A 121,896-nucleotide genomic window follows, 5' to 3' on the forward strand; every position below is an offset into this window, starting at 1 on the left:
CGAGATCCCTGAATTTCGCGTTGTTGAGTCGATTGCTAATTGAACTTATTTGATTGACGGTTGTATACGGACTGTTTAAAGCAGTTGCCGTGGTAGAGTTAGTGCCCCCATGGGAGCTGAATCACTGGAGGGGAGGGTCGCTTGCTCACCACCCCTGCCCTCTATTGACCGTCGCAATCTGTTATCTGGACCACGCCTCCTTTTGATAGCGTCACATGACGAAACATTGGTCTTCCGCCGAGAGGGACAGTCCGTTCAATCTGTTGACGTTTCAGTGAAGAAGTAGATACAAACGTATTAGGCAATGCTTGACTTACAAGAGTTAGACATGCTGCAATCTGATAAAAGTGGATACTTGATGTTAAAGTGTTTGTCAAGAATAAGATGTTCTTTGAAATGCTGATGATTGCTGCCTAATCGCCTCTTCAGAAATGTTCGTAATTCGTATACGAGTATATGATCTATCTGAAGGTGCGCCCGTATTCAAATATATGTAGGACTAGGACTGTTAGAAGTGCAAGTTCAGGTGCGTTGCATTTTTTTTTGTAACGCATAATAGTATAAAAAAATACGTTTAACCCTCGCCGGCCGAGGGGAGGGGGGCGGGTGCCGCCCCCCCCCCATAGGGTTTTTCGCGATAGCTCCGAACACGCTGGCGATAGAGAGCTGAAACTTGGCATACCTGACCTTTGATTCAAGCCGGATCTTTTGACACCAACCGCATTTTTGGGTCAGGTCAGGTCACTGACCTATGACGTCCTAAGTGAACCTCTGCACGGTTTTCAGATGTCGCAACTTCGCAACGCCCTCACTGCCAGAGGAGATGTCACAGCCTCACAGGGAAATGAAACTTGCAGGACATAGTATCCATTATGAGTCTCACAACTTGTATATCTCGGATTTTTCCTAAAGGTCATATGAGGTCAGGTCATTTTCGTGATCTCACCATTATCAGTCAATGGGGAAAAATGAAAACTGCTATTCTGGCGCCGGGAACGATCTCCAACTATCTCAAGCACACGGAATCGTGATTTGATGCACTCCTTTGCACTCCTTTGCACTGCTTTGTTTTTACAATGTTGACCTTGCGTGACGTCATGTATGACGTCATCAAGGTCATATTGGTTTTTCGTCAATAACTCTTGATCAAATTGAGCTAGCGAGTCGGGAAAGCCACCAATGGACTCAGGAAGACCTGCCAAATCGAATGATATGCGACATGACCTCTTTTGACCAGCTTCGTGACCTGGGGGTGCTGACCTGACCTTGACCTGAGGTCAACACCCCAAGTTGACCTGACCCAAACAAAAAGTATATCATTCGACGCGCCTGAGCGAGACGAACACGATGCTGCCAAAATCGCGGCTCTGCGGCCATTTTTTGCGAAGTTATTCACCAAAAACTGAACCGTACCTTGGGTCACTTGACCTGACCTCAGAGGTCACCGGTTGACCTAGGACCTTAAAATGGGTACCAATCGCTGCGTCTTGTAACGGCGCACACGCTCGTTTTTTCCGCGACGCGCTAGCTCCACCAGGGGCGAAACGGCGAGGGGGGTCGTACCCACCCACCCCCCACCCCCCCCCACCCCCCCCCCCCCCCTCGGCCGGCGCGTATGTAGAAAACCAATAGGTCCGGCGAGGGTTAAAATAAAACAAGTTCGCAAGCACTCATAAAACTGCGAAAAAGATATGAAAGGTCCTAACTCCTGACCTTTCCCCTGATGAACTTCGCCCCTTAGCCATAATTTCGCTTCAACCAGAACGGGACAGGGCTACGTCGGGCTATCGCGGTCAATGACGTCACTCGGAGTGCCCCCCGTCCCCAGCCCTCCACGGAGGGGAGGGGCACCTTATCTGTCGATAGCGTTGCAGACTTCAGACCGAACGTGCTAGTGCGGCCGCCCTTCCCCCTCTCTCCCATCCCTCGACCGTCTAGCGCGATCGACCGTCACCGGACGTAGCACTCGATGTGCGGGGAAGGAGAGTTACCACCAAGTGCAGCTGTGCACTGGATAGTAGGACTGCGATGTGGTCAAAGGCGACAGGCGTCGCCGACAAAGATAATTTTAACGGCTTTTTACGGCTTTTTAAAAGATGCTAACCGCTTATCGTTTTGTGACTTTGGAACCGGGTTAGAAGAGTGTGAGTGTGGGGAGGGCATGGTGGTCCGATTGTATGACACACCAAACGGGAGGAGTTTTACATGCAAAAGACCTCATTTATTTGTTTGTACGTTGACTTGTTGAACCATTAATGATGGTTTCACGAGGAAGAAAACATCGAATTTATGCAGCTTTCATTGCTTCCATGAGTCCTTACGTAAGCCTTTATTTTCCATTTACATTTGGTCTTCACTATCATCTACCTAGCTACACTCGACGTCATGCATCAAATTCATTTCATTTGCACTGAATTTTACATCTAATCAGTCATGCGTTACGCCCATTTAATTCATTTAGGCAATAATTACTGCCATACGATGCAATAGGAAAATAAAGAATGTCATGAGATCCTACACGCGTCTGCCGTCTCCTTTTGCAATGGAAACATCCCGCGCACGCTCGACTCTGGTTAACAGGGGCCCGCCCCCAGGACCGACTCTGAATGAAGGGTCTGTTGGGGTCCCATTTCTGCTGACTGGGGCTCGGATATCCGCCCTGATGCTGGTCTCAGAACCGACCGGTCAGATCCTGCCGACAGCGATAGCGGTGATCCGCCGCTGCCGGATCCTGTCGGAGGGGGTCTGGGGGGTCTGGGGGGTCGGATAGAGGAGCAGGGCCAGACCACCCAGCTCCAGTGTCACGAGCGCAGACGATACGGCATTTGAACGGATGCCAGTACACTACATACCAGGCCGTTTCAGTGAGCTGATGAAATCCATCGGAAATGTTTAGTAGAACTGAAGAAGGCACAATAGAAAAGGACAAGACCAATAGTGAATAAAATATAGTTTATTGAACGCATAGATATATGCATTTCTCTGCATATTCAACCCTTATATTTTCACTTGAGATATTTTGGTAGGTACCGTAATTCCTAGCCGGATATTTTTGTGGAACTGAGGAAAAGGCACATCCAGGGCGCCACCCACATCCATGATCCATTTCCCCTCCTCAAAGGATCGCTCATGGCACCCTTTGACCGCAGTCCTGATGTTGACCTCAGAGCCTGGCCATGACCGGCAAAAGCGTCGATCACGACGCGTGCATTTAGCAATGCTAGGCTCACGTTTCATCGGCTCCCACATCCCTCACCTGACCTGACCTGACCCAGTCTTTTCTGAGCTGAGCCTGAGCCTCCTCAATCTACTTTACTCCAATCAGTGGCGGATCCAGGGGGGGCTATGGGGGCTGGCAGCCCCCACCCAAGGAAAACTGGCGCCACTGCGCCGAAGGCGCAGTGGCGCCAATTTTCAATTCGCAACTCATCGGAGTGCCGCATACTAGGACTAGGATGCAAAAATCAGTCGAATAACGTCGTTTCAGTACGCTCCGCACCGATATTTCCAATCGTGTGGTGTCACTTGACATACTGATCCTGGGCGCCTCTTGTCAGGGCCACTGGGCGCCAATATTTCAGCGCCAATACGATGCGACTATGGCGCCCATCCGGGGCGTGGCGCCCAATTATGACCTGCAGCCCCTCCCCAGTGAAAATCCTGGATCCGCCACTGACTCCAATGGATGGTCTCAATAGCCAGGTTGTCATCGTCTGGCTGGGTGGCGGTTGGCTAACAGCGCCACCTGACTCCATCACCGCGTCCTCTGACAGTGCTCTGCCGTGTTCTATCAGCACTGTGCGCCAGCGTCAGTGGCTAGCGGCTGCACCAGCGCCATCTGTAGCCAGCAGCGGAAGGCAGGGTCGGTGGAGAGACTGGAAAGGCTGGTTCAGCCCTTTTCCGATTCAGCCGCACAGTTGGAGCCAGCTGAGCGTGGCGAACCGTATCCAGCACACAGAATCGGAAAGTTGCACCTGTAATGACCCTTTATGCCCCTGAGGTCATCTGAGGTCATGAAAGGCGTCTAACAGTTTTATTTCAATACTTTTGATAGGGACATGCTAGATAATGCTAGAGCGATGAAAACTCATCGGATGTGTTCAGCTCAATTATACGAATCGGCTGGTGACCTTTTCGGTCAGGTCATGACCTTGACCTTAGGTGAAATTTTCAAAATAACCATTAAGATCAAATTTTAGTTCATTTAACACGTCTCGATGAGAGGAACACGATTCCGATAAAATCGATATAGTTAAAATTTTGAGTCAAAATTATTGCAAAACAGCATTTTCCGTAAAAATGTCAAATTTAGGAATTGCCCCTTGAATGCTGAGCCATTGATCTTAGCCGTAAACTCTGAGGCAGAATACTGAAGAACGATAAAATGCCTATTGAATGTGCTTTTCTGCGGCACCGTAACTTTATTTGTTCCCAGGCTACGTGCCGATTTGTAAAAAAGGCAAAATATGATCTTTGATGACCTCTGGTGACCTGACATTAAATGAAAACTTCTTAACTTACAAACAAAGACAACATTGTGCCATTACAGGCATACTACGTGTTGACAATAGTTTAGACGGCAGGTTCGTAGCTGTAGCGAACACAGTACTTGAAATACACACTGCGGTGAGTTAGTATTAAAAGGAACGAATGACGGCACGGTAGGAGATCCGTCTATTTTTTCTCGTCGGACGGAGAAATGCCACCGCCTCCCCTCCCTCCTCCCTCCCCCTCCCCGCCCGTCGGCGCGGCGGCGGCGGCGGCGCGCGCAGTGTGATCGATCTATGTGCGGCGTAACGTGTTCCCGCAGCCGGCGTTACTCGGCCGGTGTTACGGCCGCGTGTGACGCGACGGGAGTGTGACGCGTCACTCCTCTTCGGTTTAGCATCGCCGTGTTATCGCCGGTGAGTTCCTATTCAGGAGAGGGGCGTGGCATAGCCCTGGGCGTGGCCATGCGTGACCGCCGACCGGGGTCGGGTCGGAGCGCAGCTGCCAGGTCTCGGGGGCGGGAGGAGAGGGGAGGACAGACCCCCGCACCCCCTCTCCCAGCCAGCCGACCGTCGGCGGCGGCAGACGAGCCGGATGGAACTGGTTAGATCCGGTCCGAAGATGGCACAGGTGACACGTGGCAGGCGCACGTGCCGCGGGTAGCTCGAACGCCGTGTGTTTCATTTCATAAAGATGTAGGAAAAAACACAGTTTTAGATGAAACAAAGCATGTTTATTTTTGGTTTGGATATTTTATTCAAAACAATTAGCTGAGCTATATGGCAATGGGGATATTTCTGTCGGCCTGGCCTTGCAGCCGGTTTTGCGTGACACCCTGGATGTATATCCGGTGCATAACGATTGCACAGTGGGAAGTGCTGTATATTTTAGTGTATGGGTTATGTTTATGTAGGGATAAGATAGATGGCAGCATAATTTGTCATCGTAAGTTACACTGCTCTACGCTCAGATGTCCAGTTCCAGACGCATTACACAGTGTAAATATTGCTAAAGTGCTTGAAAGAACTGCAGTCGGCGATGATGGAAGGCGAGGGGGGCGTCTTCCATCATCACCAGTTTCGTTTCACCAGGCGTCACCAGTTTCGGATTCGGACGCGACGGTGCGGCAGGAGAGAGCTTGACAAGGAAAAAGTTTTTGTCTCATGCAGCCAACCAACACGACAAAACCTCATGCATTCTTTACGAGCGACAGCTTCATGACACATAGCTAGCGTGATGAAATGAAATTCTAGTTACATGAATAGAGCACATAGCACAAACTGCACCGCTTACTGCTTAGCCAGACTATTCTCCATGCACAAATTAGCGGTTCAAATGACAAATATCCGCAGGTTGTTTGAAATAGATAAACTCTTTATCGTTATGAATTGTGTAAAAAGCAGCAGAATAGGTATAGGCCTAAAAAGGCCATGTTTCGGTACTGAGGCTGATCACCTGGGCGGTTATTTCCAGGATTATTTTGCCACGTTATAATCAGTCCTTTGCATATCAGCATTGGCTAAGGCTAGACTAAACTTTTTCATCATTCCGAGTGAATTCAGGCTCTCTTTGTTATCGACTTGGGCCCTGTCTTTTTTAATTGAACCAAGCTACATCGCTAGAAAATCCTTTCGGACATTGTCAGCTCTCAAGCCAATAAATTGATTGGTCCTTTTGTTTCGACATCTGACAGCTGACTGACTCAATGCTCTAAAAACAAGCTGACTCTCTGAAGACCAGCATAGCACACTGATGTGATGTCATTTAGGACGTTCTCGAATAAGTGCACTAATACTTTCAAACTAGGACTGCTCTCGGGGGCAGATGAGGTTTTTTAATTTATCGAACGAACGGAACATTTTAGACCGTCACATGGGCCCAAAAACGGTGTGGTACTTCTTATCTGTGTGGGGACTCATATGCAACAAGTCAAGGGTAGCTTTAGGTTGTATTGTTGGATCGGGACCGGGCTTTTATTTAGCATTAGCCGGCCGCCGCGTTTCCGTACCCATCGTGCAGGAACTGGGGGCACCGTTCCAAGGAAAACTGCCGAGTCATGGCGACTGCCGGCACCTGAGACCCATTGTGTCACAAGCCTGTCAAACACTGCTGGGGCCAGACTCTCAGCAACAGGTCATTGATATCTAAGTCTTGACTTTGATGGTATGGACATGGATGGTATGGAGTATGTCAGGAGCAGCCGGATGCCTAACTGGCTTAGGTATTAACTAGAGATGTCAATCGGATACCAACTTTTTGGTATACCGATACCAAACCATTACCAACTTGGTATTTGGTAATTCAATCCTAATGTTTTTGGTATTTTGTTGGTATCATAAACCCTCACTAATGTATAAGATGCTAAGAAATCGGTAAAAAGTTGGTATTTCCCTCATTTTCCCAAGTTGGTTTGGTTTCGGTATTTTCCCGTGGTTTCGGTTGGTATTTGGTTTGGTATCGGTATTCCGATTTTCCGTAATTGACATCACTAGTATTAACTATTAACCCTCGCCCGCACATGCCATTTTCCCATCCTAGAACGCACATGGGGGGGGGGGGTGGTTGCCACCCCCCCGCGCCATTTCGTTCCTGTTGGAGATAGAGCTTAGCGGTAAAGACCAAAAAGATTCTTTGGGAAGAGACGAATCCAATGATACCCAGTTTTACCTTCTCAGGTCAGTCATTGACCTTCCAGGTCAGGTCAAACTAAAAAATGTTGCTGTTTTGGGTCACCGTTGGATATCAAGTGCGCTGCTTATCATATACCGATAACGATGCTGTTTTCTGGTGCCAGGCCAGCTAGAACCTCTTTCTCACACTACCCGACCAGGTTTTTGCTGCTGAGGTCATTTCAGGTCAAGTTAGGTCAAGGTCAATTATATGTGTTTGTATGTCTGTGTGTGTCTGTGTGTATACTGATGTGTGCACCGATTGTTTATGTGTCCATATTACATGAAATCATGATCTGAGAAACTTTTACCAAAAATGCAGTCAAAAAACTTCACAAAAAGTAAATTCCGCTTGCCTAAAACGCAATTATCTTAGATGACCTAGGTTGACCTTGACCTTGACCTTGACATCTGTACATCGTCGAACAACATGTTCCATGATGGGTGGGAGGTAAGACTGGTAAAAAAGGCCGAAATCAAGGTGTCAAAAGCTCACAAGGCCCATAGCCAACGCAAGATGTCGAGAATTGGCCATTTGGGTCATGACATGACCTGAAAAACAAGGTCATATCTCCGAAACCAAAGGTCACAGAAACTTGAAATTTTCAGTGGACATCAAGAAAGGATAGAAGAGCAGCTATACGAAAAATCAGCCTTCTAGCTCTAAAAATGTTGAGTGCAGAGCAGAAAGACTACCTGGGGGGGGGGGGGTGGCAACCCCCCCCCCCATGTGCGGGCGAGGGTTAAACCAGTAAAACGCCTTTTGGGCGAAGAACGAGCGAGCGAGATAGTGTGCCCTGCACGTGCGGAAGGGCGAGAGGGTACTTCCAACGGGCTTGTGCAAAGCACCCTTCTAACCGGTCGCCAGCGGTGTACCAAATTTGAACGCAATCAGCCCAGCCGTTCCTGAGATCTGGAAGCGGCATTCTGCACGTGCGCACGTGCAAACGGGGTCCAAAATGACTTTTGCACGGCACCCTACTAACCGGTCCCCAACCGTGTACCAAATTTGAGCGCAATCGGCCCAGCCGTTCTCGAGATCTGGAAACGCCCCCTGCACGTGCGCACGTGCAGTAGCACCCTAACCGCAACACATGGGAATGCATTGCCTGGTGGGTGCCTACCTGTATGCCAAGTTTCAGCGAAATCGCCCCAGTAATTACCGAGTTACTGAAATGGGAACAAATTTGGCACCTCTTATTGTTGTATTTTGCACGTGCAGTGGGGGTCACTCACATAGATGAAGAGTATCCGACCTTTGGTAGAAGGGATGCAGCTACCCTATAAAAATGACCGCAAGACAATCGCTCAAGCCGCTGCTGAGATATGGGCCTCTCAAAATAATTACTTTTGCAAAACTGCTTGAACACCCTTGACTTTTCACGTGGCACGTGCCACGGCGGTCACTGAGATGTATCAAAAGTAGTCAATTACGGGGTAGAAGGGATGGGGCTACCTAGAAAAAAAGACCGCAGGCCATTCGGTCCAGCGGTTGCTGAGATATAAGCCTCTCAAAAGCGTTACAGGCCGGGCCGGGCCGGGCCGGGCCGCTCATACTGAGATTTTTCCGTTATATTGACCAGGGGGGTGACACGGCTATTCACGCAATGTATTCATTTGCGGGCCCCGCGGGGCCTCGCGATGACGCGGCTGGAGGCAACCACTCAGCGCGCTAGGATCCTTCTGGCGGGGCCGGGCGCCGTAAGGTGTGCAATGAATGGGCGGGCAGACAGAGATGAGGTAGGTATTGAACTTGAAATGACATCATGAGCAATTGGATGGGGAGAGAGAACGTTTCTAATGGAGCTTGGGATGGGGGAAAACCAAAAATATCACGGTCGGTTCAGTGCTCCGACGGGCCGGGCGCCGTACGGTGCGTACTGCGTAGTAATTTAGACGGGCCAGAGATGAGTTATCGGATTCGGCTCTCTGGTGGGATTTTAAGACGTTTTTAGTTAAGCTCAGGGTGGGGCAGCCCGCGCTGGCGATTGCAAGGGAAGGCATTTGGGACAAATGTTATCCCCCACAGGCCCACATCCGGTGCAGCGTCCGAAATCGTTTTTCGAGAATAAAACGAAAACACAACTTTTATGAGGAAAAGTTTATTGATCGGACTGCACAGTAGTGCGCAAGGAATCGAAATCCGATGTTTTTTTTTTTTTTAATCCCAGAAACCTTTTTAGGGTATATGCCCCGCGATGTGTTCAAGACCGCTTCCTGGATCCGCCAGTTAAGAATATGTCACGGTCGATTATCGAGCTTCGGCGGGACTGGGCGCTGTATGCGTCGTACCTTCAATGAAGAGGCGTACAGACACCTCACCCCACATCCTACTGCTCTATCCGTGCCTCTGGGTGAAGCACTGAAGCATCACGGAAGCCCACAGGACCTGCAAGTCGACGAGGTGGCCGCCGGATACTGCAGCTCCCCGGAGTTGCCCGGGACCGAGGGTTTAAAGGCCTGGCTACACTATGCGTTTTCTGCGTGCGTTTTTGCAGGTTTGCGTGTTTTGCGTAATATCGTTCTAGGAAAAAAGTTATAAACAATATAGTTTTTACTTTGGTTATATACAAAAGCTAATATAACTCTTATGTAACTAAAATTTAAGGTGAAAAACATCACAAAAACGTAATATCGTTCCTTTTTCTAGAACGATATCACGCAAAACACGCAAACAGGCAAAAAACGCACGAAGAAAACGCATAGTGTAGCCAGGCCTTAACAGTAGTAATTTCACTGGTGGTGAATCCTCGTAATGTAGCGATAATATCCTCAAGGACCTCCGTTACGATTTTATATTCCTAAACAATATGGCACACCAATTATGCTTGCCTACGTTCAGGCATTATCCCTGATGCTTATCCGCCCACTACAACATGTGTTGTCTGTCAATCAACCATCGCTCTACGACGGGATCAATTCTAACCATCGGTATTCGGTTGTCAATTCACCCACCCCGTTTCCCTAAAAATAGACGGGTCAGACTCGGCCTGGGTCCTAACGAGTCCTAGAATCGCCAGGGACGGGATCGGGTCGCCGTTATTGCACCGGTCTTGGCGTCTTTTGGTACATTTAGAGTAGACAGCTTCGACCACGGACGTCGGACCGTTCTACGAATGTACGCACCATCCAGGCCTAAGATGCGTCGAGCTTTATAAGAATGCAGTCTAGATCAATCAACATAACAATGGTGGTATGCAAACGCTTTAAAATCTCTCCCCAGCTCCCGCAACGTCCCAACGCTCCTCCGTTATACGCTCGTTCGATGCGTCCGCCGAGCCGGCTTGCCTCCAATGACGTCATCGGCCGGCCAGCGGCGTTCAAGGTCAAACGGCTGGTGTCCTTACCTGGAGTTCTATAGCCTTGATATTGACCAGTAAAACGCCTTTTGGGCGAAGAACGAGCGAGCGAGATAGTGAGCCCTGCACGTGCAGAAGGGCGAGAGGGTACTTCCAACGGGCTTGTGCAAAGCACCCTTCTAACCGGTCGTTAGCGGTGTACCAAATTTGAACGCAATCGGCCCAGCCGTTCCTGAGATCTTTTTTTTTTGTTTTTTTTTTTTGCTCCGCCAGCCTAAAGCCAGTCTGGAGCCGGGGGTCATTACATCTGGCAATTTTGGCCAGGAACAAAGTTTTACGTTAAGCCGGTTTATGTGAACCCGGAAGCAATAGCAACGTGGGAGCCTATCCTTAGCGTGTATGAGCAAATCTAATGGGGAACTTACTTTTGCCGAAGTGCCGAAAAAGCCGGAACAAAAAACACAGATAAAGAAACGGTAACATTTATTTACATCACATATTCATACACTTGTTTAAGGTGTCAGTGTACTGGTGTGGGGTGTATTGTCAGGGAAAAAGTCCTAAATAACAAAAAACCTGACGCCTATTGCAAAGGGGAAAACCCCGCGCTGAAGCCAAAGAGCGCAGGGAAAAAACCCCTACAGTTGTTTAATCTAATGTGTAGGAGGTAGAAGGGAAGGGATAATGATCTGGATAATTCCTGAGATCTGGAAACGGCATTCTGCACGTGCGCACGCGCAGTAGCACCCTAACCGGAACACATGGGAATGCATTGCCTGGTGGGTGCCTACCTGTATGCCAAGTTTCAGCGAAATCGCCCCAGTAATTACCGAGTTACTGAAATGGGAACAAATTTGGCACCTCTTATTGTTGTATTTTGCACGTGCAGTGGGGGTCACTCACATAGATGAAGAGTATCCGACCTTTGGTAGAAGGGATGCAGCTACCCTATAAAAATGACCGCAAGACAATCGCTCAAGCCGCTGCTGAGATATGGGCCTCTCAAAATAATTACTTTTGCAAAACTGCTTGAACACCCTTGACTTTTCACGTGGCACGTGCCACGGCGGTCACTGAGATGTATCAACAATAGTCAATTACGGGGTAGAAGGGATGGGGCTACCCAGCAAAAAAGACCGCAGGCCATTCGGTCCAGCGGTTGCTGAGATATAAGCCTCGCAAAAGCGTTACAGGCCGGGCCGGGCCGGGCCGCTCATACTAAGATTTTTCCGTTATATTGAAAAGACTTCGCTTCGCTCGCTGCGCTCGCTCGCTCGTAAAAAGACTTCGCTTCGCTCGCTGCGCTCGCTCGCTCGTAACCACATCTGTTTGTTTTCCAATACTTACGGACGTCGGCCGTCGCAGCCTCGTCTGACTGTCCACGGGCGTAGGAACGTCATGAAAAGTGGGTGGGCCACCCTGTCAAGGGGCCTCCTTTTTCAGGGGCCTCCTATTTTCAGGGGCCTCCAACTTTTGCCTCGTCCTGCTGGCTGCTTTCAAGTATGACCTCCAAATCTAGCTTCTGAGATCGGGGCTCGGGCAGATGTACCCAGGGGCGTAACCGCTTAAGCGAACAGTGCGGAAAGTCCGCACCATTTTTAAAACTTATTCCCCCTCCGATTTTTTTTTTTTAGAATCTATTTGCCGCAAACGGCGCATGACCCCTGAAAACCCTTACACAAATGTCTTCCTCGTTTCCCAGGTGCCCCCATTAGCTTCATAGGCGCCCTCTTTGGCATATAAGCGCCCTATGTATAGTCATCAGAGACATCCTATGTGTCCCACAGTCGCCCCGTTGTCGCATACAATGTGCGCTTATCATAGGCGTCTCTCTTTTATGGACACTTGAAGGCGCCTCTCTTTGCCATGCCGGCGCCCATGTTTCTTATGAATGCACCCCCATGGCATTGATCAATGCAGACCTCTATTGCATGTGGACGCCCATATATTATGTAGGCCTCAGAGGCGCCCCTCTTGCGCATTGAGGTGCCCCTATGAGCTTCATAGGCGCCCCTCTAGATATTGCACGTAGGTGCCCTACTGTCTCAGAACCGCTCCCCTTTGGCATGCAGACGCCCATCTTTCGTACGGAGGAGCCGCTGTGGTTCTTAGAGACGGCATGTTGCTCCCAGACGCAGATGGGGCTCTCGGAGTCGACAGTGTGGGACCTTCAGTCGCTGATGGGTGCCCGCCAGATGTGGACCCTCGGAGACGCCGGTATGGGGCCCTCAGAGATGCCGGTATGTGGCCCTTAGAGACACCGGTGTGGAACCCTCAGATACTTCAGTGTGAAGCCCTTACAATTGCTGGTGTGGAGCTATGAATGCGCTGGCTTAAATCCCTCAGAGACCGGTACATGGACATTAGAGCTCAGTGAGAACTTGTGTGGTGCCTTCAGTGGCCTTGTGGAGCCGTTAGACATCAACATGGTGCTCTCAGGAGCCGGTGAGTCCTCAGAGTCACCGGTGTGGGGCCTTCAGAGCTCCGAGATACTGGTATGGGGCCCTCCGAGGTGTCGGTGTGGGTCCTTCAGATGTACCTATAGAGCCTTGAGATGCGCAGGTGTGGTGGCCCACAGAGGCGCCGGTGTGGGGACCCCAGAGCCACCGATATAGGGCCCTAAGAGACACTAGTATGACCCTCAAAGGCGCCGCTGTGTGACGCTCATAAACACTGGTGTGGAGCCATCACAGGCGGGTGGAGCCGTTAGAGGCCGGAAAGGGCCCTTAGATGCCTGCAAGGAGCCTTCAGAAGCCGGCGTGGCACCCTTATGGGGATAAGCGTGTCTACTTAGGAGCCCTTGAGGTGCTCTCATGAGCTCTGTGGGGCCCCACCGGACCGAAATATGGCCACGGCCAGTTGCCGCCGCATGGCTCTTCGGACTATCATTCTCAGGGGCCTCATCTGCCTAGTTTGAATAGAAGGGCCTCTCAGACAATCAGTCTCATGGGCCTCCTCTGGCTAGTATAGATAGAAGGGCCTGTTAGACCATCAATCCTACCTAGGGGCCTTTTCTGGTTAGTATAAATAAAAGAGCCTCTCAGACCATTTATATCAGGGGGCTCCTGTGGACAGTATAAATAAAAGGGCCTCTCAGACCATCAGTCTCGGGGGCCTCCCTAGAAAAGTGTAAATGTGGATAGAAGGCCCCCCTCAGATTCATTAGGAGTGGACCTCTCTGACTATCAGTCTCAGGGGCCTCTTGTAGCCAGTATGAATATAAGAGCCTCTCACACCATCGGTCTCAGGAGCCTCTTCTGACTAGTTTGGATAGAGGGCCCTCCCAGACCACCGGTTTCAGGGGCCTCCAGTGGCCAGTTATATGAACAGAAGGGCCTCACAGCCATCAGCCTCGGGGGCCTCTTCTGACTGGTGTGAATATGAGGGCCTCTCATACCATCAATCTCAGGGGCCTCCTCTGCCTAGTGTGAATATAAGGGCTTCCCAGGCCATCAGTCTCATGGGGGACTCTTCTGACTGGTGCCGGATTGAGGACCTCCCAGACCGAAAGTTTTGGGGGTCTCCTGTGGCCAGTATGAATAGAAGGGCCTCTCAGTCCATCAGTCTCATGGGCCTCTTCTGCCTGGTGTGATTATAAGGGCCTCTCAGGTCATCAGTCTCAGGGGCCTCCTCTGACTACAGTGTAGATGGATAGGCCTCTTAGACCATCAGTCTCAGGGGCCTCTTCTGACTATTGAGGATAGAGGGGCCTCCTCTGACTAGTGAGGGTAGGGGGCCTCGGCTAGATCGCCAGTGTCAGGGGCCTATTCTGACTAGTGTGGATGGAGGGGCCTCCCAGCACCACCAGTCTCAGACGTCTGACTAGTGTGGATAGAGGGGCCTCCCAGACCGCCAGTGTCGGGGGCCTCCCCAGACCAGTGTGTATATTAGGGCCTCCTCAGATCCACTAGGGCCTCTCAGGCCATCAGTCTCAGGGGCTTCGACTGACAAGATGAACAGAGGGCCTCGTTGAATCCATCACGGCCCCTTGGAGTCCGTGCGTGGGGATTCGTGGAACTTATTTTTACCGAGTTTGTTTATTCTGGAAGGTGACGACGTCCTCTCAAATCGAGACGAGGGGCCTCGAGTAAAAAGTGGGTGGGCCAGAACACATGGTTGGCCCCCCCACCTCGAAAAGTGGGTGGGCACTTGCCCACCTGGCCCCCCCTGTTCCTACGCCTATGTGACTGTCGATCGTCGGCAATCGCAGTCTCGTTTGACTTTCGGAATGTACTCTGAGCAGAGTAGCCGCGTGACTGCCGCGGACTGCTATACTTATCTTGTAATTCCTCGTGCTACAGCGTGCAGACTGCAGGCTGCTTCTACTGTTGCTAGAACAGTTGACTTTCTACAGGCTGTCATCAATCACTCGGCCGACCACAATGCGTTTGTGTGTTCAGTGTGTATTGAGTATTGACACACGGGTCGCGTGTGCCGCCGGCAGCTCCGGTGACCCGTCGTCAGGACGGAGGCGTCCGTCCCCATGGTGACGTGACGTCATCTCTGCTGGGGCGCCGGCCTGCCGGTAGGGGCGCTGGTGTCGCGCCCGGCCGCCGCCGTCGCCGTCGCCGTCGCCGACGACCTTCTCTAGTGGAGCCGCCGCCCGCCCGCCCACGCCTCCGCCCGTCGCTGGTGAGTTGCCACGTGAGCCGGGTCGCTCCGGCTCTGCTCCTCAGCAGCACTACTGACACTGGCCACGAGACTGCGCCGACACATCGGCACACCGACACACCGACACGACACATTGACACACTGACACCGGCACTTCGGCACACGACACAGGGACACACCGACACATAGCACCACTGACATGGACGATGCTGACATCGACACCCGCACGTGCACAACTCACTGTTACATTGACACCGATATACCGCTGGAGCTGGCAGCCATCAGCTCTGAGAAACTGCACCCCTGGATAGTTCCGTACCGCGAACAAACATTTCACTGGAGCACACCATGCCATCCCACGGAGTCTAGAAGATGCCCTGGCTCTTAACACGAACCACTGCACTGCTCGGAGTATTGGACGGAATCGTACCCTGGACCAAACCAGACCATGATTGTCATCGGACCTGTGTCTGCATCCACTAACAATGCACCGTCTCACGACACTTCCAAACACACTACAGTAACCGGCCAGTTCACCCCGTGACCCCGGCCAGTTCACCGGCCCTTCCCGTGACCCCGCGGCCAGCATGTACCCTTCTCGTGACCCCGGCCCGTGCCCCCTTTCCGTGATCCCATGACCTGGATACCGGTCGGCCGGGCAACTCAGATGGCCCGGGCACCAGCCTGAGACCGTGCACCTGTCAGCTGGAGAGTACACAGTGTTTGTATTTGAGTGTGCGATTGATGGCATGATTTGATGTGATTTTCGATTTGGCATTACGAGATTATAACGAAATATGTCTGTTTTATGAGAAGGCTATCACCCGTACCGAGAACCCATCCAGTAACGTTAGGTCATAGGTCATCGCAGACAGCGACTTTAGCCAGCCTGGGGTGAAACTAAACGCGTGTAGGGTGATGGCCTATTTGGATATTTTCGCTCGGATCGGATTCGGAATCGATCGCCTACCACACCGTTCGGTACTGGACGGCCGGACGTTGGTGATCAACAACATATCGCGCACGTTTACCACTAACGGGTTCTCGTTGATATTGACGACTAAATTGGCATGCTCCGTGCTCGCTTATTGCTCAAACATTGGTCGGGACCGGTGCACTCAATGGGCCCTCCCCTGTCCAGTGTCCATCGGGATTGGAGTTTGGCCTCACGATATGTCGCCACTCACCAGAACAAATAGATACTGAGGTCACAAAATGGTCCGAGGTCCTTGATCCGCCATTGGTCCACCAACACCATTGTTTGTCTTCCCTAAGACCAGTCCCAGACCCGTGGACACGCCACCAGACCTTACTACGAACAAGGGCTGTTTACGGGATATAATAACAGCCAGCTCACCCCCGCGGTAAACGTGTAGGTATCTCACCAACGGGTCCATTCCGACAGCGATGATCTTGGAAATTCCTGAGCGGCAGACATCGAATAGCGTTCAGTGCTACTGGACCTGCCGTTTTAGTTCTAAAAAGTCATCTACTTGCGTTGGCCAGAAGGCGACTTCTTATACCTACCCCTATAGGGGTAGGTATATGAACGATATTAGCCGTTTTCACGACGGGCTATCCGGCGAGTGCACCTGATTTGACCAAATCGGCACCTAATTTCTTTTACAGCAAATATCTTAATGTTATGAATTTATTTCACTGTTATAATCGATGATGCTCTCTGATAATATGACAAAGCAGGCATAAAAGCAATTAGTGCAACCCTGACTGATAGCTGCTAAGAGACACACTCAGTGGCGTATCCAGGATCTTGAAAAGGGGGAGGCCAAACCTGCTCAAGGGGCCCCACCCTTACCTTAGGGGCCCCAGTAGTGACGCACTTAACCCACGCCCAGGTGCGGTTCTGTGTCACTTTTACCATGTGAGGGAGCCTTTTTAATCACACTCGGCAATCTAAAAAAGAAAAGAAAAACATGAAAAAGCCATCGACATCGATAGCTCTGTATGAAGTGTAGGTAGGGGAGAGTGGGGCAAAGCGGCCACCCGGGGCAAAGCGGCCACCCATCGTTTTAGCCCTTCATAGCTGGCGTCAGTTCCAATTTAAGGTTTCCAATTATACTTCTCTTCACGGTCGTTCGAATGAGCCAGACCGGGGTTTCAGGCCCATCACCATTGTTCTGTGAAACACGGAAAAGCATTTCTTGCCAGGTTACCAACTATGTTTACAATTTTTAAATGTTATGTTATTCCATAACCGCTTGGAATTTTTATAAGCGTTCTTGCCCATGCATTGCATGGTTATCGTACATGTATTCTACCAATTTTAATGTTTTTAACCATACTAATAACTACGCTGAAATATTTTTGTCTCGGACGGTATGCGCGGGGCAAAGTGGCCGGGGCAAAGTGGCCACCCCCCAATTGGCCATAAGTTGTTTCCATCTGGATAAAAAGCATTATTTATATTCAAATGCGTCGCCATGCATTCATCTTGGCCACTTTGCAGTTGCATGAGTTACCAAATAATGCAATTAAATGTTTTTTTTCCATGAAAATCCTTTCTTTGTTTACCTACAGGTGGAAAATGATAAAGTAAACATCCATCCTCGCTTAAAGGGACTATCCCACCTTTAACATGGGGTTTGAGTTGAGATAGCCAAGTTTGCGGCGAGGTTCAGAAACCACTATCTATCTAGGTTGCAAACCCCGCGGCCTCTTGGTGTTGAAGAAATTCGTTCCCTTCATTTGAAAATGGGCCTTGTACAAGGCCCTATCTTCAACATGGAGCGACCGTTAGTGTGACGTCACCTCGTTTAGTCATTCTGATTTAAATGGGGTTGTTCGTTGAAAAATCGCTTAAAACTTGGTCTGAACTTTGTTGTGGTGCCTACAGAGTAAAAAGAATCAGCTTTATGACAGTAATGTGGCCTGGGGAAGGAGGTAATTTTGGGCTGTGACGTCACATATTTGAAAGTTTGTGTTTGGAATATGGGAAGCCTAAGATGTTTAATGAAAAATAAATGCCAGAACCGTGTTCCTGGTCATCCAATCTATAAAGTCGGGTACAATTTAACTGGTTTTAACAACATTTTAGAAGGTGGGATAGTCCCTTTAACCTTGTCACCATCAAATACCCTAGTGGTACACGAGGCAACTATTTTGTTTCCCATGTCGGGACTTGAGAAGACGCCGGTGGCCGCTTTGCCCCAGGGTATGGGGCAAAGTGGCCAATATGCATAGGTTTAAAGTTTTGTCAATAGCTTTCATATGTGAACGCCTTTGAAAATAAAACGCAGTTGAAATAAAAGGCAACTTAATAGGGATCACATTGGTATAGAAAGAATCTTTCCAAGTTTAAAAATCAAGCGTTGGCATCGTGAGAAGCGTTAGGGTGGCCGCTTTGCCCCACTCTCCCCTACATACAATTTATTTCAGCAGTAGGCATACATTTTTTTTTCTTTGGTCGGTGCCGGGGCCACTAAAGATTATCAAAAACAAAATGTTTTGTCAATTTTTTACGATTGTAACATTTTTCAAAGGGCAGATGTCAATCTCTTAGTGTCTTGCGCTGGTTGAGGGCTGATACCCTTAACTTTAGCAGGGTCCGACTCGGGTTGAGCTCTGATCTAGACTCTGATGGCTCTAAGTCGCCCATATTGGCCTCATTCCGGCATCTGAAGGCTCATTCTGGCCTCGGAAAGCCCAACACCGGCAACAGAGTGAACCACGCTGGCCTGCGGGCCCCATAATGGCCTCAGTAGACCCATGCTATGGCTGACCTCAGACCCCCCCCCCCGCCGGCTCTTCGGAGTCTTTGAGTCAGTCTGAGGACCCTATACCGCTCTCGAACGCACGCCGGTCCCTAGAACCCCATGATGCCCCCTGAGGGTCCCACGCCGGCCTTTATAAGGGCCACTCCTACCTCAAGGGGCCCAAACATGCATAAGATCTGAAAAGTGGTTGCCGAGGCCCTCGAGGTGGCCTCTAATGGCCCGACGCCAGCCTATGAAGGCCCGCGCTGGCTTCTGAGGGCCCAGCACCAGTCTCTGAAGTCTGAAGTCAGATGACAGATGGCCCCACGCTGGCCGCAGATGGTTCACGCTGGTCACAGAGTGCCCAACACTGGCCTAAAGGGGCTCCGCATTGTCTTCGGAGGGCCCCAAGCTAGTCTCGGTGGCCAATGGGCCTCAATCTGACCTAAGAAAGCCCCATGTCGCTGGGCTACCCCACGCTGGACATAGACGGCCCCATGCTGGACATAGAGGGCAAACACTGGCCTTACAAGGCCTCACACTGGCCTTAGAAGGCCCCACATTGGCCTTAGAAGACACCACAATGGCCTTAGAGGGCCCACGCTGGCCTTAGAGGGCTGAGCGCTGGCTCCTTAAGGCTCTACACCAGCCTCAAAGGATCCCACGCTCGTACGTACCCAGTAAGTACATACCCAGTATTTCGCCCAGGAGGGGGCCGCCTGCTCTCAAAGGGGCCCACGGGTCACCCGGATGCCGCTGTCAACCCAGGCAGGGGCGTTTCCAGAACCTATCGATGAGGGGATTGGGCACAGTGGGTCCGGTCCCCCCTTGCAGACGGGCCTCTCTGTCCGTCTGTCTGCCTGTCTGTCTAAGTCCTGAGAAAATGTGCAAAATTGGCAGGTAAAAATATCATTTCTTGCTTGAGAAGTATGCATAAAATGCACGGTATTTTATGAGGAAGTGAAGCGAGCGAGCGCCTCAGAGTCACCTGTGTTAGTCCCTCAGAGGTGTCGGTAAAAGGCTATCAGATGCGCTGGTGTGGGGTCCTCACAGGCGCCGTTGTGAGGGCCTTGGGGCTTAGAGACACTGGTGGGGGCCATCACTTAGGCGTGTGTGGGGCCCTGAAAGTTACTGGTGGCCCTTCATAGGCCGGCAAGGGACCCTCAGAGGTCGGTAAGAGGCCCTCAGAGTCGCTGGTAAGTGACCGTCAGATGCGCTGCATAGGGCCCTCGGAGGCGCCGGTGTGGGGGCTCTCAGAGCCGCCGAAGTAGGCCCTTAAAAGGCACTGGTGAGTGGTGTGGGGCCCTTAGAGGTGGCAGTGGAGGCCCTCGCAGGCGCCGTTGTGAGGGCCCTCAGAAACACCGGTGTGGGCCGTGGGGCCATAGCAAACGGGTATGAGGCCCTTACAGCTGATCTCTCATTAGCCTTCAAGGACCCTCAGAGGCCGGCAAGGTCCCTCAGAACCTGGCGTGAGGCCCCTCTGGAGATAAGTGTGGCTACAGAAAAGCCCATGGGGTGTTCTCACAAGCCCTGTGGTCTCTTTCCAGTTGAAGCGTTGCCAGCGCGGGCCCTCTGCCGCCAATTGGCACCGCAGGTCCTCTCGGGCCCGAGGGGACCCTAAACCCTATAACGGACACGTGCCCCCTCGCCCCTGGCCATACCATTGAATCCAAGTGACCACGGGCCGTTCAGGTAATCAGGGGCCTCTCAGATGACCAGGGGCCTTTCAATTGACCAGGGCATTTCAATTGACCAGGGCCTTTCAATTGACCAGGAGTCTTTCAATTGACCAGGGGACCCTCTGATAACCAGGGGACGGTTATACCAGGGGCTTCACGGGTAACTAAGGGCCTTAATGTGACTGCAGGGGCCCTTCATATAACCAGGTACTCCTGGGGTAAACATGGGCCCTTCAGGTGACCAGGGTTTCTTCAGACCACTGGCCAGGGGTCACCCAGGGGATCAGGGGCCCCTCAGGTAGCTAGGGGCCCTTTAGATAGCTAGGGGCCCCTCAGGTAACCAGGGACCCCTCAGATAACCAGGGGTCCCTCATATAACAAGAGGCCCCACTGGTAACCAGGGGCCTCTCAGAAAATCAGGGGCTCTCAGGCAATCACGAGCCCCTTAGGTAATCAGGGGCCCCTCAGGTAAGCAGGGGCACCTCAGGAAACCAGGGGCCCCTCAGGTAACCATGGGCCCCTCAGATAACAAGGGCCACTCAGGTTACCAGGGCCCCCGTAGCCAGGGGCCCCTCAGGTAACCAGGAGCCCTTCAGATAACCAGGGTCCCCTCAGATAACCAGGGGCCCCTCAGATAACCATGGGCCCCTCAGATAACCAGGGGCCACTCAGGTAACCAGGGGCCCCTCAGCTAATCAGGGACCCCTCAGGTGACCAGGGGGACCCTCAGGTAACCAGGGCGCCCCTCAGGGCCCCCATGGCCCCCCTTGGGTACGTCACTGCACTCAAGTGACCCAAAGGGCCCACTTGCATGTTTGATGCCAAAGGGGGAGGCCATGGCCTCTTGGCCTCCCCCCTGGATACGCCACTGGACACACTGAAGCTGATTTGACCAAATCTGCACCTAATCTGTACCAGATGTGCACCAAATGTGTACCTGATGGCCGTCGTGAAAACGGCTATTACCTAATGCTGTTTCACCCCCAATCTATCAGTTGACTGGAATGTTAGGCAGTGCCGCTTATCACACAATTATTTGTGCCATAGTGAGCGCGGGTCAGAACATTAAACTGTCTCTCAGTCAGTGTAATGCGGCACAGTCTACCATTCCAGGCAACTGATTGCCCGTGAGAAATGCATTATCATTACGGAGCGAGCGAAGCGAGCGTAGTCTTTCCTTAGATTACCGGAAATTTCTGAGTATGAGCGGCCGGCCGTGCGGACGCTTTTGCGAGGCTTATATCTCAGCAACCACTTGACCGATTCACACGCGGTAATTTTTGTAGGGTAGCTTCATTCCTTCTACCAAGTATTGGACTATTCCCGATGCATGTGGGTGACCCCTTATGCACGTGCCACGTGCAAAACGAAGAGGTGTCAGTTTTGTGATTGTTGCAATATCTCGGTAACTACTTGGTCGATTGCGCTGAAAGTTGGCATGTAGGTAGGCACCCACTAGGCACTGCATATCCATGTGCCAGAGTTGGGGTGCTGCTGCACGTGCGCACGTGCAGGGGTCGATTCCAGATCTCGAGAACGGCTGGACCGATTGCGCTCAAATTTGGTACGCGGTTAGGGACCGGTTAGTAGGGTGCCGTGCACAAGTCAGTTGGGACCCATTTTGCACGTGCGCACGTGCAGGGTGCCGCTTCCAGATCTCGAGAACGGCTGGGCCGATTGTGCTCAAATTTGGCACATTGCTAGAGACCGGTGAGTAGGGTGCCGTGCACAAGTCAGTTGGAGGTACCCCCTCGAAATTTCGCACGTGCAAGGCTCACCCTCTCGCTCGCTCCGTTAGTCGCCCCATAAGGCGTTATACTGGTTCTGCATGGTCAACTACACCTATTGTTCAGTGTTCATTTTCACACATAATTGATTCGACTCTATGCAATATAAAATTCCTTTTGTTAGGCATGGATGGTGTCATATAGTCATGATTTCATAACAGCTTTTCATTTTGAACTGTTTTATGTGATCCATGTTTTTTACATTTTTTGTACCTCTTATGTACTTCTTTTTGTCACTTTTGCAACACTTTTTTCCGGATAGTTTAGCTGCTCTACATAGTTCGGGAGCTAATTACGTACATCGAGAGCATTGGAGTTCACGTCAACCGTTGACACGGCCGCAAGAAATATGTTTTACAGAACATTATCACCAAACATTTTTTTTAAAGCATCAATAGCACAAGTTATGAATTTAAGCACAATAAACTTTAGTTACGGAGCGAGCGAAGCGAGCGGAGTCTTACGTAGAATAACGGAAATTTCTGAGTATGAGCGGCCGGCCGGCCGGCCGGCCGTGCGGACGCTTTTGCGAGGCTTATATCTCAGCAACCACTTGACCGATTTACATGCGGTAATTTTTGTAGGGTAGCTTCATTCCTTCTACCAAGTATTGGACTATTCCCGATGCATGTGGGTGACCCCTTATGCACGTGCCACGTGCAAAACGAAGAGGTGTCACTTTTGTAATTGTTGCAATATCTCGGTAACTACTTGGCCGATTGCGCTGAAAGTTGGCATGTAGGTAGGCACCCACTAGGCACTGCATATCCATGTGCCAGAGTTGGGGTGCTGCTGCACGTGCGCACGTGCAGGGGTCGTTTCCAGATCTCGAGAACGGCTGGACCGATGGCGCTCAAATTTGGTACACAGTTAGGGACCAGTTAGTAGGGTGCCGTGCACAAGTCAGTTGGGACCCATTTTGCACGTGCGCACGTGCAGGGTGCCGCTCCCAGATCTCGAGAACGGCTGGGCCGATTGTGCTCAAATTTGGCACATTGCTAGAAACCGGTCAGTAGGGTGCCGTGCACAAGTCAGTTGGAGGTACCCCCTCGAAATTTCGCACGTGCAAGACTCACCCCCTCGCTCGCTCCGTTAGTCGCCCCAAAAGGCGCTATACTGGTTGAATAAAGCGATAAAAGAAAACAAGCTAAAATATTGTTTTGTTACAGGTACCATTTATGATGCAGCATCAAAACTATTTTTACTTTCTATTTCCTAACTGAAATTGTCTAGATAATTTAGAACGACTGTCAGTTTATCATGTAATTCTGCTTTCTCCGTTATATAACGATGTTTCCTAGGAAGTCGAACGTGTCGGAACGCTAAAATACAATAATAATGAGCTCACAAGTGCTTTGATCATTGCTCTGTGCCACTTCAAAACATGTTAAATGTTCATATCTCTTTGATCATTAAAGGGACCCTCCCACCTTCAAAAAAGTTAATGAATTGGCATGAAAGTGATGTCGCTCGGTTCAGAAAGAGCAAAAACGAATATCTACCAAATTTCATCGAAAAATATTCACCGGTTTTCAAGATATTAGACTTTTACTTTTGTTTACTTTTTGGGATCTCCGCTGTTCCTAGCGACTTTATTTGAAAGTGCGGCATTTGTTGCGCGCAAAGCACCATATACCACCGCGTGCTACAAAACGTTTTAGTCAAACATTTAACGGACGTTCGAAAGCCTGATGACGTCATCAGATTCCCGTAATGGTTAAGAGATAGGGACCACGCTGGTCCCACCCTGCAAGTAAAGGGAAGAAATTTCTTGAACACCATAAAGCTGCGGGGGTTGCGACCAGGATAAATGGTGGTTTCTGAGCCTGGCCGCAAACTTGGCTATCTCAACTCAAAACTAATGTTAAGGTGGGAGGGTCCCTTTAAACAGCGTTCTTCCGTGCATTCTACTGATTCATAAGGTAAGAGTTTCTTTTAAAAAATCGATAGGTTCATAAAGCTTATCGCTAGGAGCAAACATATTATTTCAGGAGCACGAAATATCTTAGATATAAGTAACATGTATCATATATCAACAGAGGTTCCAACGACTAATGACATCAGCCGGATGTCACCAAACTGGATTGGTAGCCAGCGTATACGATCGTCCACCATATACTTATTTGCAATGAGTTACTTGTCAAATTAATATCGTCGACGTAATGGGTATGCACCATACAGACCTGCGAAATACGAGGTTACCAAATGTCAATAATTTCAACATTGTTATTATTGGTTTCTTGCAAAGCCTCGACCTCACAGACCTTCGCAAACGTCACAGACTTGACAGAGCGTACTCCATGCATCACAAGACCGGCCCGTCGTCCTGACGCCGCATATAAGTCGCCACTTCTGACCTCTTAGACTCGTGTCAGCGTGACTGGCCATTCCCTCGCCCGATGACAGCTTCCATGCCTGACCTGTCGCCGGTCCAGTTCTGAAAACATCGCTGGACAAAACTGGCCTCATATGTGACCTCTACTCCTCCCCCACCCCCGCTGGCGACGACTGACACGTGATGTGACCCTCACACATACGTCGACATGTCCAAGGCCCTGACATGTCGTCTTCGAGCGCGTCGGCAGGGTAGCATATAGTGAAACATGTCGTGGCTGAATAGGGGTTGGGAGTCTGCTGGTATACATAGTCGACCGAGAGTGATTAGCTGCTAATGGCGTCGGCAATCATGCTTACCGATGTTTGCTGGTAAATAGGCACTGATCTGAAAAGGTAGCATTTTTAGTTTGTCGGGGTCCTGAAGTTACCATTGGAAGCAAGTCGTCAACTGGAAACTGGAAATCTCAATTTCAGTAAATGAAATAACAGCTTTATCATTTATATTCTGTTTATATCCAACGTGTGCATTACTTTTTATTCTTATTCAATTAGAATAAATAACGTGCAACACACCGTATCTAACAATTCCAAGTGCGTGCACGGCTGCAACAGCATGGCGGTGATCCGAATCGGTCGTGCCAGACGCGCAGACGGGGGTGCCAGGGGCTCGCCTGCCAACCTGGCACCACATCAGACGAGCCATTACGTAATCTGGACCCGCCTCCCGTCGTCGTCAACGGGATGCGTGTGGGCGAACCGGCGCCTGAGTCAGAACAGGTGCAAATAGTGGGAGCTCCCTCGTCTCTCTCTCTCTCTCTCTCTCTCTCTCTCTCTCTCTCTCTCTCTCTCTCTCTCTCTCTCTCTCTCTCTCTCTCTCTCTCTCTCTCTCTCTCTCTCTCTCTCTCTCTCTCTCTCTCTCTCTCTCTCTCTCTCTCTCTCTCTCCCTCTCCCTCTCCCCCTCCCTTTACCCTTTCAATCTCTATCGATCTCTTTCCTCTCCCCTTCGTAGGCCCTACTCTCCCAGCCTTCCTTTTTTGTACCTGTTGTTCCTTTGTCGTATCCACCTTTTATCAGCTGAATTATATAACCTATGAAAAAACAGCACTACGGACAACATAACAGTTCCCAGAATCACTTCTCCCGAGCGGCGGAATCGGCACGATAATCGATTAGGCCCGTTTGACTCCGATTACCAGTAGCCATGGTCAGGTCAGACTGTCTGGCAGTCAGGGAAGAGCAGGAAGGAAAGGCAGAGGAGAGGATACAGTCGCCAGCTCACCTGCCCCCCCCCCCCCCCGCCTCATCCCACCACTACCGCCGCCCCCGGGAGCCCTGCCAACCCACCTTCCGAGGTCGAACCCCTCCCCTCCCCGCTGTCTGTAGCGAAGTCGGAAGAGCTAAATACTGACCAGGGAAACAGAACCGGCGTCAACGCCAACAGCTCTACCATTCACTCGTCAGGGAGTTGACAGACGATGGTCGCATCGACCACCGGATGGCCGTCTGGTGGCTCTGAACAGAGGTCCCATTAGCTCGTTTAGGGGGCTAAACGAGCTGACTTGTTGCATTGGAAGAGACGCGTAGTGGTTGCAATATATACCTTTGGAACATATTTACTGAAACGGTAGCCGTTATATGTAAGCACATAACATTGGCTTTAACTAAAGCGAACATGGATTAAGGGTATGCAATTTGAATGCGCAATATGCAATGCACAATGCACATTCCACAGCGTAAAGGCTTAATCTGATGGCTGGTACACCTGTTGACACCTAATGACCATGGTCAAAGTCGTAAATTAAAGGTCTCTTGAAACAGTATGTCTTTAACCCGCGCCCCGCTGGGGGGCAGAATCTGCCCCCCTCCCGTTTTTCGCCAATAACTTCTAAACGCGTTACGCCAGCGACGTCAAACTTTCAGTACCTTATCATACATCAATTTGACACATTTCCTGAAAATTTGAGCGAAATCCGTCGGAAATTTTTTGAGAAATTGACGTTTTAGTGACGTCATGTTCGCCATTTTCGCCTCAAAAACGGCAAAATTTCAAACGCCGCTAACATCTTCATTTTTAAAGGAATCAAGACGTCACAAAAAGGTTATACGTGATTCTACTTTGTCTATCAAATGGCTATCTCGGTTTTTTGAAAATTTTGGATTTTGGCCCAAATTAAAAAAAAAACTGACTTTTTTGGGAAAATAATTATAAAATCCAAAATTTTGAAACTATCCAAAAAACCGGAATATATGTCAGAGAAGTGGTCTATGTGCACCTACATACCAAATTTTTAGAAGAATCGGTTCAAAAATGTGGGAGTTATTCAAAATTTTATGACGTCACGACACACAAAAATTTCGAAAAATGATTTTTTTGGAAGTTCTACACCTTGTATGGAAACAAAAATAGCACCATTCGATTCGCCGTGAAAAACTGCATCAGATAGACACCTTTTTAGGCCTTAACAACCAACTTCAAAATTTGACCTCACTTGACCTGACCCTGACCTGACCTCGACCTGAAATTCATCCAGAGGTGGTCCATATCACTTATTGAGTGTACCTATTGAATTCTATGGGTAAAATGACCCATAAACATGTGTCGCACATGCCCTTTTCTATATTTTGTTCTTGGTGACCTGACCTGACCTGACCTGACCTTGACCTTGACCTTTTAATGACATTGTATGCAACGAATGTTGTCTTGGTAGTCTAAGAACACGTTTTGGGCAATCAGTCTCAGTCCATTCTTCGGCAACTACGGTGCAAGGCCGATGCTGTAGAAACTTACATTTTGTACCCTTGACCTGACCTTGACCTGACCTCTGACCTACTTAAGCAAAAAAATTGGGCTCTTAAGATCCGCCTTGTTGAGAGCTTTCGATTGCCGTTTTCCCCGTCTTTCTACGACCATCGGTTCGGAAGTTAGACAGGGGGGGGGCAGAATCTGCCCCCCCCCCCCCAGCAGGGCGCGTATGGCTGAATAGCCCAGCGGGGCGCGGGTTAACCGCTCGTCGACTGTGAACTGACAGGTCAATTTGGAAACTTGGCACTAACTCGGGCCCCACTGTCCCTCAGATTCTTCCCTTCTTCTCCATATTTCCTGGTCTTCAATCGTCGGATATTTTTAGCTCTCTTTCCAACGAAACGTAGCTCACCCGACTGACGGTTCGTCTCGGTAGTGATTCTCATCTATCTCTTTTCTGATTTCTAGCTGGGTCGGGTTGGCACTCACCCGGCCCTCGGGTGTGTGGTGGTTTGGAGTTGGGTAGTCTCCCCACCTCCCACGGGTCGTATTAGCTTTGGTTGGTCAGTTCGGGTCGGGCTGGCAGTTGGCACCCTTCCCCTATCCTGTGTGAGGTGGGTTGGGGCGGGTCGGGTCAGATTGGCACTCTCGCCAGCTCAGTCGCAGGTTACACCTCTCGAGCCTCTCAGGTTCTGAGTCACGCTGACTCAGCAGATTATTGTTGCCATTATACAGGTGGGAGCCTGCTCATCTGCTGTGGCGTCGACGCTTCCTTGCTTTCGATCAGGTGTGACCTTAGGTAGGATGTCGGCCGTCGGGTCATTCCTTAGTGATGGGGCTGACACCTTACATGTGTGACGCGGGTGTCTCAGTTTTGGTGGCGGTACCATAGGTGCGTTGTTTGAGTCACTCGGCACGTCATGGATGGGCCAGTACCTCAAAGAAGTTATCACAGGTCTGCAGCGCGGACACCTCAGATGCAGTTCCGCCTCCATGGCACAGACCAGAACCCTTCACTATATGTATGTGCAGGTCCTTTTTCCTCGGAACTCCTTCCGATCGCTGTTCTTGTCCTTCGGCCGCCTGCCGGACCCATCCGTCCGTTCTCACGCGCCAGTGGGGGCACCGAAGGGCCCAATCGTTAATGGCCCCACAGATGGTGTCACTGGCGTCTGGTATCGACAAACCTGCAGATGTGCCCCATTAGGCTGCGCATACACGGCATGTTTGCCTTCCCGAGCGCGTTTTTGCACTACCAAGGTAAAAAGTGTGTAATAGTATCGGGTCTTTGACACAACTAACGAAACGCTGGTCATCAGATAAAGAATAATTGTGGATGCAAACGTTGTTGCGATGCTAGTCAGTGGCATATCCTTTTTATGATCCATGAAATACAATACAATACAATACAATACATCAGGCCATCCCCCAACACCAAAAAGCGCACGCGAATATGATTTGACCTCTCTCCCCGGCTATACGGACGCAGTCGCACACATAATACCAGCGGATCTATGAAGCTGCAGACCTTCTCAGAAACCTCGCCCGCTCAGCAACTTACTGCCGATTAATCAATAATTATCGAGCATCTCCCGCAACTGTGTGGATGTAGTGTATCCATCGGTCATCGACACACAACACGAAGTCTTACAAACATACGGCTAAATCCGTACATGCTCTAGATGTTGGCTTAAAGTAACTGCGAGTTTTGTGATAAGCATGCCTAAACATTAAAATATTACATGCATGATGCAGGCAACTAGCACCAAGGGGTTTCGACGAAACCGGTGGGCCATCAGTTCATTGGTTGCAATTTTGCCTAATCATTACGCTGTTTCAATAAACATGGCTCATACACAATCCAATTCAATATCATGACGGCCATCTGTTGCGCTTGTCAAACCGAAGGTCACATGGAAACGTCAAGCATATAAATTGTAAGCTGTATATTTCATGAATTGACCTTGCTCCCATTGCATCTGGCTTGTAGAGTACATAAACTGTCTCGTGGTAGATAACATGCACGCACTTTGAACACGCACATGTACCGTGAGAAGTTAATCTGGCGACAGCGTGCGATTCAGTCCGGAAAACCAGCTCTCCTTTTGGAGAGAGGAGTGCAGTATTCAGCTCTGCATCATAAGGCATAGCCAAAGTTAACCAATGCGATGACGTGTGTGCTGTTCAGTGCTTACCTACCCTAATATGCAGTGTGGCGTCATGGATGTGTCACGTGCGCTAGTTAATTAGCTAAATCTATTCAAACCTGTCCAGTGCAGATACCCATCGCCGATAGCATTTATAATAAACGATGATAGCATTTCTAGCATTTCTGCTTATAGTCATGACCTATGTCTAAAGGTAGAAACTTGGAGCACCCGCGAGAAACCAAAATGTTTGTAGGTATAGGCTGAGGGCTCCGGGCTCCGTATATGGCTCAGTTTATCACGTTTGGGGGGAGAATCGTAGGATATCTGAGCAATGTATAATGCAGGCATATGCCTGTTTATAATGAAAACAAATGCATGTATTCTCACAAAGTTGCAATTGACCATAGATACACCGAAAACATTCATTGTTTTGTGTTGGCCTTTCTCCAAAGCGCGGCAGTATTTGTTATTTGCCGTTACGCACTGCAGGTACTCAAGCGATTGCGACCAGTACTACCACTGTTTATTGTTCAACGCTTATATATACAAGCCTGGCATGCCTGACGATATCATTGCTGGCACATATTTTTTATGTTCGTTGATGTGTAAACTGTGAAGTGAATGCACTTGAGGCCGGAACCGACACCATTGCTCAGTATATAGCCCTGAGGGGCTGACTGGACACTGGTTCCGTCTTCTGTCGCTCCGCGGCGACAGAACTGTTTATTTTACCAAACGGTTAAGTTATATGCTCGTTGGTGGTCACGTATGTTTATTTTTCCGAACAGTTACGTCCTAGTCCTTTCTAACGTTTATCCAAACTAACCGAGAGTCAGTAGGTACTGAGTGCGCGGTGTATGCTGAGGGCTCTTGAACTGAAAATGAATTGAATAGTTCGCCTGCCCAGTTTTGTCATTAAATCACACTTACAGGAACTTTGCCGCAGCTAACAGAATATGTGGTACGTGATTGGGTCAGTTCTTTGCAGCTATGTTTAGTTTATTCTTATATTATCTTACAAGCTCAAAATATTTCTAGGGTTATTGCGAAGAGTCTTCATGTCTTCTACGCATCCATGTAGAGGTAGGAACATTAGCCGTTTTCACGACGGGCTATCCGGCGAGTGCACCTGATCTGACCAAATCTACACCTAATCTGCACCAGATGTGCACCAAATGTGTACCAGATGGCCGTCATGAAAACGGCTAATATGTGGTTAGTTTACGTATGTAAGTGGTTGGAGGAATACACGATATAATAGTTACGACAACAATAATAATAGATCCATATTCTGATATGATAACAATTATTAGCTGATTCCCAATCAATAAAGGAGGTTTTTTCATGAAAACTAAAGTTCATTGCCAAAAAAAAAAAAAAAAATCCGGCTGGCACAAATGGCCAAGTCTTCCGTACCTTATTCAAATGTAGGTATTCATTTGCATTATCGTTGCATTTGGAATAAACTTGTAAATTATAGCTGTGCCTATGATCCACCGACTGTCCGTTTCTACATATATGCCATCCAGCCATCATACCAAAAAAGAGAACAGTTGTATAACGATTTGAAAGTGTCCAGACTTTGAAACGGACACTTTTATTCATGATATGGTTGATAATTCAAATTTGTGGTGCAGTTGTTTTAGTCATAGATGAGTCTTGATGTAAATTACGAGTAATACTTGATATATTCGTACAAATTGTGCATCCTAAAGCTCGTTATGCACTAAGTCATGCCGTCCTACTGCTAAGTGAAAATAATGACCGTTATTTGCTTTTAAATGCCTAGATGCCGTAAGTACTATTTTATTTGTTTTAGTATTTTCGTAACTCCTCTTTGGTGTGCCTACTGAATCAGAAATTCCGCCTTTTAACCCGCGCCCCACTGGGGGGGGGGCTATTTATAGCCCCCCTCCCGTTTTTCTGCAATAACTTCCAAACCGCTTGACGTATCGACGCCAAACTTTCAGTACCTTCGGCTGCATCAATTTGACACCTTGTGTCAAAATTTGAACTTCGTACCTACCATAGGTCGGCTGGAAATGACGTCAGAGTGACGTCATGTTCGGCCGATTTCGACGCAAAACATTGAACCACGGCAATCGCTCCCAAGAGCTCAGTTTTTAAGCTAGATCCAATTTCTTTGCATGAGAGGACTCAGAATCGACTGCGCTATCAAACTGCTATCTCGGATTTTCAAAATTTTGAAAATTTCGAAAATTTTTAATAATCAAATTCAAAATTTATATTTTTACATTTTTTTTTTCAAAAAGTTTTTGACTTTTCGAAAAAACCGGAATATATGTGATAGAACGCATTATTATGACTACCTCTAGCAAGTTTTAGCTAAATATCTTCAAAAATGGCCAAGTTATACGCATTATTGCAAAAAATTAACAATTATTAATTTTTCAAATCAATTTTTCAGCACGAATTTGACATCGTACGCCAATATAAATAGCACCATCGTGTTCCTGAGCTCAAACCGCATCGAATAGACACCTTTTTTGTTGAAAAATTTTAACTTCAAAATTTGACCTTTTTTGACCTGAAAGTGACCTGACCTAAGCTAAATTTGACTCAAAATGACCTCGCATGACACAGACGACATCAAATTCGAAATGTTTGGCCTATATGGACCATAAAACATGTGTCACGTGACCGACGGATGATATAATATTTTCGTGACCTGTGATGACCTGACCTTGACCTGAAAATCAAAGTACAAGTTTGGTACCCTCAGAGTATCTAGAGCATCTGTTCACGAGTGTGTGAACCAATAATGAGCCTGATCTGACTTGTAAGACGGCGGCCAGAGCCCCAAACGTGAAGAAGCCAAAATGCTAATAATTTTTACTTTGACCTGACCTGTGACGTCATCAGTGACCTCGAGGTCAATAAAATTAGGTTTCGCTCGACAGTTTTTCCGGGGCTATCAGACGCCGTTTGAATTTTGACGATCGGCCCAGTAGTTTCGGAGTTAGGAGGGGGGGGGGCTATGAATAGCCCCCCCCCCCAGTAGGGCGTGTTATACGCAGACCCCAGTGGGGCGCGGGTTAAGTACCTACGCGGTATTCGGCTTCTACCCACAACAGGCGCCTGGCCAGGGCTTAAAACAAACCAGACTTGTTTGTCACATTTTTAGGCTCTTCTGCCTGGAAGTATGAATGTAAACGAATTGTTGTATACGAATTGTTTGAATAAAGCGCCTTTATTGCTTTTTTGATATCATACACAAGGATTATACATCTGTTTGCGATTAATACAGATGGCATCATAACGTTTATAACGTGTCGCCTGTTTATTACGCACGATGCCTTAAAGGTAGTGTGCCACCTTTGAAAGATTTCCCATTTTATTTTTCCTAGGATAAGAAGCTTCTGTTTTTACCTAATATCGCAAAAAAAATCAAAAATGGGCCTGGAATAGTGCCTTTTTCGCCTAAAAAAATTTCGGTTTTTAGATATGTATAACAACTGTAGTGGGCTCACCTGCAAACAGGCGTCGGGCAACAATCGCGAATGCGGCGCACTTGTGACAATAAGCAAAGGTCATTATAGTGTTACGACCATACGATGTACGGGAATGAGTTATCAGCTGTCTAATCGTAGACAACACAATGTCGAGCCTTAAACTGTAAGCCCGTATTGGTATTGTTTCTTTTATTTGGCTGTCGAACATTATTTATGGTTTGAAATATGATTTTATGTAAAATAATTGATATGAAAAAGCCGTCTTATAAGTTATGACCCCATTTCACCACACGCAAGTGGCAGAAATGACAATGATCAGCTGACGCATTTTTCTTGGCCGAAGTCAGAGCGCGCGGCCCGACGCACCACGCGTATTTGGAAATTCCGACCTCGACGAGCATCAGAAGCCACCTAGCAGGCGTGTTCGAAACCGCAGGAGATGAAGATGAACGGGTTTATCGAAACTTGATTGGATGAGCATATCGGTAATAGCGATTTCAGTGTGTGCATTTATTGTTCATAGTGGTGTGAAATGTGGTTGGGGTACGACCGACAACCCGTCGGGGCGAATTTCGCACTGGGGTACTCAAAATTTGAAGAATTTAAGACGTTTCCATGAGTTTTGAAGGTATGGATAAGTTCTAAAAATCCGGTTCTCCTTATCTGGGCCATTAACTCCATACGGTCCAAGAAAGCTGGCACACTACCTTTAAAGCGGAGTAGGCAGCTATACCACTAACGACATTCAACAGTGCGTTTCCAGGGTTCATTTCGACAGAGCGGGCCATGTCAGGACAGCGTGACACTGCGTCGCCCGCAGATAGATAAAATGTTTGGCCTTGAGTAACCTTGTGAGGACGCGCGTGGCTCGCTCGTCGGGTCATGGGATACGGAGATAGGTATACAGGCCGGACACTTAGGCTCAGCGTGAGTTGAAGGGGCTTTCAATATCAGGATTTATGCATTTGTATTCAATAAAAGTCAAAGACATCGTTTTAGCGTGTTTTTGTACTATCGTATAAGGTAACACATAATAAAAAGGCGTGAAACGTGAAAAAGATGCACGATTATGCTTTGGAAGTTTCAATCGTGGTGACCGTCGCCGGGCGCCTGTCTGTGTGTTTGTTCTCTGGCGGGGGCGGGGGCCACCTCTCACTCACCCCGCCCCGTGTATCAGCCCCGCCCCCTGTCCAGTTCCGGGCGCGGCCAAGGGTACTCCCAAGGTCTGCGCTGGCTGGCGGGGGCGCGGTGACTCGGCACAATCAGCTCAGAGGGGCGCCGCACTGTAGGCCGGCAGCCCGAAAAAGCGCTAGAAATTCCCCCAAACTGACTGTCCGCAATAGGAACAAAATAGGTATCATTTAATCCCAAATTGATCGAAGAATACGATTCCGATGCCATTTTTGCCCTAAGGTCGAAATTGAGGTGGTCAGTTGTCACCAAACACAAGACTATTTAGACTCGCTAGTGGCCACCACATTTGCCGATTTTAATGCTAATCTTTAGTTGATATTTATTAGTTGACCAGTTGTCGTTTTGAACGCATTTTTCTGTCAGACTAGTTCAGGGCACTGTTGTTCACTGTACCAACAACATTCTTACATATTGCATCGCTTTTCTGCAAGATAAGCTAGCTTTTTGCAAGCAGCTGCAAGACCTAAATAAAAATCATATCTAAATTTTTAAATAGACTTATATAAAAACGTTATTTCGAGCGGCTAAAAATAAACATCTTATACTAGCCGCTGATTACTCATCTTTCGTTCCATATAAGTGCTTTGCTGCTTTTCCCTGCTACTTTTCGAGATATGCGCCAGTAAACCACATGATGTAGGGGCAATTGTCACCTCGCCGCTCTACTGAATGCCCGGCGCTCTTTATAGCGCTGGAAGTTGTGAAAAACTAACGCTTATAATCTGAATAAATTATATGTCCCTGAGCTCAGAATTGATCAACGCACACAATGCTGTCAAAATTTTTGGGCCAAACTAAAAATTCAGTCATTATTAACCCCCAAACACAAGTAAGTGATAATCAACAACAACTTGCTCTTAAGTTAGACTTTTTGAGAAATGTTATTTCGAGCCGCTAAAAATGACCGTGCCATACAAACCACTAATCATCTTTCTGTCATGCCCTACTCGCAATTTTTGCTGATGACCTACTGATGACGCAATTTTTGCACGTGACCTACTCTTCGAGGTCACGTGACATCACCATTAAAAGTAAATGGGGAGATAAGGAAACTGTTGTTTTTGCGCATGGAATGATCTCAAACTATCTCAAGCACACGGAATCGTGAATTTCATGCGCTCCTTGCAAGATCCGATGCTTTACTTTTGCATTTTTGACCTTCCGTGACGTCATTTATGACGTCACTACGGTCATAGGAGTTTCTTGTCAATAACTCATGATCAAATTGAGCCAGCGACTCGGGAAAGCCACCAATGGACTCGGGAAGGCCTCCTGAATCGAATGATATGCAATACGACCTCATTCGATTAAGTTCGTGGCCTGATGGGCTCTGACCTGACCTTGACTCAAGGTCAACACCTTAAGTTGACCTCACCCGAACATAAAGTATACCATTCGACGCGCCTGAGCCAGGCAAACACGATGGTGCCAAAATCGCTGCTCTGCGGCCATTTTATGCGAAATTATTTACCAAAAACCAAACCCTACCTTGGGCTTTTTGACTTCACCTCAGAGGTTACCGGTTGACATGGGACCTTAAAATCGGGTATCAATCGTTCCGTCTTGAAACGGCGCACACGCTTGTTTTTTCCGCGAGGCTCTAGCTCCATTAGGGGCGAAACGGCGAAAAGGGGTCGTACCAACCCTCCCCCTCGGCCGGCCGAGGGGGTGGGGGGTCCGACAATAGGTCCGGCGAGGGTTAAGCAGCCCTACTTCGTTTTTAGCATGTTTGCTTGTCGCTGAGATCAACAACTCAATCACAAATAATTTCTAGCACTTTTCCGGGCCCCCGGCCCAGTGTGCGCCGCCAGGCGGTTACGGCGAGGAGGGGACCACTTTCACACCCCTCTCCCGCGATACCGAGCCGGGTCTGTGTGCAGGGTGAGGTCAGTTGAACGGAGCCGATGTCAGACGGACGGTCGGGGTACTCGCCAGGGTCCGGCCGACCCTCGAGTCGCCACTGCGCGGCGGCCGGCCAGCTGCCCGACTGTTGTGCGCCCAACTGTGTGTGTCTGTGTGTCTGTGTGTCTGTGAAACGTATATGGAGACGGGCGGGCGGGGGCTACGCTACCAGTATCGTGCCGTCTCGCCTGTGCGTTGGAACTGAACGGAGCAGAGGGAGATCGACGTCTTTAGCCTTCACCCGTCTTGTCCGCTGAAAGGTGTGTTACAGCGGTTCCGACTCTAATGCCGTGTTGTTACTGTATTATTTTAGCAAATTATTTATCACCAACAGGATTTTTGTTCTTCGACTATGCAGACAGCACAGGTCACCACTTGGCGTAATTGTGTGTTTAACATTTGATTTTGAACCAATTTGCTTCTTTAGCGAAAGATATATGTAATCCTTGATATAATTTCTCTGGTAAACAAAGAACAATAACTACGCAAACCCAGCTATAAATATTGAGCTATGAAACATTTTTTAAGCAAAGTCGGTTACCTAAGAACGAGCGGCATTTAATCTAATATATGTAACACTATCGTCGTTTCTGCTTTGATATGTTTGTACAGGAACTGAGCATACATAGATAATGCGACGCATTTTTTCATATTCTGGGCATACGTCCCCAACCCTGATTCCTACAGACATCGTAATTACCGACGGTAGGTTGTCGGCGATTACTCGTATGATATGCTGCTGACGTCTTTGTCGTTTGCTGTCGCCAGTGTGGGACCCCATTGAGACAAATGAGTGCTCCGTTATATACAGGCTGGTTTATACAGGCTGGTGACTTGGAGACTGTATTCACAGGTCGTGCGGGGTGACTGGTGGTGACTGGTGGACGGTGGTGACTTGATGGTGACTGGTGGTGGCTGTTGGTGACTGGAGACTCTTTTTACAGGTCGTACGGTCGCGGTGGTGACTGGTGGTGACTGGTGGTGACTTGGTGGTGGCTGTTGGTGACTGGAGACTCTGTTTACAGGTCGTACGGTCGCGGTGGTGACTGGTGCGGCCACCATGACATCCACGGGCTGAGTGACCGCGCGTGTCGGCTGGGCGGGCCGCCCGTCTGACAGGGGCCCATATTCCCACTCCAGCGGCCTCCACCGACCTCCACCGACCTCAGCTGACCTCAGCTGACCTCACCGGTCCTCCATCGACCTCAGCTGATCAAAAACATTCTACTTTTCTTCTACCTATCTGACCTCATCTATACTTCGTTCCATTTCTCCCGTTTTGAGTCCTACTCGATCATTCTGACCTGACCTGACCTGACCTGACCTGACGGGCGGCTGCAGCTATGCACACCAGCTCAGAGCCGGATGACCTTCAGGCACAGTTCCATGAAGTCGTTATTGTTGGTAAGTCCCCGTGGTTTGAAAACCGTGCATGGTGGAGAGGAACGTTCTTGAATCTTTTGCCCACTGGTAAGTTTACGAAACATTATAAAGAATAACAGATTGTGGCGCTGGTAAAATTGTACCGTATTAGGATATAAGGCGTTAAAGATACACACACTGGCTCACACACGGCTGCCTCTGAAGGTCACTTGGAGGACTGATTAACCATTGATTTATCAGATGGCGTAGGGTTATTGACAAATCGGATCGATCCATAACGCATTGCTAAATTATTACAATGTGCTCCAGCGACGCGTCGGACAACCGAGCCCCCCCCCCCCTTCCCCGGTCCTGGATGACGGTCGACTCACCGCCCCCCCCCCCCCGTTCGACAGGTAACGGGCCGTCGGCCATCACTCTGTCGTACCTGCTGGCCGGAAATTGGCCCTACTATGCGCGGGCTGGGGCTGCCTCTGATGGCGTCATACCAGACCATCTGCACAGGAAGCTGTCTGCGCATCCGACCGTCTCCATCTTGGAACAGGACCTCGAGTACCTCTCAGAGGTGGGTTGGGTATCTTTACAGACTGGTGACCTGTAACATCATAGTAATATCATATGGCTCATCATTGATTGGGTATTCTTCCCTTCGTGCATGGTAGCGCATGGGTCACTTGTATAACTACTGGATAATTCACTGAGTATTTAACCGTCTTGTCGCATTCAGTCGTCATGATCATATTGCCGGCTCACCTCAGCGTAAACTTATGAATTAGTAGCGGAATTCAGCTGTTTGGATGAAGCGTGACAAATGTGAGCCATGACCTTTTGATTATCATTCTTACTGGCAAGCTCTTATGATAAATGCTTGATTATCGCATCGGGTTGCTGGGTCTTCGTTTTACGACAGTAACCGCCAGTCACTATGACGCTGAGGCGGTTGGCACCGCTCCCGGTCATCCGACCCGCCCGCCCGTCAGTGCTGCTGCACCGCGCAAAACACACCGAGTCTGAGCTTTGTCACGGTGACACACAACGAGATGAGCTAGCAGCCAGCTACCGGCTTTGATCATATGTTTACACCCGCAACGGTGTGGTATTATTTAACCGACAACAGCTCCAAGGGCGGACAGCGATAGCAGAGTGCATGTCACCGTGGATATGTCATTCATGCGCTAGCGAAAAGATATATACGATATATAAAGATGATCATTTGTTGTTTCCATCTGCTATCTCGTATCTGATCAACAGCCTAACATATAGCCTTACATGAAATGCCCACGCATACCTACATAGGTATAGGTACTTAAATAAAATTGACTTCGCCGTTTAATTTCACATTCTTGAAACCACCATTTCTTTCGAAAACGATGCCTATATCAAACCACAAAAGTTCAAAAGATCCATTCGTAATACATAGGTTACCGCCACTAGGTACTCCTCGGCGGAAATTCACTCAGGTGTCATGGAAGTGACCGATGACGACAAAATAATGGTCGCGTGACCCACGGCCGAATGCATTTACGTTTCTTTGGTTGTGTGTGACCTTTGAGCGTACCCTGACATGTATCGGTGGCGTGCCCCGCGACGCCCCCGTCTCAGCACGACGCTCCGTGGTGCAACCGTTGTGAAGCCATTGTCGGGGCCGCTCGGTAGGGACAGGTCCTATATTTACCCCCAAAACAGATCGACCCAGAGGTGGGTCAGGGCGGGGGTCAATCGATAGCTACAAGCGCTGTCTCCAACCCAACCGAACAGACCGAGACATCGTCGGCTGTTTTATCATTTATCGTAATAGCACGTACGATATATGTCTACATGTTAGTCTTACATCTTCAATAGAAGTTCACCTACCGTGTGCTGATACGATTTCGAGTAATTTGTCGCGGCCTGGCTTCTGGCCACATCAAATATAGATCTTCCAACATGTAATCCAGGCGATACATGGAACTGTGTGCCGCTTACACGGTAATTGCTGCCGGTGCTATAGCGCTACTGACGGGTGTTGCTGTCTGTCAGGGAAACATGCTGCACGACAGGTCCTGACCAACTGACCGGGCACTGACTCGTGCTGACCCGTTGTGCTGACCCGGTGTGTTAGCCCGGTGCGCCGACCCCTCCCCAAATGTCCGGCCCTATGATGATTTATCGGTCTGGGGGGCATTGATTGCCCTGTCGCTGCTCATTGGGTATCGCCCTCGCTACACGGTCAACACGGCCAGACCCGCCGGCGCCCCCCCCCCCCCCTGATCACGTATCGGACATTTATGACATCTGATCGGCCGCCATTTGGGTCCGTGACCCGCTGTTAGATCCACAAACTTGTAAACTTTACTTGTATATGGCATCAGAACTGCCGTATAGTTCGGCTCCAAGGACGATCAACAAGGACACCACTGGCCCCCTGCTGATTGTCATGTCCTGGACTGAATAGTGAATAGCACATGTGTGCATATATTGGTGACAGAAAACAGGACTGCCAATAGTGATGCACCCTTCTGAGCGGTATGTCGAGAACTACGTCTAACGTCAGTATGTGAGTTGTTTGCAAAACATGGATTCCCGTGTACAAATCCATCACAATGTTCGGGACGAATCCCGGAGAAGCTCGCTTCCCCGACGTCCCTTCATTTTCTGCATCCTTATCTACATATGCCAAAAGGAACTGCAAGCCACCTTCCAGCTTGGCCGACGACTGACTGCACTGCACTGCACTGCACTGCACTGACTGGCTGTCTCTCCCCAACAGGGTCTGGAAGGTCGCTCCAACAACCCCGTGTCGGTGCTGTTTGACACGCTGAACCACCCGGGAGCCGACTTTGGCGCCGACGAGCACTCCACCATCCGCTGGGTGTATCGGCCGGAGAGGGCCGTCGACCACCTGGTGCTCGGCAGGGGGCCGCCAGGAGGCGTCTGGCAGGTCAGTTTGGAAAGGAGAGTGCCAGGGTCGGATAGGTCATCAGGGGGCCGCCAGGAGGCGTCTGGCAGGTCAGTTCGGTGGGGGGTGGAGGTGGAAGGAGGCCTCACAGGTCAGGGAGACCAATTTGACGGGGGAGGGAGACCTCACAAGTCAGGGGGCCGCCAGGAGGCGTCTGGCAGGTCAGTTGGACGGGTGAGGGGAGGACACGTGGAGAGACCTGAGCTGCTTTTTACAGAAGGCAGAACATTTCCGGCCGGGAGGAGCCCCCGAACTTTTTTTTGTAATGCTCGGAACGTGTTGGCTTCAATCTAAAGATTTCAATCCACATCCAGGATAAAGCAACCGCTTTCTCGCATTCTAGCAATTTTTTAACCCGCGCCCCGTTGGGCTCTGCCGAGCAACGCGCCCGGTTGGGGGGGGGGGGCCATTTTGGCCCCCCCCTAAGATCTCGAGAACCACGCAACATAGCGACAAGCGGTAAACGGCGTTGGATAGCCCCAACGGGGAACTACCTTGTGACCCAATTTTATTGACCTAGGTCAAACCGATGACGTCACAGGTCAGGTCAAAGGTCCAATTTTCACCGTTTACAGGCACTTCAAGAAATGCGTTGTAAAATCAAGTAAAATGCATTTCATTGAAAATCATCGATGGGGAAATGTTCTTCAAACACATATTTTGCTATTTGAGGTCACTGATACCAGGTCAGGTCACAGAGGTCAGGTCACGGGGGGGTCACAATATGAAAGTGTCGTGTGATACATGTTTTATGGTCCATTTTACTTGACAAATGCGATTATATGGGTCAGGCAGCCTTTGGGGCCAGCTTAGATCACGTTTTGGTCAAGGTCAGGTCAAGGTCAGGTCAAGGTCAGGTCAAATTAGGTCAAATTTCAAAGTTAATATTTTTGCATAAAATGGGTATCGAATCGATGCAGCTCGTCACGGGGAGTTCAATGGTGGTCTTTGTTTTGCCGTACGTGGTCTAGAATTGCTAAAAATTGAGTTCAAAAATTTGACGTCATCATTTTTGAACAGTTTTTTCGCTATAACTTGGCCAAAAAACGAGATATCGATCTGAAATTTGGTATGTATATAGAAGAGCGCTGGGACTATCACATATATTCCGGTTTTTTCGAAATTCGGAAAAATTTTGGATTTTTTCAAAGTTTTTCTAAAAAAATCAATTTTTTGAATTTTTTTGGTCAAAAACCAAAAATTTTGAAAATCCGAGATAGCAGTTTTGTAGCGCCGCTTTTTATCTACTAGACCATATAAAGAACTTTGAAATTGCTTGATAACTGTAGATTTGGTGAGCGTTTCAAGATTGCATGTTTTTTGCTCATTTTTGCTCGAACATGACCTCAGTTTGACCTCAATAACTCCTGACCTAAGGTGACCTAAGACTTGAAATTTGGTGTGAAGGTGTCAAATTGATGCCCGGGAAGGTACTGCAAATTTGGCGGCGCTGCGCGCCGCCGTTTTCTTGCTATTTAGGAAAAACCACAGGGGGGGGCCAAAATGGCCCCCCCCCCAACGGGGCGAGGGTTAATTGACATGGATGGTACATAATTGAGGGTCCCTTGGTCCAAGCTGAGTATGCTGTTCCGAATATCTCTCATCAGCAGCTGTAGCTATGCCAACTCAGTTTCTGGCCGTGGTATAGCGGGCAGCTCAGACCGCCTGTAGCGGCCTGGGTCGGGCCTGTCAAACAATTCGCTGCTGACGGAAAACAGAAGTGGCTGGTGACCAAAGGTAGAATTCACGGCCCAAGAAAGGATACAGTGGTCGGAGTCCGCTGAAGGACGGGGTACTACGTCTCTCGGAGAGGAGCTAGGGATAGTGATGATAGGATAGTGTCTGACCCCACTTACCTGACCTCAGACCCAACAGAATATGACCGGTGACCTGTCAAAACAATGTGTGACCCTACTGACCTCTGACCCCGATGACCCGAGACAATATAATCTTGACTGCTGATTTGATAATACGCAGCCTCACTGACCTCGGATTTCTGACAGAAGATCACCTGTGTCCTGCCAATATGATACTGATAGTGTGACCTCCTGACCTCTGACCTCACAGAAGATGATGATGACCAGCTGACAAGTGTGCGACCCTGATGACCTCTAGCCCGAGCCCCGACGATAGATAACCGGTGACCTGCAAAGAGAACAGAGTGTGACCTTACTGACCTCTCACATCTGATTCAACATAATGAATGGCCGGTGACCTACTGACCTCTAACCTTTGACCCGTCAGATGATGACCAATGACCGGCTGACAGAATAGAGTATGACATCACCGACCTCTGCCCTCTGACCTTACAGAAGATGACCGGCGACCTATTGACGGTCAGCCTGGGCAGCTGGATGGAGCTGCCCGGCCTGGGCTTCCAGCAGTGGTGTCTGGACAATGACCGGTCCCGGGCGCGTGTCACCGACGTGGCTCGCTACTACGCTGCCTACGTGCAGACGATGGGGGTGAGTGGGCCGTGTTCCAGTGTCGTACCGCGGAGCAGTATTAAATCACACATCGTATAGTCTTACGCTGTGTCGTAAACGTCGAGGCGGAAGATGTGCCTCTCGTCACGACGAGTCCGGACTCCGGCGTTGTACCTTCGCTGTAACGGCTATAGTTATTTTTGGCTCCTTTGAGTCTAGCGATGCGTTCGTGTAATTAGCTTCATGTTTTAGTGCTCCGCTGTCCTTTAGTTTGAAACCGCTTTTGTGTCATAAGCTGTCAAACTATTCCGTCCCCCATCTGAAGCCTCGCCTGATCGTATACAACTGCAGTCGAACGGCAAACCCCGTCCCCAATCTGACCGCTGTATCGGCAGGCGGCAGCCGTCATACACAGTCTCTCTCAGTCTGACCTTGCACCCCGCCTGTGACTGTATGTATACTGCGTCGCCTGTGTCTGCATCTTTGCAACAGTTATTGTAGGCACATTCAGTCTCTCCCAGTCTGACGCTCTAACCTTCCTGTGTCGGCAGCTGTCAGACCATTTCCGCGACTCCACGCTGGTGACTTCTGTGCGACGTCTCGGCTCATCACCCGAGGACAGCCGCCTTACCGTGGTTCCCGGCTCCGGACAGCCGATCGGCCGACCGCCGGCCGCCGCCGCGCCGCTCTGGATCGTCGAAGGACTCCGCGCCGGCGCAGACGATCAACTGGAACGGTTCCGCGTGGCAGCGCGGCGCGTGGTGTTGGCGTGCGGTACCTCCGACGTGCCGTCGAGGCTAGGCTGTCCGGGCGAGGCGCTGCCGTTCGTCTGTCACACTCTCAGCACGATGGAGGCGCTGCTCGCGTCCGGCGGGGTCACCGGAACGCTGCTCGTCATCGGCGCCGGCCTCAGCGCCGCCGACGTCATCCTGGCGGCGTGCCGGCGTGGTGTGCCCGTAGTGCACGCGTTCCGGCGGCGAGCCACCGACCGGGCGCTCATCTTCTACCGGCTGCCGCGCGCGCTCTACCCCGAGTATCACCAGGTTCACCAGATGATGAGGGACGGAGGTCGCAGCTGCTGCCACTACCGGGCGCTGGCGCAGGCGCGAGTTCTCCGCATTGACCCGGACGGCCTGGTAACCCTGGCCACTGGCGACGGGCCAGCCCAGGTGCGCGTCAGTCATGTGGCCGTCATGATCGGCGCTCAGCCCGGCCTTCAGTTTGTGGACGACCAAACAGTGCTCGGTGACAGCGCCGGCGCCACCGCCGACGGCCGCGCGCGACTTCTGCCCGTGGATGCGTTCACACACGAGTCCGAGAACGCTCCTGGCTTGTACGCCATGGGGCCGCTGGTGGGTGACAACTTTGTCCGCTTCATCCAGGGCGGCGCGTTGGCAATCGCAGCTCACGTTGCTCGAGACCGGGGCGAGGGTGGGGCGTCCGAGGAGCGGCCAGCCACCGACCAGCTGATGCCGATCAGTGCCCCGCTGGGGGCCGGCTCCTGAGGTCGGACTGTGCAGCGGCTGGTCGCCTGGCTGCTAAAATCATTGCGAACCTGGCGGCGGCCCGGCACGGCCATAGACCACAGAGGGACAGCTCACAGGGACGCCGAATCGCCGGCGGACCAGCGCAGGACTGTAGCAGCGCCGCCTCGCCCGTTCGTGGCGCTTTTGTAGCCTTTCTCTCGTTGTCTGGATGGGCACACTTTTGCACTTTCATACTGCACACTTTCTTGAGATTTGTAGAGTAGTTCCTATTGATCAAGAGAATTTAGCGGTCTCGTATAGATGACTGCCATGCCTTTTATAGTCTGTTAAGCTGTCTTCTGATGCGAGTTGATCGGCCCTCTATACTCGTAGTGGGCTAAACGGTTCGCTGTAGACTGGGCGGTAGTGGGCTGAATGGTCTGTTTTATCGTGTCGTCCGCTGTGTTCCGCTCAGCGCTGTGAGTTGGACCAGCGGCACCCTGAGACGCTCAACTTCACCGCTGGTGAGCTCGCTCGAAGCTCGCTCACCGTAAGCGTCGCCGAGCCACAGACGCAACTCAGGAAGCCGGCTGGCCTCGTGGACCTGTGAGGGCACTGTGGTCTGGCGTATAGCCAGTGAAGCGTCATCTGTCACCAATGCATAATCGTATTATATATTTTCCGCGCCTCTGTAATTGTTCGACGAGAATCGAGAATAGTTATAATGATCTGTGTCCCTAAGGCGAGAGTCTGCGATTTATGAAGCAAAACAATTATGAAGAGAAAACTGAAGCCTTTAACGTTAATATTAAAGTTAATTACCGTAAAACGGGGTGTTAAGGGACAGTTTTGAGGTGTTTTGTTATATAACTCAAGAAGGGTTGGAGATAGAAGCATCAAATTGTCAGCATTTTATGTGGAATTTGGTGCTTTACATGCCTGCCACATTAAAGTTTTTAAGATGTATACCTGCATATTATTTTTTATTACTTTTCATCACTGTCCCTTAGCACCCCAATGTGGGGTTTTAAGGGACACCTATATTATTCCAAGAAATGGTCATCAAATGCCCACAATTAGGGTGTGGAAGGGCACACAATTTATTTATTGAAATGTTTTGCATATTCTGTCACAAAACATGTCAGGTTCATTCACCACTAATGACCTTTTTATCCAATTACGTGTAATGCAGTTTACGCTTGTGGAAAATGTGCTAATTATAAGGTAAACAGAACCAAAAAGTAATCTTTTGTCATCAATAAAAACCCATGTTGAAGCTAGTCACTTGTCATTATGTTGCCCTCTTTGTTTTAGACTTTTTATGATGACATCACATTTACCTTCATCAGTCTCCATTGACCCATCATTGTAAAAGAGAGTGTGAGATGTTTTGTTACATAACTTATGATATGTTAGAGATAAAAGCATGAACTTGCCAGCATTTTATGTGGAATTTGGTGTTTTCCATGCCTACTGAAAGAAAACTTAATGAAATTATATTTATATATTATTTTTTATTTTTTCTTCTCTGTCCCTATCCACCACAAAATATGCATGTATCCAGAAAAGAGGAAGAGGATGATGAATGAATGGGTGGATTTGCACAAGTTTTTCAGGAAACATGTGTAATACATGTGACAATACACCTATGCATTCATTTTCCCTGTACACCCACTAGTTTATGTGGTACACACAGAGTTTTGGAGATGTTTCAATTTTGTGAAAATGTAGCATGATTTTCAAATCCATTTTTGAACCAAATCACTTGCATGAAAAACCATACCATTTTGTCCTATGGTTAAGAGCAAAACAGTGTCAACTACCACACTGAAGTTTTTATTGAACCTTCTCAAATAAGGAAGTTAATATGACTCAAAGTTTTTCCCATGCAACTGTCCCTTAACACCCCACTGTCCCTTAACACCCCATTTTACGGTATGTTAAAGCCCTTCAAAGATGGAAGGTATTATGTGATGCATATCAATGATTTACCGCGGTCTGCTTGCTGATTGCCGATAAGAAGCTACTGGCCCAGCGAGAGCATAGACGAAAAATAAATGTTCCGCCCCCTCAATAGCTGATTCATTAAATGTAACACGACAGTCTAATACAACATTCCTGCACGGAGTCGGCAAGTGATTCAGTGTAGCCAATAGCCATGAACATTGAACATTTAACAGTTCGTGTAACCGGTGTCTTGTTTTAAAATCAGTATTATTTACTGCTTTGGTTCGGTGTACACCCATTCTCGTTATGGCATCTCCTGTGTTATGTTAACTTGGAATATTTCCAATATGACGGCTAGTTTATATCCAGCGATGCGTCTGGTGATAAGGAGCAAGTCCAGAGCTTCGTCAGAACGCTGGCACTGCGAATACAGTCCGTCGAGCGACCAGTGAACCGAACGGGAAGAGGTACTCTTTCTTCGCTACGGAGATTCGTCGGGCCTTTCACACCAGGAGCAACCGACGGGGGGCCCGTACTGGGGTACAATGTCAACACACGAATGGACGGACGTACGGACGAATGGACAGACGGATGGGCGGACGGACGGACGGACGGACGGACAGACGGACGGACGGACGGACGGACGGACGGACGGACGGACGGACGGACGGACGGACGGACGGACGGACGGACGGACGGACGGACGGGCGAAGCAGCCCTTTTTAAGCGTCTTTGCACATGGTTTACATTGCACCGATCTATGATGCGCTGTATCACCCTCAGATTTCGACGTCACAGTTTTTATTTGCGTTGCGGTTTCCGCGTGACCTTTCTTGATTATGGGTATCCCAGTTTATTTTCGTGTGCAATAAGAATCGCGTGACGGGCTGATGTTCGGGGCTATACCTAACAACCGTGTGCCCAGATTCGGTCCGGCTATTTGGGGGTTATGTCGTGTTTATAAAAACAAGTAACGGTTTCAATCGAGAAATGAGAGTGCCCAGGCTGTGTGGGTGCCACGTCCGTACCACGTGCCACTTGCGTGGTTGTCACGTGTCTCATTTCATATTTGTCCTGAGTCTTTGCTTTACCATTGCAATGCACCTCCAGTCTCCAGATGCCTCTATAGCCCTAGTGCCCAAGCGAGGGGCTTTCAGGGATCATTTCTTGACACTATAGCCGTGGCTTGGTGCCCAGTCCGAGGTCGTGGGTCGCATGACCCACGCTCTGCTCACTTATTTTGTTCACTTATCTGACTTATCCTATCTGTTACTCAACAGGTAGCATTGAGATAGAAACTAAAAATGACGTGACCGACTACCGAGTAAATTCGAAGGGATGGAAACAGACTTGTGGCGACTTCTCACCATCCCCAAACTGTGTTTGTCCGATCACTGATGACGGTCAGTCTGCAGTTGCACTCTGCAGTCAGTAAATATATTCTGATATCGATATGCGCCTGCTTATTGTTTGAACTGTGGGTAGGTATGGCATTGGGAACCGTAAGGAGTTATAACATTTGGAAGAACTGGCAGACACCGGTGTGACCGGCGAATCCAGGGAATCTGGGATAAAAGGAAGCCCGATACGTTTTGGGCAGTTTTGGGAAAGCAGCATAATGTTAGGGGCTTAAAAATAACCGGATTCGTTCGTAACATGGCGAGCAAAAATTTGTATTCCCTTAGGGTCTGCTGAAGCTTAGAACACACCAAGCCCAAGGCAGCTGCAATGTTAGCGAATAGACTAGCAAAAGCTCATACTAGATTCCTTCATATGGCAGTAATTTCCTCCATGTAATATGGCAGTGCGAAAGAGGACAAACATGACGCGAGAGCGACAAGGGACGGCAGACCCAAATTCCCATGAAAAGTATCGGTATTGGAAAAGCCGTGTCGTACTCGTATATAGAAGAGAGCAAGGAATTTTATTTTTCGATATTATTGCAGATGTTTGCTCATTCATAGTGAATTTACATAACTCAACTTTGTCCTTGCAGTGAAGCACGGAAATCGCCTGAACTTGAAGCAACTGCCCCCTGGGCCCTGATATTACAATTTACAGGTGATTGATGTAGTTGAACATTGAAGAAGTTGAAGCAGTTTTATCTGCAATCCAGTAAATTATCCACCTTGATATTCTAAATTTTATTTATTTCATATTTGATGAATGCTATTTAATGTTGAAAATAAAAGTTTTAAAAAAGGGTTAATTTATCATTTAGCATTACTGGCTACGTGCTGTGCCTGCTTACAGCTTTGCTAATTGCTATGATTCGTACCTATTTTGGTTAAGAAAACCACCCTGCCTTTCATGTTGCAATGCATGAATTTTAACAATGCGGTGGCCAATGACTGGGCATACAATTATATTGCATGAAAATATCACCAAATCTAGTATTTTTTGTATTATATCATCGATTGCATATATTAGCTTACCTGTTTTTGACTTATTTCTTGTCTGTGAACTCATGAATTGTGTCCTGGAATTCCTTCTCAATTTTCAATAGTTATAGGTACACAAGATCAGGTGATCATGATATGGTGAAAGATACAATTCAGCATTTTTCAGCTATTTGTTAATGCCCATACTCCATTGTGCTGCAACTCAGTATTGAAAGGTTACAACAGCAAGAAAAGTAGGTAGGTACCTAGCAACCAAAAATATTTGTTCTTGGCTCTTGCCGGTATGAAATATGCCAGTGCCAAAATATGCTTATAGTGTGATGAGTGTGATGCTCAGAAGACAGCTTGGTGTTCAATGCAGCAAATAACAAATGATAGCTTCTCCAGCTGTGATAGGTACTCCCTACAGTGACCAAAATAGAAGCAAATATCCACAGGATTGAATGTGTTTTGCCTCTTCAGGAAGGCTGAAGTCCAGGCATTTTAGGAGTCTAGGCTAGGACTTATTGTAAAATTTTATAGCAGTTTCATGTGTTTTGTACTTATTGTTGCACACAATCTTAAACATTTGTATTGAAGAGGTCATCCTAGTATTCTTTCAAATGCTGCTCTATAAGTTATGAATCAATTGAAGTGCTCTTTAATAATTTGCTGAAATGCTCAAGATCTATATAGTATGCTGTGATTTCATATCTACATGATTTAACTTGTCTGTTGTTATGCAGCTGTCTGGTTGATAGTGTCTGGCACTGAACGAAAGCTAGGAATTGAAGGATGTCACAAAAATATCGCTAGTGGTAAGCGTACGATCTAACAATACACATTTTGTCCACTAGATGGCAGGCTGGGCGACTCGCCAGGCGGCGCTGCTGTGCCGATATCGGCCTCAGCTGGGTCGCAGACGTGCTCACCTGGCATGGCGTGGCCAGCCAGCAGCTCGCGGCCGCGCCACGCCGAAGGCAGACGACTCGCTCGTCCGAAACGTCGGCATCATCGCACACATCGACGCTGGCAAGACGACCACTACTGAGCGTCTGCTGTACTACAGTGGCGCCATCTCAGCTATGGGTGAGGTGCACGATGGCGCGGCCACCATGGACTTCCTCGAGCAGGAACGGGCGCGAGGCATCACTGTGGCCGCCGCGGCCGTGTCGCTCCCCTGGCGAGACCGGCGGCTCAATCTAATCGACACACCCGGTCACGCCGACTTTACGCTGGAGGTGGAACGCTCGCTGCGCGTGCTGGATGGCGCAGTGGCGGTGCTGGACGCGGCCGCTGGCGTTCAGGCGCAAACGCTCACCGTATGGCGGCAGTCAGCGCGTTACCAGCTGCCTGTCATTGTGTTCGTTAACAAGATGGATAAGCGGACGGCCGACTTGGATGGCTGTCTCCGCTCAATGCACGAGCGGCTGGGCGTGCCGCCGCTGCTCACTCAGCTGCCGCTCGGAGAGGGCGCCCAGTTCCGCGGTGTGGTGGAGCTGGGCTCGATGACGCGGCTCGAGTGGCCCGCGGGTGGTGACGGCAAGAAGTTTGACAGTAGGCCACTGCGAGAGGACGCTGACGGGGCGCTGTGGGAGCGAGCAGCCGCCGCGCGAGCCACGCTCGTGGAGCAGGCCGCCGAGCTGGACGATACTCTAGCCACCGAGTACCTAGAGGCGGCCTCTGCGGAGGAGGTGAGCGGGGACCAGGTGCGCGCCGCGCTACGCCGACTGACGCTGCGCCGAGCCGCGCTGCCCACGCTATGTGGAAGTGCGTATCGGAACACAGCCGTGCAGCCGCTCCTGGACGCTGTTGCCGAGCTGCTGCCAGCGCCCGCCGAGCGGCTACCCGACGCCGTTAAACTCTATGGTGACTCACTCTGCGCGCTCGCTTTTAAAACGGTGCACTGCCGGCAGCGTGGCGCTCTCACCTACGTGCGTGTATACTCTGGCGCGTTGGAGCCCGGACAGCGAGTGTATAACGTGTCTCGGGCGCAGACGGAGCGGCTAGGCCGCGTGATGACACCCAGCGCCGACCAGCTGACTGAGGAGCCGCGTGTCACCGCCGGGCACATTGCTGTGGTGAGCGGACTGCGTGAGACGGCCACTGGGGACACACTGGCAGCTAGTCAGACGGCGGCATCGGCGGCGCGCCGACGGGCTGGCTCGGACGGTAGCGCGGCGCTCCTCGGCGTCACTATACCCGAGCCTGTGTTCTTCTGTTCCGTCGAGCCGCCCTCACTGGCTAAGGCTAAGGCGTTAGAGACAGCACTGGAGCGCCTGCAGCTGGAGGACCCCAGTCTGCGTGTGACACAAAACGAGGAGACTGGACAGACTGTGCTCTCAGGGATGGGTGAGTTGCACCTAGCTATCGTCAAAGACCGGCTACTGCGTGAGCACGGTGTGGAGGCGGAGCTGGGTGCTCCTCAGGTGTCCTACCGGGAGACACCGCGCGCCGCCGGTCGCCTGCGCCACCGGCTGGCGCGCCGCATCGCCGACACAAACCACGAGGTGGAGCTGGAGCTGCACTTGGAGCCGGAGTCTGACGCGCCGGCGCCGCCGCAGCTCCTCCTGGCACCCACAGAGGAGAGTGCTGAGCAGCTACGCACCCTGCGACCGCGCCTGCTGGCTGCCGCCGAGCGCGGTGTGCGCGCGGCGCTGGCGCACGGGCCGCTGCTCGGCTGTCCCGTGGTGGGCGTCCAGCCGCGCCTCTCGTGGCTGCATGTGGCGCCGCGCACGGCTGAACACGTGGTGACGGCAGCAGCGGCGCGGTGTACAGCCGAGGTACTCCGTGCCGCCGGCTGCCGGCTGTTAGAACCCGTCATGGCACTACATGTGACCACAGCAGCCGACGCGCTGAGTGCCGTGTTAGCCGACCTGAGCACGCGGCGCGCTCAGGTGCGGGACGTGCGCGACTGGCACGGCGAGAAGCTGGTGCTGGCGTCAGCGCCGCTGGCGGAGCTGCGCGACTACAACACGGCGCTGCGCACGCTCAGCTCCGGACTGGCCTCGTTCGCCATGGAGCTGGAGACGTACTGCCCCATGGCGCAGTACGACGAGGATGGGGCGATAGAGAGCGTCACTGGGTTCCGGCCGCAGCGCTGACACGGGGTGGTGTCGTGACACCGTGATATTGACAACGTGATGCCTCGACACACAGATGAGTGGCGTTGACTGAAACACAAAGACACAGTGATATTGCGAATGACTCTTGAGACTTGGTAGCTAGGGTGTCCTCACCGAGGCAGTTTCCATCGCTGTCTTCTACGTTTGCTATTGTTATTTATGTGGTACTGCTGGATAAATTGTTGGTAGCCGAAGTGTTTGGTAGTGGGTGAATTTAAATGCTATTGCTTACTTATGTTCCTAGTCGATTGTTTGTGGAATTTGAACTGAATCGTGACGTGAGGCTGAGGTAACGTAACATACTTGACTGTGCATAAGCATGGTTTACTGAATATATGCACGTTGGAGGCGAGTTATATTATTTTAATCCTCTAAGCCTGACCCAGTTGAGGTAAAAAGTAATCACATCATTTGCATAACTCTGGTTGGTCTTATCGGTGGCACTTGAATTTGCCATTTGGCTCAATCAGTAGTTGGGTCTAGGGACGATAACCGCAATTGTCTGACAACTCTGAATGGAAGGGATGACCGTTACTGGATCCGAGCAGCCTACGGAGTTCGAACGGTATGACTTGGCAGTTGGCCCATTACATTCATTGATCAATGTGCGTATATTTGGGATCATTCGCCTTTTCCTCTGCTTTTTAGGGCGAAGATAAAGTTATTCTACTACCGAACCTGGATATGGAAGCAAATGCAACCAAATTGTTTTCACTACAATCGCTGCAAATGCTGCGCGAGTCTGACGAAATACAAATCAATACTTAGCTTAGCGAGGAGAAACGCGGACATGCCTAAGAGCTGGACTTTTTGCACGCGTTCCCCGCCAGGGGGCGCCACTGAGGAAGCACCCTCTGACGTCACGATAAAACTGCGCGCACTGTGCGCACGGGTCTGTAAGCAAGTAATATAGTGGTGGTTTCATGGTGGAAATTGGAATAAGTATTTTGACGTTGTAAAATTTCAAGCCTTTTTTGTGGAACTAATTAGTAAATGCATTTCAAAAGTATTTATTTAAAGTGTGAAAGGAGAATAATTAGAAGAATATGGATATTTTTGTTCCAATAGCTTATTATGTGAGACATGATCGGTACTAACGGGTACTTCTAAGAAGTAGTGAAGAAGTACCAAACAGCCTGCTCGGCTACGATCGTCAGCTGTCCTTTGGAGCTGGACTTCAACGCTGTAAAAAAAATATGTGCTGAATTAATTTTTAGTTTCACCAAAATATAAGCAATTTATCATTTCTTTTTCACTTTTGTAATTATTGTTGAGTGAAGAGACATGTTGCTAGTTCTGACAATATAAATTATTAATTAAAAAAAACGAAATGCGACGGTAAGTATCTGCTACTAAATTATCACTTTAACCAAATACATGGAGAATCTTGCTACCATTGCTTATAAAACGTGCTTATCAATACACAAATGTTTTATTTCAGACAAGAAGGATTTATTTGCCTGAAGTCTTGCGTCATGTGCTACTGCTTTGATTCCAAAGACGCTCTCCGGGTCGGGGTAATTTAGTTCTTCATCGATCGATAAGAGATTTTGATTCCATTGATATCCAAATTGATAAGCTCGGCACCATGGAGTAAGGGCGTCCCCACAGGGGTGACGCAGGAAATATGAATGGCGTTTACACCGACAGTAGTTTCCCACAGCCGGCAATGGGAATCTCCTGTCGGTGTACTGTAAACGCCACTATATTCCCATCCAACTCAAACACTGGGGAATATCCCCGCACTTTTGAGGACGGAAATCTATGGACCTGCTCGAAAAATAGCGGATAAAATACGGCGAGCTTTCAGTTTTATGGTTGGGTCTCCCTTCCGAGGCACATATTTACGGGGGATATTGGGTCATATTCCCCCGGCGTCCTGATGATCGACGCCCAGCTCAACGTCGAAGGCGCCCTGATACGCGGCACTGCTATCTGTGAAGGTGCCCAGGTTGCTGCCGCTCGAATTTTGGTCGCCTACTTAACAAAACCTCCGTTGGTGCCATCTCAGTTTCCTCGAGGTCTGGCAACCTTCACACGCCGTTGGCTACCTTGGCTGGCCGGCGACTCGTTCCCCTCGTGGCGACGCTCTTGACATCCAGTCAAAAGTTGGAGTGGCTGGCGCCCCCAGTGGGGGCCGGGGAAGGGGCAGTGGGCCTCCACGTTGCTCTCTTCCCGAGCCTATGGTGACTTGGCTCAACTCTCCTCAATAGAATATGGATTCTGCACGCTGTATTAACATGGGCGTAGACACCACTACGGACAATACGGACAGTGGGTGTGACAATCAGTAGTGCCATTCATATAGAGGGTGTCATATATGAGCGCAGAGGCAACAGTAAAGCTGAGCGGAGAGACAACATTAAAACAACAGTACAGCTGGCGTTGCATGGAGCTGCAGGCAACCGGACAGCGGAGGCTTGCAAAAAATAAACAATTCGTCACTTCAACGTATAAACAATAGTATAAAAAGCAACATAAACACATATTTTCATGGTCGAACCCATGCACTAGCGGCTCACGGCGGGCACAGGCACGCAGTGCGGTAGCGGTACCGGATCACACGTCATGGGCGTTGTCTCAGCATAGGTTGTTATGAGCGGAGAGGCAACAGTACAGCTGAGCGGAGAGACAACATTAAAACAACAGTACAGCTGGCGTTGCATGGAGCTGCAGGCAACCGGACAGCGGAGGCTTGCGAAAAATAAACAATTCGTCACTTCAACGTATAAACAATAGTAAAAGCAACATAAACACATATTCCCATGGTCGAACCCATGCACTAGCGGCTCACGGCGGGCACAGGCACGCAGTGCGGTAGCGGTACCGGATCACACGTCATGGGCGTTGTCTCAGCATAGGTTGTTCGCAATCTAGTTGAAGCCTAAGAAGACGGCCAGTGGGGTCTCACTGCTGCTGAGGCGACCTCGGAGACGATGCGTCGCCACTCCTGTCGGCGACCTGCGGTGAGCAGGACTCCAGATAGCTGTCTGGCACGTTGCCGACACTGCCAGACGCTGTCAGCAGGCCTCACTGCTGCAAGTGATGTGCAGATGGACGCCAGGTGACTTCGTCTGCAGGCGATTCCGGAGACCGCGGCCTCACCAGGCAGTACCACCTGCATCGCCATGTCGGTGTTTCTAGAAATGGAAAAATAACAGTATCGGTGAAGGACAAGCAATACAATGAATTCTGTTTTCCTCTCTTGCAGGTATACGTAATCTACAATTATCATTGTTCCTATTTCATTCAACTGAACCTGAAAATTCCATATTGGCACATTATTTGACTAAATTTGTGTAGTTGGGAACAGGGGCGACGCCACGGTGCGACGACTGGAGGGGACATTGACCATTTTGGAGGTGACGAGGACCATTTCAAGTCGATTCCTTCCATGCAACGCCATAGGCGTAATGTTAAAATTTTAAAAAGTGGAGGGGACAAGATCCCCTCCGTCCCCCCCCCCTGTGGCGACGCCCTCGGTTGGGAAGCAGATTGTTTGAAATACATGTTTGGCTGAACAGTGCGGAAAATATTTCATTGATCACTATAGCTGCAACAAAAATACTGAGACAGAAAACATTTGCCCTTACCTGGCTCCTTAGTCAGTCCCGCACAACGGAAGTGGTACCATTTATCGCAGCTGTCGCATCCGACCATCGGTGCTGCACTGATGCTGCTGCACTCCCCACATTCCCAGTACCTTAGGAGCGTCTTGGCTGTGAAAAGATTACATGAGTCATGGCGCATACATGAATAGTAAGATGTTTTATATGTTTAACATCGCATAGCAAAGACACAACAGCTGGGAGTCAAGTGTAAGCCAAAGTGTAAGCCCTGCCATGTTTTGCAGACTGGATTTTAAGCAAGAAAAGCGTTGCTAAAAATGACGCTTGACGAAGCCTCATCCTACTGGGCTGTCTGACATATCTCCCTGTAAAAAGCATGTGGCCCTTATATTGTATATATGATGAATATGTTAATAATGCAGAGAAAACACAGTATAAATTATACCCAACGTTTCACTTTCATCTTAATCGACTTTGTCAAGCCAAGGGTGTTTGAACAGCTTGAGATGAGTGAAGTGTAAGGGTACCTAGGTACATCTGAAAATAAACTGAATCTGCGTTCAATAAACATTGATTTTGATAATACATTTCACAAAACAACTGCTAATAACAATCATACTAAAATAGCACGACAGATAACTAGCAATCGCATGAAGAACTTCTTGATTCGCCTTGACATTGTCGTCCGAACGCATATTTACGTCTGGACAACGAGTTGCGTTGGAGAGGCCGGAAATAGTGGCGATTTCAGGACCGCAAGAATGGACCGCCATTGGAATGATTCTTTTTTAAATCGTGCACTGTTTTCGGCCGGAATTTAATAGTTACTACAAAATATTTTGTAATTACGTTTCCACCAAGAATGAATGCCATCAGGGCTAAATTTTTAATACTATTGCATTTTGTCAAGAAGCATATAGTGCTGTTATATTGCAGTTTTAGCGCGTTTGTTACAAAATATGAAGCGAATAAGCGTCAGTGTAATTCATCAACAGTGCCAGCTACTAAGCTATACTAATTGCTCTTGTCCATCCACTAAAATTTATTAAATATTTTGCTTTGTGTATTCCAAAGGAAGAGGGAACTATTTCATTTGTGCCTTCATGTCAGAATTGAAGGTGGATCATTAAATTTTCAACGCAGTTTACAAACAAGCATTTGGTCTTTCTCGTTTATAAGCAGTGGCAAAGAAAAGGTTGATCAATCCTGAAGTTCAGTCATCGTACCTCAACTTGGCAGCAAGATCCCCCAAGGACAGAGGATATATTGTATACATGTCCTGTAAATCAAACCAAACAAGCATTTGGTCTTTCTCGTATATACCTAAGCAGTGGCTAAGAAAAGGTTGATCAATCCTGAAGTTCAGTCATCATACCTCAACTTGGCAGCAAGATCCCCCAAGGACAGAGGATATATTGTAAACCTGTCCTGTTAATCAAAACATTTTTGTGCCTTCAAAGGCTTAAGTTATCTGTGGTGTGTTCGGAGTAAGGCTATATGGCCGTTTTTGTTGTATGTTTATGTGGAGATTGAATATAACTGTGACCCTGTGCTTGTTTGCATACTTACGGTCAAACAGGGAACAGCACATTCACATAACATACTCACCTAGCAGTTAGCACCTAACTCATAGCTGTACCCTGCAGGATCTGTACTTGTTCATGTCTCGAGCATTAACAAAGCACTAAAGTAGCTTAGTAATCATTTCCCACATTTTCTGAGCATCTAACATGACATACAGCAGTGCAGAGCAGCTTCAGAGAAGAAACACTTTAAATGCACAGTCTCACACCAGCCACCCAATGAGCCAGTTCCTCAGTTGACTGTTTCCCTGGACACAGCGTGGCAATGTGAGCTTACTTTTGGCAAGTTGGAGGTTAGCAGGTACGATTGAGTTAGGGTGAGTACCTACCTATAACTGGGTGCCACTGCCATGCAGGTCTTGGGTAGGCTGCAAATATGTGTGATGATTGAGGTTAGGTCAGCTGTCAGGTTAGTCAGGTTCAGGTATGCTCATTGCTCAGGTCACATTTTTATGGACATTTGGCAAATTAAAAAACTAACAATCTGATCTTAGGTAAACATACACAACTACTGACTATAGGAAGTAGGAACTGAGCACCTACCTACTTGTGCCTACATCTCATACCATGTCAAAGTGGAGTTCCTTGGTGGAAGATTACCCTCAGTACTGTTTATCCCAGCCCTGTGAAGAAAACTAATACTTCTAAGCTTTGAGTCACTGCTGGCCATCCACAGGAAGAAACGCTGAGACTGAGAGCTTTGTCATTGTATATTGGACCAATAATGACTATCACGAATGACTATGAACACATAATATGATCACATTGTTGCATGGATTGTCACATTGACAATTTTACTACAATCCTTTTTTCAAGAAATACAGTTATGATGATTAACATCAAAATCAACATAAAGTGGATTTAGTGATCCAAGCTTTCTCCTCCAGTAGCAATGGAATGATCGCCTGTTTCATTTGCCAGACACTGAGTACCTGATGCACATTACAATCTGCATAGCATTTAAGCATAGTAAAACTGCCCAAGTCCATTCATTCTAGATTTTAACTTGACAGTTAGCACTAATTTATCTTGCTGTTGTAAGTTATCATTCAATATTCATACCAATACATCAATATGCGCTCATCAGTCAACATTTTCTGGCACGATCCTGCTCAGCGTGCTCTTCAGTATTGCTCCAAGGTCTGCAATATTATAGCTTGTTTTTGGACAATACCTAAGCTCTTTTAATTTTACTTTTTCTTGCTGATATATGAGCCCGATCAACTTGCGTTTATCAACCAAAATTTCATAATTTGTTCAACTTGATATTGATATTGCTCAGTAGTCAGGACCTCTGTCAGCCTCCTGGATACTTCAGATTGTTTTCAGTCAACATGCTTCTTAAATATGATATAAGTCAATCTTAAGGGATTCAAAACATCCAACAAAACGACGTACAAGAGCAAGAAAACCACCAGATAAACTAAAAAATGGCCTTGGAACAGAGCCAAGTGGTGCTCCATTTGTTTGTTTACATTGATTGTAGTGCTGATGTATTTTTAGGACTCTGAACGTCGGCTTATAAAAAAATGAAACGTTTTTACAAAAGTTGTAAGGCAAGTAATATTTATCTGAAAGAACTAAAATATTCAAAAGCCAAACACTATGAAATACATGAATTGGAACGAAAAAGTAACCCAAAAATCCAGCCTAATCACCGGCTCCTAAAACTGCAACACAATCGGCACTTTTCCCCGCAACTCGTTGTCCAGACGTAAATATGCCGTCCGAACGAATGTTGTGAAGTTACACATTTGTCTTTTCTGCGCAGCATTTGTGTTTGCCATTTACCGCACCAATGTTCGCCAGCGGTGGTGACTTTTCCTTACCTGCTCACGAAACGTCACACACGACATGACGTCACCCGAAGACGTCATCAAAAAGTCCAGCTCTTAGGCGTGTCCGAGAAACGCGATCAACTGCGTTGCATCTTCACTCCACATAAGATAGGAAACAGGCATAAGGCAAAGCCTTGGATTTATGATTTAATCGGTTACTGACAAGCCCAGCCGACTGCGCCTTCTCTTCAATTTGTCTTCAAAAGTAAGTGCACATAATCTCATCTTGAAGTAAAAACAGGATGTTTTCCCCTCCTAAATAACCTGAATCTCATCTTGATCTGAATTTCAAAAAAATTGTAATTCCCTTTTGCAGTAGCTTTTCATGTCTAATGGATTGGATACCTAAAATTGAGGATCGGTTTTTGTGTTTCATGGAGACCATTGCTTAGGCGAATTAGGTTTAACACGGGCGGTTTATAGGTTTATATAGCCTTGACACAGGCTAAAATTGAAATCGTCCTGTAGCTTGAGCTTAGGTCAAAATTCATACCTTTGCAAGATTCATGTTTGTTTGATATGTTTGTAAATAAATGATGCACTGCAATAAATTTGGATAACATTGCATGGCTGTGCAATTGTTAAGGATTTCCATCATGATTCATTGATATGAATCAGAAATCAGAATTCAAACTTAAAGGGACCCTCCCACCTTAACATTAGTTTTGAGTTGAGATAGCCAAGTTTGCGGCCAGGCTCAGAAACCACCATTTATCCTGGTCGTAACCCCCGCAGCTTTATGGTGTTCAAGAAATTTCTTCCCTTTACTTGCAGGGTGGGACCAGCATGGTCCCTATCTCTGAACCATTACGGGAATCTGATGACGTCATCAGGCTTTCGAACGTCCGTTAAATGTTTGACTAAAACGTTTTGTAGCACGCAGTGGTATATGCTGCTTTGCGCATTTATAGGCTGTGCAGGGACACTTGGTAAGCTCAAATCTTGTGTTCAAATGGGCATCCAAATTTTGTTTAAATTAAACTTGAGTTATTATTATTTTACCTACATCAATTCAAAGCTTAGGTCACCAAACCTTGACCTGATGTCATATTGTCAAATTGGCCTTTATGGTAGAATTCGAAGAGTCTCGGGAAGAGCGATGGGTACCTACCGGTAAAATCAAAATCGCGAAAGCTTCACATCAAAAGTTATTGCAGCACACATTTAAAATAAAAACTGTCATGCTGACGACGTTTGCCCTCTGGGGACTACAAGAAGCAAACTATTGATATAAGGTCAACTCGGGGCAATACCTATCGAAAAAGCCGTAAATGAGGTACTGAAAGTACTTTTCCTCGGTGCTGTAGCTCTGCTGGTTAGAGTTATGCACTGATTTACCTAAAATGTCTAAACAGGCAAATTGTGATCTAAGGTTCCCAAGTAACTTGGATTGGCCGGAAAAGGTCATTGACATGCCACTTACGGTTAAGTCGTATTGTTGAATTGATGAGCTGAACAGTGAACAGTACACATCCAAGTTGTTTTCATCACTCCAGCACAAGCATGTGCTATGACGATCTTAAGTTATGTTAGAAAAAGCTAATGGTGACCGTTCATGACCGTAATTGATGACCTTACGGTTCAAAGGTGGGGTCACCCGTGCCTGCTGCCGATTGGTTTTCAACGCTTACCAGTTGCCACCTGTTAAACGATGTTTTTAGAATCTTCGTCCAAAAAGGGTGCAGATCAGTTTTTGCACCTCACTTATAAATGAAGAAGTTGGCGCAAGATTGACCTGACCCTTGGTCATAAATGTAAAATACAAGCATAGGCCTCTGTATATCAGTATACAGAGGTCCATGATACAAGATATGCATTTTGTCCGTTACAGTTATGTCACTCAATCGTGACAATCGACAAGTCACAAATAAATTGTTCATTCGGTGTAACTATCGCGAGCATTACGATTTCTAAAGGTAAGGTCACTTGATGGGACCCGGTGACCTGGCCTTATGAGTCCTGTGTTGAACTTTTCACATGTGCAAAAAAATATTTCTCATTAAGTGCGCTACCGCTGTTAATATTCGGCGAAAATCGTGTCGCTGGCTGTTCACCTTTCCACCCCCCCCCCCCCCCACCCCCACCCCCATCCAGCAGTGGGTGGGGTGTTGCCAGTTGCAGACGACCAATCTGTTGTCTGGAGCCATCGATATGCCAATTGCCAACTATTTCCCCGAATACGCCAACCCGCCGTCCCCAGAGCGATATGGGCCGACTGGAGCCATCACCAGCCTGAATGAGTCACCGCTTACCGATCGGCGGTTCCCGGAGATCGGCGACCCGCTGAAAATCCATCGGGAATTCGGCAACCGGCTGTTGCTGTGGACAAAGTCTGACTGTCTTTAGCGTTTACAAAGGCATTAGACACTCAAGAGGGATTTCTTTCGATCACGACGCGCTTTACAGTCAATTTCTGAAAGTCCCGGTGTTTCTTTTTTTATTTGCTTCTCGTCCCGTTTGCTCGTTTCCTTTTGCGCGTCTGATCCCTGACTCATCCTTGATCCCTGACTGCTGCCCTGACCTTCATGCTGCTGTGGACGCCCGACGAGTGGAGCGGACTGCTCACACCTTCAACTTGTGAGTTCTGACAGCGTTCCGACAGTGACCCCCGCTCTAGATCCGTGAACGCACCGGACTTGAAAACTTACGTTAGGTAAAACAGTCGCCTCGACGCTTAACCCAGTGATTGGACGGAAACACTGCTGTCACTTTGTAGGGGTTTCGTTGCAGAACGGGACGGAATCTGATAATGTCGGTAACATTTTTTTTCGTGTGTCGCCTGGCCAGGCTTCACACGTGGAAGGGTATCCACCCAACCTATCGTTATGTCACACAAAGTGCAGTTTTGCCATTGTTCTCGTTTTTCGTGCTGGACCTTTGGTCAGCGACTTCATGTCGTTGGACTGGGGCTGGCCCTGTCCCGTCCAAAACACGGCCCTGTCCCTTAGTAGAGCCGTGTTTCCGATACCTGCACCTGTCGATCGGAAGATATACTGGCTGTGATCGGAAGTGGGCGCCAAATGGCCGGCACCCGATACACGTGGACACTTACACAGCGCCCGCCCCTGCTGGGCCTTTCTAGTGACAGGCGCCTCGGCTTAGGCCGCTCCTGCGGTTCGTAGGAAACTATGGGCGCGCGGTCATCGGTACTATTCAAATCTCCTTCCATACAGGTTTGGTCAGTGACAGCCAACAACCGTTACTTCAGGATCGGGTGACGTTTAGTCTGAATCACATGGTCACTTTTGGAGCGACGACATCTATTGATCAGACAGTTGGAATGAAAAAGCTTTTCTAAATGATTCGATTTTACTGAAATTGAATTGTTCGTCACTGATTTCTTCCGTGAAATGATCGCGCTATGAAATGTCTCTGGTTTTCCATGCTTTCATTTTGCATAATGCAGTTTTCCAGGATAGGTACCTAGTCATTCATGATTCGTTGATATTCTGGTTTGTCTGGCCAGCATAACCAGCGGGTGAAGATATGCCAGAAATGGACTTGAAAGTTTTGGGTGCACGTCAGAATAGCTAGTGACATTTGAGCTAGTGACTTTTGAACTAGTACAAAACAGCTAGTGCCTCAAAACAGCTAGTGGCAAAACAGCTAGCGTCAAAATAGTTAGTGAAGCAAAATAGCTAGTGCTTAGAAACAGCTAGTGACAAAACAGCTAGCGTCAAAGTAGCTAGTGAAGCATAAAGAGCTAGTGCCTCAAGACAGCTAGTGACGAAATAGCTATCGTCAAAATAGCAATTTCGTTGGACCTCTGTTCCCTTCCCATTCACTTCGCTTCAAAAATGCAAGATATCTATGACTTTTTTCCCGCGATATGTATTTCCCGCGATATGCCATCTCTTTAATTCCCCGGTGCCCCGCTTCTAATTTGTTGTTTGTCCTAGGGATCCCGTCCTCTGCCCTCCTAGCATCCCAAATAATTTTGTCAAACTACGGTGCTCTTCTGCTCCTTCTACCCGTGGGGACTCTTCGTCGGGAAAGAATCTATAATAGCTGCTCTACGAATAAGCTATTTTGCTTATTAGCTATTAGTCGACGCTAGCGATTTATATAGCTTAACATGGGCGTAGGAACGGCTGGAACATTGTGGGTGCATGGGTGCAGAAATCCAGCCATGGCCGGTGAAGCCGGGGGGGGGGGGAGGGCCGAGGGGGTAGGGAGCGGCACCCGAGCGGAGGCTCCTTGTGAGCTTTGAGGGTGTACCATGTCGAAAAGGTACCTACCGATGATAAGTGTATTTAGAAGCGTTGATAATGTCAATATTGACTACCGCAAAAAGTACCTAAATGCGGCTAACTTAGCCATTTTCGAAGATAGGTATCGGGCTAAAACTTTTGACAGTGGGTCATCGGTATGTGTTCAATCACATGTGTTCCGTTGCTTCCTTTTTTACTTGAGCGCAAATGTAAGTTTTGAAGACCATCACAGTAGCAAACGCTTCTAAAGGTGGAAAGTGGGCAAAATATCCTGAATTTGTTGTGCTGCATGGGAAGTAGTGTTGATGAGAAAAGGGGTTTTTGTTCCAGATTATTGTGGGTGCAGAATACGTTGTCTGCACCCACTGGAGAATTATTGTGGGTGCAACTGCACCCACTGCACCCATGGTTCCTACGCTTATGACTAGCTATAATGAAGCACTAGCTATTTTGCTCTACTAGCTATATTGACGCTAGCTGTTTAGTCACTAGCTGATTTAATGCACTAGCTATTTTGCATTACTAGCTATTTTGGCGCTAGCTGTGTTGTCACTAGCTGTTTTGAAGCACTAGCTCTTTTGTACTAGCTCAAAAGTCACTAGCTCAATAGTCACTAGCTGTTTTGACGTGGACCCAAAGTTTTGGAGTGGAATCTCCTTCAGTTGTTTTCGTTGTTCTCCGTTGTTTCGGGATCGGTCGACCGGCATCCATAATCCGCTCAGCTGAGAGCAGCCGGCTGGTGACCAGCGGTCACCTGACTGGTCAGACGGGCACACCTCCGCGGTGAACCGGTGACGTCCCGCCGACCTGTGACGTCACCGACTCACCTGCGCGGCGCCGCAGTCAAGGCCGCGCGGCAATCGATGGGCGGCGGGAGGGGAGCGGCGGCAGCGGCGGCGGCGGCAGCTGTTCACTTGCGGTGTCGACTACGGCCGGCAGCGGCGGTACGACTGCAGGTGGCGGCTGTCATAGTTGGCTGTGAACGGTGCGCGGCGGATGTGTCAGGTGCTCGAGCGACGTTCTGCGGCGGGAGTACATAGGCGAGCCTGGTGAGCGAGGATTGTGCAAGCTGCGGCTGACAATTCGATTTGTGTTGAACGGGTGAAGGTGTGCCGACAGTCAATTTGAAAGAGGGACGAGGAGGACCAGCGAGCGGCGGCACACAGATCTAACGGGACGACCGCATTCATATTCGAACTCGCAATTGGTGCCTTGTCCGGACCGTGGGCTGGGTTAGGATTCGCCGCTCAGTAAGTCCTGCGACTACGGTCGGACCGGTGTCCACGTCACATTTAAACCGCTCGGGTTCAGTTTCCGTGTGTCGGCCTGCGCTATCCGTCAGTCTCCAGCCCCTGCACCAGGACCACCAGCGTTGCCACCATGCTCAGCAACCGCCCTGCGCTGACGCGCTCGTACGCCGCGCTGGACGCCGACCACTTGGACGCTGTCGAGTTCCGTCCGACGCTGAGGGACCGGCTGCGTTCCTCGGTCAGCGTGCTGAGCCTGGCGCGCCCCGAGGGCGGCGGACGCTTCCACAGACTGCACCGCAAGCTGGGCCGCGTGTTCGGCCGATCCGGACGCTACGCCGGAGTACAGACTGTGTGCGAGGTGGCCGATGATGAGATGACGCCGGGACACGGCATTAGGTGAGTGAGTCCTGCTGGAGCCGCCAGAGCCCGCTGGGAACGTCTAATGGACGCCCGTTTTAGAGTCTCCGTCGGTAGTTTGGTGGAAGTTTAGGCTCGTCTCAGGCTGGACTGGCATGACGAGCGAGTGAGTGATCACCAGTGTGCTCAGTATTCGATAGAGGCTCCTCCCCGGCCGTTCTGATCGCACGGCTTGGATGTTGGCAGAACGTGGTCGGTCAGCCGCCGCCACTGTGGGGAAGATGTCAGCTTGTTTGTCCGGCGTACACAGGGAGAACAACCTTTGTCAGGTTTTTGACCTAATGGAACTGACCAGATCCATTAGGCTCCAGGCTTTTTTGCATCGTCTGCAGAGTGCTGTATTATTGTGGTCAGTATCACAATCGCAATGCGGTAGTGAGTTTGTTATTTTCCTGTAGGTAATGGCTGTGGTATTGCGTCATACTGCGTTAATTTTCCACGTTGCGCCATCCACTTTCATCATGACATTTTGAGGGGCATTTCATCATAGTACGATGATGTGTTTCGGGGCGCCCGGTGGGGATCGTCCGTCGCATTGTGCCTCGCCTCTGGCGGGGGAGCGTCCTCTCTCTCTCTCTCTCTCTCTCTCTCTCTCTCTCTCTCTCTCTCTCTCTCTCTCTCTCTCTCTCTCTCTCTCTCTCTCTCTCTCTCTCTCTCTCTCTCTCTCTCTCTCTCTCTCTCTCTCTCTCTCTCTCTCCCTCCCCGATATTACCAGCGTCCGGTTGACTCTGATCACAGGGTGTAAACCACTCTCCACCCACCGATCACCAGTGACCCGTGACCTATGCTGGTCACGGACGAACCTATCGGTACACCATCCATCCGGGGTGGTACTGTTGTATCCCCGTATCCGGTCCCCCTTGTTCCGAGTTCAGTGCCGGTTTTTATGGCCGGCGGGGACAGGTAGCGATCGTTGACCTTTACGTAGGAGGCAGATGGACCTCCTCTCCCGGTCTCGCTGTCCTCTCGCTCTCCTCTTAGCTCGTGCTGGCGATAATGAGCCCAGTTTTCTCACCAGTGCGCTGTGTCTAGTGTCAGACTGGTGAGCCAACAGTATGTGAAGAACTCGCGCCATTGCATCGTTTTTTTGAGCGGGTGAAAGGCCGCATAAACGGTACAGGTAAAATGGAACAGTACGTGGGTGACAGCAGCCGACACAGGACCCTCCAGTTCACTGCAGAGAGATAGAACACGCAGACCCTCTGTCCCGCTTGTCTGGTCGCTGCGTCGCCGGCGGGCCCGCCGGCAGCTCACGCCGGCCTTGTTGGCTGTTTTTGTGTGTGACGTTCGGTATTCGGCCGTCATCCTGGCGGTTATGCGCCGGCGGCGGGTGGTACGGATGGTACGCCCGCCGGCGTCGTGGCACGCACCACCCGGCGCGTCCCAGCTCGTGAGTTGAGCTCTGCGGCAGCCGTGGACTGCTCTCTATTCACCGACAGAAACCGGCTGTAGGGAAGCACGTGACCGCTGGCTTAGTTTGCATGTAGGCGCTCTGTTGCAGAGTTGTTGGGTTGTTGGATTCGCTGTAGTTTCACCAACCGGTCTGCGTGGTGCCGGATGTGTGTAGTGTTGCGAAAATGCGGGACATGTAAAAGACTGACGCTGTGTTGGACGGTTTCGCAATGAACGTTGAAATGATAAGAAAACTGATTCACCTTCGTTGGTATGCTATGCATGTATGTATGCATGCATCTCTGTTATGCGTCAACAAGCACGAGCAATGAATAGTGACTTATTACATTAACTTGCTGCTCAGGATCACCACGTTTTTTTCCGTGGTGGTACCGCAGTGCAATGCCCTGTTCAATGGATGACAGGTTTCGATCCGACTGACGATTGTCGCCTACATTATGAATGCACCAGGCGGCAGGCAGCCATGGTCCCGCTCCCCAGCCGCCCTCATTAACAATACCCTGCGATCCGCCTTTGGCAGCAGCCATCCCGCGTTATGGGCCGATGACGTCATCCACCGCTCCAAAACGTTCTCTACGGAATTCAGTCCCTCGTTGTCTGGACGGTAAAGCTGTCTATCGCTGGCCGCCCCATTCCTTTCCAGCTTCTCTTCAATACATTAAACGTTTATAGAGTATAACGAATCCACAGTGGCTGCAGGATAAGACGTGATCTACTAGAGGCTGCAGAAGATGAATGCCTTTCACGGTGTTGGTATCACCAGCTCTGTGACGTGTCATCCCCTGAGGGCATGGCACGGTCGGTCCGCCGAGGGCACTCAGAGAATCCACGGTGTCATCGGTCATGCATGATAGCGACGTGCCTCGCGGACTGCTCCGATGGAATTCTGAGCGGTTGCTCGGGACGCCCGAGTTACTGTCGATCGAAGTCGAGTCTGACAAGGCCAAGATGACAACCTCCGATAAATTCATTCGTGGCGGAACTGAGTGGGCTGCCTGTCTAGAATCGTTCGAGCAATCTGTTGGTCAGTGTGAAATTGTCTCGGTGGGATCGGCTCGGGTAAGACCTCTGGCAGGGACGGGGTGGTTCCGTTCCGGGTCAAAGGGACAGCGCTGGACCGAGTCAGACCCTAGGGACAACACAGGCTGGTTCCGGGTCAAAGGGAGCAACCGGACAATGCCAGACCCTCGGGACAAGGCGGACTGGTTCCACAGATCAGATTGCACAGCTGTGCTGGCTCAAGCCCTTGGGACGAGGCAAGCTGATTACATATTTGGGAATGACTGGGTCGTTTCATGCCGTAGGGATAATGCAGGCTAGTCCCGATTCGAGATGCAGTCAAGCTGCCGTGAACAGGTGTGTCAGACCGGTTCGTTTCCAGCTGTCTCTGGTAGTGACCTGACCTCAGGGTGTGGCAGCCTCTTCCGGTCCGACCCGCTCACGCCTGCTGCCTGGGTGGGGCAGCAGGCAGGTTGACCCGGCGCCAGGCTGCGGCGGGGTTGTTGTATTGATTGCGTGGCCGCAGTCTGAATTCGAAGGAGTCGGCCGGTCGGTGGCCGCGATGTCTCCACATGTCCGCCCCGCCCCACGCCTGGCTGACTGACCCCAACCCTCGTCCAACGGCCAAGGGTTCGTTCCCTTGCCCACCAGCCAGGGGTCTGAGCCCACCTAACCACCGGCCTGTGTTGCTGCAGTGTGGGGTGGTGCCGCCAAACAGGGAGGGGCAGGGGCGCCGCTGCGGGCCGTCAGACTGCCGTGCTGCCGCCGAGAATATCGAACGTCGATAGCGGCGCCCGGTTTAGTGCACGGTGCGGTGACGGTGAGCGGCCATCGAGCGGCGCCCGCGTCACCTGGCGTCCCGGCCGCGCCCGGCTCCACGGCTGCTAACGATCCCATACACTCACTTTGGAACTGACAGACCCTCAGGCAGTCCGACCTGCCGACTGCTAGTCAGTCTGCTACACAGAGACAGACCCTCTCTGCGGCACAGTCACACCGTCAGACAGTCTAACTCCGTGCCGGCCGCACCCGGCCGACCGGCTACTACCCAGCCCTTACAAACCATGCACGTTGGCACAGTAAGGCCATCTCCGCCTAACACGGCGCATACAGTCTTGCCTAACAGACAGTCCGACCCCGCCTAACTGCTATGCAGCTACAGATCCACACTACATAGACCGTCCCGGCCGCAGCCGACGACACAGGCTCTTCTCTGACTCAGACCCGCAGGCAGTTCAGACCCGCAACGATCACACAAACTACGCTGACACTGATATGACCATGAAGCCCATCCCAGTCGAGCTGGTCATACCGACCCTACTTTGGCACGGACCAGACATCAGACACTCCGGCCCTTCTCACTGCTAAACAGCCCATACCGACCTTACATCTTACTGTGGCGCGGACAGACCCCTAAACAGACCCCCAGAGTAGACTGCCCCGACCTCGGCTGACCAGTGTCCAGTGACATTCCGCATACTGACAGACCTTTTACTGTTCGCACCTCTATCCAACCTCACAGACCCCCTGGTTCGTGACGCGGCCTCGCAGCCTGGAATTGGCATTTCCATATCGACAGACCGACCTTATGGCGATCGGTTTTAATGGTGGCGCTCCCTGGAACCCAAACATATGTCGCACACACGCGTTCACACAACAGCTAAGGAGTTTGTAGCTCGCTGTTCATGAAACTTATCAGTTTTCACTTCGCGTTTTTCCCCTGAAGGGTACAGTGTGACGTTTATGGGAAAGGTTATCTATTAGGGCCAATAGGTAGATGTTCGATGCTGAATTGCTTTGTCTAATTTTGACATCTGCGCCGTTGACTGGTACCTAATCAATAAGCATGAGCTTGAGGTCGAGAATTGGGCCGGCTGTTGCAAAATAATTGGGCGTCTCTGAACAGTGGTCCTTTGGACCTGTTTTCAACATGTGCCCCCTAGTGATCAGTGCCCCCTATGCCCAGTACGGTGCCACAAGGTAATCCTTTTTCCATATTCCAGCCACGCTTTCAGTCAAGACTTGGGCATCTACGATTTCATTTATATTTAGTGATCGGGTCGCCTTTGATATCCAATTCGCTGGCCGCCCGCGTAGAATAGCCCAAGGTCGTGTTTGATGACGCCGCTCAGAATTTCTAGCACCGACAGCACGGATTGGCTGTTTTCCAATATTTCAAGGCACGCACACGGTTGTTTCTGAATTCTGGCAGCGCCGGGAATACATTGGTCCGTCTCTGGAGCCGGTCCACTATACGGGCTTGGGTGGCTCCCGGTCCATGGCTCTATAATCTGCTCCCGGTCCATTGTCCGGTAGCTCCTAGCCCATGGCTTCTGAGCCCTCGGTCCACGTCACCATAGTTCCCTTCTCATGGCTCCATAACTCTCGGTCTTTGCTTTGACTGCATTGCATGCTAGTCCTGCAGCCCATGGCGCCTAGCCTATGGCTCCAATACTGTGAGCAGTGAGCTCCGGATAACTAGCACAGCGGTGAGCACTACAGTGCCCCAGTGTGATGGTGTCTTAAAGAGACTCCGACCGTCCAAGAGCGTCCCCGTGGTTCAGGTTGGAGGCTGACCTCGGCCCATTTCGCTCTCTACAGTGATGCGTCATCCTGCCGTGTATCAGAGTACTGAGTAGGGAGCTTTTCACTGCGCCGTTTTGGCGTCTCCACATTCTGTTGGGTTGGGATCGTCAGAGTGGTGTGAGGCTCCTTTGTGTGGCGTGGTTTGGTATGTGACTGTGTATCGATCGCTATTTTGTATGTATCAGCCGGATTCAGCTCACACGGTCCCCGTTCTTATCATAAGGCTGGCACGGGCGTCGGGCCCGCACCTGACAGTGCTTGGGAGTCCTGGGATCGCCCTACTTGTCCGATGTAAGCTGGTTATTCCAGAGCTCTTCGGTGTATACAGGCGGCTCCAAGCTGTCGTGCATTGCATAGGGGCGACTTAAATGTTATCAGGTGTATACGGTGGCTATGCCGCTCCAGCTCGAGATTGGTACCCGAATGCTGGGGCATAGCTGGATTGTCCGCTATTCGTTGCATACAGCCGTCCGAAGATACGATATGATGCAATCGGATGACCTTGCGTTTTGTTTTGTTTACATCAAACAGCTAGATGTCCATCTTCTCTTGACGGATCTGCAGTCTGCACCGATTTTGCTCTTTGTCTGCTATATGCTGCAGTAATGTTTGCTGCAGCACTGTCCGGTCGGAACCAACATTTATCAAGACCCCCCTTACTTTCCGTAAAAACGGCTACCGCTGCCGTCTGTGTGCTCTTCTGATGGTGTTTGCTCTCTCTCTCTCTCTCTCTCTCTCTCTCTCTCTCTCTCTCTCTCTCTCTCTCTCTCTCTCTCTCTCTCTCTCTCTCTCTCTCTCCCTCTCCCTCACTCCCTCTCCTGCTCTCTCTCTCTTGCTCGCTGCGCATCTCTGCAGGGTGCGGACTCTCAAAGAGATACAACCCAGGCGCCAACGCCTCGGACAAACACTCACGCATCTAAACACGGCGTGCAGCCAGCGTATAGTGTGTTCTGCGTACTTACACCCCGCTCGGCTGCGACAGACGACAGTGACAAACGGAGTGTTGGACGGGGTACAGCCGAGGGTGCTGGACCGTGCGGGGAGCACCGATGGCTATGACGCTGGTGAACGATACTGGGGCGGCAATCGGCGGCGGGCAACCGTGAGTCGGGGCAACCGTGAGTCGGGACCTCGTGGGTAGGGGCATCGTGAGTTTTGGTACGTTCAGGTCAATCATCATGAGTTGACCGCTTTGAGTTGGATGTTGTGAGTCGGTACTGTGGGTCGGAGTACTGGGAGTCGCAGTACTGGTACTTGCGTCGGAATATCGTCAGTCGAGGTGCCTTGACCTGGGACGGACCTCAATGTGAGCTGGATCGTGAGTCGTTTCGATTCCTCTGGTCTCCGGGGACGGGTACCCCGGGGACGATTGTCAAACCCCCAGCCGTCTAACATCAATCTGCCGCTGTAGCCATGGGCTTTGCGGACTGCCACCCTAACTTAGCGAGCTACCGTCGATAACGCCATTGCATGGAGCCAATCAATTGGCGATCCAATACTGCCAAACGATCCAATTGAAACCAGACGTTGATAATGAAGCATGGGTATTAGGCTGGCGCCGGCCGTCGGGCCCGTGAAATCGAATAATGTCCGCCTACTCGGGGACCAAACGTCGGATTATTGTCATCACATAAAACCCCTACTAATGATATTGGCATGTCTGATGTCGCTACGAACTCTGCTAGCTCAGTATAGCCCTTGTGTCCCTGTTTGGTTGCGTGAAACCACATTTTTCAATTTGCTCAGTTTCAGTTTGCAGTTTGCTTCAGTACTCCGCTTCCTCTGAGGCAGCTCTGGGTTTCAGACCGCTCAATCTCGCTGTTTTTCGCCTTTCCCTGCAGGATCTCCTGGTTTCAGTTTGCTGCATCTGCCAGTTGCCACCCTCCTGCAGCAGTCCCGAATGCGAGTCCACTGTCACCCAGAAGCAGCTCCGGATGTGAATCTCGCTGCCTGTCGCCCCCTTGACACAGCCCTAGCCGGCTGGTCCGCAGACGTGCCCCAGAAGTCCGATCCCAGAGTGCCTTTCTCTGTCGCCCGGTCCCCTGTGTGTCAGTCCTGCGTCATGGGCCTGCCGCTGAGCCGACACGACGCCGTATCTAGCTACAGTAGCCATGTCGTCCCGCGTCGTCCGGCGTCTGGTTAATTAAGCGATGGTCTGAGAGTGCTGACGACATATTGGACGGACGCCGTTATCTCGACTCCGTCCCGAAATACCTCGGGGCTCAGTCGATAGGCGCCACTGGCCTCTCTGCACGTTTATGCACGATGCACACAGCGATACATGTATCAATGTTATTACATGAACGGCTGACTCGCAGTCGCGCCTGTCTTTGTTTGTCGTCGTTGTGACGAGCCCGGTCCCAGCCGGGGAGAGTTACAAAGTTATGCTGCGGCGCAGTTCCTTCGTCGTCGCAGCTGATAACTAGCTGACCCGGCGGGATGGGTTGGGTGGAGTTCCGGGTACTGGCGCCGCCGGCCCCCTCCCAGTCTGTAGTATACGCCATGGCAGGGGTGCAGTGAGGTGGGAGCTTTTAGGTGAGGTGGGAGCTTTACGATTTAAGTAGTTACAAATTACAATGCATATAATCGACCGGTGACCATGTGGCATATTGACTGATTTTCTTGATGTGATGCACCTTCTTTTAGGAGTGTCTACATGACGACGAGACTGGTGCACGGCCCTCTCTGCGACTGTACCGAGTTCATACCGCTTCTGCGCTTTGCTGAGTGTCTGTTTGGCCGTGACTGACGTGTCGCTCTATCTGTGTTTCAGGAGATCTCAGACGATGCCCCTGGCCGAGGAAGCAAGCCTGCTCAGGTGAGATAGGGCGAAATGGCTCCAACCTCCCATGATAGCATAGACCTCTGTATACAGAGGTCTATGATGATACCGATGACATGGGACAGAATGGCTCCATGTCAAACCATAGGGCCCGGTCATAATGGTTCCAGTCAGTCTAAAAATGTCTAAGTTTCAAGGGCTCTCCCAAGACAATTGCGTGTCTCTGCCCTGATAAGGCCGACAATCGTCTATAAATTCGCTCTTAAACCGTCAATTTATGATGTGGGCAGGGCCAATGTATAAGCTGTCGACTTGATGGATATATACGGCATATGTGCCTCGAAATACCCATGCAATTAATTATTCAGTATCTACGAAATCCGCTGTAAGCACTAGATTAATGTACATATCGGTGCAGCTCCCCAGTGCAGGCTCGGTAAATTGCCTGGCAGGTCGACATTATTTTGGGAACTCGACGTCGTGTGCTTTGCCGTCGTGATGCTGCTGGAACTGTACTGTATTTTCATATTGAACCATACGTATTTAGTGCTTGCTGTTCGCGGCAAAACTGCTGGTCCGCTGTATTCAGGCCCGTATCTGTCGACGGTGGCCCTGTCCACCTTGTGGATCCAAGATGGGCCAGGATCGGCCGTATCCAAGTTGAACGGGGTTTGGCGCCCCAGTTGAATCAGGTACTTATGAAGTGGACCAGGATATGTCCTCATTAGCTGAGCAGTGTTCGGCCCTGCTTATTAGGGGGATCGGAGTTTATACTATTTACCAGGTGGACCTGGGTGGGCCCTTATGCATCAGGTGGACCGCAGTGAGCACTGTCCACCGGGTGGATTGGTGGTGGCTCTTGTGTCCACCTGGATGGTGGACACTGTCCACGAGGTACACTGGTGGAGGCTCTCCTCCAGGTGGACCGCTCAGTGTCCCAAAATATTTCGATTTGGGTGGGAAACGACATACAAATAAAAATCATTTTGCACTCTCATCTCTAATATATAAGAGCAATTTTCCACTCCCAGCCTTACTGAGAATAAGCATTTGCATTGGGTCATTTTAATATTACATTTTACCTCATTATATAGAAATGTATGCCATTAATCTCTTTTCCACTCTTTTTGGGTGTTATCTGACTGGGGAATTTTCCACTCTTATCTCCCTTTTTGGAGAGGAATTTTCCCTCTGACACCCAAGCCGAAACACAATTTTGGGACACTGGGACCGCTCAGGGCAAGTTTGCCGAGGGATAAATACAACATCTAGGAACTTTGCATGCTAAACCTGTTTTCAGGTTTGGCTACTTTACAGCTAGGTTTAGCTGCTTGGCATTAATTACTACTAGACGAGCTATCCTGTGAGCTTTTTGTCCTTAAGGCCTCACCCCTCCACAGTGACTTTTTGTATTATGAAAACACTTGCCCGTGCCACCGAGTTCATTGATAATCAGGTGCGCTTATAACTCAAATTGAATAGAGGCATCACAGTACGAGTTTATAGTTTATACCCATGGGGGTAATCTCCGGAAGCATCTTTTAGCATGTCAAACACAACACGGCAATGTCAACGGGGTTCTCGAGGCTAGTGTAGCCATCATTAGAACCTGCATTTCATAATATACATGCATGGGTGTCTCGGTATCCATTGAAATAAGGGCTAGACCAGCAGGCAGAGGCAGGCCTGCTGAAGAAACTTGCAGGGGTTTCGCCCGCTCGTGTTATGCAGAGGGCGCTAGCGGCCAGAGCCACGGTGCTGCCTCTTCCATCGTACTGGCACACCAGTAGTATGGAATTTCACCGCTACGCGGCGCTGACAGATGCCTCCTTACTAAGCTGCTGGCATCTAGCCACAGGCGTCGCGTATATCCTACTAGAGGTGTATTTCACTGCATAATAGGTACCTACTGAACATTGAAACGTGCTGTTCGGGTAGGTTTGCAGATTTCATGAGCAATCATGATAAATAATTGTTCTGGGGTTGTGAGTTGTGATGTGCGGAATTGGAGACAAGCCTCCCAACCCAGCCAAACAATCGAATCGACCACCATGCGGTAGCTTGCTGATTCGACTAAGAAATCACGCATCATTCGGATGCTACATTCTATTGTTTATAGCGATCCGTGCTGCGTGCAGGAATGTTATACTTTCGTATTCGAAGCTGATCTTTCTATATGAGCTGCATGCTGTCTGTTCCGCGTCACCGATCGATAAGAGACGTGCCGACTTGCATTATTTCAGATATTCATCCGATACCTTCACGAAACGGAAAAATTCAGGTACGGTGTTTGGCTAGGGCGAGGATCAAGAAGACTGCCTGGCTATCCTTCAACCGTCATTCAGTCGCTGCAAGGTCGTCAGTCAACACTCGTTGAACTCAGAAGTGCAGAATTGCAGTGGTTTTCGGGTAGCTGCAGACTCGTCGCCTTGGGCCATACGATTCAGCCCGTTTTGTTTCTGTCGTCTTGCTTGTCTGGTCTGATGTGTTTCTATGAGCCTGGCTGGCTGCCCTCTTTAGACTAAGTTTGCCGTCCGTGGAATGTCGTGTCAGTCTCCAGTGTCATTAAAAGGCGCAATTATGCTGGCATAAAACTTGAAACTTGTCCCCCGTAATCACCAACACTTTTTCAAAGAGCCATCACTTCAGCTGAAACGCTTTGGAACTTTGGAACTGATTGCAGATTTTCTGTAAAGTTGCTAACTGCAAAGGGCAGTCATTGCCGACAAAGCCGAAAGGTCGAAACAATTGCTGTCGGCTGACATTCGGCTGTGAAGACGCTGTCACGCTTATCAAACATAATGTTGGATCACTGGCTTTTGCTCGGCTGGCTGAAGGGGTCCAATGCTCGAATAGATTGTCTGTCCTCCGCTCCTGTCTCTCTTCGCCCCGACTTTCCTCTTCTTCACCTCAGCCCTGTTCGTCGGTCTGCCTACTCTCCCCTGTCCTATGCCCCTGTCCCTCTCCGCTCCCGTCCTTTCCCTCTCCGTCCACTCTGTCCCTTGCCCTCGACTGTCCCCCGCGGTCCCACCGTGTCCCCTGCGGCTCCAGCTCGCCGCCCGGGGCCGCCGGCGCCGGTGCCAACACTTGTGCGGCCTCCGGCGCCTGTCGGCCACTATCGAACCGTCTGACTGGCCTACACTGACACGGAGGGCGGGACGCAGGGAGGGCTGGACACAGACGGCGCGGCGGCCGGCCCGCAGTGCAGCGGTCACACGCGGCCTGCGGCGCACCGGTCACGGGTCGACGGTCAGTGGTCAGTGGTGTGGGGGTCAGGCCGTTGATAGTGCTGAGTCAGCTGTGCGCGACGGGATCGCGGAGGTGCGGTGTGAGCTAGGGGACTGAGCTGAGTCTTATCAGCGTTGTGTCAGCGAGAGTCGGCGAGTGTCAGCGAGAGTTTCATTGTGTGTCGGGAAGTGTCAGCGGGTCTCCTTGACCTGTCAGGCGTGATCGTGTCACAGGACGGTGCCCTCTGAATAACAGTGTCGGTTGGAGACCAGACACTGAACTGGGACCATCCCATTGGCCGGGGAAGACCGGTGATGCTGGATGCTCTCTCACGATGGAGCCGCGCCTCTGTCAGTGAGGCTGTCTGACAGAGTAATGATCGCCACAGCAAAGTGCAGAGCGATCATTTTCTGTGAAACTACTGACCTCTGACGCCCTGAGGCCGTGGGCGACCGCTAGGCACTCTGAGATTGAGCCTAGCACACTAAGCTGGAGTGCAACGGGTGGCGAGACCTGTGTCCGAAGTCACGAGTCGTGACTGACTGACGAACTGTGAGCTATTCCGTGGACCGATCGACCGTGACCTGGGCTCAGGTCGCCCGGTCAACTGAGACCATGTCGGCAGCGCTGAAGCTGAGCCTGGAGCGGCGAGCCGGCGGAGGGGCTGTGGTGCCCACATCGCCGCTGGATCAGGAGTGCGACGCTCTCATGTAGGTGCCCTTTTCAGCGCTGTCATTCCTGTCCGTCCATCCTGAAGCCCTGGCCTTGCTCAGCTCCGTCTCGGCTGTCCTGTTCTTACTAAGGTGAACACTGAACAGTTTGATGGCTTCACCTGAGGTCGCGATCCCCCTCCGGTGTCGTTTTTCGTCAGGCGTCAGACCTCCCTCATTCGATCACCTTGCGTGTCAGCGGATGGTGCTCGACAATGTAGCCTCCCCTCCCCTCCCCTCCCCTCTCCTCTCCAGCCGACGATAAGTCTAAAGGGCGGTAAATTAGTCTGCCACGCTCATCGGTGCCTGACACCAACACACCACACACACACAATCGTCACGCCCCGTGTGGATTGTCCACGATGGTAATACATACAATACATACATACACAATACACATACACCCATGGCCTCAGTGCCCCCGTCCTGTGTTCGCTGACGCAGCCCACTGTTAGAGTGAGCTCTTAATGCTGTGCTTTTATCCTCATCGTTATGCAAATTGCTCCCCTTATTTCGGTGTGGGAACAACTGCAACTGTCGAATTATCCGTTACCCGTCCGCAAAATTGCACGCTCGTGTGCTACACATATCGCCTTAGCGGCGGAGTTTTAACACATTACCTTATTTCCCAATACTTTGCGTGACCAAATGACTGCCGCTGCTCCCCGTTGAGTTATTACCGGCCCCGTCTGTGTGTGACAACGGCGCCCCTGTCTGTCGTCATTAGCCGGCGTTCGATAGGGGAGGGTGTGTGAGCGCAGGCCAGGTCTCGTCACGGTCCGGCGCTCCTAAGGGTGCGGTGTCTTGTGCGGTCGGGCTTGTCAGCATGTTCAGTACCTCGTCATACGAAACTTGCTTACTTGGTCTTTCCTTGGACGTGACTGAGAGCATTTTCGAGTGTGGTCCCTCCCGCTGGATTGCATCTAGCTGTAGGACTACTGGCTGGCCAGCGACTCCGGCAGGGTCGATGAGACGCTCACGGCTTGCTGACAGTGACAAAGGGGACCGCCCTTCGGTCGTATGTCTGCCGCGTCCCGTCGACGGCGGCGTGGCTGGCACGTCGGTTTCCACGGTAACGATTTGCCCACACCACGCGCGTCGTCACGCTGTTTTGTGCGTGGACCCCGCGTGTGAAGGAGCATAGGAGTCCTGACGTGCCTCCGGCGCGGCGGCTCCCCGCTGCTAACCATTCCGCCGTCCCCGCGGGGACATTATTACCGACCGCCGCAGTAACTAGCATGTGTTGTCCTGCCGCAAATATTACCGTTAATGAGCGCATTGCCGTGGGGTCGGTTCTGGTTGGTGGGGCGTGGTCAACTGGTCAGCTATACCAGCTTCGTAGTGTGGCGACACTCGACGATCAATGTATGAGCCCGCTATGGCCTTTCGTCAGCTCAATGAGTGGCAATTCTCCGCAAACTGGGCCTTTTCTCTCACCGTGGCTGTTGGCATTTTCGACTGTCAGGGTTCCACGCCAAAGAGACTCATAGCTGGTTCCAATGGCTGCCAAGTCGGGAAGTGGCTGCGTATGTTGGTAATTTAGTTAACGATGTGGGACGATGGCACACCTGACTTTGTAATTTATTGATTGGCTCTCTAGCTTTCAGTAATACCTATTGGGTGTACTTCAGACTGCAGTCTGCTGAAAGCTGTCCTTTTGCATAATGGTATTCCACGAAACATTCCTCGGTCGCTATCATGCGACGCCTTTATTTATGTTGTCAGTGCAATATCATAACGTATTCCCGAGTCCTGGCTGTGATCATAATGCAAAGCCAGCTGCATGGCACCCCCTACTAAACTGAAGTGCCATTTCATTTAACTGGCACTACGAACTTCGAGCTCCGTTTCACTCCACAGTCTACTCAACTTGAGCTAGGTTCTATAGGTATCACTGCCTGTCAAACCTTGTGATATTATATCTAGTGGGATATGAACGCTACACGAGACACTGGTGGGATCCATATGCCTGTTATTCTGGTTCCATTTTTTCGTGATCCAGAACAAGCGTGAAGCCATATACGAAACTAGAACCCGCATACGTATTGTCACCCTGTCCCTGTTCCTGTCCCTGACGTTTCCCCTGCCCGTACCTCGTTCCTGTCCCCTTCATTTTCTGTCCTGCTTCCGTGCCTTCCCAAACTCTGTCCCTGTCCTGGCCAACTCCCAGAGCCGGTGATCAAGGCCGAGGCCCGGCAGATTGGGTGTCTCCCGGTGCCAGCGACAGCGCTGATTGGGTTACTAAGCTTCACTGGCTCATTGCGTCGGCTCCTTGTTACCGAGATTACCCCGCCAGCCACTGGTCAGTAGCGCCGGGAACCAGGCCCATCGGCTCAGCCTCCCTCTAAGAAGTATGCGAGAGCAGCACGGTAGGGAATATTGTTAACCACCTGCTACTTAACAGCTATGTATATCACACAATGACCCATCAATAGTAGCCAGTTATGGTAGTGTGCTCCGGATCGAACTCCGTTTTGTGCGCATATCCGTTGTGCCGATGTTTCGCCGAGTGGCGTTCGTCGATCGGCACGGGCGGCTCTGACCAACTAATGGCGCTGGCCACTGGCGCTGACAACAATGGATGGTGTGTCTGGGCTGCCAGCAAATGACGGCAGCTCCTACCCTTGTGGCCGGCAGTGGCCCTTGTGTTCAATGTCAGTGGGGCGATCCCGCCTAGCTAACCAGTGGTCATCCCTGCCTTCGTGCACACATTGCTCCCCTCTGACCAGTGGTTCGGCCGTCTCTTTACTTTCAGTTGGGTGCTGCACTCACTTTACCAGTGTCCCTCCCTGTCCCCTAACTTACAGCGTAGCGCCCCACCTGTGTATCTAACCGGTGTCCTTCCCTGGCCACTTACAGGCTGGTCTCTGTGGTACAGTATACGCCCGCTCTTCGAGCCTCTCTCGTAACCAGTGTCCCCTCTGTCCCCCTATTCACAGCGGAGCGCCGCTGGATGACATTGAACTCCGCTCGGTGAACCTGCACCAGCCGCAGGCTCGCGTGGCCATCGGTGATGGCTCGCTGGGTGCCGAACAGTATGTGGAGACCAGTCGCGGCTCCATCTGTGTGGCCATTCAGGGCGACCTGCACAAACCGACCATCGTCACCTACCACGACCTGGGACTCAACTGTGAGTACGGTGGGGCGGCGGGGGTTGTGGGGCGCTCTGTGTCTGTGTTACGAGAATAGTAACACTGTTCTCGTAGAACAACTGTGGTCGTGAGGACAACTGTGGACAACTGTGTTGCAACTGGGGGCGTCAGTGCCAACTGCTCAACGTTGGGTGCTGGGATCAAGAAAGGGTCGGTGGAACCCTAGACTTTACAAATCGTGGAAATATTTTAAGTTGTGATGATTTCCGGGTCAAATGGGGGCTGCACTGACCGAGTTCACTGTGCTTTTGATTTGGGATGTTGGTGCTTTTACTTGATAATGCAGTCTGTGGTATGTGGTGCACGCCTCGTAGAAGACATAAGAGCTGATTTCAAATGCAGTGAGTGAGGGTTCCCTGTGGCGTCAATTGTTTCCCGAATATTTCACCGCTGTCAGTTGTCAGTCCAATAACTGTCTGTGTTATGTTTCAGATGTGGCCAACTTCCAGAGTTTCATGAACTATCCAGACATGAAGATAATGGCTGAGAGTTTCAGCTTCGTTCACATCAACGCCCCTGGGCAGGAGCCCGGCGCAAAGACACTGCCGGAAGGGTACGGTTTGGTGGTGCTGCCACTTTTACTGACACTGACTTCTTTAAATCTTTAAAATTAAATTAGTAAACGTTATTGCTTGCATGCTGCTGCATCACTTTGTTACATGCGTTTTGGCTCTGACACTTTGCTATGCTGGAATGCCAGCTGTATTTGTATTGCTATATCGCATGATTATCTATAAGTCAGATCGTCTCACAAGGGCGATCAAATGATCATCTGATCTTCTGGTCTTCTGATCGTCTACTCGTCGGATTGCCTTAGTGCCATACGAGTTTGAGAATTTTCGACAGCGTACCGTGCACCGTCTCACGCCTTCCTCTCTCGCTCACAGGTACGTGTACCCCAGCTGTGAGGAGCTGGCTGAGCAGGTCAGGGAGGTGATCGAAAAACTGCAGCTCAAACGCTGCGTGGGACTGGGCGTCGGAGCCGGCGGAAACATCCTCTCACGGCTGTGTCTGGCTCATCCCGAGCTGGTGAGACATGATCGGTCCCGACCGCTGCGATGCCGATGACCTCTGAAGTCTAAGCGCCCTAAAATCACAAATCACATCACATGACATTACCGCTGTGGCTTGCTGGGTGCCGGCTGGGCTGAAAACTCTGTACGACATAGTAATCTCGTTCAGTTGGGGTGTCTGGTGTCTTTAAATGGTTACTGCTGTTTATCGGTTTTGGTATCCTCAGATAAACTCAATCTAATGCTGGATTATTCTATGTGTCTGCTTTGGTGTCCCCCAGATGGTGTGTGGGGACAGAGTTCAATGCCGTGTATCTGAGTGGGTGGTGCCGTGTGTGGTACTGGTGACTGACTTGGTCCCCCTCACAGATGGAATGTCCTGCTCGAGTATGTATGTATGTATTGACGTCAAAAGCCTTCCACATATGGCGTGGCGATTACGGAGTGAGTGACATACACCTCCTCCCTCCCCCAGATGGAGTGTCTGGTGCTGATCAATGCCGTGTGCACCCCTCCCGGTTGGATCGAGTGGGGCTACCAGAAGATGAACGTGCGGCACCTGAGGAGCTCCGGCATGACGCAGGGTGTCATGGACTACCTGATGTGGCACCACTTCGGAAAGGTGCGCGATCCTGGCCGGTGGCTGGGGGGACTGGGAAGCACGCTAGTGCCGTGCTAGGGTGCCAGGGTGGCGTTAGGGGCGAGACTGATCCGTATCCGTACGACTTTACCTGGTCGTAACCATGTTTTGCTGAACCGTACATATTTCACCCTTTGCTTCGCTACATCATGCACGGTTTGATATGTACCGGCATCGCCGTTCTTTTATGGATTACATACCTGTGCCTGTGGCTGTGGCTGCGTGTTCTGTTTCAACGCGCACAGCCTCACTCGGTAATGAAGTAACTCACTCGTCCGTGCTCTCCTCCCACCCTCTAGCTGGACGAGGCCTCGCACGACCTGATGCACCAGTACCGGAGCCAGTTCCAGTCGGCCAACGGCGCCAACTTATCGCTGTTCATCGAGTCGTACAACCAGCGTACCGACCTGGGCATCCAGCGGCCGGCGCCGGCCGGCAAACAGGTCAGTTCCACGGTCAGGGTGGGTGAGCACGGGCTCCAGGTCAGTTCCACGGTCAGGGTGGGTCAGCACGGTCTCCAGGTCAGTCCCGGGGTCAGGGCGGGTCAGCACGGTCTCCAGGTCAGTTCCCAGGTCAGGGCGGGTCAGCACGGTCTCCAGGTCAGTTCCCAGGTCAGTGTGGGTCAGCACGGTCTCCAGGTCAGTTCCGCGGTCAGGGAGGGGTCAGTCTCCAGGTCAGGTCAGGTCGAATCGAAATGACCGGTTAGTGACAGGCTGCTTGGTCATCAAGGTCATCCTGGCACTAATTTAGGATCGTGGATGGGTCGTTTTTCATTGCGAGTAGTTTCTGGGCTGGCATTTAGTCGGGCATTCGGTGAAAAGTAGTCTGCTGTTAGCTTTCGTCGTGGTAGTCGCTCAAGATCAAGAGTAGGCGAGGCCAGTTTTCAGGTCAGGTCAGCCCGAGATCAGATATTTTCTGTAGATTCTCAAGGCAATTCAAGGCAATTCAGGTGATCAGCCCCTCATAGATAAAAACACACCATCCGTTAAGCATAAAATCAAACTGTATTCATGTCAAAGCCGCACACATGCCACGACCCACGACGGTGACCATACCGTAGAGCTGAACACCGGCACACTGTATTCCCGCCACTGGTAGACGCAACTGCACCTTACCGTTTGCTGTCGGAAGACAGTGGCGCCCTAAGTCCCCACCGGGATCATATTAGGTCTGCTGATACTTTGAAGCGGTGATCCCTTTTCGTAATAGTCGTCACGTGTTCTGACCCATGCCTAGTACACTGAGGCAGCTGCGAGTCACGTGATCTACGAGTAGCTGATATACCGAGCTGCGCTACTGCTCTGAACCTGAGCGCCACAAGAGTTCTGCCTGAGTTATCTCAGCTGAGTTGTACCTGAGTTACCGTGACTGCTAACAATCTAGGAACCACGCAGTGGTGAAGTGACTTTGGTTGGCTGCCACTGCCCTACTGTATCTATTCTAGGAACCACAGGCTCCGCTCTGTAGACGGCGCTTTCTACCGTCAAGTACAGCCTCCTGTACAGGGCCTGTCTTTTCTGTTGGTCATGAAGCTCCATTCCTCAGAAACGCTCCGGGTGACATCTGTCGGGTAGACTGCAGCGCTCAGTGCCACTGGAAGCGACTTCTGGCTGGTGGCGCTAGTGTTCGTAGTCGGCGCTCTTGGGCAAAGGCGAGAGCCTTGCTGATATCAGGGGCTCGTTTGGACGGGCCACCTCCGAGGCCGTCGCTCGTTAGCCATTGCTCGCTTCTATCTTTAGCCTGTCTGCTACTGTCCATCACTACGTCGTCGATGCCCGATTCCTCCCGTCGCCGCCGCCTCAGCCCTATCAGAGGCAGAGACCAACACCGACCCGCCTGAGCGGCGGCGGGCAGCGGGTGGTCCGGCGCGGCAGCAGCAGCATACAGCAGGCGCTAGCACAGCGCACCAGGCCGGCGGCGCAGCCTCCCCGTACCACCGCCTCGTCGGCAGTGAGCGTAGCGAACGAGACCGGCATGGACGGAAACTGGCTGTCAGGCACTGTGGAGAAAGGGCGGCTGGTTAGAGAGGGAGACAGAGAGAGGGGGAGCGCGCGCGCGGGGTGCTGACCGAAATCATGTTGGAATAAAACAATCAAAAGCAGCATGCTTCTATATCAAGAACAAGACTTACCTACTGTATTTCAGCGACTGCTTAGGCGCTGTGCCTGGAGTACCTTCTAGCTACGTGGAAACGCATTATGCTACTACGATCTCATTTTACTGTCGGTGCTTAACTGTAGGGACGTAATCTTGCTCACCTTCAAGGTCGTCGTAGTCATCCTCATCTTCTGCGTCTTCGACGGCCTGCTCGAGCAGCCGACCCAGCCTCAGAGACGGCGGGAGGACGGACAGTTGCGGGGCCGAGTTACAGGAGGCAGCCTGTGGGTGTGGGCTTGGTGTCACTACATAATTACATATGCCAGGAAGGAGACTAAGGCGCCGAGTCGCAGTAGACGGCCTGTAAGACATCGACTCCGCGTTACTGAATACGCCAGGGAAGGGAAGGTCACTACTAGTCATAACATACGGCCTGTGGGACATTGACGCTACGTCACTGGATATGCTAGATAAGGTCACTCCAAGCGAGTAGTGGTGGAACACCTTCAGTTAAGGGGGGGGGGGGGGGGCACTGCCGACTTTTGGTCCCATTCTTTCCATGCAACGTCCTTAGGGCTAATGTTAAAATGGCAAAGTCAAGGGGGCACGGTGCCCCAGTGCCCCCCCCCCCGTTCCGCCACCTATGTCTTCAAGTCAGGCAAACAGTAAGAGGGTCAGAGTTTACGCGACTAATTCTGCTCAGTATGGGCTCCGGCTCTGCTGATCCGTTCATTCAAACATTCGAGCTAATTTTTGTGAAAATAGTGATGTAGCGTCAGTGCATCTGAGATCACCACTCATGGGCGTCATGTCACAGCCGTCAGTCTACAACAGTGACGTGAGACATCACTGCACCCCAAATCGCCATGTCACGCCCCTACGCGGTGCCATCAAACGGGGCCATTTTTATTGTACGCACGACTGTAGGGTATTTGTATGCTATTTTCCTGTTTGACCGTACAGAAAACCGGCGGCCCGTGGCCCAGCTAGCTGTTTGAAAAGAATGGACATACCTCGGTGTACGCGTGGTCTTAGAACCGGCGGGGTTCGGTGCGATTATAGCCATTGTTTGAGCGTAGGCCGCCCTGGGTCCGCATAAGTCTGTGTCGGTCACTATCGGACAGAGCGCTCCAAACCGTTGGATGGACTAGAAAAAAGAACACTCAAACGATATATGCTGATACGAACGATACCGTATGCCTCCAAAGCGGCTCGTCTTATCGAATGGGTGATGATATTATAATATACCGTAACGCGGCGCGAGGAAGTGGCGCAGAGTGTGAAACCATGCGGCCCTTTCCTGCGATTGCGTGTCGTATGGAGTCGACCTTGGAGTTGAAGCTTTTTCGAAAGTCTCTCCTCGGAACCACCTCGGGTTAATGTCGGGCGTCATTTCGTACATGTTGTCTTGTAGCAAATCCTGGTTCGGTTCTATTTCAAGGAACCTGGAGCTGGCGAGAAGCGCTATATCCATGCCAGAGTTACCCAAAAAGGTAAAATAAAATAACGTTATTAAGTGGCTAGCGCCTAGCAATATTGCTGATCACGGAAACATCTTTATTAAAGCAATAGCTACAAGGTTTGTTTACTCGCGATTGGCGTTGATACATTTCGTACAGTTAACAGTTTCGTGTCCTTTCAATTAAGTCTTCTGAAAGGAACATATCGAGTGCTTGTAAATTCGATCTTTGTGGCATAGTAAATAGTGAAATGCGAAAGCATTAAAGTCATCAGAAGCCCGGTACGAATTGCGTGCTACCCTTGACCCGATCTAGCCACGGTCTTCACGCTGCCATGTTAGCGGTGGCTAGGTGTGAAACCCACCATTTCCTGCCACAGGCAGGGTCGTTTTATGTTCCTACACCTTCCCAACGACCGTGGTGTGAGCCGGTCCTACTGGGATCTGGTGATGTTCGGCCTGGACCTTGGCCCGATTGCACAGTGGGCGTTTCAGGGGTTCTAGCCTCTCACAGCCTTTCAACCCTTATAGCCTTGGATCTAGGAGACCTACGCCTACGAATTACACACCAAACTGTAGCAAATTCATTTATGAACGTGAATGCATGACGTTTCCCATGTGATAAGCTTTCGCAATACGCAGGAACATGCATGAAATGTTGCATAAACGTGGCAAAACGGAGCACATCCATCCCCCTTGCCGTTTGGCCCCTGATTGAGCTAGAGCTTCGCGGAAAAAGTGAGCGTGCTGCCCGTGATGAGAGGAAGCCGATGCTACCAAATTGTAAGGTCCTAGGTCATTAGTTGACCTTCCAGGTCAGGTCAATTACCCAAAAGTCGTGAAAATCGGAACCTGTTAAAACATCGTAAAGTGAGGTTGCTTTGGGGCTTTTCGGGGTGCTGATCACGAATTTCATGCTAGTTTTGATCACAGATGATTTCTTCATGCATTTATGCCAGGTCGGGTCAGGTCAGGTCAGGTCAACCAGTATGCGTCCTGCCGGGTATTCATAGTAGGTGTCAACCGCTACTGACAGCCTCGTAACATGATACGAAGGCACCAAAACTACTTCGTAAATGCTCAAATGGCTGCTAAATTCGAAATCAGCTCCAAAAACTGGCCTAGAAACATGTAAAAGTCGAAAAAGTGAACTTAGGTCACCAAAGGTCAATGACCTGACCTGACCTTCTGGTGACCTTGACACCCAGCATAATGCATGGGACCAACATCATTTCACATGGTTGAGCGTTTGCAACCACAAAAAGACTGCAAACGCGCGGATAATGTGAGCCGACATATACACCGAATCGCGATTCCGGCCAAGCATGGTCTCGAGAAATAGGTCACAGGTCAAAGGTCATTTGGATCAGGGTCATGAAATTTTTAGAGTAGGTGTAAAATTGAATAACTCGAGGGTACTGCAAGTTTCGTCTTGATCGGCCATTTTTTACGCGAGTTATTCGCGAAAAACCGAGGGTGGTCCGTTCGACCCCCTACAAATGCGAGGGTTACGGTTTTGAGTCGTTGACCTCGAGTCAAAGTTTGGTCAGAGTCCGTCATGTCACGAACTTGGTCAAAGGAGGTCGACTGTCTAATTCACCTTGTTCCGGAGTTATTGACGGAAAACTAATATGGCCCTAATGACATCGTGAATGACGTCATGCAAGGTCAGCAATGCAAAGGTGTAGCACCGTACCTTGCAGGGAGCGAATCAAACCATGATTCCATGTGCCTGAGATAGTTTTAGATCATTCCTGGCGCTAAAATAACAGTTTCGATATTTCCCTCATTGACGTATAACGGTGAGATCACGTGACCGACCTAACCGCACATGAACTTAAGCAAAAAATCTGAGATATACAAGTTGTGAGACCTCTGGACGATGCTACGTTGTGTAAGCTTCATCTCCCTGTGAACGTCCCTCTGGCACTGAGGGCGTTGCGACGTTGCAACATCTAAGGACCGTGCAGAGGTTCACTTATGACGTCATAGGTCAGTGACCTGACCTGGCCTGACCTGAAAATGTGGTTGATTTAACAAGATTTGGCTTGAATCAAAGGTCAAGTATGCCAAGTTTCAGCTCTTTATCTCCGGCGTGTTGTGAGCTATCGCGATAAAACCGATAAGGAGGTGGCATCCCCCCTCGGCCTCGGGGGGGGGGGGGGGGCGCGACTTATGCAGAATTTCCCATTAACTCATGTGCAATATTTCTCATTTTTTTTGGAAACAAAATGTGTTTGAGGTTTCGCGAGACCAGACCGGACGGATCGCCCACTGTGCATCGCCTGAGGCCTTTCCGGTCACGTGACAGCTCATCCTCCGGTCAATTAGAATGCTTCTGACCCACGAGATAACACTGGCTGGTGTTACTGTCATCACTTGAAATAATATAAGCTAAAATGCAGGCTGATTTGTTCCCTCCCGTCACCATGGAGCTAATAAAGGCTAGACAGCGTATTGCAAAATGTTGCATAGCAGCAAATGGCGCAAGTTTGCGCACTTTTTTATTGCTTGGCCGGTTCAATAACATCACAATGCACATTGTGACACACGATTTAGAGCGGGACCTGGGGGAACTCAAAGGATCGGCTTTAACATAGAGAGTGATATTAATTTTAAGCATACCAAATAACTCGATGATATATTTATCTCTCATGCTGCTAAATTATTTTCGCAACCTCATTTTTCGTTGCGCGGAATTGATCGTAACATGTCACAGAACAACTCATAAAAACATTGGCGTGTAAAACTCACGTACATAGGATCCCCATGGCATCTACTTTGACTTTTCAAACACCCGAAAACTATGACCTGTCTACGGCCTAAGAAATCTTTGTGTTTGAAGCCCCTTTCACCCTATACCAAGTTGTTGCATGACCAGATAACGGTCATTTATATAATGTATGGACATTTTGTAGTCGATTGGTATGCTTTTTATTTTCATAAAAGCAAAATAATTTTTTTGCTTCGTAAGAGGCTAGACCGGCCCGAACGCCTACAGTGGATTGGCGGCCGCGAGACACCTGCTATTGCGCCCTGGAGCTGGCCCAATTTTACCGGCAGTTTTCCTGTGTTTAACATATCGCTGATATTGTAGTCTGATGAGGCGAGGTCAGCTTTATAGCTTCCTGTATTTGCTTCATGCTATTACGTTTAATATTGAGTGATGTTAATATTTAAGAAAAGGCTTCTTTGTATCCAACAATTTATTTCATATTTTAATGTTTATGGGCCGCAAAACGAGTTGATCTGTTGTTGGTACCAAAAAAAAATGCATCTGGAATGGCTGACGGTCGTTTTATCCGCCCTCACAATTAGAGAACCAGTATCGAAGTCGATTGCCTGGCTCGAATGGTGCTGAGTGATACGTTCAATTACTGATGTCGCTCCCCCGCAAACTAAAACAGCCGAGTTTTTTCGTTGGTCTGCAGCATAATCGCTGCGCCTTAGTGCGAGTCTGTTTGGTACGTCCCCACACCTAAAATTCTGCAATGTATCGATGCTATCTTAGATCATCGCCAAAGCATCAATTGAGCAGAGGCAGAGATCCGGTTTGTTGACGACCAGTTTGATGTGAACCATTTGCACCGACTCCAAAAGTAGATACAGTCGGCGTGTATTTTATTGCTTGTATATGTGCAACTTGCTCTTCAAGGATGAGCAGTTCGGTATGCCGAGCGCGCCAATGAAGATGGATTGAGTACGATGCTAATCGAGAATGCAACGCTGCCTATTAGCCCTTGAATGCTGCCATCGGTTTTGTCAATAGGTTCTTTTTAGATGAGGAAAGTTCGGTTATCGCTGATTACAAGGAAATACGCCGATATAGTAAGTGCTGCTGCTTTAGGTGGGTTTACCGAGAGCTAGGCTACGCAGAAGCTATGTCTTGCCATTCTTTTCCAGATGAGGGACGTCCAACAACTGGAGGAAATTGTCCTGAAAAAACTCCGTCGGGACTTTTCCCGCCTAGCGCCGTACGCTATGTGCTGGAACTTGTGCTGGTTACTATGGAGTATGGAGGTACTGGGTGAACCCGTTATGTGGTGGGCCGCCTCCCCAATCGCTGGACACTGGAGCGACGCACAATGGGACAGTATGCACTTTCCTGCATGTCCTTGATGCAGTGTCCTGTTCGACTTACCATGAGCAGCGCCAGTGGCGTGATAAGCAGCAGCAGTCTGCCGAGTGAGGCCATCGTCGAAGCTCTGTCTGTCTTCCAAGGAGCTGGTCGCTGGTGATTTTACCGTTGCTCACTAGTGGTGTTTCAGCACCAATGCTGGCAGCCGTCCTTCGCAGCGTCACAGTCACAGCGGCACAGCGGTGTCCTGGCTTCGTCGCTTAGTGTCGGGTCTTCAACCCGGTCCTTCCCGACCCCAGTTTGAGGTACTTAGTCCGTCAACCCCCACTGAATGTCCGCCGTAGCCGTGTTTCTGCCGCCTCGTAACTACCATCGGCCGCTGCGCACTGTCCTGTCTACAGTCTGCTGTCTCCTTTGCCGACCGTCGCCCTGCCAGTGCCGCTGCTGCTGCTGCTTCTGCTGCCACCGCTGCCACTGCCGCTGCTGTCCCGCCAAGTGTCCTGTCTCCGATTGTGTGGCGTTGTCCTCTCGCGAGTGACCCTGTCCTTCGCCCCTCCCGTCTGTCAGTGACTGTCTTTATCTCTGACCATCAGAGGCGTTCCTCTAATGGGTCCGGCCAGTTCCGACAGACACAACTCCCGGAATCCGGCCCCGGAATGGCCCGATCGGGAAGGCCGACCGCTTTGTATCAACGGGCCCTGTCGCTTTGCCATGGGATCGGCTCCAGAGCGGAACTAATTACTGTGTCTGTTTGGTTGAATTTTGTATACGATCTGGCCAAGTGTCGTCGTGACTCGTGAGATAGGGACTCGTCGCTCGGCCCACTGCTTCATGTTTTGCTGCTCCCTTTCTGCCACAGCTCACTCCTCGGTCCTCTCTATCCCAGCAGATACGGACGTCCTTCCCAGTTTTCACTGAGGTAGCTCTACCCTCTCCGTCCCATTGCAGTCAGTCCTTCTCCTGCTTCTTTGCAATCCAATCCATCTTCCCCGCCATAGAGGGACTCCGGCTTCCTTCCGATTCTCCACCGAACACATTCCTCCCTCCCTTCCCATTGAGTTCAGTCCATTCCCCGGTTCTTTGAACCCTCCCATGTTTGGATAAATGTTTGGAGCTAGTCTTAGTGGACTTGCTACGCACCCCCGCTGATTCTGATATGCCCCTGGGAAGATGTAGTCTGTAAACGACCTGGCATAGTACGCAGAAGCAGTAAACGCAGAGGAGCACCAAAACTGGTCTATCTGGTGACCACGTGTGGACCGGTCCCGGGACCTTCAGCGGCGGACCAGTTCCGCATTACGTCGATACCCCTCCCCCTCCCCGCTGGGACCGTCTGCTCCCCTCCCTCCCTCAGTCTCCTCTTCTTTCAGTTTTTTTTTTCTCTGCTCGATATTGTTCAGGGTCTTGTTTGTCCGTCCTACTTCTCAGAAGTTTCCGTTTTACCCACTGCGCTGTTGGACGCACTGACTTCGCTGCTCGTCACTCGTCGCCCGCACTGATCGATCCGTGAGCCTGGTGTTTACAGCTGTATCTCAGTATGAAGCAGTCGAACGTCCGTTCTTTAGAGATCCAGTGAGCTAGCTACCTCGCACATAGTTGAAATATTTGCGTAATGATTATAATTGCGTGATAAGCTTCTTGCCACCGAAAAATGTCTGAACTGTTACAGCTTTTTTAGGTGCTCTAATCCGGATCTCGAGTAGCCCGTTCGTCGTGACCATGTTTCCCTTGGAGCTGATCATGACAATGTGCCGTTTTGACCCAAATGGTTTTAGGATCATATGCGTTCATACGCGCTTTAGGTGAAGGTGACGTGATTTTTCAACATTCTTTGATCTGGCATAGATAGCTCATAACAAAAGTCATTGCTGGACGAATGTGCAGGCGTGTATGGTGCGTGCTGACACCTCGAGTGAAGAATAGGCTGACCAAATTTCCTTGACATGGTTGCTCGGTAAAGGGCGGTGAGCTGGCGTGCACGCACTATAACAATACCATTGGCTCTTGGATGCCTACTTTTTAAAACGAGTGATCGCTTAGTGATGATCCATCTTGTGACAGCGCTTTCAATGTGAATTCATGTGACATTTATGAAGATCATTCGCCCGTTTATCGGCTGTTTGTTCATTTTTGTTTCGTTCCGCCGCGCTTTTGGAGAACAGTTCAAATCAACCTCCACCCCTATCCCCACCCCGCTCCAAAGGGTGAGGCCGTTCCCTAGCCAGCGCCCCGTAGGGGGGGGGGCCGAAACGGCCCCCCTGTCCTTTTCGGTCGATATCTCCTAAACCGCTTCAGATATCGCCACCAAACTTTCAGGACCCCTCCGGGCATCAATTTTACACATTGTGACCAAAAATTTTTCCAGAGGCTATGATAGGTTGGCCACAAATGACGTCAGAATGACGTCATGTTCTGTCATTTTCGACCGAATAAAGACCTTCGCGAGAAGACCTGTCAGGCCTACAGCTTTGAAGATACAGAAAAATGATCAAGACATGAAAGGTGTAGAATTGACAGGGCTACAAAACTGCTGTCTCGGATTTTTGAAATTTGTGAGTTTTGAACCCCAAATATAAAAAAACATTTTTTTGGATATATTAGCCAAAAAATCCAAAAAGTTTTTTGAGTTTAAAAAAAAAAAACGGAATATATGTGATAGTACCTACCGTCTTCTATCTACATACCGAATTTCAGATCGATACCTCGTTTTTTGGCCAAGTTATAGCGAAAAAACTGTTCAAAATTGATGACGTCAAATTTTCAAAGTCAATTTTTGGCAGTTCTAGACCTTGTAGAGCAAAACAAAGACCACCATTAGACTCCCCGTGACGAGCTGCATCGAATAGATACCCATTTTATGCAAAAATATCAACTTTGAAATTTGACCTGACCTTGACCTGACCTTCACCAAAACGTGACCTAGGCTGGCCCCAAAGGCTGCCTAACCCACATAATCGCATTTGTCATGTAAAATGGACCATAAAACATGTATCACACGACACTTTCATATTGTGACCCCGGTGACCTGACCTCGCTGTGACCTGACCTGGTATCAGTGACCTCAGATAGCAAAGTATGTGTTTGACGAACAATGTACCATCGATGGTTTTCAATAAATTACCAATTAACTCGATTTCACAACACATTTCTTGAAATGCCTGTGAACGGTGAAAATCTGACCTTTGACCTGACCTGTGACGTCATCGGTTTGACCTAGGTCAATGAAATTTGGTCACAAGGTAGTTCCCGGGTGGGGCTATCGAACGCCGTTTGAATTTTGAAAATCGGCCGGTAACTTTCCGAGATCTTAGGGGGGCCGAAACGCCCCCCCCCCCCCCTACGGGTGGTAGGGTCCGCCGGTAGCCCTACGGGGCGCGGGCTAGGTGACCCCTGAAATGCAACTGCGAGTTACACTGTGGTCGTAACCGTGGGCCTACCTCTCCAGGTAACCCCCGAGTCCAGTTGATTTCTGTCACGAACACTGAGACTGCTCTTCCAAATGGATGTCCATTGTCTGTTGTCCGTGTTAGGTGTGGTCTTAGTCTGCCAATAGTCCCCCGACCATCTCGGGACTTCTAATTGCTCCTTAAATGCTGACTGCCAAGGTACTTTCACACCTTACCTGACCACTTAGCGCTCCTTTTTACTAGTTGTCAATGTTATCATGGCTCGTTCATGATTGCATGGTAGCCGACTATTGTTTGGTCCCATTTCCGAATGTTTCCTAGGGTTATTAGTGAATCCAACATCACTTGCATGCAGGCATGAACTGATTTGTTTTCCGTCATTGCTGCCATTTAGTCAGTGATTTTCATCCTTTGGATGCCCAATCATTAACCCTCGCCCGCACATGGGGGGGGGGGGGTGGTTGCCACCCCCCCCCCCCCAGGTAGTCTTTCTGCTCTGCACTTAACATTTTTAGAGCTAGAAGGCTGATTTTTCGTATAGCTGCTCCTCTATCCTTTCTTGATGTCCACTGAAAATTTCAAGTTTCTGTGGTTTTTGGTTTCGGAGATATGACCTTGTTTTTCAGGTCATGTCATGACCCAAATGGCCAATTCTCAACATCTTGCGTTGGCTATGGGCCTTGTGGGCTTTTAACACCTTGATTTCGGCCTTTTATACCAATCCTACCTCCCACCTATCATGAAACATGTTGTTCGACGATGTACAGAGGTCAAGGTCAGGGTCAAGGTCAACCTAGGTCATCTAAGATAATTGCGTTTTAGGCAAGCTGAATTTACTTTTTTGAATTGTTTTGACTACATTTTTGGTAAAAGCTTCTCAGATCATGATTTCATGTAATATGGACACATAAACAATTGGTGCACACACCAGTATACACACAGACACGCACAGACATACAAACACATATTATTGACCTTGACCGAACTTGACCTGAGATGACCTCAGCAGCAAAAACCTGGTCGGGTTGTGTGACAAAGAGGTTCTAGCTGGCTTGGCACCAGAAAACGGCATCGTCATCGGTATATGACAAGCAGCGCGCTTGTCAAGCGCGCTGCTGCTTGATTTCCAACGGTGACCTAAAACAGCAACATTTTTTAGTTTGACCTGACCTGGAAGGTCAAGGACTGATCTGAGAAGGTAAAACTGGGTATCATTGGATTCGTCTCTTCCCAAAGAATCTTTTTGGTCTTTACCGCTAAGCTCTATCTCCAACAGGAACGAAATGGCGCGGGGGGTGGCAACCCCCCCCCCCCCATGTGCGTTCTAGGATGGGAAAATGGCATGTGCGGGTGAGGGTTAAATGACTTATAAATCAACCATCAACACGTAGCAGCGTTGACTTCGCGTTGTTGTGCATGAAACATGAATGAACTGTTCCCATTTGGGTTCCCGACCAAGGCGTATTCTTAGAGCGGTATTGCGAGATATAATTTTAGAAAAGTTGTAGTTTGAACCTTTTTTCTCCGCGTTCTCCCTTCCTACCCTATCGCTTAACCTCCATCTCCCTCTCTCCTTCTCTCTCTCTCTCTCTCTCTCCTCTCTCTCTCTCTCTCTCTCTCTCTCTCTCTCTCTCTCTCTCTCTCTCTCTCTCTCTCTCTCTTTTTCTCTCCCCTCTCTCTGTCCCCTCTCTTTCCCCCTCTCTCTTTCTCTTTCTTTTTCTCTTTCCTTCTTCTGCTCCCGCTCTCTCCTACCTTTTTTTTCTGTAACCTAGACGACTCGCCCGTACCGAGACTGAAATACTTGCAATGCTTGTATCCTGCAGTGCACCTACCATGCAGCTGACACCGCCTACGGGTCATTACTCACACACGACAGGCATTGTATTATTCCCTTTCTGATTGCTGTATCACAGTCATGACCTTGTTGGACTATCATAAAGCTGATAACTTATGGATTACATGTTGAGCTGACTTTTAAACAGGATAAACAGAAAATATTTCCCGATGACGCCACTATAACGCGAATGTGAGGACCGAAATGCGTGTCTTTTCTTGAGGTGAAGTAAGTGGTAATGTCGAGGTTTTTGCTCGAAGTCAAATATGGCTCACACAAGGCAATATTTTGCGCTATTAGGCTGTTATTTATTTTGTGACGAAGACGGCGAAGACCTCATTTCGTGGTTTTCTTTTATGATGTTGTTTCTATCTTCGTTTTAGTACGTGAGAAAACGGTACTGCACTGCGCATGTGTTTGCTCATGTTTACGGCACTGTTAGTGGAATCTACTACATTGTAGCCATAGACAATCATGATTTTTGTTTTGTGAACTCTTCCCGGATCACCATATTTGTTGGATTTGTTATACTTTCTTATGTGATGCAAGAATTGTATTTAAAGAATGATGACATTTTGTACATGTTATGTTCTCTTTCTTATTCAAATCACCGCACGCAAACAACAATGGCCTCACTAGAATAACATATCTTCCTCGTATGTGATATTAAATAGTTAGCATGCATGCTAATTACAGTTGTGCATTCAAGTGTCAAACTATTCAGACGTCAAGTTTTCTTGCATGTCATGTTTGATCCACTGTGACACCATATTTTCTGTTCTCAGTAAGCACGCGAGCCGCGCAAGCATCTAGCTGAATTAAAACACAGTTTCCTGCATTGTCATTAACACACGCGAAAGACATGTCACTAGTGTTTCTTACATATAAACGACGGTATTCACATCACCAATATAGATTAACATTAACACAGCGCGGTTTCCTGGGCCGCCTGTAAATGTCAAACAGCCTCAGTATGAGGTTTCAGAGTAGCGCCATAACCTCTGACGTAACCCTGGCGTGTGATCGCCCCTAGATATCGAATATCCTCGATATGAAGTTTGAGAGCCGCGCCTTGGCGTGTGGCATGATCCTGTCCCGGATCACTGTGAGCCGCTCACAGATCCAGCACGGACCCTCCTCCTCTTCCTCCTCTTCCTCTTCCTCTTCCTCCTCTTCCTCGGGCGGTGGCTCTTCCTGCGCCGCCTCTTCCTCTTCTTCTTCTTCTTCTTCTTCCTCCTGCTGGTTTCCGGCCGATTTGTACAGACCATCCGTCAGCCACGAGCCGTACCCCGCCGTCTGCCCCGGTGCGACTCGCTGCACCAGGTACCAGTGACCTTTCGCGGTACTCACGAGTACCGGTACACCCGGGGGTAGCTCCGGCACGGCCAGCTGGCTGAGCGGGACGCCCGGTCGGGGTGTCGTCGGGAGGCTCGGCGGGGCGGGCCGAGCGGCGCTGTTTGCGGTCGGTGGGGGCCGCGCTATCGGCGCCATCAGCGGCGCCGGCCTGGCAGCGGGGAGCGGCGACGGTGCCGAGACGGGGGCCGGCAGCCACGGGGCTGTCGCTGGGCCGGTCTGTGCCGGCGCGAACAGAGCTGGTGAGCCGGTCTGTGCCGGGGCGAACAGAGCTGCGGCGGGCCCGATCGGCCCCCGCAGCAGTGGCATTGGCGGCTGTCTGGCTGGTGGGGATACTCTTGGAGGCGGAAGTGATGTTTTAGGTGAGAAAGGTGATATTAGCGATGGAAGAGGTGCGCTTCCTGAGGGTGCGATCAGAGGACCAAACGCGGGCGCTACGGGCTGTCCCGGGACCGGTAGAACTGGTGGTATTCGTTTGGGTTCTGGCGCTGGAGTTGCAGATGGTATTTTCAGATGAGGGAAAGCGACGCTGGATGATGGAAGTTGAATCGGTCTTGATGGGTTTAGTGCATTCAGCAATCCAAGGAGCGTTTGATTATTTGTGAGAGGCGTCACAGGCGGAACACTGTTACCTCCTGGTGTTGGTATCAGGGGGAAAGGTACTGGAAAAGGGACGGGTTTCAGCAATTTCCCGTTTGCTGAATCCGCTTGTTGAACTGGTGCTGATCCCTCCTTTGCCGGTAGATTTGTATGCCCACCTGGCATCGGTGCCTGTCTGAATGGCATGGGCGATGGCCCCAAAGGTATCGGTCTCGGGGCAAATAAGTTACGGTCTGTAGTTGGTATTTGCGATACTGGAAACGGCTTTAGCAAGGCTTGTGATTTTCCCAATGTTTTGGACGCTTGTATTGCTGGAACGCCTGCTTTTCCAGCATGTGACGGTGCTGTATGTAGCACAATAGGCATTTTTCCGCTCGGAATTTGTGCCTTTTTTGAAAGAGGTTTTTGACCGAGTATGCGCTGTAGTTCCCATAATGGGATTTGTGTTTGTCTTGGAAACGTCGTCGTTCCCCCTGACGAAACTGCGGAGTGGGTAACTGGAATGTGTGACTTCACCGAAGGGAGTGGTGGGTGTGCCCCTGGTGCCAATGTTTTGGGCAAGGAAAATGGCTTCTGACCATTTATGGGAGGTGTTCTGAGTAGAGGAATCGGAGCTTGACCAAAAGGATTTGTCGGTGGTGTCTTTCGAACTATAGGCGCTGAAGCAGTGGGTGACGGCTGAGGTAATGTTCCAACACTTGGCGGCGGAGGAGGGGGAGACGCAGTTGTTACAGCAGAAGCCTGCAGTGCCCGGAGAAAAGATACACTAAGAGGAAGCTCAGGAATCTTCGAGTTCTGACCCTGTTGCACTTGAGTTGCCAGTGACCGGGCAGTTGTCTGAGAAGGCGTGTAGGATGCTAATTTCGCTGGCGTAGATAGAGGTTGGCGAACCCAACTGGGTCGTGAAAGAGGCTCTGTAAATGAAGTGATTGGTCCCTTAGTTTGCATCAAGGAAGGTTTTGATGCTTGTGGTAGCATCAGTGAAGCCGTTGGAAGTCTGGGTGGAAATGACATGGCTGGCTGGCTCTGCTGGGGCCGTGCTTCCTTCAGTGAAGCTCTCCGTTTCTGTTCAAGTCTTTCCAGAAGTTTGATCAGTTCGCTTCGTGACACGCGGTTTGGCGGCAATGGTGATGGTACTGTTGTAGCGCTCTGCACCGCACCGAGTGGTGCTCCGCCACTGGAACTCCCAGTTGAGATATCGCGAGGGCCATGGGCACCGACCGTCCGCTGATAAGGCTTTGTCAGAGGTGGCCGATAGGTTTCATGAAGCCTACTTACAGCTTTCAGCCGTTCACGGAGAGAAGTGGTTGGCCTTGACTCGGTTTTTGGGTAGTTCCGTGGCAACTTGAAGCCAGGTACCATGTTATTAGTCGATTTATGAGTCATCGTTGGGTTTCTTTTGCTCCGCTCGGACCTTTGGGGTAGTTCGCCAGTGAACATAGCCCGCAGTAGACGATCGATGTTCCTCAGTCTCCGACGTGACAGGATGTCCTGTGACTTCTCGCCTGCTGTGGGTGCGTCTGGCGACTGGTCGGCCTTCAGCAGTTCTGGCAGCAGGGCTATGCTGCTGGCTGATGCTAGCGTTGTGGAAGCTGCAGCCGTTGTTGCAGTCGTGGAGTTCAAACCATCCGAGCCAGAACTGGTTTCACTGGGTGGAACTACTTGTTGGATTGGTTGAGGTGTTGTGGGAGACGATTGATCTCCTCCCGGCAGTGGATACTTTTCCACCAGCGACGTGTTCGTTCGACGTGCCGCCTCCAGCAGTGCTCGTAGCGCGGCCACGCGCCGGGGACTGAGGCCACTGGGTGGTGTCGGCGACGGTTTGGAAGGCAGCGCCGTGCCTGTTGTGTCTGGAGTTGTCTCCAGCGATGGTGGCGCGCTGGGTGTGATTAGTGAAGGGTTATCAGCGACTACCATCGGTGCTGCAGGTGTCACTCCAGGAGGTTCTTGGGACGAAGTATGTGGCATTCCAGCGTCAGCCTGGAATGGAGAGTCTGGGTTTTCTGAACTAACGGTAGACGGTGCGAACGGCGTTACTATGCCAGTTAGGTTTCCTTGTTGCGAATGTGGCCCACTATCGCTTTGTGAGGACTGTGGGATTGGTAACTGATGATTCGGTATCTCTGAGGTAATCGTCGGTTGCTGTATTTCAGGAGAAGGTATATCCGCTGCGGTCGGCGTGTTTTGTTCCGGTACAGTTCCTGGCATGGTGAATGTCGGCGAAAGAGGTGTTTGCGCATTGGTAACGAATTTCGGCTGCGTAGGTGACGCAGTTGTCATGTCTGTATGTTCGTGAGGATGTGGTGGGTAAGCTCTCTCACCGGTTGTCGATGATTGTTGCGGAACAGACTCTCCTACGGGTGGTGCAACTGGCTGCACCGTGATGGGAGTTCCTCCGGTAGATGCTGATTGCGGATGAATGCTCGTTCCTGGGTCTATTGACGGCACCGCCTGAGGAGGAACTGGCTGCCCTGCTGTTGCAGGTTCTGGTTGATCTGTCGGCTGGTTCTTGCGACGCTCGGACATCAACAGCGCCCGCAGCGATGCAATGTCCTTATTACTGAGGGTGACGAACGACTGGGGCTCCTGCGGTTGGACATCACTGACTGGGCTTGTAGGCGCCGGCGGAGGTGCTTCGCCGCTGACTGGTGCTTGATCTACGATTGGTGGTTCTGTGTGACTGGAGTCAAGTAAAGCCCGCAGTGATGCGATGCTGGGGTCATTCAGAGACTCAGAAGGTGCTTTTGAAGAATTTTCGGATGGTGGAACAGGATACTCTTCTTGGTTGTGTGCACTTTGACCCGTGCTGTCTGAGTATCCTAATAGTGCTTCTAGAGAAGCGATGCTCAATTCGTTGAGATCGCCGCCTGGTACTTCAATTGTATCTGAGTGGTTGGGCAGCCCATCATTACTCGGACCACTGGGTGATAATGGAATAGGTTCTCCTGAAGTGGATAACGGCTGGTGTTGCCCTGTAGCTTCCTCAGTCCTCAGCAGTGCCTGTAGTGAGGCTACACTCTGGTCATTCAGGAAACTGGCTTCTGATCCAGTGGTCTGAATGGGACCACGCTGGACGGGATCCAGCTGCAGCGGACGGAACTCCCCAACATTGGCTTCCTCACCTGAACTGGGTACCTGCGCAGAGCTCGGCCCCGATCCCAGCAGAGCCCGCAGCCAGGGGACACCTTGGTCACTGCGTGCGCTGAACGGTTCTCTGATCGACGGCTCTACCCTGGGCCACGGGCCACCTTGCGTAGAACCTGTGCTGGACGATGCGTAGTCCGTCCTCCTCTGATCTGCGGGAGGCAACTCCTCCCGCAGAGTCGGGCTGCGACCCTGCCGTCCGCCGAACAGCTCCGTCAGTGAGGCTCGTTGGAAAGCGCTTTCCTCCGGCGGTGTCTGCTGTGGGTCGGTATCCGGCGCCGAGGACGGCTCCGGCTGCTCTCCGCCGAACAGGAGCGAGCGCAGCTCCGAGAGACTGATCTCACGCTCACCGGCCGGCTGTCTGAGTGTTACTGACTGATGTTGACTAATGTCCGGACTAGAGAGTGGACGTTCCTCCGTCTTCTGGCCGCTGTTGACGAAGCTGAGTGGCCTGGTGAACCGTTCCTCCGTCCTCGGGACGTTGATGGTACCGGGACTGGGCAGCCCGCTGACTGTGCTGGCCAGCTCCGGCTCTGGTGTGGTAGTGGGGCTGCGCCGACTGAACCACTGTTTGAGTGTGTCCAGACTGAAGGTGGCTGCGGGTCTTGGAGGCTCGGTGGTCGTCGTTGCGGCCGGTGTAGGAGCTGGCATCGGCTGCGCTGGGGACAGCTGGCTCAGGGGCCATAGGCTTGCCGACAGCGACTGTGCCGGTGTCTCGGTGTTCTTGGGCGTGGGTGGCTGTCCCGGCTGCGGAGTGAGGCCAGACCCGGCCGGTTGCTGCCTCGCCGCCAACGCTGCTTGCAACTGCGGTGGGAGCTGGACGCCCTGTGTGCTGACGGGAATCAGGCCTTGGGCGGATGGCTGAAGTGCCATCAGGCCAGCAGGCAGCTGCTGACCAGCCGGTAATGCTACCCCAGCCGGCCAGAACAGCTGCTGCCCCGGCGGCTGCGGCGCTGGCTGAGGCGGCGGAGACTGCTGTTCCTGCTGCTGATGGAGCCACGGCTGTATCTGCAGTGAAGATGCTCCTGGTGTAGGTGACTGTCCATGGAATAGGGGCAGAGCAATGATGGGGTGCTGACCCGGCGGCGATGCGGCACTCTGTGCCTGCTGTAGAGCGAACAGTGAGGCCAGTCCCTGACCCGTCTGTTGGCCGGACTGTTGGCTCAGCACTGAGCTCGGACCGTGGCCCTGTTGCTGGCTCAGTAATGAGCTGGGGCTCTTTTGCTGTTGTTGATTTAGCAATGAGCTCAGACCCTGCTGCTGGCTTAGAAACGAGGACGGGTCCTGGCCCTGCCTTTGTCTCATCAATGAGCTGAGGCTCTGCTGCTGCTGTTGCTGACTCAGCAGTGAGCTCAGACCCTGCTGCTGGCTTGACAGTGAGGTCTCACCCTGGTTGCTCTGTTTTCTCAACAGTGACCTCAGCTCCTGTTCACTCAGCTGCCCCTGCTGTGCTGCCTGGCTCCCCTGAGAGGCCCGCGCCGCGGTGGCCAGTTCGTGTCGGGCCCGCAGCAGACGCACCACGGGCAGGTGCTCCACCTTGCCCGTCTCGGGCGCCTTCTTCACCAGAGGCTTGGTGGGCGCGCATGCCGAGGCCACCGCCACACACTGCCAGAACAGAGATGGAGGGTGGTCAGTCTTCGAACTCGTTGCAGACGGCGACAGTCGTCAACAACGTGAGAATATAACACGGCATTCTGCAATAAATCTTCTTGCAAGTGCAATTTAATGCAGACGCACAGGTATTTGTGTTTTTGAACATATTTTTATAATTAAGGATGAGGAGCGTTACCGCAGAGTGGCATGCGTTTCTTCCTCAACTACCTACTTTTAAAAAATCGCTCGGCTTTCGAATACAAATTGGCCATTCGTCCGTGAAACGGATGGCGCATTCCCTCATTCTTTTACACGCATGATGAATCTTAAAAGTTTCCATATATTTGCCAATTACCACTCAAGTTTCCTGGTTTCGTACTGAGAACATAGGGTGCTGTGCAGCCACGCTACCGGCCTCATCATGTTCATGCGTGGCCGCTCCTGTTCTATGACTGATGTCACTGAAGGCATAACTTTGAAGCACATATGCAAAATTGTGAGTGCTGCAATGATCATACTTATCAGTCCTGACACCGTGAAATGTTTTATATTTTTGGGCTCCTTGGTACCTAGCCTATTTCGATCATGTGGATTTGATAAGAGTCGCTGCGACTGAGCTGAAAATCGCCTCCGAAGAAGCCTCTTAGGTGCATCTGAGCATGAACAAAGTAAACGCAAAAGTTCATACCAATACCATTAATAATTTGAATGCTGTTTCTTGGGATGAAACACGTCAGTTTTGTTTGAATTCAGACCCGGCATACCTATATCAGTTGCGATACCTACCAGTCATGGAATTTCAGTGACACATCACATAAAGGTACGTCATCAGCTCAGGTGAGCGAACTATAGCGAGGTGACGTCATGCTGCTGATATGTTGATGCGCTACAGATCTTTATCCGAATGCTGACATGTCTTGACAAATATCGAACATGAGGATCAAGGAACTGTTGGCATGTTGGCTGCCTTAGAAAAAGGACTGCCCTGCTGCATGTTTTACTTTCGAATAACTTTCAAATGCTGAGCTGAAAATGAAAGGCATTTATAACACTTTTACCGCAACGCAAATGAACTTTTTACACGAGCCTATGCGCGTTATATGCGTTTCAACGGTTACACATCGGTGCTATTTTAAGCTATTCATTTAGGGACATAGCTCGCATTTCTTTAGATCAGATTCCCTATGCATTTCAAGGTTTCACGACCCGTCTCTGAAAGTAATTAGCAGTCATCCCGTGCTCACGCCAAGGCTGCTGACTGCGGGAGCGGACGGATTCTCACCTCGGCCAGACCCACGCGATGGAGGCTTGGTCCGGTTTGACTCATGGATCGCGGTGGTTATCGATGTACCGAACAGGATCACAAGGGGTAACCGATAACAGGGACTACAGGGTGTCCCATAAGTTCGTTCTCACCTTATATTTGCATGTAAAACAGAGTACATTGCGTTTTGAAATGTTTGTAACCCCTCAATGTGCTCCCCATTTCATAGGCAAACACATGAATGCATGCTGCGACATGGCAACCGGCATGTTTGGCAGCATAGCAGGCTTGAAGTTAGCCCAGACTGACTTGGCATGCGCCGTGAGCTCCTCAATGCTGGAACACCGCTTCGCTTCGACGAGCCTCGATTTCAATATTCCCAACACATTTTTATGAAATTTGGATCCGATGAGTTGGCTGGGATGTGATCTTACCACATACGCCTATCACAGTCTCCTGGCACTGCTTCTAAGCTTTGCTTGACCTGTGCACTGATGCACTGTCTTGCTTGAAGATGGGCCTACGACCTCCCGGATGCCATTTTCTCCTAAAAAAATGTGGTCATACTTGCGGTTCGAGTTAAGCTAGAAAGCTGAAACTCCTACTAGATCTTCTTGGAGAAGAATTCTGCGTCCCAAGACTGTTTCTGGAGTATCAATCGCAACGTGATCAGTGTCTGGACGCATATTACCCCACATTACCGTGACCCTGGCCTTTTGCATAGGAATAAAGCGGGATGACATAAAAGCCTTTTCCGTCGCCCATATGGGACCGTTTTGGGGTTTGGACCGGTGTTTTATCTCGAGCACGGACTAGGTAGTCCAGATGACCACATTAATGTCATCGGCCCTCCAGTTTTTTTTAGCCTCAGGCATAACGAAACACATGTTTGGCCATTTTAAGACGTTTTTGACTGTTTTGAGCCCTCCGGTAAGTAGAGCTTAAGTCACCTTGAGTTAGGTACCCCGAAATGATACTCTTAGACAGCTGGTAATGCATCCTGAAAAGCCTGTTTACCAACTTTCTAACGATAAGACCTTTTTGACGGCCATTTTGGCGCCACACAGTTTTGGCCACATGGCTCACTCGTGAAAGCTGACAAAAAAGAGCATAAACTTGCAGCGATTGACTCCCGACAAATCATCGGCGTCACTTGTTGACTGTGCGTCCAGTTAGCGACAGACATTGGCTACATACTGGATGGCCTCAATCACCCTCAACCGTCGTGAATGGCCCAGTGCGGACTAAATACCGAGACGTTCCCGTATCGGAGACCTCTATGTTGCGGCGTAAGCCGTCTCCACAGGAAGTGAACTCTCTGGCAAAAAAATATTTTGTCTAGACGAATTAGTTACCGTGGAGCACATTCACAGTTGCCATGGCAACCCCAAAAGCTCAGTTACAAAATAAATTAAGCGTGGCTTTAAATAAGAGAGCCTCTAAAAGAAAAATTTAGGTGAGAAGGAACTTATGGGACACCCTGTATTGTCGATGTCTGCTGATTTTGGGCGGAACAGGTCGCACTGAAGGTAATGTGAACTGATCAAATGAACAGAAGGTGCACACACCTGTCGGGATGTGCCAATCAATATCATACGAATCACGATCCTGTTATGATTTATTCGATGTGCTCTGGCACCAAGTTAACAAAATAAAAGTTAGCTGAATTTCTCGCGTTACAGATGGTAGGTATATAAGTCTATGAATGTGATTTTTGCCAGATTAACCGAACGTGAGCCATTTACAGCTGGTTTTAATGGCAGATTCATGAGCAGGGAATTAGGTATGTGTATTTTAATAGCTCAGCAAACGATCTTAGCTCAATTTAAAAGACAATTTTCGGAAGACGGCAGCTCAGAACCCACAGCGTATTGTTGAGAAATTCTCCCCGCCCTACGTGCGACCTTTCTCTACCTGCCTTAGTACCTTTCACTGGACATTTATATAGTATAAGTCATGTTTGGAGTGTCAGTGACATGGTATTTTATGGTAAGAAATTGTTAATATTCGGTAACAAATGAATGGATGGAGGGGTAATTGCACAGCGTCGGCCGATCAAGGTTGGAGGCAGACTCTGCCTGGCCCAGCGGCGCTGGCCTCTGAAGTTCGGGTGCCCCAAAATCACAAATCCGCATAGCACCTCAGGTAGTTACTCACGGCAATCAGTGCTGTGGCCACCCTCCGGGCCGCCATGGCCCCGGTTCTCCCTCCTTGGTCCGGGTGTGGTCCTGGGTCCGGCTCTCGCTGGTCCGGGGTCCCGGCTCTCGCCCTGCTCCTGTGTGGCCCGGTAGGTGCCGGCCGTTCGCTCCGCGGCGCCGCGCCTCTACTGCGGCGCTGGCTCCTTCGGTACCCCCGGACAGCCGGTGGATCCACCCCCTAGCCGACGATCGGGCGCAGCACTTTCCTGTGGCCGAGCCCCCTTTCGCCGTCGCCGCCATTGTTTGACATTGCCGATGGCCGACGGCTTCGTCGCCGCGTTTTCAGCGTCGCGATTTTTTCCTGGCGTCACGGCCGAAGGGATGCGTCTTCTGATCGTAGAATTGAACTTGCTTTGGCAGCATCATTGGCTGGACCAGAGATGACTGACGGCCCTTGAGTGGAAGATCGAGGGTTGCTCAGCTCTTTTATCAGTCACTGACCGCGCACATGCGTCATGGGCCATTTACTGACTCATTTAGATAAGCTGGTTAGTGGTTAGAGGTCAGACCTTACCCCCGGCCTCCCGGCATTCCCTGTTCGTCTGTTTCATCGTCTGTTCTGAGTCATACGCTGACGCAGTTACGTTACCGCAGCATTTTTAGCATAGGATGATTGCCTACACTGATAGTCCGCTATGTCAGTGTTCAAAGTCTTGTCCTCGTTAGTAATTGGGTCAGTAGAACATCTATTACAGCTTCTGGCCTGCGATAGTGCTTCAATGTTATTTGGTTTTAGTGGGGCCATTATGGCTTGTTTACTAATCGTGTGGCGATAAATAGGTGTTAATACGAGCCAAATTTAGGAAACTTTTCATGCCGATATCGATTGCAACGGAGCTTATTGATAGAATTTCTCGGTATTGAAAATCACATAGTGGCCACCAAAGTCGACTGCCACCATTGGGTCTACGGCTTCTCTGCCTCGCGTTCTTCGGGCCAAAAACTGGGCTTGTCGAGTAGGTCGCAGCTGCTGACGGAACAACAAATAACTGCTTATTTCTTTGGTGATCTGATGAGCTACAGGTTGCGTATAATAAATTGCCTCTCTAGATGTATGTCCATACAGAAAATAATATCGGCTTGCAAAAATCTCACCACCCTACCTTGTTCCAGTTAAATTTCCTGGGCTGCGCCACATGTCACCCATGTTCTGAAATAATTGGATGTCACTCACCGACCGTCAGTGACATATTTCCCGGACCGCACGGTTGGCTGGGTTGATCTGGATCGGACCCTGCGAAGTGGAGGTCAGCTATGGGACCGTTCCGCAGTTTCTCAGGATAGCGTGTGTGCGACATATGCACCGGAACCATCGCGTTTCTGCAATGACGCTTGTGCAAATATTTTTGGGCGTCGGTTATAATTGGATGGTGGCTATGGGCTGTACCAACTTATATGGAATCGATGTGTGCCATGTGGTCTATGGTACGATAAAATGGATCAGTTTTTTGGTGATATTCCTAGAACACGCACTGCTGGGTGGGTCGAGAATGCCGCCTACGAATCGAGTCGCACGCGATTGATTAGACCTTCGGTGCTGCATTAACAGTGCGATGCGCTTTTCGCGTCAGTATGCTACATTAGGGATCACATAGTCTACCGACTCGATTTGTGTCAGGTCCGTTCGTCAGTGACGCGCCGGCCAGCGGCGCCGAGGCGGACTTGGAAAGCTCACGGAAGTCGCCGCTCTAAACGCCGCCCGTGTGCATTTTTCGTGTGTCGGCCTGTACCGGTCCTCGGTGTGTGCGATCCGGCCGTATGTACGGGGCCGTTGCAGGTGCCGGCTGGCCCGTGCAGTGCCACATCCTGCTGTGGCGGACGGGCGTCGGGCGTCGAGGGGTCGGCCAGGAGCGTGGCGGAGGCGGCGGCGGACCCTGGTGCACGGTCGCCGCCCGCCGGCGCGCCCACTGCGGTGGCACCCTGTCACGACAGCGCCACTGAAGTCCGATGTTCGCGTGAAGCACTTGACAGGGCTGGTCTGGGGTGTGGGAGTGGAGAAAACGGTCACAGACTACACCGGGTCATATACAGTATACAGGTTCTGCTAAGTTATCTACACCAGGTCGGGTGACCGGTGCTGATGGTGTGTTGATGTTCCTAGAGCAGAAGTCTCACACAATGGGCCATGACAGGGTGTGCCCGAGGAAATGACGGAAATCAGTAGTTTAATGGTCTGTGTAAAACGTTTGTGGTGATGTTTACGGAAATCCTGTTTGCGATCTGTGTTAACTATCCTGTTTGCGACCCCAGAATTGGATGGAAAATAAGATTCTTACATGCCCTTTAACTCACATAATATACAACCCTTCTGTGAAATTGTTAGGCGAATACAATATTTGTCACTTCTGTGATTGAAAAGTATGAATTGAGATCCAATAATTGACTGAACATGGGGATATTTATCATCATATTGAAGCATTGGTATTTGTAATCATATTGTCGACGGTCTGTGCATTGATGCACCAAGAAATATGTGTCATTACTTTCACATCAAACATCATTTCGATTGTTTACTGAATGCTAAGCGATATTGCTACTTGGTTAGTAACTATGTTCCGCTTGTTTTCCTCTTACGGCATTGTAATGCGGCATTGTCCTGAAATGGGAATGCCCGCGTTGATTTGTTGTGTGACACCCGGCGATAGACCATCTGAAATATTGTGACATATATGTCGAACCGCCGACTAATATGAGAAAAGAGCCGTGACTTCGCTTCTGTATTCCCGCTATAGGTAAATATGCCGTCAATGTGGTATTGTCAGGTGGAGGAAAACTTTGGTGGCAGACATGCCGTCTTCCATGCCGGAGAACCGGTGACCGGGAGCTGGCTGGTCTGAGTCTGTGGTCTGCCTTCCCCTCCGCTTCTTTGTTGTGCTCTACTTTATCTACAATCTTCAGCTTCTACTCTGTGTGTCGCATGATATGTCAATGTTATACGCCGGGTCTTGCCACTGCACGTGCAGTGTGCACCTCTCACTGTCGTATTGTCCACAGCTCAGCAGTTCAGTACTCTCCGCCGAGCCACTGCGGGTTACCCGGGTTTGATCAGTCAATGCCGTCAACAAACACCGTCTAGGTAACCCTGTCACCATACTCCTCTTCCAGCATCGTCATATTCTGCGGTTTAACTCCGGCCAGGCAGCCACCGCCCAAAACCTACCGTATTATATAAGACGCCACCGTTAGATCCAGACAACCAGGCACTTTAACTGCGTGATATGCTACTGATGAAGCCGCCTTTCTGTGGTTCACTTCGTGAGGCGACAACACGGTGTGGCACGTTTCTTATTATATAAGTGGTTTTATATAAGCTTTTGATGTTTGGCCTATGTAGGATTACCCGTGGGAGGTAAACATCGCGTGGTTGACCGACGAGTTAATGGATTCCGGGTATAGAAACTACTTTAAGAACGGTGAGTCGTCAATCATGCAGATCATATCTTCATATGTACCGATTGGGACTAATGCTGCAGCCAACAACAAAGAAAGTCTTACAAATTTTAACGAAAAATAATCAAATATCCTTGATGCAGAAAGTCAACAGCAAATCCGAGGTTGGGAATCATAATGGTGTCCCACGTCTAGCATTGGATTGTCGGTAATCATTACATTATTTCGTACAGTAACATGCAGCGGAATGGCGCCTTCTTTTACTTGGGCTTGTCCAAAACTCATCACTGGCCGACTGATCAGTGTGATGCCATTGAGGAAACCTGACACGGGTCAGGACGGACATCTAACTGACACTGACACGGACTGTTAACCACACTCACACCCACGGACCCTGTGGCTGGCCTCCCGGTCTGGGATAGCAATTCGGCCGAGTGAGCCCGCGCCTTCCAGCCGATGGGTGCTGACTGATCCAGGGTGTGCTCACTGATACAGCTATCGCGTGTGGATGGGACTATTGGCTGTGGTGAGCGGGGAGCTATGACCGGCTGCGCTGCGAAAAGGGATCGTCGGGAAATCCCCCTGCGCTGGTCGGTCCGAAGTACGGTGTTACAGCATCAAGCACATGTAGAAGGCGAGCAACAAGGTTGTGCGGAGATCGAATTTGGCCTGTTTCATGCCGTTTCATTTCGTCATTGCTTCAACCGAAACTTCTCACACTATCAAGAATAACGATGAGTTTGTGATGTAGTTATAGGTAACTTGTACCCATTGTTGGAACCTAAGAACAAGCTTACGTCATTTTGTATCTTATATTGGACCAGTATAACGCCTTTTGGGGCGACTAACGGAGCGAGCGAGAGGGTGGGCCTTGCACGTGCGAAATTGCGAGGGGGTACCTCCAACTGACTTGTGCACGGCACCCTACTAACCGGTCTCTAGCGATGTGCCAAATTTGAGCACAATCGGCCCAGCCGTTCTCGAGATCTGGAAGCGGCACCCTGCACGTGCGCACGTGCAAAATGGGGCCCAACCGACTTTTGCACGGCACCCTACTAACCGGTCCCTAACCATGTGCCAAATTTGAGCGCCATCGGTCCAGCCGTTCTCGAGATCTGGAATCGACCCCTGCACGTGCGCACGTGCAGCAGCGCCCCAACTCTGGCACATGGATATGCAGTGCCTAGTGGGTGCCTACCTACATGCCAACTTTCAGCGCAATCGGCCAAGTAGTTACCGAGATATTGCAACAATTACAAAACGGACACCTCTTCGTTTTGCACGTGGCACGTGCATAAGGGGTCACCCACATGCATCGGGAATAGTCCAATACTTGGAAGAAGGAATGAAGCTACCCTACAAAAATTACCGCATGTAAATCGGTCAAGTGGTTGCTGAGATATAAGCCTCGCAAAAGCGTGACCACGGCCGGCCGGCCGGCCGGCCGGCCGGCCGCTCATACTCAGAAATTTCCGTTAATCTAAGGAAAGACTACGCTCGCTTCGCTCGCTCCGTAATAATTTAGATCATCACATTTCAAGGGCTTACTGCGCCTTTTGATCATATCAGTTTCTCTCTTTGGCTCAAAGTTGCAGCCAAATGATACCCAAAACACCACCCCGTTTGTAATTAGGTATGTACACTGGGCGTTCAGATACAGCCTTCTTGCGAATAATTGAGATGTTTTACATCGCTATGCCCGTTGTTTACAAAACATTTGACATACATTGCACACATAATTCCTTCCGTGCGCGAAACCATTAACCATAATCCTCGTAATAGTTGTAACACACCGTTCACTCAACCCCACCGGTAGCACGTGCAGCAAACAATTACCTACCTACAAAGTAACCGTCTTGAAAAGAAACTGGCCACACTCTGTGTTTGATGGCCCGATAGCGGCTCAATTTATTCAATTCATTATTTTATTACTGTAGCATTGCCCATTGTTACGACTTGTGATGCGTTCGTGACTGATCGCGCACCTGTATTGCGGGCTCCGTTATAAATATGTTGCTCTTTGATTTATGTTCATTGTAACGTCACTGTGATGGCCATCGGGACGATAAAACGCGCCACGGAGTGATGCCCCCTGCACGTGTTTGCCTAAAAGCCCGGACCTTGCGAGGACCAGTTTTGCCGGAGACATGTGCTTGAAGTTTGAGCTCAATTACAGCTGCGCTGACGAGGAAAAGTTCCATCGCGTTCTGAGTCGTGGGTTCTTGGATTCGGGATGCTATTTTTATCGCCCTAAAAATCGCGCCTCTGCGCGTTAATATTGTTTAATTTCTCCCAGTCTTCCTGTTCCCTAGGAGGGTGTATGTATTCCTGCGTGTGCCTGTAGGTACTACTGGTGTGTAACTCCCCGCCTTTCTGTCTTCCCAGGAGGGTGTGTTCCTGCGCGTGCCCGTGCTGCTCGTGTGCGGAAACCGCAGTCCGTACGAGGACGAGACGGTGACGTTCAACTCCCGCTTGGACCCGGGCAAAACCCAGTGGATGAAGATCCACGACTGCAGCCTGCCGCTCGACGAACAGGTTGCCAAGGTCTGCGAGGCATTCCGACTCTTCCTGCAGGGACAGGGATTCGGTGAGTTTTACTGCCAGTGTGTGTTCGTAGAAAGGAGAGGAATTCGGTGAGCCTCACTGCCAGTCCGTACTCTTGGAGAGGGAGGAATGAGAATCTGGTAAGCTCGACAGTCAAATTAAGCGAGATCAGGTGCGAACCATCACGAAACCAATGCAGTGGCAGACAGGGTTTGTAAGGGGCTGAGAAATGCCCCCTTTTGTCTGCGCAGCACGGTGTAACAGGCGCTTTAATTGATTTGTTCAGCTGACACAAAATCGGTGCTATGTGCCGGGCATGATCTGGATAGTTTGTAGTGTTTGCATTGTGCTGCGTAGCATAAATGGCCGATATTTATTTTTTTGGCAAATTGTATCATCATTGGGTTGTTATTAATATTTAATGATCGTTGAATGTTGCCCGTTATGTGCACCGTGCCGTTCGGCTTAGTATGGAGCAATGTCGCGCATGCAGCATGTGACAAACATTGAGCCATTGAAATTCAGTAATTAATATTAATATTAATATCCAAGTAATATTAATATTAATTAATTTTCTTGAACGCAGCGGCATTCTAAAATACACTGCCCGCATGGCTTTACCTCTGCGGCGCTAAATATATGCAAGTGGGCTACCCAAAAATTATATTGCTTCCTGCGAAGATGTTGGAATGCGCTTGCCTTAATTTTAACACACGCCAAGCGCTATGCTCAGATTAATGAATGTTTTTCGAGCTCTCCTGCTTGTGCTCGATATACATATGACGTGTAGGTACGGCTTATCGACGTATCATGGCGCTGCCTTGCGGTGTGGCGCAGAATCGTCACTGTTGGGACCAACTCTGACGCGCCGCGCGGCGCCTGGCGTGTCTATGTGTTGCAGCGGTTCGATCACGACAAAGGCTACAGAAGGTTCCTCTCCAGTGATGTGACAGGTACTGTTTGCAGCCGCCGCCCGTCCCCTCCGCTACCCACTGGTGGTGGTCTGCTGTGGTCCGGATTGGTCCTGGTCTCCTGCTAACTGGTGATGGACCGCCTTGGTCCTGTCCTCTCCTGGTCTCACACTAACTGGTGGTGGTCTGATGTCCTGGTCTGTTTCATCACCCCAATCCCGGTCCACACAATGCACGGAGGTGATCCGCTTTGGTCCAGACCGGTCTCGGTCCGCAAAGAACCTGGTGGCGGTCCGCTTTTGGTCTGCTTTGGCCCGTACCGGTCCTCGTCTACATAGAACACGCTGGTGGTCCGCTGACGCCAATGTCCTACCTCTTTCTGGTGTCTCTCTCCAACTCCTTCCGCTCCAGTCTACTTCACAGTCTACCGTCGTTTACCGTCTGGTCTCTCTAACATGTGTTCGCTTGAGGCGTATCATGCTCGTCGAGACTGCCCTGGTCTGACTTGTTATTTCGGTTCATGTGTCGACTTATGGTGGTTTGCTTTTGAAGGTGGCCGCCTGGACTATTTATTGGATGCGGTTTTCTCTGAGCTCGTGAGTGAACACGGCGGTGTGCTCTGAGTGGAATCATTACTTTCATCCGTACGCTTTTTTCTGCTTGTTTTCGAACCTTGTGCAGTGCTGTTCTGTGTGTCTGAGTTTTGTGCTAATTTTGATGGGGTGGGTTCACTCCTTACGTCCTTGTCCTGAATTCGGTGTTGCTGTCTCCGGACGTGTTAGGGCTATGTGACAGCGGCGGCTGCGTTGCGCCCTTTCTGTTCATTTTGTGTCGTTCTCTGAGTGGCAGAGTGTGGCTCTGAGTGACCGAGTGTGGCTTTGGGTAACCATGTGTGGTCTCACTGCCGCAGCATGCTCGGCCGTGAACCGTTCCGACTGAGGTGAGCTGGCCGCCCGGGACCATGTCACCAGTACAGGACACAGGACGCTAACTCGAGACGAACGCTTACTGACGGACACAAACGTATGTGCAGTGATGGAACGGACAGTCACAGTACTTACTACTTATCCGTATCGACGGAATGGACCAACATGGACGAAATGTGCTTGGAATTAACGTATGTACACGTGACATGTATTCAATGACGGAACGAGCCAACAAAAACAATGGCATGTATTTAGATTTAACGACGTAACGGACCGACACAAGACATGTATCGGACCACAGGGGATGCATGACAGTCTCGAACACCACACAGCACGGCAGGAACGGGAGCTTGGCCTGCTGTGTGCAACGCTCGCCGCCGCCACTGCTCTAGGGAAGCCACGCCGCCACTCCACTGTGTGTTTGGCATAGCCGGCTCACATGCTGCTCACATGCTGCTCACATGCTGTTAGCCCACCGCGCTGGGACTCCACAGAATCACGCTTTGAGCGCGGAATGTGTGAGCTGTTCGACAAAATGGCGCGCTTGGCACAGCTGTTGTTTCTCCACGGTCGACCGCCATCAGCGATGCTTTATCGTGTGGCGTGTGCGGAGTCCTCCGTTGCTTTGCCGTGCCGGCGCGCCCGTCAATACCATCACTCGACCGCTGCACTGGTGGCCGGGTCCGGCTGGGGCTGAGCCCCTGTGAGTCAGCCACGGCCCCTGTGAGCGCCGCCCGACCGTGCCTTGGTCCGGTCTGGTAGCCGTGGGTAAACCAGGGATGATGGCGCAGCCGGGGCGTACCGCCGGCTCATCGCCACTGTCTGAGCTGGGGCTGTCTTTGTCCGTACTGTGGTCGGTTTGTCGTGACTGTCACGGCTGTGTCCGCTCTCCAGCGTGTCCCGACTGTGTCCGCTGGATCTGTCCGCCGTCCGGGATGTGTCCGCTGGCACCGTCTGGACTGTGTCCGCTGTCCTTGTCCAGTGTCTTGGCTGTGTCCGAGGTTACTGTCAGAATTGTGATAGGTTCTTCGTCACCGTTGTTCTCTTATCCTGGGCTGTTGTGCGGTCCTCTGTAATGTGACCGTCTGTACTGACACTTATCAGCTGGGTGTTCCGCTGGCCGTTTGATATCGGGAAATGTCCGCTGGCCGATTGCAGCGTGACATGGTTTTAGACGAGATTACTGTACATTTTAGATATATGTCTTACTGATACCGGCGAGGTCGCTGCTGTCGCCAGCGGCATTTGGAATGTGCCTGAATGTAAGTGAAATTGGTGCGGCTGTCGTTTAGCTTTTTCAGTTGCTCTTTTTATTTGTGTGGTTGTGGTTAAAGGATCAATATATTAATGGTTTGTGAAGTGACTGTAACAACATTCTTAGTTTGTGCCTGTGCGGAGCTTTGATAATTCGTTGTGAATTTTTCAGTTTGGTGTGTGTGATGAGCTTTGTTTTTACACGAAACAAGCACTGGCTCTTACGCTTCATACATAATTCAATGGACCGTAATTTGCTAATTAATACCATGTATGTTATTCAATGACCATCAATCGACAGATGTTTCTTTGCTCGAAGCGTTGTTTCCATATTTCAGAATGTGTGTACCTACATCAACCCGTTCTGTTAAATGCGATGGGATTGGATGTGTGTACGGAGATAGACTAAACGAGTATTTAACTTTTTTAGCATATGTGACGTGGCTTAGTTTGTGTCAATTTAGGCACTGTCACTGAACAGCAGATTTGCCACATTATTGTAGCAAAGTATGTTATATTTTCATTCAACCCTGAGCACCGACTCAAGTCGATGTGAAGTTAATCGTGCTTTGCCCAGCTCTTGTCATTCCGTTTTGATGGCTATTGTTTTAATGAGCATTGTTTGCTTTTTAATGCATGCAGAAAACGTTCCACAACGGATATTTTTTATTTGATTTATGCCGACGTTAGTTCCAAGGCTATCCCCTCATTGGGCAGCGGCCTGCCCACTGTTTTTGGAAGTGAAGTCGTTATATAACGCTTCACCAGAAATCGACTGTGTCAGCCCTTTCGCGACGGCACTTTTGTTACTGGGGCAGCCGCAGGCAACAGCGTGGTTGTTGCCGCGTCTGATGACAATATCGTGAATAACGAACACAGGGCTGTGTCGCTGTTTTTTTTTCGTTCTCCCTATGTTTAACTTGCCGAGGCATAAGCGTGAAAGTCTTTCTACTAGGGCGAATAAGCCGTTATCTGTGAATCAAAATGTTTTGATTAGACCAGGACCTGGTAGGGTATTTCTTATCCTAGTTTATCGTCCATTCTCCGTTGTTTTGAGAACGGATAATGCTAATTGGAATTGCGTTAACGGTGTCCAAAAGCTATCAGGCATGCCTTAGGTGAATTTAATCCACTTTTATTTTTCGGCAATGATTTCAGGTCAGGCTAAATTCATGTTGAATAACTTATGTTACTGCGAAACCTGGTGATTGGCAAGCTTTGCGGTTCGGGGCTGAATTTATCGTCCAGTGTTTGTCCTATTTCCAGTACAGAAGGGTTTGTCGTTGATCGTTTCCGAGCTTGACCACGGGCTGATGGCGTGTTTCAGAATTTATACATTGCTTGTTGGCGTTTCTCCGTTATTGATTAATGTGCTGTCCATGCTCTCTCACGTGTCCTATTGGCTGGACATGTCCTGAGGTCTCCACCGTGGCTGCATGCCCGTTGATAGTGTGTATCTGTGCACTGTACAGTGTGCATGCAAGAGTTCCAGGTGTGCCGGTCCGCCCACTGCTTCCATCGCTTTCTTCTATCGTCTCTCTGCTCTGCTCTTTGCTCTGACCTCTACTCTCTGTAAGCTGTTGCTCGCAGCTCTCTAGCCTCTGCTCTACCGTCTGCCTGTCTGTCTGAACCGAGCTGCTGTCGCATGTCGCTCTTTCTGCGTCGCCGCCGTCACTCTCACGCTGGAATGTTGTGTCGTGCCGTGGTATGCCGTGGCGTGTCGGATGCACTCTGCTTTGAGACGGTACCAGTGGATGTCACCGGCCTGAATCTGTGTTTGTTTATCGAAACAGGTGCTGTCTGCCGTGTAGGAACCCGTGGATTCGCGGGGTACGGTAGATGTTATGGCGGAGGGAATAAGTGGATTTAGGTGTATCGTGTGGCAACCCAATGTGCACCCAAATCTTTTCAGTACAGTGCTGTTTACTGACCTGTGTTTGCCGGTGAATGTGGCCTTATATAAGGCATATAGGAAGTTATATAATATAGCCCTTATGTCTTTCTCCTGGACCTTGGCGTGCGAGATAAGATCTCGCTTTTGCAGTGTCCTGCAGTGTCCTGCTGACGACGGAAGCATTTCCTAGCAGCCTCTAGTTTCCGCTGCCTGCCTCTTTCTCCGCTGTTCATCTATCTAGCGAGCTGCCCCGCTGACAGTTTCCGCCCCCTGGCGGTGCCGAGTGCCGACCGCTTCTCTTTCCATCAGTTCTGTGGGCGTTTGTTTGTGCTTATTCCCAGCTAAATACCCCGACGCCTGCTGTTCCAGTGCCGGGCATCGGACGGCGAATGTCATTGGACGGCGGCGGACACCACTGAGCGTCCAATCCACACCGCTGGCCGTGACCACACTGTAGACTCGTGGCGACATCTGTCGCGCGCGGACGCCACTTGTAGTTGCCATCCGACCGCCGGGCTGCGCTAGTGATGCAACAGCGGCTCGCTACATATTCCTTGTTTGCGCGTCGCCGGCGCTGTGCGGGGATGAGTGTATGATGGAGTGCTGGCTGGACAGTCAATCATCTCATCCCCTCCGCAGGGGAGAGGAGCGAAGGGTTGCAGAAGCCCGTAGTGCAATCTGACCGCTAGATAGTGCGGTGGGAGGGACGTGTATCGTGCAATGCGGTCCCGCTGTGACCAGCAATCATGATCTGTGGACGCTTTGCTGTCACCGGCAGGACCAGTGAGCGTCTCCGATATTTTATGTCGCCTCCTCTGTGTTTGTGTGCGTGTGGATGAGCGCGCCGTCTTTTCTATTGCTGCTTTGTGATGTACCTACAGCGCGGCTGCTCGATAGGATATAGAGTGCCTAACCGAACCGGCCTCCGCAGCCCGCCCTGCCTCTGACGCCTGACACTCGCCCAAACTCGTCCCAAACTACTGCATGCCTTAGACAATCTGTTGTCATGATTCCGTCTGCCCACTCCTTCTCCAGCTCCTGATATCGTCTCTCATGCTCTCATCAGACTCCTGATAGTATCTCCCGTCCTCCGCCCACTCCTGATTCCAGCTCCTGTCCTCTCCTCACCTAACCTCCCGCTCCTGACCGGCAGTGCCGCTCCTGAATCCAGTCACCCTGAGTCAGAGGCGCCACCAGCTGGCGCTCAGTGTCGCCGGGTCGTCGCGGGTCGCCGAGACGTGGCTCGTGTCCGAGGATGGTCGCGGTGACCGGCAGTGACCTGGTCGTGACCTGGCCGTGTGTTGGTGCCACAGCGTTCGAGACCGGGTAGGTCAGAAGTGTAAAGTCGCAGACCGACGCTCGTGGGGTGCTGCGTTGAATGATGACAGCTGGAGACTGATTGATCTGAATATATACTGTACAGCTGGCTGAATTGGTATATCAAAGAACAGTCGCTGGACTGAATCGTGAAGGTAGTTCCGCGGGACCTGGCCACTTGAGTGACAAGGTAACAAGACACATTTGCGGAGTGATCAAACGGACAGAGTGGGAGAGCGACACTGATTGTATTGTTGTGATTGCCAACTACTGTCAACCACATACGTAGATGCGGAGATACTACAGTTACTGCATAAACATTAAACATATGCACAGACACATGCAAAAGCTGCACACATAATCAGCAAACGAATCCGCCCAAGCACGTGTTTCGCAAACACATGTGATGCTGCGACTACGTTCGCCGTTGCAGCAAATGTACAGATGCCCGATAATGGGCTAATGGATACACGTAGGTAGGCATCCGGCAGTAGTCAATGACCATAATGCCAGTAATGTAGACAACATAATGCCACAGCCCACAATGGTGAGCAGATTACAGCGCCGTGTGGCGTCGATAACGCTATTATGTCATTGTTCATTATAATGCCACAATGGTCAGTGGGTCGTAGAGCGGTAGCATTCCACTAACTCCGAATAGAAATAAATCACTAAATGTCCAAACATCCAAATGGGTGAACGATATCCACCTTCATCCACAGCACTCTTTCCGTCTAACCGCAGCTGATCCCTCGAACCAAATGCGTCCATCACCCAATTGACGCAGTTTGTCGCTAGATGTCTCTAGTGTCCTCCGCTTCCTTCGCCCTTAGCCTGGGCACCAGTGCCTTCTGACACCTGGGAGCGAGCTCGGAGCAGGGGTCGGCTGCTCCCCTCCAGCGGGCCGTCCAGCCGGCCAGCGCCGGTTCCAGAAACCGGCGTGCTTGGGTTCGATCCGCATCCCGGGCCACCGTCAGACTGTTGGAGGTGGTAATGGGGGTCAGAACGGGCTGCTACATCAGGCAGGGGCGGGTACCGTCAGACTGTGCAAAGGGTAACTGGGGTCACAACGGGCCTTAGCAGCAGTCGGGGAGAACTATTGTCAGACGATATGTAAGCAAGGATATGAACCATGTTCTGACACATCATGCAGATCCTTTCTCAATTTCAAAAGCCTCTTTCTTCTCGTTACTCATGGACATTAGATAATCTTCAAAATTCGACAAAATGGGACCCTTGGCCTGGTCACTGCCCTCAGCGTATTAGCCGGGGATGGGTAATCAAAGTTCCGTTGTCGGTGGTGCAGTTCCCGTCGTTTCTCCTCACCCGAAGGCCCTCAGCACGAGTGACTCGGTGGCCGAGCGGGGCGCGGGCCGGTCCCCGTAGAAGAGACTCTCGCAGACCAGTCGTCTGAAGCAGCCCTGCACGTCCAGATAGCTGGCCAGCTGAGGAAGGGAGAGGGAGCAGAGCAGTCAAAATCATACTAACTTAACTGTCTTCATGGTGAGCTTAGGGCTGCGGTCAGAACAGCTGCCAAGTGACGCATCTCCATGATCTTCAGGGTGGGGAGGGTTTCGAGGGAGCTCGAAAATCCTTTGACAGTGAAAAGCCTCCCTTAAGTTCAAATGCAGCTCACATAAAAATAGCAATCATTCTCAAAACCGCTACATAACCCGACTTTGCGAGCTTGACACGAATGTGACAGACAGGAGAAAATGTGTAAACGTAATTACGTATTTTAGAAATGAGCCTAGGTAAAGAGCTCAGGTCTGGCACTCCTGGTTAACCCGTGCTCCTACTCAAGATTACTTTACTTATAAGGTTAGTTCACTAAAAGATTTTTGCCGCCCAGGTGACGTCACGGTAAAGGAATTCTGAGGCTCGTGAACGGGGGCTGCTCCTACTCACCCGAATGAGGAGCTCAGTGTTCTTCACATGTCGCTCTAGACTCCTCCCACCGCCTCGGGAGGGGGCGATGGGGGCCAGTGGGCCGCGGTGGGGAGGCTCGCTGCTGACTGCAGCGGGTAGTGGTACCTCAATTTTTGCCCTAGCAGCTTCGTTGGGACCGTGGTAGGAATACTCCACGCTGTCAGGACTGTGGTAGGAATGCTCCACGCTGTTGGGACCATAATGGGAATCACCCACGCTGTTGGGATTGTGGTAAGAATCTCCTACGCTGCTGAGACCGTGGTGGGAATACCCCACGCCTCTAGGGCTGTGGTGAAATTTATTCCTCTTCTGAGACTCGCCGATGTAGACTTCCCTTCTCTGCGATGGACGGTAGTCGTCGAAGTGTTGCTCACTTCTTCCCAGGCTGGCGGCAGAGTGAGAAGGGCATAGCAACACGCTGATATTGTTCTGCCGGACAGTTTGCGACCTTAGCAAGGGCAGGGGCGTGGCCAGTGGAGGCGTACATATCTCATGACCTTGATCAGTTTGCAAACGGCCATATGCATTGAGCAGCATGTTATTAACTGTTATTTATCTTGCCGTGAAGGACATTGTAGTCGCTGCAGCTTCGTTGTTCCCTCAAATGTGTGCGCTATTTTAGCCTTTGGTGGTCGCTGTAATGGTCCAATGTGTTCATGTGGTCACTATGAGAAGGTTTGAGCATTAAGCTCCAAGAGGACCGAAATATGTTTGAATTGTCGATCTGGTATCTCCTTTCTGACGCACATCAGTACCTATGAAGACAGCAGCCTGATTTGCACCCTGCGGTTGTACCTAGTTCTTATTAGAATGGCACTTATCTTTATTCGCACTTCTACAATCACTGGTCACTAGCTGTGTCGTTGAGGGCTGGTTAATTTGCTGTCGTATTGAAATATTCAGACCCGAAGCTACTGTCGTGTGCCCAACGCAGTCACCACGGCTGCTGTGAAGCGCTGCAGTCTCCGGCGAGAATGGTGCTACTTTTCTGTGCGCCGCTGCAGTCTCCACCCAGACGGGTGCTATTGTTATACTAACTGTTGCAGTCGCCGAGCTGCGCTAGTGTTGTGAGGGCGTTGCAGTCTCCACTCCCGCCGAGAAAGACTTTTGTGACCGTTCTGCTCTCGTTGATGAACTTTGTAGTATCTAGTCTCTTCTAATGATCTATAAACACTGCATGAAGTTATCCTTTCCTGGAAGGTGAACGAAGCCACTTTCCGTTTCTTTTTTACAATAACCGTTAAGTAGTGTCTGGATGGAGCTGGTAAAAATTGAGCATCGTCATTGAATTATTTAACAGGAAGAACTCCTCAAACACATTTAGGAATCTTACCAAAATAGGTAGCTGATGTATTTTCTTATGCGCAGCTTATGCATGATATATTTTCCCTTGACGTGACCCTTATCTTTGTATGACACATTGCCCAGAATGCTGGAAAGTGCGTCATACACAGATTCACAGGTAGTACAGTATCCAAATCTGCAAAATCTAAGGTCATACCTATTATGGTTTTCATTTCATGGAACGATTCTTCGCTGTTGAGAACCGATTTCAATTCATGAGGAAACGTGCTAGCTTGAACGGAAACGTGATTCTGCTGAAAACCTTGATCTATTTAGCAAAATACTTCCTGGCAATTTTTAAGCAAAATGTATTCCTGGCAATTTTTACAGTCACCTCTGGCTAAACGTATGGTCATTGAAAATGCAAACGAAAACTGTTGAAAGTATTCACAGTTCACATTGAATCTATGTGGGTTTCATGTTTACGCTTAGACCATATATCGACTGACCTGACATATTGCCTTCCGGGCCGCGCTTCGTAGTAACGTGATCGGTACTGCGAGAAGAGGATGCCCTCAACCAGCAGCGGTGCGACTGCCAGGGTGACGACTTGTACCGCTAGTCCTGCCCTCATCCTGGCCGCCTCTGCAGACCCTGTCCTCAGCGACGGCGTCCGCTGCTACAATGCCAAGGTCCCGGTGTCACTGCGGATGTGCATTCCTCCTCGACGCAGAGCTCAGCAGAGACGTGCATACCAGAACCTGGCAGGGAATACAGAACAATGTGAGGTTAATACATTGGTATCGTTTGAATAGTGAAATCCATCAGAAATGGTATGAGGCCCCTAAATGTACCCACTTTCCGTGGCTCGCCACAGCCCATTTAGACGTAAAACGTGACAAACTGCAGAATATTCAAATGTCGCTATTTCTGATCGTGAAATGTTTTCCGAAGGCCATGCTTTCAGAGAACTTAGACGTGTTCTACCGGATCGGGTTTGACCAGTGTAAGTTTCGCTCTCGGCGTTTGGCCGTGGTGGTTGAGACGTTGAACTATTTGATCACTATCCGCAGTCCACTCGGTTTCAAGGCCGCTGTCTAGTCAAGCCTGTTCTCAAAGACATCAGCGCAAGATGTTGTAGTGTGCACCAGGTAATCTACAATTCCGTTTGTTGCATTGCACAATAATAAGGCATGCGGTGGAATGAATAGCACACAATAATTTCTAGGCAAGTATAGGTGCATCCCTCGCACATAACTTGAGGGTTTCCTTAGCTTCCGCAAAGCACCGTGAAGTGGAAGTTGTGGTTGTTGATATACAATTACGAACCCGCACACAGATATCGATTTTACCGCTAAGACTGGACCGATTCGAGGCAATTTTTCCTAGATTCTGGAGCAAGGCCAGTGATTCCATCGTTTCCCGTAATGTTGATCGAACTGACTGCTGAGCCACGTGTGGTTCAAAGACAGGTCTGATGTTACAGGATCAAACCGCATCGCCGCAGCATCGCCTGTCAATCGATGTGCCTGGCAGCTTCCATGGACATCTTATGCGCATTTCTGGTTGTTCATTGTTGCTTTCCGAGGTCAAATATCTACATGTACTGTACTGATGTACTGATGTACTGATGCTCACAGCTCTTGCTGCAAACCAAACTAAACCATTTTTTTTTCTTAACAATTTTATACCTGAACACGCATCTATACGGCTGTGCAAGGACCGAGGTGTTTCATTCACTATCTTTTCTAAAGCGTAACATATAAGCGTTCGAGTAGGTACTTACCTATGCATTACAATGAGCTGCTTCTTGATAGTTCTTTTTTAAGAAACTTTATCCGCAGATTTGAAGCATCTGCACACAGGCAATAATTAATTGGCCGATTAGCGGTATCGTGTACGGTAAAATTCTCGCTGAACCTATCGATTTGATTTTATCAAGGCTGGTTGGGGGATGGACGAATGACTCTCGCCGCTCTTGCACGGCATTATAGGAGATAGAGAGTGTCGGTTGCTTTTATACATCCCTAGTGCACAATTTGATACTCATAATTAACCCGTGCCCCGCTGGAGGTCCAGGATTTCCACGCCCTACTGGGGTGATATTTGAACACCCACCCCCTTCTAACTCGGTTCGTGAGCCACGTAGCGACACGCCGTAGGCGGCGTTCGAAAACGCGTCAAAAAAAAATTGAAGAAACTACTCACTTTTAACCCGCGCCCCACTGGGGTCTGCGTATAACACGCCCTACTGGGGGGGGGGGGGGCTATTCATAGCCCCCTCCTAACTCCGAAACTACTGGGCCGATCGTCAAAAT

The 121,896-nt window shown here is 50.2% G+C and overlaps 4 protein-coding genes and 1 long non-coding RNA gene across 12 annotated transcripts; 3 read left to right on the forward strand and 2 right to left on the reverse strand.

Moving 5' to 3' along the window:
• Window positions 1-4,768: 4,768 nt before the first annotated feature.
• On the forward strand, window positions 4,769-44,948 carry LOC122377708 (oxidative stress-induced growth inhibitor 1-like). Of its 2 annotated transcripts, XM_043358060.1 has the most exons (7): window positions 4,769-4,904; window positions 14,901-15,088; window positions 37,071-37,449; window positions 37,824-37,993; window positions 40,178-40,348; window positions 42,679-42,831; window positions 43,344-44,948. In XM_043358060.1, the coding sequence occupies exons 3-7, from the start codon at window positions 37,389-37,391 to the stop codon at window positions 44,295-44,297; spliced, it is 1,509 nt and encodes a 502-aa protein (XP_043213995.1). In that variant the 5' UTR covers window positions 4,769-4,904; window positions 14,901-15,088; window positions 37,071-37,388; the 3' UTR covers window positions 44,298-44,948. The 2 variants fall into 2 exon arrangements, with proteins under 2 accessions (XP_043213995.1, XP_043213993.1); XM_043358058.1 differs by lacking the exons at window positions 4,769-4,904; window positions 14,901-15,088 and adding an exon at window positions 36,025-36,305.
• A 3,075-nt stretch (window positions 44,949-48,023) lies between these two features.
• On the forward strand, window positions 48,024-52,122 carry LOC122377707 (ribosome-releasing factor 2, mitochondrial-like). 2 transcript variants are annotated; one of them, XM_043358056.1, is made up of 2 exons: window positions 48,024-48,266; window positions 49,444-52,122. In XM_043358056.1, the coding sequence occupies exon 2, from the start codon at window positions 49,444-49,446 to the stop codon at window positions 51,688-51,690; it is 2,247 nt and encodes a 748-aa protein (XP_043213991.1). In that variant the 5' UTR covers window positions 48,024-48,266; the 3' UTR covers window positions 51,691-52,122. The 2 variants fall into 2 exon arrangements, with proteins under 2 accessions (XP_043213991.1, XP_043213992.1); XM_043358057.1 differs by having other exon boundaries at window positions 48,116-48,844; window positions 49,444-52,079.
• A 6,616-nt stretch (window positions 52,123-58,738) lies between these two features.
• On the forward strand, window positions 58,739-116,477 carry LOC122377710 (protein NDRG3-like). 6 transcript variants are annotated; one of them, XM_043358063.1, is made up of 10 exons: window positions 63,766-64,558; window positions 72,351-72,395; window positions 79,237-79,427; window positions 79,882-80,002; window positions 80,337-80,478; window positions 80,938-81,084; window positions 81,402-81,545; window positions 109,905-110,106; window positions 110,965-111,016; window positions 115,418-116,477. In XM_043358063.1, the coding sequence occupies exons 1-9, from the start codon at window positions 64,293-64,295 to the stop codon at window positions 111,006-111,008; spliced, it is 1,302 nt and encodes a 433-aa protein (XP_043213998.1). In that variant the 5' UTR covers window positions 63,766-64,292; the 3' UTR covers window positions 111,009-111,016; window positions 115,418-116,477. The 6 variants fall into 6 exon arrangements, with proteins under 6 accessions (XP_043213999.1, XP_043213998.1, XP_043213997.1 ...); XM_043358064.1 differs by lacking the exons at window positions 63,766-64,558; window positions 110,965-111,016 and adding an exon at window positions 58,739-58,906 and having other exon boundaries at window positions 116,202-116,477; XM_043358062.1 differs by lacking the exon at window positions 110,965-111,016.
• On the reverse strand, window positions 82,088-83,481 carry LOC122377711. Its single transcript, XR_006255908.1, has 2 exons — window positions 83,361-83,481; window positions 82,088-83,101 (listed from the first exon to the last, which is right to left on the reverse strand). It is a non-coding gene; the product is annotated as an uncharacterized LOC122377711 (long non-coding RNA).
• Window positions 116,478-116,871: 394 nt separating the features above from the next.
• Window positions 116,872-119,507, reverse strand: LOC122377712. The gene is made up of 3 exons (XM_043358067.1): window positions 118,274-119,507; window positions 117,692-117,810; window positions 116,872-117,343 (listed from the first exon to the last, which is right to left on the reverse strand). The coding sequence occupies exons 1-3, from the start codon at window positions 118,829-118,831 to the stop codon at window positions 117,160-117,162; spliced, it is 861 nt and encodes a 286-aa protein (XP_043214002.1). The 5' UTR covers window positions 118,832-119,507; the 3' UTR covers window positions 116,872-117,159.
• Between the last annotated feature and the right edge of the window lie 2,389 nt (window positions 119,508-121,896).

This window comes from Amphibalanus amphitrite, unplaced genomic scaffold (genome assembly GCF_019059575.1).
Source record: "Amphibalanus amphitrite isolate SeventyFive unplaced genomic scaffold, NRLGWU_Aamphi_draft 000049F_arrow, whole genome shotgun sequence".
Lineage (NCBI taxonomy): Eukaryota > Metazoa > Arthropoda > Thecostraca > Balanomorpha > Balanidae > Amphibalanus > Amphibalanus amphitrite.

Coding starts and splice junctions, on each gene's coding strand:
- LOC122377707 (XM_043358056.1), top strand. CDS start 49,444: ATGGCAGGCTGGGCGACTCGCCAGGCGGCGCTGCTGTGCCGATATCGG.
- LOC122377708 (XM_043358060.1), top strand. CDS start 37,389: ATGCACACCAGCTCAGAGCCGGATGACCTTCAGGCACAGTTCCATGAA. Junction 37,450..37,823: donor CCATGAAGTCGTTATTGTTG/GTAAGTCCCCGT, acceptor CCCGTTCGACAG/GTAACGGGCCGTCGGCCATC. Junction 42,832..43,343: donor CCTACGTGCAGACGATGGGG/GTGAGTGGGCCG, acceptor CTGTGTCGGCAG/CTGTCAGACCATTTCCGCGA.
- LOC122377710 (XM_043358061.1), top strand. CDS start 64,293: ATGCTCAGCAACCGCCCTGCGCTGACGCGCTCGTACGCCGCGCTGGAC. Junction 80,479..80,937: donor GTCTGGCTCATCCCGAGCTG/GTGAGACATGAT, acceptor TCCCTCCCCCAG/ATGGAGTGTCTGGTGCTGAT. Junction 81,546..109,904: donor CGGCGCCGGCCGGCAAACAG/GTCAGTTCCACG, acceptor CTGTCTTCCCAG/GAGGGTGTGTTCCTGCGCGT.
- LOC122377712 (XM_043358067.1), bottom strand. CDS start 118,831: ATGCTGCTCAATGCATATGGCCGTTTGCAAACTGATCAAGGTCATGAG. Junction 117,811..118,273: donor ACACTGAGCTCCTCATTCGG/GTGAGTAGGAGC, acceptor TCCCTTCCTCAG/CTGGCCAGCTATCTGGACGT. Junction 117,344..117,691: donor CTCGTGCTGAGGGCCTTCGG/GTGAGGAGAAAC, acceptor CACCTCCAACAG/TCTGACGGTGGCCCGGGATG.